General features: G+C 39.9%; 2 protein-coding genes across 5 annotated transcripts; both read right to left on the bottom strand.

Annotated features, from left to right (window-relative positions):
- Nucleotides 1-803: 803 nt before the first annotated feature.
- Nucleotides 804-27,977, bottom strand: TMEM168 (transmembrane protein 168). 3 transcript variants are annotated; one of them, XM_048938749.1, is made up of 6 exons: nt 27,192-27,977; nt 26,481-26,547; nt 22,163-23,430; nt 10,711-10,853; nt 9,479-9,753; nt 804-5,178 (listed from the first exon to the last, which is right to left on the bottom strand). In XM_048938749.1, exons 3-6 carry the CDS (start codon nt 23,297-23,299, stop codon nt 4,631-4,633), a joined length of 2,103 nt encoding a protein of 700 aa, XP_048794706.1. In that variant the 5' UTR covers nt 23,300-23,430; nt 26,481-26,547; nt 27,192-27,977; the 3' UTR covers nt 804-4,630. The 3 variants fall into 3 exon arrangements, with proteins under 3 accessions (XP_048794706.1, XP_048794692.1, XP_048794699.1); XM_048938735.1 differs by lacking the exon at nt 26,481-26,547 and having other exon boundaries at nt 27,192-27,976; XM_048938742.1 differs by lacking the exons at nt 26,481-26,547; nt 27,192-27,977 and adding an exon at nt 24,564-26,457.
- A 3,053-nt stretch (nt 27,978-31,030) lies between these two features.
- On the bottom strand, nt 31,031-62,078 carry BMT2 (base methyltransferase of 25S rRNA 2 homolog). Of its 2 annotated transcripts, none has more exons than XM_048938764.1 (5): nt 61,845-62,078; nt 50,054-50,195; nt 40,855-41,028; nt 36,786-36,900; nt 31,031-32,570 (listed from the first exon to the last, which is right to left on the bottom strand). In XM_048938764.1, exons 1-5 carry the CDS (start codon nt 62,002-62,004, stop codon nt 31,941-31,943), a joined length of 1,221 nt encoding a protein of 406 aa, XP_048794721.1. In that variant the 5' UTR covers nt 62,005-62,078; the 3' UTR covers nt 31,031-31,940. The 2 variants fall into 2 exon arrangements, with proteins under 2 accessions (XP_048794721.1, XP_048794730.1); XM_048938773.1 differs by lacking the exon at nt 61,845-62,078 and adding an exon at nt 61,407-61,557.
- Between the last annotated feature and the right edge of the window lie 59,818 nt (nt 62,079-121,896).

The raw sequence follows: 121,896 nt of genomic DNA, 5'->3' as shown, positions 1-121,896 counted from the left end.
CAGTAAGTATGCTTAGGTTACACTTATTTTCCAGCACAAGCATATAACAGCACCTAAGAAGAAATATTTTTTGAACATTCATACTGACTGAATCCAACAGACTCATCTTTAGGCCAAAAAAAAAATTTAAATGGAACAAAAATTCCAAAGCCTGTGCCATGGATGCTCAACTCCATTCAAAGAGAGTTAAGATAGCTGCTGAGCAGCACTGGGGTAAAAGTGTGGTGCTCTCCAGGGCTGCCTCTGAATTTAAGACTTAACCGACATGATCTACGTTACACTGATGAACATATTGCAAAAGTAATGGATTGAGTCATAAGTTAGAAGTCAAATTCTGACTGTACTGAGCTGGCCAACGTCTTAAGGCACTGCAGACTGCTCCAGTCTCCCAGGCTGCTTCAAGAGGAGGGAGCATAAGAACCTCCCCAGCAGCTTTTGAGTGGAATAAATGTGCAGATTTGACCTCTTCAGCATTATACATTATCACAGTTTCTCTCTGCTTTGTAAATCCAGGCTTCATCTAGTTCAGACAGGAACCTTCATTACCTTTAGAGTCAGATATTACTGAAAAGGACGAGGCAAAAGGTGTGTTAATAATTTAAGCAAACATTTATCCTTCCTATTAAACTGTTAAACTACAGATAATCCTTGGAGTATTTTTAGAAATCGCTGCTGTATCTTCTAGCTGAGAAAATACACTGAAACAAGCTGTACACACACAGACCCCAGATGTAACTCAAGAGGGCACACAGATTTTGGAAAGTTTTGGAAGTGATAAAAGAAGCACAAAATGGAAATGAGCATCCAAACCAGCAAAATATATTTAAGTAATATCACAAATACACACACACACAAAACCTATTTACAGATGCAAAATCAGTATGTCCAGTAAAAATCCTCCCACAGAAAAGTATTTAGAAACAAGAAATTTAACCCAGTTACATTGTCCACTGCTGGTGACAGAGATGCTTACAGCTAGCATAGCATTAATTAGGTCTTAGCAAAATAATGGGAAAACTTACTGAAACTGATGAAATTATTATTTCTAGGAAAGGCCAGACAACGACAACCACGAGGCATAAAAAGCACAATGAACTGCAAATACTTAACTCTGGTAGTGCAAATATTCAGAAGATGGCTTTACCTCCATATTTGTTCAGAGAAAAACATTGTGAAGTTCCAGTCTGAACTCTCTTAAAGATTTATGTTTGTGGGACTTAGTGCATTTCTATATTTCAGCAAAGTTGATCCTGTACAGGAGGTAAATGAAATGAAGTCAACATAAAATTACTGCTGTGATACAAACTTACAGCAACCTTTATAACAAGATTTCTGAATATTGGTACAGACAAACATCTCAAAAAACCCAACAAAGTTTAGTCCACGACCTAACTTTCTGAACCCACACAATAAATTCTTGAGCATGTTACCCCCAAATAAAAACATGCAAATGCCAACATATGTAACATTCTTTGGAATTGGGTTTAAATTTTTCTGCACTGCACACAGGGCACAGCAGAGGCGATTCCTGCTGCCACGTGGAGCTGCTGGTGTGTACTCAAGGTGCAGAGAGCAGCGATGGGCATCAGCAGAGGGCAGCTGCACACAGCTGGTCAGAGTGGGCAGCTGCACAGAGTGGGCAGCTGCCCACACCTGGTCCTCGCCTGGGAATACAGGCTGTGGTGTACAGGTGGTGAATTAATACTGCTGAGTTCCTGAGGCTCATCATCCTGCACTCTGGCTTCTGAATCACAAAATACAGTCTCTTTGTCCAATAAAAGGCCTCACAGTCTTAAATGGTTGTAAACATAGTGGCATTTTTCACCATGCCTTTGCTGTTAAAAAAAATATTAGTCAAAAGTAGGAATACCTTAATGTTAAAACTGTGACAAATTCAGAAAACTAGAGTTCTTTGAGAAACAAATCTGATAATGCATGATTAGTTTTGTGAATAACCTTTTAGCAGACCAAAGAGCTGACTCATTCACTATTCAAACTGCTAACAACCACCCAGTCTGTCCTATAGGAAGTCCAAGCCTGATAAATATCCTGGAAACCATTTAACAAACTGAGGCAAGAGATCAGCACCAAACGTTCTTTGTTCTGTACAAAAACAGCTGTGTCACTGCGCTGCACAACGCATCTTTCACATTAGGCTGCTCATAGATTCAGGACAGGTCCGAAATCCAAAGCTTCCCTGTTCCTCTTGTAGAAAGATACAGATGGACAGCCGTAATGATGTAACAGTGGTACAAACAAAATAAGATGCACCCATTGTAATTAAAAGTGGTGATGTTCAAAACTTTTCCAAAATAAAAAGGACTAACTTCTCGATTTTCAGAAGTTTACAGGCTAACTATCAACTATTACAATATTGCTTTAAATGAACTTTGTTAAAAATTCATCTTAATTAGTGCTCCACTTTGAACAGTTTGTGATGCAATCAGATCAACAGTAGTGAAATGACAGTTTACAAGCCAAGTAGTTGCCTTATTGCAAACTTCTTATCTCCACACTCAAAGGTATGGTTGAGAAAGGCTTCTGCAGAAGAGGTAGTGCTTCTTTGCTGGTCCTTGACGGATCCTGTTCAGCCTAACTGTAAGAATCCAAGTTAGGTGCATGAGTGAGGAGCTTAAGTACCCAGAGGGGCTCCTGAGGATGACTCACAACAGAAGTGCTCTAAAGTTATTTAACAGAAGTAAGGGATTTGTCTGCTTGACCTTTGGCATGTGAAAGTAAAAACAAGATAAAACTATTAGGCACAACCAGTGGAAAATTTGCTTCATTCTAAAACAGGTCAAATGAGTCTTCCTCCAGGAACATTTATTCCTCCTTGTTAATGAGCAGTGCAGGTCGCTAGCACAGATTCAGTCTAATTTTCAGGCAAGTTAAAAGATGATACCAACCCCGTTTTAGGAACTTAAATACAATACCTGAAGTGAGATGGTGCCATTACTCTCTGTTCACCCCTCTGGGTGACAGAGTACCAGTGGCTCTTACTTAAAGAAGGGTCAAGTGGAACCGACCCTTGGTAGGATGTCAAATTTCACATCTCATTCCTTTATCTACTTCCCACTTCTTTGATGATGAGGCAGCAAAAGGGGGGGGGGGAAGGAGGGGGGAGGGAAGGAGCAATTTCTTGCCAAATAAAGTTGTGCAATACTCAGCAATGAAGAAACTTAGTGGCTTCCACTCACAAATCCTGCAAAATCACCACTGGGAAGTTAGTGGGTCCAAATTACTGTGGCCACTTCAGATCTCATAATTCAATAACATTTTGTTTCCATGAATTACTAACAGATATCAGAGTTAGCAGAATCTCTGCCTGAGAAGGTCAGATGGAATTAGAAAAGCCCTTGAAAACAAAGACTTACAGAGCTTCTAAAAATATGCACTGAAATTAAAATACGATTGCTACACTTTAAATAAATTACACCTGAAAGTCCTATTAAAATACTGATGGAAAAAAAAGAACTTTTCTGGATTGTACACATGTGCAACAGCACCAATTTTACTATCTTAGTGCCTCAGTCGTTTAACTCCTGATTTACTGTACTTATGCAAACGAAACAAAACTGCTACACAGCTTCCCTGAAAAGCACTGGGACAGGCTTTCTGGAGTCCCATCCAACTCTGCAACAGGAAGGATTAAGACCAGCATCTTGTGGCTGGGAAAACAGAGTTAAGGAATATTCAAGGTTCAGTGCTGGCTTATGGAAACAATCTTACTGACAAACTGCTTGCTCATGACTCTGATATGTTTTGAGGTGAGCTCATTGGTCTAATCCTGGACTCAGCATTTTACAGCATTGAGGGTTTAGGTGCAGATAAACGTGGAAGCAAGGAAGGCAGCACTTGTACTTCCACTTATTATCTATATACGATTTTCTTGGTTAAATTTCTTAGGCTTTGCTTCCTCCCCAGTTTTTCTTTCTTCAGAGTAGTTTTTCAAAAACAGAACCAAGTATGAGCCTGAAAAACACAGAATTACCCTGACCAGTGAAGAAAGAACTCTCTGTGCACTTTTTATTCCACCTAACATCACGAGGTTATCCAATTTCCTGTGGCAAATTTCCACCAATGGCAGTAGAGAACGAGGCGGGAGCTGAAGATGTAACAAAATAAAATTAAAGATCCTTGCAACTTACCTACATTGATTTCTCATTCTTCTCTTTTAATTTTGGCTCAGTGCTATAATATCCTTGAACCCACCAAATAACTTCAAGGACATATATTTTAAGTATTAGCTTGCTTCCTTTCCTGTACTTGAATCTTACAGTGATATAAATGACAAAAAAGCATGCTCTAACATTCGTATGAGCTGTTGTCTTTCACGCTGGTAATTCTGAACAAAGGCTGCTTTAAGTAGCACATATGAACATGCAAACTGTTGCCAAAATGCATGGTCTAATAAAGTCTCTTACATATGTACATACAGTAACAAAACGCAAATATTATAGTCCTACCCTCTTCTGTTTAAGACTGCAGTTTCTAACTGTTGCATATACTGTAGCTGCTCAAAGAGCTGAACAAAGTGAGTGCAGCAGATTTATTCAGAGAAAACAGTCATATAAAAAAACCTGTGAGGAAGTTCCCAGAGCCCTCACTTCATTTTCTCTTTGGTTCCTAATTAGGATTTGACGAGTTTGAACCCCTGTCCCGTGTCCAACACTGTAGGAAGAAACCAACTCATTTTCAATCTTTTCAAGCACCTAAAACACGCTTTACAGACCCAGAACATATTGAGACCGCAAAACCAGTTTGCCAGATGCACTAATGGATAGGTAACACGTGGGAAATAGATCATCCAGTGTTTGGCAACATCACTTCCTGTTGGCAAGTGCAGAGTATAGTCGCTCCAGCGTTTCGACACGCTGTACACCGCTTTCACTGTACGTCCCTTTTCTGACCAGCTGATGTTACTGTCAGGGTTACAGTTGTACTCAACCCATTGCCTGGTGAAGTCTCCAAGCTGCGGAGGGTCTGCTTCCTCAACATCTACAACTCTGGCCATCTCTGCTCCTTGCACTGCGACGTACTGGTCGTTTACTTTTCTTACTTCTTTAACCCAAGGCTGAGAGTTCTCACAGTCTAGAACAATGATGAGTCGAGAACAAAAAGTGCCATTCTTTTCTCTCCACCACTCCAAAAGTGTGTCAAGTCGCAAAGCATCACCTCCTGCCACAAGGAAAACACATTTAGTATCAACATGAAGAAACAGAAAACTCTACAGAACATTAACTGGAATCCGAGACACCTGCAACTTGAGTGCCACAACTTTTCATGTTTCATCCCAGCTTATGCTCCAACTTTGCTTTTAAAGAGCACATTTTTATTAAATAGAGTTACCTATGATGGGGATTCCTTCTGCCTAAGTGTAAGGGATACTGCAAGATCTGTGCAGCTTTGAAAACCAAACTACTTACCCAAGTGTTTAAGGGAAACATCTTGCAAACAAATGAATAAAACTCCACTGGTTCTAAAGTGATTATTAATGTAAGAAACTGACGTCTATTTGTTGGAGGTTGGAAGTACAGATTTGCAACAAAAACATTCTGGTTTGAAAGCATCCATTTTTTAAAAAAAATAAAGAAATTAAGATGACTTACAGAAGAGAAGTAGGAAAATGTAATTTAAAATAACAGCATTTCAATTCCAGAGTAATTTTCCCTGTGTAGCATAAGTACATTTAGCAAACTTTAAAATCTTGTTAATAGGAATTGAATTGCACAGATGAAGCTCAAACACAATACCTGCATATTTCAGCACTCACGCTTGTCTGTAAGGGTTGACAAAAGAAGTAATTCAAGTTAATAGCCTGGAGTTCAAGCTTTGAGCACAACACTGCAGTTAAAGTAAAACCAAAATTACAGAGCTACAACTTTCTCTAAAACGAATGCAAACTTGGGAAAAAATAGTACCAAAGAAAACCTTAAGAGTCTATAATAGCGATTTAATCTTGGTACATGATCCCTAGATTGCTGTATTTTATGTAATTACAACAGACACTTGTGTAGAAGCCAGTTTCCTTTTTTTTTTTTCCCCCCTAGGTAAGCCCCCTCTGTCAGTTATCAGTAAAAATTTGTTAACATTTGAAAGGCTTATAAGTAAACTTTATTTCAGTGTAACTAAGCAGGGATAGAGGTGATTTAAAAACAATGTAGTTGTTACAACTGTCCACAGAAAACCACCTCATCCTTCATCCACAAACACCCCCTCCACTTCCAGCCCTACTAACCTCAACCACACAGACTGATGGCCAGAGCAAGTTTCAGGCACCAAGCTGTGTGAGAAATCTATGCATCTGGCCACATCTGGCTCAGGCAGGTTTCACAAGCAGCTGGGCTGACAGTTTCAGCAACAAAGTCTGATTAGCCCAGCTCTCGCCTTGCATTCACTGGGAAGAACACAACCTCCCAGGTCGTTTGACTGCTCATGCTTTATGCATGACTAGTTAACAGTTTCTTTTATACACCACTGTGCTACAACCCACCTTCCAACTACAGAGAAACATCATTACTGAACTAATAAATCCAGAAAGGCTTCTTTAAAAGATGTCATTACAAAGCACAGACTACACTGCTACTGCTGTGCAGTCTCACTGCATAAATCAAGAGAAAGACACTGCTTTTTCTATTAGATGCAAATGATGTATTTCCTTGTTGCCATCTCTTTACTCCTCTCCAGAGGTCAGAGGATGGTACACATTACAGGAGCTAATGACCAAATGTTCCATCTGTCACAAAACGCCACTGCCCACTACAAAGTACGTGCTGTGCCACTGTATAATCAAATACCCTTCATCTTCTCAGTCTATACTTCAGGTTACTCACAACAGCAGTGCTGACTGGAAGGACTATCAAGTTGCACCCATAATTTATCTAACTCTCACAATGGGAAACTAATTCCAAAGTGTATTCAAGGCAAGTGGTAACTGTCTGTTCCCTTTCTTTATATGACTACACATTATCTCCAAATCGAAATTGAAGATTGGTGGTTGGAAAGAGAACTGAAAAGGAACTGGTTAAGACGGCTAAAAATCACTGCATTTACACATTGCAGTAAACTTTATTGCAAATGTTACCTTGTCCCTTACTCCAAAAGTAAAGACAGAGCTTAATACTGGCTACAGCTACCTAAGCAGGTGCACAGAGAGCCTAGGCTCCTCTGCCACACTCCAAGCTGGCCAAATGTAAGTAATGATCTGGATGCTGTCAAATTTCTGCATCAATGTTTGGTCATACATACCCTAGTAACCTAATGGTATCTGTGCTGCTGGCTGGAGCACTGGCAGTAGGCAGAGCTGAGCAGTTTGAGCCTCCACATGGTGCATGGATAGCCTTGGCAACTGTATGAGGTGGCAGCTGCTCTCCTGAACGCAGCCACCTTATTCTCAGAGAAGTAATTCTGCCATGCTGGTACACACCATGTTACATCACTCATGCTTAGTGACTATTGCTGCAGCTTGTTGTTGTTGTTTGTTTGTTTTTTACATCTACTGATACAGATGAAGCCTTTGAGAAAAAAATACACACTGCTCTTCAGCAGGTGTAGTAATAGTTCAGGCATGGAATTGCACCAAAACAGGTGTTTGGCCTCCAGAAGAAGACTGACCTGTGTCTGAACAGCTTACCATGCCTGCATGCCAAGCTCAAATCTGTCTACTCTGCTCAAGAGACCATGTCGTGGCAGATCGCTGATGAGCAGCCAGCAGCTCAGAGGCACAGTGCTATCCATGAAAACTAACTCTGACCCAGGAAGAAAACAAGTTTCAGAGTTATCATTACAAGATTCGTATTTTGCACACAGAATTATCAGAAGGCCAGTTTCATACAGCAAGGGAACAAGGCTAAGCCTATCAGCAATGTGAAAACTTCACAGGTTTACTAAACAATCGTTCTTATATAGCTGATGTATAACTGCAAAAAACAAGGCGATCAAAAAAGGGACAAAAGGGGGGAAAATGGTTTGCAATCTTGAGGCTACACTGTACCTAGAATGACTCCCAAACTCTAGGATGTCAGCAAACCTCAGGTTTTTTTTTTCTCCACAATACAAGGTTTCCTTAGTGTTTGAAGAGCTGCTTTTCTAGTGTGGTTGTACCAGCTTTTATTAATTTTAACTTTTATAAAACACAGAATACGTCTTAAGGAAACACACGCAGTCCTTCATGACAGCCTAGCTGTCACAGTGATACAGGACCCTGTGTGATTCACTTGTAAATGTGCTGGCTCTGCTATGTCCAGGAAATGAGAACAGATTATGTCTGTTCGATACAGTGAGCAAATACTCATCGAAGTACAGGGGAAATCTGTATTTAGAGCAGGAGGCTGCCTTTTCCACATTAATTTGCTGGAACAAAAAGAAGTAATCTTTAAAGGTTACTTTTCAAATTGTAAGTGGAATAAGAAACTGTTTAAACTCATAAGCACACATTTGGGGTCAACGATCGTAAGAAAAGTTAGCTGCAAAAGGATTTTTATCAAATTGACTAAATACTACAAAGGACAGAAGTTCATGCAGTTCATACTTGTCATACAACGGAAGGTAAGGAAAGGGTTGCTTCTTTAGTTAGCTGCAAAGAAAAGAGCCTTCTCCATTTCTCTATTCTCTCCACTAGCAGAAGCAGTCAGCCTGCAACCCTGCCTATTTTGATGATTCCCTGTCAGCCCTGAATTTCTTAACAGTCATACTCTATATATTACCAATTCCTTTCTTCCTTCCATCAGAAGAGGGGTGGGACAGGAAAGTCATTGTCCCTCTCTTCTCTGCCCTTGTGAGGCCCCATCTGGAGTACTGTGTCCTGGTCTGGAGCCCCCAATACAAGAAAGACAGAGAACTGTTGGAGAAGGTCCAGAGAAGAGTCACAAAGATGATCAGGGGACTGTAGCACCTCTGCTACAAAGACAGGCTGAGGGAGCTGGGCTTGTTCAGCCTGGAGAAAAGAAGGCTGCGGGGTGACCTCATTGCAGCCTTTCAGTAACTAAAGGGAGCCTACAAACAGGAGGGGAATCAACTCTTTGAAAGGGTAGATAACTGCAGGACAAGAGGAGATGGTTTGAAGTAGATGGAGGGAAGATTTAGGTTGGATGTCAGGGGGAAGTTCTTTACTATGAGAGTGGTGAGGTGCTGGAACAGGCTGCCCAGAGAAGTTGTAGATGCCCCATCCCTGGAGGTGTTCAAGGCCAGGTTGGATGGGGCCCTGGGCACCTGGTCTAGTATTAGATATGGAGGTTGGTGGCCCTGCATGTGGCGGGGGAGCTGGAGATTCATGATCCTTGGTCCATTCCAACCCGGGTCATTCTGTGTGATTTACTCTGTTTGCGATTCCTTTCCTGCTAGGAGCTCATATGAACTTGTACTCCAAAGATGTGGTTATTTGCCATTCTGGACTATGAGATAATGTGACTTTGAAGTTTTGCAATATATCACGATTTATCAATGCCAAAATTATCAACAAGGAACATACAAAAGTTACCTGCCAGTGCCCATTCACCAGAGCCATGTGAGTGACCACTGTAATATAAAATATATGTATCATGTCTGGGTCCATCTGCGGTCCGAAGTTCAAGAAAAGACTTGATCTTGGAGTGAAGGGTATCAAAGGACAGTCCACTTGTAGAGTAGTCACAACCATATGTCTCAATCATGTGATATGCAAAAAATCTTTGGATGGCATTAAGCATGCCTGTAGATCTCAGGTTTAACTCTTGCACATGATCAGGTGGAAGAAGAGTTGGCTGGCCATCAGGACTAAAGAGAAGAGAACCAGTTCTGATCAATAATTACCTCAGGTTTAGCAGACTTTTAGCAATTGAAAATTTCTTCCTGTGACATATTTTCTCTGCTATGAAGCACTACTACTGTAAATTCAAATTAACTTGAAAAACAGTTTACAAACAACGCCAAACACTGTATTTCAGTGAGGAGCCACTAACTTCCCCTCCCTGTTGTCACACTTTCTCCACTTCAAAGTGTGGACCTTTACTCAGCCCCACGCAGCTTTTTCCATGCAGGGAGAAACAGTGTCTCTGGACTCAGATTCGCTCTCGCCTGCACTCTGAACTTGCTGCTTAAAGACAAGCAGTGATCTGAACATGCAAGGCTCCCCTATTTCATCAAGCCCACTGAGAGAGCACTGCCATCAGACAGGCACTTCTTCAGATATTTGGGTGCAGGAAGAAGGAATACTAGTTTGCATAAAAAATATCAAGCAAACTAATTTTCAACAACAGAGTAGAAGAAACGCAAGTCACAATTTACTCTGCTATTTTGAATTCATGTATTTCTGTTCCAAAATAGTCCTTATGCAATATGGTACTCCCTTATGCAGATACAATAACCCACTTGCATGTGCTGGTTGTGTGTGCTCATCTTTCAGCACAAGAAGTAACTTTCAGATAATGGTGTTCACAGTTTAGAAAACGAAAGTTCTAAGAAAATGATGAACTGTAGCTGGAACAAGCCAAGTGTATTCAAGTATGTGGACGTATGTTCCTGAATAGTAATGGAAGAGCCTCATTATTCCAAAATGCAAGCTATTCATTAATCATAACAGCAAGAGATCTGGCCCTTCAAGATACCCAGTGGAATTAGTTACTCACTCTTTTTGAAGCAATACAAAAGTACCTAAGTAACAGCACTGGACTGCCTCTATTTGCTAACAGTTCACTTACACTACTGTGAAGTTGAAGGATATGGTAACTGTACCTGCAGAAGTTGGTGGGAACCACAACAGCATACCCCACACACGTTCCTCCCAGACAGTTCCCCAACTCGTGGAACAGTCCATGAGCCATGGACTCCAGAGGCAGAACAATGAGAAATGCACTCATGAAGATCCCGTTGGATGGCTAGAAAGAAAATAGACAGATTTAGGTATTGCATAAAAAGTTCTTCCTATACACAGTTTTAATGTGTTTTCCTTGTATTGATCAAGCATAACATGGAATGAGAATTATTATATGTAATGAATACTCACATATTTACATACACATTAAACATTGAGTACTCTAAAGACAAATGAAAGGTCAATTTGGTGGTTTGGGAAGACACTGGTGGTAAGCAGGGATCACTCTTCAGAGAGAAAGTGGTGAGGGGTCTGGAGCACAAGTCTTATGAGGAGTGGCTGAGGGAGCTGGGATTGTTCAGCCTGGAGAAGAGGAGGCTCAGGGGAAACCTTATTGCACTCTACAAGCTCCTGAAGGGAGGTTGTGGTGAAGAGGGATTTGGCCTCTTCTCCCAGGCAACAAGCAGGACACGGGGTAATGGCCGCAAGTTGTATCAGAGGAGGTTTAGATTAGACATAAGGAAGAACTTTTTCTCTCAGAGAATGGTCAGGCACTGGAATGGCTGCCCAGGGAAGTGGTGGAGTCGCCGTCCCTGGCAGTGTTCAAGACGCATCTGGACGATGTGCTGTGTGACACAGTTTAGTGCTAGCGGTGGCAATGGTGATGGGGAGACAGTTGGACTAGATGATCTTATAGGCTGTTTCCAACATTGTGATTCTATGATTCTATGAAAGGAATGCATTTGAAATCACTGACAGCACAGGATTTAGGTTTGAAAGCCTTGATCATAGCTTAAGCTTCACCCATTTAAGCAGTGATATCAAATGCCACAAAATTATGTATATAAAATAAGTACTTCTGTAAATATTAGCAGGACTGGGACTTAATCAGTGGAGTACTGCAGACAATATTATGCACCTAGCATGAGATGACAGCGTACTATAATACAGCATTAAAAATAACCGTTTCACTATTCTTGCTTTTTAATGCTAAGAGATTTATATATATATATATATATATACACACACACACACACACACATCTCCTCAGCAAGGTACAACTGAACGTGTCACACAAAGACCCGTTAAGAACATTACTGCGATTACTGCATACTGCATTATCGTCTTTTTAAGACAATTCTTTATGTATCTTTATGTACACAGGTATCACAAGAAAAAGAGAATTACTACAGTACTTCGCTGCATTCACACAGCTGATATTCTTCATGAAATTTTCCTGTTTTGTAGCTAAAAAGCAGTTTTGGAAAGGATTACTTCAGTAACAGTGAAAAGTAGATCACTTCAATGAAAAAGGTAAGGTTCCAAAACTCAGTTGCAGCCACTAATGCCAGTATAATAAAAACAGACTGCTGAAATGTCAGGTGTCAGTGAGAGGCAGATCAGCTTCAAGTTTCCCTTATTTATTTAAATATGATGTGACTGGGTTTAATAAGGCATAAAACACTTTAGGAAAGGTAGAACAATACAACACATAAACAACCAAGAACATTAACGTTCACGGTAAAGTTATCAAGTACTCATGTTCGTTTTACAGCAAAGGAAATAAATTCATGCCTACAGCCTCCTGTCTACGGCCTTCCACCACATTTATTTTACATGTGCTCTCTGTGTATGTACATATGTAATGTACAGCATTAGTATTTGCTTTAAACCTGGATTTTGCTTTCCTGTTTACCACTCTTAGTGATTTGCTGCAGACTGGTAGTTCAGCTTAACACACAGAAAAAACAATTTACAATTTGGAATGTAAAACATAGTGGAAAAATGATATTTAAACCAACTCCATTCACACTGGCGCACAGAGCTAACGCAACAATATTCAGTTTTTAAGAACACTGCACAACTTCCAAAGAAAAGCTTTACTCATCTCCTGTGCTTCCAGCTCTAAGATCCTGTGGTTTCTGAATGTCCCAGTTTTAAATAGTAGTCCATTGTACTTCTGATAGGATTTGACCTGAGTCCTTGAAATGGTGACAGCAATACTTTTACCACAAATAAGCACCAGAACCTGATATTACCTGACAACTAACTGATAACATTATTAACTGATAGTTGATAGCACTGCTCTCAAATAACCGGTAACTGTTAACTGATAGCATCGTTCTCAAATTCCACCACCTGAAACCACTATAAAATTATATCCAGATCTGACTAAGCTTCACAGAATTCCTTACCAATGAGAAGTTTATTTATCTAGTTTCTAGCGCTGAAGAGCAAGGCCATGACACTGAGCAGACAATCTATCACGCCATCAACAACCAAGGAGAGCTTCCCTTACCTGCAGCACAGCACATCTCATCAGAAAAGTTCAATATGTTGTGATTGGCTAACATTTGAGGAACAAAATCAGTTCAAATATAGTTTGTAAAAGGTGATAAGTCTCTTGATAATAAAGCAATCAGATTTCACGTGGTGTAATGTAATCTCATATTTAGTGCTAATAATTTGAATCCATAAGGAGTAGTGCCTGCCTATTAAATGCAAGTACATTACAGGAGATTCATAATCACCTTTATGTGCATCATTTTCTTAGCCATCTCAGGAGATATCTTCCATCATTCCAGACATATTCTTTACCAATTATGCCTATTGCTCAGTGGGTCAGGATCACTGGGTGAGTTAGGAGACAAGAAGTCCCCACTGAAGTACAAAGAAGCACTCATGAAGCAACTCTCAAATCCTGTGTCAGATCATAAGGATTTTCAGAGTAATTTCCCCAAACCACAGTATAACCATTACAGCACAACCTCAACCTGTTCTGTTGTAACTAAGGAGAAAAATAACCCTGTAACTCATTTTTGTGCCAAATATCAGCAGAATAGAGCTCAGTTCCCAAACATACTCTGATAATGAAAAGGACTCAATGACAACTTACAAAGATCTGCCAAGCATTCAATCTTTAGAAACTTGTGATCTGGTAAAGTATATGATGTTGATGAAATATTGGAGCTCTTGCTAAACTAGTTTCAAGATTTGGAGGTTTCTGAAACTGTAGATACCAGAAGATTAACTTGCCTTAAGTTACTGTAAAAACTGAAGGGCTCATCTGGAAAAGTTTCCCATTTATGATCAGTTAGAGGTTTTTCTAGACCTTGAAAAGCCTGAATGCACGGACCATGAAATGGTCAAGTTTTAGGACTATGACAAATCCAGCTTTTCCATCACATATAAACATGATGTATATAAATATGAGTTCTGGATCTTGTTATAACAAACTGCTCCTATGTTGAATTAGTGTTTTAATCAGAATGATCAAGTTACAAATAAAAAAATACACTGAACCACAAAAACAACATATATCAGTTGAAAAGGACCACAGCGGTCATGTAGTTTCAACCCCCCTGCTATGTGCAGGTCACCAACCACCAGACCAGACTGCCCAGAGCCACATCCAGCCTGGCCTTGAATGCCTCCAGGGATGGGGCATCCACAGCCTCCTTGGGCAACCTGTTCCACTGTGTCACCACCCTCTGAGTGAAAACCTTTCTCCTAATATCTAACCTCAACCTGCCCTGTCTCAGTTTAAAACCATCCCCCCATGTCCTATCACTGTCCACCCTCGTAAACAGCCATACCCGCTCCTGTTTATAGGCTCCCTTCAAATACTGGAAGGCCACAATGAGGTCTCCCCAGAGCCTTCTCTTCTCCAAGCTAAACAAGCTCAGTTCCCTCAACCTTTCCTCATAGCAGAGGTTCTCCAGCCCTGTGATCATCTCAGTGCCCTCCTGTGGACCCGCTCCAAGAGCTCCACATCCTTACTGAACAGGGGCCCCAGGCCTGGACGCAGTACTGCAGATGGTGCCTCACAAGAGTTGAGTAGAGGCGGACAATCACCTCCCTCCGTCTGCTGGCCACCCTTTGTTTAATGCAGCCCAGAACACAGCTGGGCTGCAAGCGCACACTGCTGGCTCATGTCCAGCTTTTCATCTATAAGAAGAATATCTCTATATCACAAAGAATATTATTACATCATTAAATTAATGAATTTGTATTTTGGAAGTTTACTTAGAAAATGCTATCATGTTCTAAACACTCCCTGCATTCCCCCAAGCCCCTAAAACATACACTGTGGTAAGCCTACAGAGTGTTCTGCAATAACAGAACTCGAGATCATCATGAAAATTTACGGTTTTCATTACATTTCCAACTGAGTCAGATTCAAAAATAAACAAATTTCCAATTAATTGCTGAAAGTACTCCTATTAATATGAAGTTACTAGCAGGAAAATTCACAAGTACTTGTTGGATAAGGGTCTTACAAAAAAAAGGTAATCATCTCTAAGATCCATCTTGCTCCTTAGTTTGTACTAAATCTTAAAGAAGGGAAAACGTGCTCTACCAGGTTATGAGTCAGCTCCACCTGAGGTTTCAACTTATCCTCATTTAGCTTCCATCTTATGCTACCAAGTAGTAAAACATATTTATTGTTAGGATATATATTTCATGCCTATAGACATCAATCTAACGTAAACATGTTGGCACTTGCTGTCAGCTCTTCATCATAGTTTTGATTTAGAAGAAATACACCACTAAGAAACACAAGAATGATTAACGATGTTGGAGAAACAGAAGATGAAATATTTTAATTCAGTGCAGCAAAAAAAAAAAAAAAAAAAAAAAGGAAAAAAAAAAAGGAAAAAAAAGAAGGTGGGTCCCTAAGATAGCAGCTCAGATGCCAAGTGGAGACTCAGTAAATCCAAAGGTTTTGATGACTGCCCTTAAAGAAGCAGATGGCTGTGCACTCACAGCCGGAGCCAGAAAGGGATTTTGTTCTTTCAGCAGTTCAGCCGTTTTGTCTCTGCTGCTGACTGCTCAAGCAATCTCAGCCCAAAGCAGCTCTCTGTACTCCAAGTGCCTACTGATCCCAGACCACACAAAAAGCAGAGAGAGGACACGGACCATCTCTACAATACCGCTGAAAAGATAAGAAGCTTTTTTATCTCTTGGCTTCTGGTGGTTTTATTGTTTGGTTTTGCCTCTGTGTTCTTCTAAAGAATATTTAGGAAATATATAATACATTCTCATTTCAAATAATGTGGAAAAGTTTTAAAAAAATACTTCTTGCTTTGGCTACTGAGATGACAGACAATGGAAGATGAGTGAGATTTGCTAGCAGTGCTATCCTTTGCTTTTATTTAGCTTTCAAAGCAACTTTATGGTTAAATGTAACTTAGAACACCAGAAGTTAGAAGTACTTTATACCAAAGTATACTGTTTTATATTCATGGATAGGACAACTCCATTCCCAAGGAGAAAACCACTGCTGAAACAATTCCAACACAGCATCTAACAACTGAGCATTAGTGATACGTGACTGCTGAAAACGAGGAGGAAGAACTAAATAAAGAAGCATTAAATTAATCAGAAGCCAGTTACAAATACCTACTGAAAAGCCCCTCTGATTAAATAGAAATTCATAAGCAGATGTCAGCTCAGATTATCACAGAGCTGCCAAATGGTGAGGCTGGCAGGGACCTCTGGAGGTCATTTGCTCCAGCCCCCTGCTTGGGCAGGGCCGCCCAGAGCAGGCAGCCCGGGATCACCTGCACCAGAGAGACAGGAGGCTTACAAAGATGGATTTGTGTATTTGTAAGGAAAAATTCTGCCCTGCATTTCAGTATCCAATCTGAATAATAGCTCTGTTTTTACCTATCCTTGGTCTTGTGCACTTACAGGGAAATAAACAAGTAATGCTGCTGAGCTCCTCTCCAGTCATACTGCAAACAAAGCCAATACACTCCAGGAAGAGAGTTCAGGAGAAAAAGAATAACTTGATAACTCATCTATGAAGGACAGCTTGTTCCAGTGAAAACAGGGGCTACTCTACAGGAAGAAAGACAACTTAAAGACAGAACTTGTGAAGTCCAACTACCAAAAGAAACAGCCTTATAACAAATGATTTAACAAAAGAGTAGTCTCTGCAGAACAATGAATGATGCATTGCTTCTGACTAAAAAAATAGCACTGGGAAAATCAAGAAAATAGTTTCAGAAAATAGTCATCACATGCACTGGCAGACAGATTTGATGCATTGTGTCCCGTCCCTGTTCTCTGCTCTAATCACAGGAAAGCCCATCTCTCAGCCAACATGCATTTGTAACAACAAAACCAGAAACAGTTGTCAATTTAAAAGCATATCTATTGGAACTCTGATTTTTTTTGAATACAAAAACTTGAATTCTGCAATTAATTAGACTGACAGTAATGCATTAACATAAATCAGACTCTTCTTCCCTTACCTTGGCATACAGCACTTAACAATTTGATTTTTAGTTTCTTAGAAAAAGATTCCTTCAAACCTTCCCAAGATCTTTGCTTGCAAATTCCAAGACCTTCATGTGCAATTTTTTCATCATTTTATTAGCATCTGAAAGAAGTAATGCCTGAGTCATTCGCATGTCTTCTGCTGGATTCTGTTCCAATCAAGAGCCTAATTACAGACAGGCACATGAGTAATTGCTGAAATGAGTAAGTGCTACTGGAGTTAAAGAGGCTATTGATCTGACTAAAATTATTTACAGAAAAATAAAGGCAGTGAAGAATGCTTGCAGATTTTTCCAAGAAAAATTTCAGCATGTTTCTACTGACAAGTCAAGGTGTCCTTCCCTTCCAGCAAAAGCAGGGATTACTCTCAGAAGCAGACCATGTCATTACGTCCCACTGAAAACCTGCCACTCAATTTTTGAGTGCAATCAGCTTTAACAAATTACTTTTACATTTCTTGTGCTTCCAGAGCAAATCCTTCAGGGTGACTCTTCACATTTCAAGTTTGATCTGTCGGAGACAGAATCAGTTTAGTTCTTTCTAAGCACATACCAAAGTCCCAGAAACAGAGACTTACCAGCCCTTGGCTGATTGCAAGGGCTGAACTTCCCTTAAAGAAAGGTCCTTGGCTGACAGGACTTCCATCCTCCACAGTCCTGCTTGACACAGAAGAAAATAACATGAAAATGTAAGGATGGCTGTATTAGGCGACATCAAAGATCCATCTAGGAGAATGTTGTCCCCACAGACTCTAATGCCTAGGTAAGATGTAAGGACAAACATTTACATTTCCTGAGTATTCCAGCTACTGGTGGCTTACAGGCTCCTAAAGCCAGACATAAGATTCTTATGAGAATATAAGCCTCAGAAAATGTGTCCCCATCAACCTGTCCAGTTTCCCCTTGCGCCTTAGTGACCACTTAGTGCGTGCCGTGATACAGTCCAAGCAAACCTGACTGTACAGGGAACTATTCCTACCTGTCTTCTCAAACTTGTCTCATGCCAACTTGATTCTCATCTGCTTTTGGACTGGAATTTACTTTCTGACACGCACAGTATTTTATATTCCCACTTAGCTCATTTTCATACCGAAGCATTCTCATTTAGCCATTCCTGTTTCAAATCTCTAATGAATTTCATCACTCTTCTGCAAACCTTCTCCTGTTCTCTTATCTAGTGGGTGACAATTAAGAATTGCACTGAAAATACTGAAGCTGTGTATTTATGCAGTGGATAAAAATACCTCCAGTTCTTCCCCAACAACTCCCAGTATTTAATTTGCTTTTTTGACCACTAATAAACATTAAGCTGACACTGTCACGGGAAAGCATCTACCAGCCTTAAAATCTTTTTCTATTACATACTAACATCAGCAGCTTTTTTTTTCTTTTCTTCTTTTGGAGCAACAGTTTCTAAAAACTAGAACACCACATATTAAATCCCAATTTATACTGATAAATTGTATGCTGATATATCATTGCTTTCTTACTTCTAATTATTTTGAAAACTGACATTGCCCAGACAGATACAGAAGAGGCATGGCTTCTTGCAGTTTCTGTAACTACCAAGGTATCCATTTATTAAGCTGTGCTCTGGCAGGTCTGATAAAACACCACCTTTTCTGAGAGCAGAAGAAATAGGCAGAGAGTGATCTGTGAGGCAAACATCACACCTCTGAGACAGAAATGCTTTTAGCTGAAGACAACTGCACTCATAATCTTAAACTAATTCATTACTGTAAATACACAATGCAAGAAACACAAATACAGTAAAATAAATGTCAACATAATTATCTTTGAAAATAATTACAATTATAAAATGTATTTCCGGATGAGTATGTGGTCCAATGCCTTTCATTTCTGCCACTATGATTACTCCTCTTCCCACTCAATAGGTAAATACACAACCCATCAGACAGAGTTGATGAGTGACAGCTTATCTTATTTACACACAGGATGCTAGAAACTGAACTTAACCAAAAATACGGTTTTAGCTGAATTGTCAGCTTCCCTCTTGCTAAATGTCCTGCACAAGGCATTCTGAAGCACAACAGCACTTCCCCAGAATTAGAGAGGCCTGAAAATGATCAAACTCGTAACAGCTGCAGTTATTTTGGGGGCGCACAACAGGGATGGAAAAAAAAGAAATGACATGGAATTATCAGCACAAAGAGCAGAAAGTAACAGGATGAGTTTGAATCCAATCTTCCCTGCTTATGCAGACAAGCCACACTCACAAAGCAGCCCTCCTGAGAGCAGGGCTGTAACAGGTCAGTCAGATTGGTAGGGAGGGGGCAGCCAGCCCTGAAAGGCTCCACACACAGGCACTGGAAGCTATCAGAAGAAACCACCACCCCCAGCTACCTGGCCAACTTGTACAGCTGATCTGTTCTGACTGCTTTGCTGGGTACAAACAGGCGGAGCAACTCCAGCCAATCCATTTTTGTAATTATTAACCCAAGAACATTAAAGGAGTAGAGCGAAGACAAAGAAAGCAGCAAGAATGTTTGAGAGATTGTGAGAAATTTGCTTTCACTAAGGAAGTTACCTGGCACAGCAAAATTAAAGATCCGCATTCTGCTCAATAAAAATCACATCATTTGCAGAAGAAAAAAAAATATGGAAGTCAACAGTATTAATACACTGATATCCTATATTTACTGCTTTGTTTCCCAATCTATTGTTTCATTTCTTTCAGTGCATTAGCACATTTACCTTCAGTAAACACAACCATAGAATGGCTTGAGCTTGAAAGGAGATTCAGTATCATATAATTCCCCCACACTGCCTCAACCCCCTTGCACCCACCAGCTCAGGCTGCCCAGGGCCCCATCCAACCTGGCCTTGGACACCTCCAGGGATGGGGCATCCGCAGCATCTCTGGGCAGCTGTGCCAGTGCCTCACCATCCTTTGAGCAAATAATTTCTTCCCAACGTCTAATCTAATCCCCTTTTAGTTTAACGCTGTTACACCTTCTCCTATCTCTATACTCTCTGATAAAGGTCCCTCCCATTCTTTTCTGTAGGCCCCGTTTCAGTACTGGAAGGCTGCAATGATGCCTTTCTGGATATTTCTATTCTCCAAGCTGAATAACTGCAACTCTCTCAGCCTCTCTTCATAGGAGAGGTGCTCCAGCCTTTTGATCACTCCTGGCTCTCCTCTGGACTTGCAGCTCCACATCCTTCTTAGGCTAGAGCTAAATGCAGTACTGCAGGTAGGAGCTCATAAGGGCAGAGTAAAGGGGGACACGCATCTCCTTTGCCTTGCTGGTCACCTCTCTTTTGATGCAGCCCAGGACATGGTTGGCTTTTTGGGCTGCAAGAGCATACTGCTGGCTCACGTTGAGTGCTACATCAACCAGCACCCCCAAGACCTTCTCCTTCAGGCTGCTCTTAATCTATTCTCCACCTAGCCTGTATTCATGCATGGGACTGCCTCAACACGTGCAGAACACTGCACTTGGACTTTTTAACTTCATGTTGTTTGCATGGGCCCATTTCTCTTGAGCTTGTTTATATCCCTGTGGATAGCATCCATAGCATCCCCTAGCACATCACCTTCATCACACCAGGTGGTGTGGTGCCATCCATAAACTTGCTGAGGGTGCACTGAATCCCACAGTCTGCATCACTGACAAGATGTTTAATATTGCTGGTCCTAATACAGACCTCTGAGCGACACCACTTGTAACAGGTCTCCACCTGGACACGAAGCTATTGACAGCAGATCTGGGAGCTCAACCATCCAACCAATTCCTTATCTGCCAAATGATTCATCCATCACATCCACACCTCTCCAATTAGAGACAAGACTGCTGTGTAGTACAGTGTCAAATGCTTTGTCCAGGTGGATGATGTGAGAAATATATTCTGGGCAATTTTCTTCTCTACTGTAATTTTTTGGGGTTCTTTTGTCCTTTCCACAAGTTGAGGCACTGTAGTGACACAGGTTAATACTTCTCCAAGAAAAAGCAAAACTTCCCACCCTTTATGGCGAGCTTGTCTGTTAACCTCTGGTGCTCCTAACAAAGGATAAAAACAAACCCAAAAACCTTACCCTCCTCTCCCACCGCAGCTCTTACAAAACACCTGTTAATTGCCTTTTCAGAAAACTCTGTAATACCTTTAATCCACGAGGCTATTTAAATCTAAGAAACTGCAGGAATGAGAAACTGTTTTGGAAATCTCTGGAAACTACAGAGATATTTCTACTACATGTAGCAATGTTGTATTGCTAGATACTAGATTGCTAGATAGATCTTTGTATTTTAATATCTAATTGATAAAATTCTTTTGACAGACGCATGAACATAAAAAGAGATTGTTGAAGCTTTTCAGATCAACCGAAGAAGGCAGGTGCCAAACTCCCTTTTTGCCCTGCTGCCCCAGTGATAACATGCTTTAATTTGGACACTGAACAAGCATTTCGAGAGGAATGTATGTTTTCTGATAAAGAAATCACACAGGTCCTAAGTGGGGAAAAAAAACACCACAAGTCTTAAGAACACTGTGATTTTACGAACGGGTCTTTCTGAGATATGTACAGATTTGAATGTAAGCCACTGAGAGCACTCACACCAACCATTTGCTGGTTTGTCAGACTCCTGATTTCCCATTAATGTTTAAATACCAAGCAAAACCATTGAAAAATGCATTCTAAAAACAAAGGTTTGCCTCAATTCAATTAAAACAGTCCATAAAATAAAGTCCTCAATATGGTGTGTGTTAGTGGGATCTGATGCAGTGATTCAGTTTTAGAACAAATTTTGTGGCACGAGTAATTTGGAGTCAAAATAATTTTCTAAGTGGGTAAATTTAAAATACTTTTCACACTTCTTTTACCCTGGAAACATGATCGGAACTTCCCATTCTGGCCATGAAGAATTTCCAGTTGCCTTCATTAGCCACAGTCAAGGCACCACAGAGCGTTAAATCAGAAGAGGAAGCTTTTGAAGCCAAAGGTTCCAACTCTGAATCGCTAAGCTTTGATGACACGATACACCACCAAATGTCACAAGAATTTCAAGAAGCCAGTAATTCTCAGGGACATTCTCGAGAGGGAGATCAAAATAAAAAGATTATTACTTACTTGCCAAGAAACTGCCCCCAAAACAGCAGTTGCGAGAAGGCTGAAAAATACTAGCTGTTTTGAAATCAAACAGAAGTGACGCATTCCTTTAGATGCCATAACTCTGTCAAGGCTGTTGTTTTCTGCACAGTGGGTATAGTACACTTTATGACAGTCATTTAACTTTGTGTGAAATCCCCAAAGAGTTATAAAAAAGATCACGTGACAGATCATCCAAAAAATACCAAAGATAGAAAAGCCAGGTATCACAAAGTACCAGAGATCCAAATACCGTAGCTTGAAGGCAGCAAGAATGAAAAAGATTAGTTCAATGACTCCCACTGAGACGACAGAAAGCCTTCTGCAGATTTTACCACGGTACAGGTAGGGCTTCCATCGTTCTGTAACTGAAAGTCCACTGAAGTAGACATCGAGGAGGGGATCCGAAATCAGGCAGCTGAAGAAACAGGCCAAGGCAAAAGGGTTTGTGGGAATTTGCAGTGATGGAAAAAAGAGTAAGGATGCAATGGCTCCAAAAATGGCCAAATTTGGAATTGCCAAAAAAGACTTCATACGTAAGTCAATAATCAGCATGGCCAAAGCTATAACCAACAGAATTATACTCATAGATTTTTCTACCAGCATAGTTGTGCTGGCAATTGCAAACCCAACTAGCTCCAAAAATTCAACTGTTGTCAGCAGAGTCGGTCGATGATGGATACATCCACAAATCCTCTCAACCAAAGAACATAGTACCCTCAAAACAATGGCAGAAAGGAGTAGATATTTAGTAGCTTCTTCTTTCACATCATTTTTGAAGGCAGAATTATTGAGAAAACAGAGAAGGCCAAGCAAAAAACCAAACCAAAGATTGGAGAGACTCAAACTTGCTGTTTCCATTGAAAAATAGTAGTACAGTATGCTGGCAATTCCAAGAACAAACAGTCCGAGAATAAATATTACCAAAATCAGCGCATCTGCAGTCTTTTCCCACCTGACATAAAGGCCCATACAAACGGCAACCAGCAAGTCGATTCTGGCAAGATAGCCAAGATATCTGACTGACGAATGCATGTTCACTTCTCTGTTTGCTTCTTCCAGCCTTGTCATTGCTGCATAGAGACAATGACTAACGCAGTAACGTATTGACCCACACATGTAAACTGCAGTTAGGGGTTTTTACCCACTTGAGTGAAAGAAAATATTCAGGTTTCATCCAACAAATTCAGTGTGACAACTGCTTTTTGTAGTATCATTTCAGCAACAGTGGTCCAGAATCATTGAAGTGCCTGGAAGAGAAGTTTTAAAAATGTTAGTGGCAATGAACTCTCTTTAACAGTATACAACATAAACACAACACATCCCTTTAACATCTGAAATACAAAATGAATACAAGACAAGTGTGTTTTTAAAGGTCATTCAAATTTATTTCATCACTAATACATCACACTGTTTTCACATAAATCTTATTTCATAATTTGAACAAGAAAAATTTAAACCAAACTTGGCCTGTGCAGCTTTGCCATGCAAACCATCCACTGGGTATTTGTATTGGATATCTAAGTGTATCCAAAGCATTTCTGTTTTATCCATTACCTTACAAAACATTTCACTATTGCTTTAAAACATTGTTTTACTTCACATTTGTTCTACTTTACTTCACATTTTTAAGTTCTGCCTTCATACCAAACCTTCTCAATATGTTTTGCAAGTCTTCCTTTTACCAGTCAAATAGCTACAGAGTTTACAAAAAAAACTTCACAATCAGTTAACAACCTTCAACCCAAAATAGATCACAAAAAAGGCAATTATCATTATCTCCACTTCTCAGAAGAGGAATGGTGATATCATTTATCCATTTATCAACTGATTTGGCACTCACTGTATTCAGAGATAAAATTCAGCCTTTTTTTTTTTTTTTTTTTTAAACAATCTCAATGTCTTTAGTTTTACCTCTGAGACATTTTTCCCCACAAAACAAACAACAGAAACAAAATAATCAAGATAAACATTGTATTTAAAATGTAAACTCTTCCTACCCAGACCTATTTAACTGCTGTGGTTTTCTTTTCCATACAAAATCATAGAATTGCTGAGGTTGGAAGTTCCAACCTCCTGCTGTGGGCAGGGTTGCTACTCAATGGATCACAGACTACCCAGGGCCTCATCCAATCTGGACTTGAAAACCTCCAAGGATGGGGCATCCTCAACTTCCCAGGGCAACCTCAGTGAAAAAACTTTCCCTAACATCTAATCTAAATCTCCCCTCTTTCGGTTTAAAACCATTCCCCTTCATCCTATAATTATCAAACCATCTAAGAAGTCTGTCTCCCTCCTATTTATAAGCTCCTTGTGAGCTCTGGAAGGCCACAATGAAATCTCCCTGATGTTCTCTTCCGCAGCCAGAACAAGCCCAACTCACCGTAGGAGAGGCGCTCCAGCCCTCTGACCACCTTTGCGGCTTCCTCTGAACATGCTCCCACAGTTCCACATCTTCTGAGTGCTGGGGACCCCAGACCTGGGCACAGCATTTCAGACAGGGCCTCATGATGGCAGAGTAGAGGGGAATAATCACCTTCCTTGTTTCCAATTCAGCCCAGAACACACAGTCATATTTTAGGTGATATCTATGGAGATCTCGCTAGAGATCATCAATATTTTACAGGATATGCTTCTTCCCAGTCTGAACTCAATTTTGAAACATGAGGACTACTGCAATCCTATGGGTGTCTAATCTTACCAAGTTTACATACAAACAATACCATTAATTTCCATAATGAGAACTCCTTTGAGAACTTCTGTTTCTATTTCCATCAACATCTATATTTCACTGTATTTATTTATTAGGAGAAACATTAGAGAACACTTTGACTGAAATTCCTAACTTAAGGTCACATTCTCTCTTCAGTTTTATGTTCCAGTTTCTTTAAATGCGCCAAGAACAGAAATGAGGGATTGATTGGCCTACACGTTTTGGTTGCCCCAAAGACTGATATGCAATATCAAACCACCTTAAGTAACTGGCTTAGTGACAAACTGATCCTAAGGAGTCCTATTTTTTAAATTACTTAAGACTGGTAACATTTTCAAATCACCTAAGGTACACTGTAGATATTACTTGGAAAGAATTGTGCATTAAAAATCTGTTTAATTGAAACAGAATACACACAACCTACTCACAAGGGATGGCAATTACATGATGCTCCGTGAGTTCTCTGGATTTCAGCAATGCATTTCACAGTACTCATTAATGATTTATATATATAAACTGAATTCATAACTGTCTGAACACTTAGGATCTCGTAATATTTTGCCTCTCACCCAGTAATACAGGTGCCTCTAAGCACTTCACTTGTTCTCTACTTTACATAGCTCGCACAGCCCAAAGTTAGCTATCATGTTCCTGGTGACAACTTATCAGGTATTACAGCTCTGTGCTTACTCCTGTATTCTTGTAACACAACCAACATTCGCTTTGGAGACAACTTGAGCCATCTATTAAACTTCCACATACTCTCTTCCTCCACACAAAGCTCCCAGTTAGCCCTCATTCGAGCCACAAACACAGAGGAATCATTTCACATTCTCTTCCAACTCTCAGCACTGATGTCTGATGGTTGCTACGCAGAGCTGCACGTGCTGTCCTGCTGTCACGGAACCTTCCTGGCATCCTCCAAGACAAGGATTAATGTTGGAGGTATTCATTCAGACAACAGCTTCATACAAGGCATTGGTCTGTCCCACACACAAAACGCGTGAGCTTCCACACAATACCTGGCTTCAAATTTTGCCACTGCTGCTAAATCACTTTTCGTAGGCTGTTACACAACAAACTCCCCCACAGCAAACCTCTCTATCTGGCTGAGCACACGTTGAGCTGAGTTTTGTTGTCATCACATCATGAGAAACATGAAACAGAAACTGCTGCTACTGGCGTCAAGGTGTCTGCGTGGGCATGTCGACAGCAGAAAACACAGAGCTGGTTCATGTGCTGAGTTACCTGCAGCACAGCAGCATTCTGGCAGCCCAGACCCTGAATCCAGCCTTCTCTTCCTGATTTTCTACTGGATTAGCAAAAATGTCCACTAAGAAAACATTCTATTAGACACCAATGTTCTAATCAAAACGCACAGCCAACATTTTGGTTAAAAGAATAAAAAGCCATATTTTTGTGATTTATGTATGATACTACACAGATTTTACCAAGTCAGTGTAACACAGCAAATCCAATGGGAATTCCTATATTAGATTTATTCTTCAAAATATAACTATCTGCTGCTTTCATCACTCGTTTGTGTTTAAACTTGGAACAAAGGACAGTTCAAAGTTTGTCTTTTACCTCAAACAGCCTCCGTGTTTCAAGCTGGCACTTCCGAGTTGAACAGTTGATCAAATCAAACTTGATGCTGAGTTAAAACAGAACGTGTACATTTCTTTCTAAGCACTCTTTGAATTTTGCAGACTTATGGCTGCAAAAGCCTAGAGCCCGCAAACAGATTTAAACATTCAACTCTGCAGGAGTCTTTTCTGCATAAAAAGGCACAGTGCTCCCAAGGCAGTTTGTACCACCATTTGCACAGGCAGAAAAAAACCCAAACTACACCCAAAGTAGCACAAGGGCGGTTCGTTGGTTTCAAGGCTGGGCGAGGCCCATCTACGCTGGATTCCCAAAGCCTGTTACCGGACCCCACCTCCTGCCACATTCTTCCAGTTCTGCGAGCATTTGTAGCAAAAGCGACTTTCAGCAAGAAAAATACCGCTCAGTCAATGAGCTAACGTTGGAACACGTTCCAACCTCAGAGTAACGATTCCGTTCGTCCTCAAGCGGCAGCACGGAGCGCAGCCCGGCCGGCAGGCCCCACCGGCTGCCTGGAGCCGTGTCGGGGGCACCCGCCGTGCAACGCCGAGCTAGGCGCTGCTGCTGCCGCTGGCACAGGAGCCCACCGCGCCCTGATGCGCGACAGCCGCTTCGTGCAGGGGGCTGCACCCCGGTGCTTTCCTTCGGGGAACCCTCGGCCCCGCGAGGCCTCTCGTCCCGTCCCGCACTCACCTCAACAGGCGCCCCGCCAACTTCCTCCCGCGCCGCGCCGCCGCCATCTTGAGGCTGAGGCCGCAGCTACGGGCAGCGCCGGGGCCCAAACCGCGGCGGCGGCGGAAAAGCCGGGCCCGGGCCCGCTCGGCGCCGCGGGGCTCGGAGAGCCGCCTTACGGGGTGCTGGCGGTGGGGGCGCCCGGCTGCAAGAGGACGGCGCGGCGCTCCGAGGAGCCGGGCGGAAGGGAAGCGCCGAGGGCAACGGCAGCAGCTGAAAATGAAAGCGAGGCGGGGACGGCGGGAGAGATGAGCTCCCGTTGGCCGCGCCAGGAGCGGGCCGCTGCCTGCAAGCCCGGCGCGGTCCTCGCGGCGAAGCGAGCTGCAGCCGCCGGGGAGGGGCATGCCGCGTTCCCCCGGCCGCCTCCTGCCAGGGGAATTCGGCAGGCAGTGGATACGCGGGAGTGATGGCGTGTTCGCCGTTCCACAGGCGCACAGAGTGCAGCGCTGGCGGAGCGGGGAACGAAAAGCAAAGGTGCGTCCCGTCATCAGTCCGCCTGTGTTCGGAGCAGAAAGAGGCTGTGCCTGAGGCACGACGCGGCCAGCCGCGCCGCTCCTGCCTCCCCGTCATTTGCTGGCAGCCGCATTCTGCAAGGACGGGATTCAGAGCCACCCTGACGTTATGCAGAATAACGTCCGTGTCTCGCTGCACTGCACAGCGCAGTCGAGTGGGTAAGAGGAGGAAGTTTCAGGATCTTAATAGCTCCACTGCTTACGCGCACGAAATAATAAAGAGTTTGAAGTTCAGACAGCTGCCATACAGCGGTTCTTTGAATTGTCCTGCAATCCATCGCAACACCACCCGCAGTCGAAAAGCAACGTTGCTGAAAGGCAACAGCTGCACGCTCAAGGAGCTCCAGCTGTCATCCTCCCTTTTCTGCACAGGAGCCTCAGTCACCTCTGCCATCCTTACCTCTTCCAAATTTCAATAAAACTGGCCAATTGGCCTAATTCTTTTTCATAATGTTTTAAAAGCCACGAAGTCATGTGCTTCAGATGCTTTAGCAATGACAGCACTGAGTTGACACTTTCTCAACTGTGATTTTGCTCTTCGAGCAACTATTTGTAGACTTCTTAAAGGATGGTTTACTTATAATACAAGAAAAAAATCCAAGCATCTATGCATGCTAGCTAGAAGCTTCTAGAAAACTTCCCCCCATTCCACAGGTGAGGAAAAAGGAGCAGAAACTTAAACTACCCAACTTTGCACAGAATCCAGGATGCGCTGTGGAGCAATGGAGTTGTGATGAAAAGCACCTCTAATAATCACTTTCAAAGGCAAATCAGCAAGTCTCTGAGACAGGAAGATTCTGCAAGATGCAATACTCATAACAGCTGTGAAACCATACTTTCTAATCTTCACTCTCAGGTGACAGAGCATTGAACAAGCTGCCAGAGAGGCTATGGAGTCTTCTTCTCTGCAAATATTCAAAACCCACCTGGATGCTTTCCCATCCAACCTACTGTAGGGAACCTGTTTTAGCACAGGGGGTAGACTGATGATCCCCAGAGATCCCTTCCAACCCCTACCATTCTGCGAAGGATGAAATACACCAGCTAAGCTCTACAGGACAAGGGGGACACTCCAGCTCTACTGAAATTTAATTTTCCTCCAGTCTTGCAAGACTTGCATTTTATATTCTTTAGGTTGCTTTTCCCATTGCCATCCTTTCCCCACACCTTCAGTCTCAAAACCATCGTATAGAGGAATACAGGAATGATCCCAAAGGGCAACAGGTGCTGAAAAGATATATTTCAGAAAGATAAAGGGGAAATTAAGAACATCTAGAGTGGTAAGATCTGCATTAGCAAGTGAGTCATGTTGTAAGCAGGCAAGTGAAGAAATAGGAGATGGACTGGAGGAACTTTAAAACTCCTTCTATAAAGCAAAGACCACAACTGAGCTGAAGCAGTAAATTTAACATCTTCACCGTAATTTGGGCATAAAATAAATGCAGCTGTTTTATTGAAAATTACTATGCATTGGCTTTACTGAAATTTAGCATAAACTGACTGCAGTAGGAAAAGTAAAAATACTCTGAAATCTTCAGTTTTTTTTTTTTAATAAATGTGCTTTGTTCACAAAAGGTAGTGACATAAAGACAACAGAAATGCAAATACATTTTTTTTCTTTTCCTTGCCAGCACCTTAAGAACAAGAGATGTTTGTCATCTCTTGCCCAGTCAAAGTTTTCAGACATTTCATAACTTAGAAACATTCTCTTTGCACCAAAGCTAAATAGCCAAAAACTCCCAATACATTAATATTGTTCAGGGAGTTGTAAGTATTTACATAAATCCAACTGTCCTCCTTCACAACAATCCACTGTCCCTTACATTAAAGAAAAAAAATTAAATAATAAAAAAGAACACTTAAGGTATGTAGAATAAGCAGCAAGAAAATCAAGCTGTTATGAAACTTAGGTCCCTAAACCACAAATACAGTGGTGACACCAAGCTGCCATGGAGGCCTAAATTTTCAATGTTAATATAAACTTTTTGAAGATATGTCCTGGTCAGAACAGCTTAGCTGTATGAATCACAAACCAGTTTACACTGACCAATGTCAATATTTCTGTTAGCTGGTACAGATTATTTTTTAAATCAGAATGACAAAATGCTAGGTACACTTTGAAGTAGGTGCAGATTAGTTGGTTTTTTTTTTCTCCCTCAAGAACAGCTGAATTTAGAGCACCAATATTTTAAGCTTTAACATGACTATTACTGGAGTCAGTGAAAAAAGAGAGATTCTGACTAACTATTGGGGACTGTTTTAGTTAAAGTGATGTTGTGAAGCACTAGATGATAACTCCAAGTGATATCTGATTTTGAATTCATTGTGTATTTCTTTTGATGAGTACTTCCCATAAAACATTACACAAGCAGTATAGCTGTTTGGTTTGTATACAGCCGTATCAATCAGACTGATTAACAAATTTGAGTCAAATATTAGGGGACACTATGAAAAGAGAGAGAAAGCTTATGTTAAAGAATAAAGTATTGCAGTCCAGTTCACATCTGAGTGTAAGTAGGACCAGTGCAGTATGACTTTCTGTAGGAAACTGTAGAGGAAAAAACAAACAGGTCAAACTGACACTTCAAGTGCAAAATTTCAATAGAAAGGAGAAGTTTCATTTTTGCAGCAACCACTGTGAAATTCACACTAACATCACAGTTCGTCTGGTAACTGCTGTATGATTATAGCACGATAGATTAATATGGTGTAAGGTGTATTTCATCTCAGTCACCTATGAAACCACATTAGTATTTTCTATCACGTTGCTGCAGTCAGTATTAAATCCATGATGCGGCACCTACTTCAAATCATTTGTCATAGGCACTTACATACCCATTTAAAAGCCTGACATTTAAATTCATAAATTCTGGTCATTAGGGCAATCTAAGCTAAACTAATACTGGTTCCTCTATTATTAATGCTGAAAAGAATTTCTTTTTTCCTGCAAAATACTTACAAATTTATTATACAAGATAAAAAACTTCATAAACATAAAATGCTTGTTCCACCTTCTTACAGTGCAGATCAGTTTTCAGATAGCTACAGAGTTTTTATTTGACTAAACAGAAAATTAAGGTCCAAATAAGCAAACAGAACAGTGTATGTTAACTTCACTTCTGTGGTCTGAATACGACTGTGCAAATGTAGGTATGCCTTGAAAAACTTGTGTAATTATGTTCCTTTTAACAAAAATTGGTCTGTAGTTACCACAATTGTCCTTAATTGTAGGCTTCTCAAGTTAAAGTTGTTTTTAAAACACATAAATAATTTACTTTAAAACATGACAAAAAAAAAAAAACCATCCTGCCCCTCCCCCATCCCCCCAAAAATCCACCCAAAAAACCCACAAAAACAACAACCCAACATCAAAGAACACAACCCCAAAACAGTTTGAAAAGAATACAAAACACTATTATCAGGGAAATACTGTTATGTGTTAGTGCTTGTACACATATATAACTGCAAACTCATGTTCCAGCTTTGAGGTGAAACAATCATCTAGACGTACCATACTCCTCTGTTTGTGCAGGGTAATCTCTTTAGGAATCTCACGTCTACCTGCTACTTATGCATCGAAATTACACAGCGTGTGTAACTTTGGATTAACCTATTCAAGTGTTTTGGTGTTATCTCAAGAGGGCAGCAATGAAAGTAAAATCAAATGTGCATTACAGTTTCTCCAGCCCAGGCTTAACCAGAGTGAAACAAATTTTGGAAATAAGTTTTGTTCTGTAATTAAGTAGGGACATGTGTAACCAAGTGTCTTAACCCATCTGCACATTTAATTAAAGTGCAAATTAGTTCTTCCTACATTTACTTCTCAGAAGCCAACCAACTCCAGTGCCTTAAGCTCAATCACATTAAGAGTTAAAAATATTGAAACAACATTTAGCAAATTAAATAGAATTCACACTTCACAGCACTAAAGAAAAGAATGGTACCTTTCTGGCAGAAAATTAGTGATATATATTCTAAAGAAAGTAACAGCAATTTATGCTATGACAAGAGTCACTTGCATAAAACTTTTTTTCACTCTCATACAAGAATATATTTTAAAATTTCAAAGTAGAAAAAAATAGCAAACTCTGTAAACCTTTGCATTTTCTTTATGCAAACCACTGTTGTGTGTTGAGCCCATGTTAGTATAGCAAAATTAGTTAAGCAAGAGGTCTGACTTAGCACGTCAACTGCTACATTAACTTAGAAGCAATACAGGATCTTCGAGCTCATAAAAAGGAATTGAACTAGACTGGCTTTCTCCAGAGTCCGAGTCATAAGGAGCATCAGGTAGCTCCATAAAACCGTAAGCTAGCTGTTCATCTTCCATGTCTGATCGAATGTAGCAGGAAGTGTTGGAATACTCCTCATCCTCTATACTGTTGAAATCCTGTGGGATATACAACATTCCAGGGTAGTTCCTGCTAACTAAGTCACTTGTTGTTTGCAGGGAGGTTTTCCTAAAAGCCATCAGGTGCATATGAGAAAACTTGGAATACTTAAAGCGTTTAAAACCCAAGGATTCTATGGCAATTCTCCAGCTTTTCATCATCATAGCCCGACGATTCTGATGAGATGAATCAGGAGTTATGACAAGCAATAAGCCATTTAATACGAGAAGTTCGTGTGCCTTCTTGCAGCATATCCACCGCTGATAGGGTGATGGAAAATAAGAGAGGAGGAGTGAAAAAACAACAACGTGGAATAGTTCTCCAGGTAAAGAATCAATGGGATTTTTCAGTTGCTTAAGAAAGGCATCTATAGCATCTTGTGCCAGCTGAAGAGGTTGCTGAATTTGAAGATTTAAGAAGTCGCATTTGTATACGCTCTGGTGGAACAGAAAAATCCAAACAAACATCAAGGTTAGTTTAAAGAGCAAAAGCACAATTCACTATCAGAGAATGAACAGTAATATTCTCTTTGTTCCCTCAGGGAAATTTCAAGTCCCCTGAACATCCCTCATGCTATTAAGTCAAACACAGTAAAATGGCAATTTGAAAATCACGGATATTACTGGCTTTCACAGTTGTCAACAACTATTTGAAATGTGCAGCAACACAGTGGAGGTTTGATAGCTGAGAACTGTTTATTAAGCTTTTATTAAAAAGAATAACAGAAAAAAAAAAAAAATGGAGATTGCTGATTTGATACATTCCACTACAGCTTTCTATCTCAACTGATTTAAAAAAAAAAAAAAGAATTGTACATTACTTTTGTTTCTCCAGATGCTGGAAGCATAGAATATCCCCTATTAAGTGTCAAAATCCCATGCTTTTTGAAGTTGGCAAGAGTGAAAATGATGCGAATTTAACAATTCAAATCCAGATTTTTTTGTTTGTTTGTTTTTAAATTATTTTTTAAATAAACTGGAAATCAATATAATGAAATTAAATTTGATACCTCGGTATTTCCAACAAATGTTTGAGGTATCCAAAAAGTTTAATAGTTTGGTGTCACTTGGAAAAAACTGACCTCCTTACTTGCACAAAAACAAAAACAGGAAGAAGCTGTGGCAAGGCACCCTATATTAGAAAGCTGAAGCACACTTACACTACACACTTTGTAATAGAGATGAATGTACATGTTTTAACTGCTGCAGATGCAGAGTTTAGCCAGAGAAGAGCTTAAAAATCATCTTTTAATTGTTTGTGAGGTCAAGCTGTCAGATGAAAGCAACAAAAGAGTAAATTTGTAACATTTTCAATCACACAGCACCCAAAAGTAATATCCAGCTATTTACTGTGCTTAAGTTTTGACATTCCGCATTCATCAAAATCTAGAAATGACTTCTTTCCAAAAAAGCTAAGGTAAAAGGCTGCAACAAGATAGGAACAGAAGTTGGTATCAGTGCCTAGAGTGCATGCAGTGAAAAAGATGAGACAGAAAATTCTGCAGAGAACATGAAAGGTGGAGGCAGACCTATGTGTTTTCATATCCCCTCAAACTATTGATAGCATGTTTTAAGTAATATTAAAAAAAGAACAAAACACAACAATGCAAACATATTTACAGAACAACTGAAAAGTACATTTCCTTCCAAATAGAAAATAACATTATTCCTGTGTATACAAAACCACATTTTCTTCAGACAGTGTGCAATAAAAGTGAGAAAGAATAAAGCAACATGCAAAAAAAAAAAAAAAAAAAAAATTGTGATTCAGTAGTTCTAATTTAAAAAAAAAAAAAAAAGATTGTCATTATTTCTGTTTGATCAAGGAATTTCAATTACAACTACTACACCTGCAGGCTTACATTTTAATATTCTTCCTTTTAACATTTCAAACAGGAAATTAACAGTAGTAACGTCGGGATATCTAGGTAAGAATTTCAGAATAAAAGTGCTGTGGACTTAGGTTACTTACATCACTGAAAAAATGAGACAGAAAATATTTCTCTGTAGTGGAAAGATATTCACAGAACAATTAAGTAGAAATAACGTTGAAGGTGATTTCATGACTAAAGTACACTGCAAGTAGAATCCTAAACTCTGCAAGGCAGTGTTAGGAAAAAAAATGCTGCTAGGTGCTAAACTGGGGTTTGCTGTTAAAGTCTAGATGTGCAACTCTTGAGCTGATCTTAATAGTGAACTCATATTTCAGAGCACAAACTGACATTTAAGAACTAAATGCTGCTCATCTTTTTCTTAAGTTTGGTACCATTCCAGACTTCTTTTTCCCCTAAGACTGCATTTACTCCAATACAACATCTGCTGCATAGTCAGCTTGTTTTCCAGCAGTAAGAAATTCTGTTGGGACTTTCACAAAATTGAGATTCGCTGTTCATTTCAATTTTGCTGTTCTCCCTTCCTGTACCAAGCAAACCAAACTCCTGTAAGAAAATAACAGCAGCTAATTATTCTCTGGAACATCTGCCAGAGATACAGTGTTTGAAAAAGTGGCCAATGAATACACTAGGAAATCTGTTTTACTTCTCTTTCAGTGCAGCTCCACCCAACCTGCCCCCAAATGACCAAACCTGAACTTTTAATAGAAATTTGAACTTCTAATAGAAACACATTTCCACATTCTGTGGAAATTAATCACAGTAATTTCACATTACTGTGTCCAGTTTTGGGCCCCTCACTGCAAGAAAGATATTGAGGCCCTGGAACGTGTTCAAAGGAGGGCAACAAAGCTGGTGAGGGGTCTGGAACACAGGCCATATGAGGAGAGGCTGAAGGAGCTAGGAATGTTCAGCCTGGAGAACAGGAGGCTCAGGGGAGGCCTTATTGCTCTCTATAACTTCCTGAAGGGAGGTTGTAGTGAGCTGGAGGTCGGCCTCTTCTCTCGTGTCATTAGTGATAGGACCAGAGGAAATTGCTTCAAGCTACGGCAGGGGAGATTCAGGCTGGACATGAGGAAGTATTACTTTTCAGAAAGGGTGGTCAGGCACTGGAATGGACTGCCCAGGGAGGTGGTGGAATCACCGAGCCTGGGGGTGTTCAAGGAAAGGCTGGATGTTGTGTTGAGGGACATGGTTTAGTAGGAGCTACTGGGAATAGGTGAACGGTTGGACTGGGTGATCTTTTAGGTCTTTTCCAACCTTGGTGATTCTATGATTCTGTGATTCATATCACAGTTCCACATCACAGTTTCTGTATATAAAGCACGCAGATTCTAAACAGTTGGAACACATTCTTTCATTAAACAACACTTCAGTTCCTCTCCTAGTTTTTCTTCAATTATTTTCAATACTCCTAAAATAAGCTGAAGTATTGTACTCAACTACTACATGTATCTCTGAAGAATTTACATTAAGAAAACGGATTAACCTATTTTTATTAAGTATTTAACCCTCTATTCAATATTATTTAACAAACTGATCTCCTGAAAAGCCTCTATGGTTCCATTTGTTTCAAAAAATATTTTGGTATCTAAAATATCAGATAAATCAGAAGATTTTAAAGGTTCTTCTATCTTTGACTTCAATGCTCTGTTACTCCACTTATTTATTCATTTATTAAGGTCAGAAAACAACACTGACTCCTGTAAGAACCCTCTGGCTGGTATTTTGAAATCTCAAATGAGCGGAAGCAACTGCTGGAGAAGAGATCAATTTTTTTCAGGTGACTGTGGTGGTGATACGGTTTAAAGCAGTCATCTTGAACAGATCAGGATTAATTCTAGTTTGGAGGTGGGCCTCAGCTTACTACAGCAGATGTGCTTGAGTTCACATGTTTTTTTTTTCCAGGAATACCTTCCATTATAATTTTGTTTACAAGTTTGGAGATGAATTATGCAAATCTGGTGACCAGAACAAAATGCCAAGCACTTTGCAAGTAAGCCACACTGCAGCAAGTAACACAACTTCCAAGTTAACAAAAAAAGAAAACCACTTGTAAATTTCCACATCTAAAGAGCTACCACCTAAGGCTGCTGATTTGCATTTTCAACTTTTAGAAAAATTCAGCCTAGAAGCTGGCAAGATATGTAAGGTCACAGGATTTATGTTATCTGACAGAAATGCATTCCTCTACATACCTTTTCACTCTATTATGCTTTGTCATTTTACTTGGTTAGTAAATACTACTGCAACTGACAGAAGTCAGATCAAAACAGAAAGATGAAGAAAGGGGACGTGATTGCAGAAAAAATGCATTTTGGAATCTTACTACATAGTGAAACAATTGATCAGAAATATATTACTTACCATAGAACCAGCCCTAAGTGTTAATCTTGTCCTCAGGACTGAGGTTTAGCATCTGCAGCAATAATCTCAAAATCCCCTTCAGAATGCACTTCTAGTTACTAGACTCTCCACAAAAAAACTCGCAAAGTATAGGCAGAGATTATTTCTTTGTCAGAACACGCAGCTTACAGGAGCTCCATGCCTAAGCGTAAACCAACTCAAATTTTTTTCATGGCTTTCAAGATTCAAGAACTCATCTGAGACTTCATAACAAGACAGCTACTGAAGTTTTTTGCAATATTAAGATTCACAGCGAGGATGTTTTTTTCCTTATTTTTAGAACCAAACAATTACAGCTATTATTTTGGAACCACTGGCAATCAGCTTTATATCAAATATAGCAAGTGTTACATACCTCAACAGCTGGAACAATATCTATGCCAACTGTCAGAAATTCTTCAAACTTCAGAAATGGATTAAAGCAGCTTCCAACATCAAGCAATCTGATTTTTCCCAAGGAGTGAAGCAACCTAAGTAGCAAGAACTCAATTTTATCAAATGTTATTTTTGAAACTGTATTCTGTATTACAATTTCAGATAATTACAAGAATTTTTTTGCATTATCTTTGTAGTGATTAACAGAAGTGAATGCATTGCTGGGATATCTAAAGAATCAAGTTCAGTCAGTAAAGCACATGATCCTTAAGTTGAAGAGTTTCTGTTAAGAGCACCTTCAGTACCATGCCTTGTGTACTTATAGTATTTCAATAAAATGGTAACTTGTGTCTAATACTCAAGCTGATCGTTTTGTTTCCCTACTTTCCTCTTTGTGGTACTTATTGGTGTTTAAATCATACAAGTCATTAGAGTTGAAATTTCAGGAGTACAAAAGAGAAACTGACAACACTTCACAACCTACCTACCATTTTAAAGGGCATCTGAAGTCAAATGTCTTAATCAGTTCAACAAAGACAGAGGACACACAACTGTATTCCAAGGTAAATAAAAAATCCCTAAAAATGAAAACATTCAGATATTCCTTGCAAAATATCTTAAAGTATTCTTTTATTTTAGCTAATATTTTTGAGAATGGATGACTACTTGAGGTTCACTCCAAATTTATTGTGTTCTTCCTAAAACCCCTCCTTAACTCTCAATGATCCACTGCAGAAAAGATGCCGAAGAAACAGAAGAACCCTTGGAGTCTTCAGCAGAACAGATTTTGTTTAGATATAGAAGATAATTGGGGATCACTTCTTTCAAAACTATCTGCACCAACCAAGGCAAAGGGCTGTGCCTCTAAGTGAGTTAAAATTGCACGCATTACCCTGTAACACAGTCAGTACTGAGAAAGACTTCGGAATGAAGACGACAGCAACTTTTTTTTTCCCCCCCACTACTTGGATGCTAGTCACTATGTAAACTGTGCATCACATTGAGTCATGCAGGGGATCTTTTGGATCCTTGTGGCAATAAATTAGGAACAGGCTGAAGTCAAGTAGTGTCTTTCTCTGTGTAAGTATAAAGTATATAGCTTCTCAGAACAGCGGTCCTTGTTTTGCAGATGCAGACACTAATGGCAGACTTTCTCATTCAAACACATGTCAGTATGCACACGTGCATTCTAATGGTAACAGCAAAAAAATTGGAGACACATGGGACCACAGTAAACAAAAGAGAGACTCTGACTGTAGTCTAGCACAGAAAGATTTCCCATTAAGAAAAATAAAAGAGCAACAGCCTCTAGCAATCTTAAAATTTTCCATCTAAAGGGTGACATTAAATATCTGAGCAGATTAAAATTAAGTAACATAACAAAGAATTCTGTAAGTGGGGAGAATGCCACTACACCTATGTTAGAGTGAAAGAAAGCCACGCTGATTTTTCAGTTTCCTTTTCTTATAAAACTTACAAGTGTTGCTTCTGACTCAGTGAGGAGGGTGCACACCCCAAACTATGTCTGACAGCATTAAGGCACACTTTGCAAAGCTACACCTCTGGATTGCATGCTGAGCAGAAGCCAGAAACTCTCTTGTACACCAACAGACAATGGATCCAAGAGATATGACCAGGAAAACAACGTTTCTTTCACTCTAATAGGCTCTCTTTTACTCTGATAAGGCTACCAGACTCTAAGATCAATGCAAATATACTTTGGGATCTAAAAAAGCAGCAGATTCACATACTCACTTATGTTTTGACTTTCCTGCTGCTTGTCAGGTTTCACTGTCCCTCAAAATTGCTTATTAGCAGTTCTTAAGCTGCCAGTTATAAATGAGAACAGGATCCTAGTTAGGTGCTTTAAATAATTGTGAAGTTCTTCAGCAGCTCAGACATCTGCTTCTTTCAGCATGGCTCTCAAGTCAGATTCCTCAGTAAGAACATAACTGTCATCTAGGTGACAGTCACTGACCCAATTACTGTGTTACAAAGACAGTCTTGCTAAATTCATTGATAATCACCCTTCAAACTCATTTCCTAACGATTTTCAGTCAAGGCAGCTAACATTAAAAGCAAGGGAAGTACACTGCACTGTAGGTAATCTCCAAGCACATCTTGAACTAGAGAGGTTTTGGTCCTTCTTTGGAGATATTCAAAACCCACTCAGACACTTTCCTGTGTGACCTACGCTAGGGATCCTGCTTCAGCAGAGGGTTGGAATAGATCTCCAGAGGTCCCCTCCAACCCCCATGATTTTCTGAATGCATGGTTCTCTAATGCATTATATGCAGGCAGAAAAAGATAACATTAATACTTCAAGGGTCAGACTCCTAGTTTGCAGTTTTTGATTATTAAGCTACAGTTTATCCAAGAATGGGAGGAGAATGAAAATTCAGAGGTCCTGTGCTATTGCCAAAAGAGCAGAACAAAGCTGTACAACTGGCTCTGACTGGCAACGCAGGCATGTCTCAAAGTTTTCAGTAACATCCACTCATAAAGGTACCCCCCAGGAAGGACCAGCTTGCTGAAATACATTACATTGTTGCTATAACGTCTGTATAACTACTAAAATCTACTACTACCTTAACTATCACGTGTTGCCTACTCCAGGTCTTGAGAAGGGCAATGGAAAATAGGTCATGGTATTGATAAATACTTTTTAAGTTATGAAATAAAAAGTTCTGTATTAAATACTTTCTGTACACACAAATCAAGAGATAAGACTACAGATTTCTGATAGCAAGATGAAGCTTGTGAAGTTGGCCCTTCAAAGTATGAATATAAAGCATAAGCAGAGAGAAAGCTTGTGCTTCATCACGATAAGATCTCACAGTACAAAACAGGTCAACTTCAAGTAGTGTATGATCAAATCTATTGATTTAAACAAGTCAGTACCAATGTGCCACTTGCAGTAACAGAAGCATCTTGCGTTACCAAATGCTAGAGTTTTTGAGATGGCATGAGGAATTAACATCTCATCAACCCTTTGTATCAAAGTGCTTGGTGGTTCTTATTAAAAACTTATATTCATGTTTAGGCTGAGTTAGCAAAGTGAACACTACCAAGAGGAGAAAGAGCTGCTTATGGGAAGCCACTACCTTCATTTTTCATTCCATCTAAATACTACTTTTCTGAAAGAGTGGTCAGGCACTGGAAAGGGCTGCCCAGGGAGGTGGTGGAGCTGCTGACCCTGGAGGTGTTCAGGCAGCCTTGCTGCTTGTGTGATTCTGTGGCAATATCTTCTTGGTTGCTCAGAACACAGAACAACATTGGGGTCAGCATTTTAACTATTCAAACATTTAAGTATTTGAGATCTTCATGCCTTTTGCAAGTCATGTTTGCCAAAACATGACCCATATAATTCAAGAAAAAATAGAGTGAGACTGTAACTGGAAAAAAAAAAAAAAAAAAAAAAGCTACTAATGAATCCCTAAAATAAAATTCTTACTCGAGTGAAAAATCAAAAAACAAAATTAAAACCTATTAGAGAAATACCTCAAGAATATTCAACTTCTGCAGAGACAGTCATCAGAAAGCTACCATATTTAAAATTAAGTGTTAAATTCAAAATTGCTTTTGAAGTGTATAATTGGAATCGAGAGTTTCTCCTCAATAATTTATGAACAGAAAGTTTTAAGTACTCTGTTATTTACATTTGGCACTTAGTACTTACAAAAGCAATTGACTTTTCAACAATACTGAACAGTCATTAGATTCTAACTTAATTAGCATCTGCTTTATTTCACCTCAAGCTTTAATATAAATTGCACTGCACAGTAATGACATACAAAAGTGAAATTACTCTAACAGTTAAACGATGATGACTAAGTTGTCATTCTCGAGCAATCTTTACAGCATCCACCCAAATTTATACTATAGTTCAATTATTCTTGAAATGTGGACATATTCACAAGAAAATCCAACCTCTTTACTATTAAAAAAAAAAAAAAGCGGCATCAGACCAATCTAACCTTATAATGAAAAAATTTCCAAGTAAGTCCCAACAAGAAAAAAGAAAAGTCTGGAAAACAAGTATAACTTACTCTTCTGTTATAGCTTCATGATTTGTCAAGCCAAAGTTTGGTAAGGGGTCTTCAATCTTGGGAGGCTGGGAAACATTTAAGGCTGGAGTGGTCTTAGAAGCAAGAAGTGCTCTCTTCTCATCTTTCTCAAGTGCTTTTCTTTTCCCTCCATTCTGAAAATATTCCCGACACACACTGAAAAGACAAAGATTTCCCAGAGAAGTGGAATGGTATTTTCGGTCACTACAGTAAGACAGGACACAAGACAGAGGAATAAGAGATACAAGTTATAAAAGCTTTTCAATAAATCTGAGTTCTACTGCATCTTCGGGAAATGCTTTAGGAAAGATGTGATACCCAAAAGACACACTTCAAGACAAGCAGTGGCTTTTTTTCCCCCTAAAATTAGGCTGTAAGACAGAGTTATGTAAACAGATTCAAATTAGCTTTATCTGTATAGACTTTCAGAGCAAGAACAGAACATTAACCAAGGGTAAATGTCAGCTGACACTTAAGCACTACACTTATCCATCAAGGCATGCTTGCATACATGCACTGATAGTTATTAATTACAAATACAGGGGCTTTTGAAACATCCTTGTTGTATAGGGTACTTAAGAAATGCGGGGGGAAAAGAAATAACTCAAGCTTATGGGCTAAGTTAATTATACTTGGTTCTAATCATGACTTTGTTTCTTTTTCTTTAATAACGTATGTTCAGTAGCTGTATTATTACAGAAGACTTATTTTAGCTTTCATTTTTTATGTCACTTAAGTATTCCACTAATAGGAACCAGAATAAAATTATCAGTCACATTTATCAGAAAGGTTAAGCAGTTTAAAAGAACGAATGTAAAAGAAAAGTTGAATTGCACTTGCATAGTTCAACCAGTAGTCAGCATTATGTATGAGACACAAGCATTATGTTTCGGAGAATAACTGGTCTGTTTTGGACAGAACTAGAATTGGAAACAATTTGCTGCTGTGAAATTAAAAGCCTGACTCACCCTGTAAAAAAAAGCATTTTAATTAGATGTGCCAGCCAAGCATCTGCATGAGAAGTTTAACAAAAACAGCATTTGTTCAAATTATGTTTTCACAAAACGTTTTTATGATAAAAAAAAAAAAGCTGCAGAGGTTTGAAGGTAACATTCCAGGACACAAATTCAAGCGGAGTTTAATAGCATCCTATATTGTTTTATTTCACATTCCAGATTTGGAAGGGTTATGTTGATAAAAATACTGCCTTAAATTCACAAATAGAGATGAGGTCTTGAAATACACAGGCCTGATCTATGTATAGATGATATTATAGGCACCAAATACACCTAGTCTCTCCATCACACATGATGTGAAGGAAAAACAAAAGCAAGTGTCATTATTGCTAAGTTTTATAAGGAGAAACATGTATCAAACAGGTACAGATAGAAACCACTTTACTCCAAACAGCCCGGAAACGACCACTTTGAATCTGTAAATGTACAATTACAAAAGTACAAAAGTACACAAAAAGTACACAAGTGTCAGGTAAATTAAGTTCTGTTGGACAAACTCCTGTACTGCCATACTTGCATGGCCTCAATATCAAAACCAACCTGTGTCTAACAAAATCAAAGCACAAGCAAGTTTTACTTGTCTGAGAAGGCCCTATGTACTCGCACTTAGTAAGTAAAGTTTAAGACACAGACAGTAACCTTAGGGTAGAAAACACAGCCCTATGAGAAACAAACACAGTAAAAAATACATTCATAATCAACAAGTTTATAGTTACAATTCTTCAGTAACCACAGCTATTTTCAGATGAAAGAGAAGCTAGATGGAAAAAAAGAAAATAAGATCCATGTCTTAGCAGTATTGAGCAAGATCACACAGAAGCAGTAACAGCAGCCCAGGCTACAATATTCCCAAATACACAAACTGTGAAACCATACCAAGTCTGTTAGAAATTCCACATACAAAAAGACAATGATTCTAAAATTAACAAAGTTAAAGTCTGTAATTTAACTAAGCAAAAAAAGTTGGAAAAAAAAAAAAAACAACAAAAAATAAACAAAATAGAACCCCAGAAAAACACTTGCATTACTGTTATGATAATAAAAGTCATATTTTATGCTATATAAAATTATTTGTCCATAAGCATACAATGAGTTTAGAGATGTCTTTCATAATTTAGTTGAGCGTCACTTAGTGAAAGAAAACACAAACCCATCTTCCTCACACTGTTACAGCTACCTTACTACTTTCTTAGCATCTTGCTCAGTGCCTTCAGTTTCAGTTAGAAGTCTTTCTTGTTATCCCTTTTGAAACATTCTGGTTAAATAACATCATACAGCTATCGATGCTGACAGGTAAGTCAGAACAAATCAAGAAGCCCAGTACTTTGGGAGGAAATGTATTCTTTTTGCTCCTCAACTACTGATTCTTTTTCCACTTGCTAGAAGCTGTTACATTGCCCAGCTTAACACACAGATAAGCACTTGTGTATGAGAACCAATTACTTTTAAAATGCAGCCTAATGACTCCTTCTGTCACTGCACAGAAGCCATTTCTGCCTCACTGTTGATACTGCTGTAGTTGAGTATTTTTCCCAACTATTTTACTCCTCCCTATCATGTCAATTAAGTTCTGAACCATAAGACACTATTAAAGACAACCGTGATGAGAAGTATCTTCTCCTGGATTTTCACTGGCAGACAAAGAGGCCAGAATCACAAGATTTACTGAAGACTGGGTAAAATTCCTCAAGTTCAGACTGCATACTTATGTAGTAACTCAAAGAAGCAAAAAAATACCAAATCCAACAAGCAAACAAAAACCCAAACAGGTGAGAAACCACTGAGGGATTTCACCTCAAGATAACGCACCATCCATTTAAATCAGACTCACAAGTGTGATGGGGTAGCAGTGATCAGATGGGCATTTACTGCTCAGTACCTAATAAAAGGCAACACACTCAACAGTTTACCCCCACGGTAAATTGCTGATGTAGCTATGTGCTTATGTTTATTAAAACTCCATCAGCAATCACAGTAGTTTTGAGTACGCAGTTATCAAAGACTATATTTAACAATGGTCTCAAGTAATGAACAGAGCATCCCCTTATTATCTACAAAGGGAAATAAAATTAATTAGTTTATTTTATAATTTTGAGAGCTGTCACCATGAAATTTGTGGCAAACGTCTGACATTTAAGCTTCCATTCTGGTGATATATTAGCTCTGCAATCAACAGACTTGTTCATGAAGAATTGTGCAATTCAAATGGTACCTGAGCTTACACTTGCTAACAGTTTACACAGACAACAAAACTAAACATTTAAGTCATAAACTGCTTAAGTTTGCTGGCAGAGACAGGTGAAGTTTGCAGCTCATGTCTTACGAAAATAATTCTAGGTACTTCCTCAGTTGAACTTTTTTTCCATTCTCCATATCTTAAATGACAGTTTTTTCGAGATGAATAGTCTCCCCACACCCAAACTCCCCTGCCATTTAGCCTGGACACTTAAAGAAACCCTCAGTAAAAGCCAGTATGAACAGATAGTCAGAAGAGAAGTGGTTTGACAGTAGACTTAAGTTAAGAAACTTCCCTGTAGAATACACTACCCAAAACCATGAGTGTTTCAATACCACACAGAAAATAACAGGGGGAGGTGTTTCAAATTCTCAATTGCCAAAGAAACATCGCATTAAATATTAATGACTTCAAAGAATCAGCAGTTAGTTCTTCTTGCCAAGTAATAACCAGCAACTAAATTAATGCTGGTCACCTTTCATCTTGACAAAAAAGCAATCTCTGATAGCTTTTATGAATGATCAAGAGTTTCAAGTAGACAGTTCTGCAGGTCAAGAACTGACACAGTCCTTCTCTTTAAAAAGCAGAAGGAAGAAGGAAAGCTCAAGCCTGATTAACATTCCTCACTGTATTTATTAACCAGAATCTAATATTGAAGATGAAATTGAGTGAGGATACAGTGAAACAACACACTTCCCTTCAGAGCTGAAGGAAATTCTAGTTTCCTAAAGTCAACTAAAGCAACTGCTGACCTGAGAGGAAAAAAAAAAAAAAAAAAGCAGCATAAACTCCTCTACAGGTTTAATCTCCCCCACTCTATTCTGAAGTAAATCAAGGAAATTAAAGTTTTCAACTTCCCCTTGGAGGCATTAATCATGAGGGAGGACTGGAAAGCACTCTGCTATTATCAAGAGTGTCCAGATTTAGGTTAAGGAAATTATACATTCAGCAAATATTACAGTACGAAGTATTATAAGCTCTTAAAGTTGAATGCAAGAAGCTTGCATACAATTAATTCACATTTATTTTTCATGCTTTGTTTTAATTCTAGACATTTGAGACTTATCCTTTTGGAAAACACCACTAGGTCTGGAACCAGATGTTTCTCCTACGTTGTACCAATCCTCCCACCACAAACCAGCTTAGAGTCAACACCCTTCATTACCAGATGATTCCAAGAACTTGAAAACAGTCAGCAGTCATCATATAATCAAAGCTCTAATTAGTTCTAACATTCAATGAACAGACACAGTTTTGTCAGAACAAAGTATTATTTAGAAGGAAAAATAAAGGTTGCCATACAAACATGCACAATGAACATTAGATCCTTTTTCTATTAAATAGTTTCCCTCCTTTTCCTTAACCCACCTCCTTTCTAATTCCATTGAAGGCGAGTTTCTCAGCATTCATAAAGAAAGCACCAAAACAGCACTGTAGGGACTTCATTTATTCTGTCCTCCAATCCCAAACAGACCGTGAACACTTATCCTCAAAGATCCTGTAAAAGGATCTCCTAGATTTTACTCCATTTGACCAGACAGCTCCAGATTCTAGGAAAAAAAACATGGCTTTTGTGGAAAATAAATAAGACCCCTGAACTTTTCTTTACCTTTTTTGGAGTTGTTTTTAAATGCAGGGAGCAAAGTGATACTTTAATTAAGAGTAAAGCTAAATAAAGTATTTCAGATATTTTGTGAATAACTTCATTACCATACTCCAAGACGTTTCTCTTTTTTGAAGAAAGTATCCTGTGATTGTTTCATATTCAGCTTGTACTTTGCTACAGAATCATAGAATGGCCTGGGTTGGAAGGGACCTCAAAGACCGTCAGGCTCCAATGCCCCGTCACATGCAGGGCTACCAACCTCCCCATTTAATACTAGACCAGGTGCCCAGGGCCCCATCCAACCTGGCCTTGAACACCTCCAGGGATGGAGCATCCACAGCCTCTCTGGGCAGCCTGTTCCAGCACCTCACCACTCTCTCTGTAAAGAACTTCCCCCTGATATCTAACCTAGATCTTCCCTCCCTCAACTTTAAAACCATTTCCCCTTGTCCTGCCATTATCTACCCCTGTAAAGAGTTGACTACCCTCCTGTTTGTAGGCTCCCTACAAACACTTTTCTAAAGGACTGATAAATAACCAATTATTTCCCAGCCTGTGTCTCTATAGCTGATAGTATTTGGCACAGTTAGTATCACTGTTAATTTCAGTCCAGCCCTGAGAGTGTAAATTCTTCCTTTGCTTAGTCTCATTTGCAAATTCAATAAACAGACTGTATTCTAGTAGATTACTAATGAAAAATATTGATTAGTAACAGATTCAGGGACAGGCTTACAGAGCCATTTCTCAGTAAAACAAATATTTAAGATAAGTTTCTAATATCCATTCTCTGCATTTTTTTTTCCAAACAGTTCTACGCTCCCCTAACAGTAAACTGACCAAGACCACATTTCTTCAGCATACTGAAAACTCTCAAAAGACTTTTTAAAAAACGCAAGTTCAGATAATGTTTTGTCACAATGGCTATTTCAAGCTGATTCTGTTTTTTCATTATTTAAAAAAAAGAACCGCCAAGTCAACACAAGTTGTAACTGATGCAAAAGCAACAGAAAGAAGCAAATCAGCTGGTTTAGCTTATTTTGTTTTAACTAGAGCCAGAAAAGGCCAGCATTCATTGTCCATACAAAGGTTCACCAGGCTACCTATGCCAGCAAAAATTAGAGGTTAGGACAGCTAGGGTAAACAATCTTATCCATCCCACTTTGGTTTAAGCTCTGTGTTGAAACAGAAATTACATGAAACAGGTGTATATTTCCAAACATCACCTGCTACACTGCATTCAATTTACTGAAAACACAGACAAAAAAAAGGAAAGACAGCTGACTGTGGTCCATGTTTTCTACAACACCACGAGGTTTACCTAAACTGCATCTGGAAGGGGACAAGGCTTTAAGTTCTCTCTTCCCATGCTAAAGATTGTATCCTATTGCCCTGAAACAGTCAAACCACTCCTGTACAATGTGGCATACGGTCAACAGCACAGTCTGCCATTTACAGCTTTAGCTTTAACGTTTTCTAGAATCTGCACGTGTGCCATCTAAATAAAAAATTAATGAAGTAAAAGAGAAGGTTTTTTTCATCTGTTTTAAGAATTAGCATCACAAGATGTGTTCTCCCAGTATGTTCAACTAAATAGCAAGATGCACCTTTTCACAAGGAGAACCCTGCAGGAAACATAATCTTGACCCTGAAAATAAGTATGCATTCTATATTCTCTGATTTACTTTACTGGTGCTTGGTTATACAAGAATACAAGAAAAAATAATGAAAGACCAAAAAAATCTTTTTTTTCCTAGCTAGTATCACATCTTAAAAGATCTTCCTTAAAAGGAAAACAAAAGCCTGAGCTATCCTTTCTTCAACACAGATACACAAGTGGTTCCCAAGTATTTTCAGCATTCCACTCTGAAGTGAAACTTCATTCAACCGATCAGCTACCTTCCTGCTGCCATGGTGACACTCAGTTAAAGCACTCAACAAAAGCTTTCAATGAAGTTTCACATAAGTAAACTTCTCTTGCATGCAATTAAGCAACTAGACACAAGGAGGAGTAAGGACAATGGGGCCTGCCATCTGCGTGGCACACCTCCTTGCTGCTGACAAGGAACAAAAAAAAAACCCAGAAGACAAAGTTGATCTGCCATGTTTTAGTATTTAGCCATTCAGGCCTCAGTTTCCACAAAAGAAAGAAGAAACTTTTTTTTTTTTTTAACTGATGTGAATCTCCTGACCCCTGAATGTTGCATGCAGAAAAGACCCGTGCTTGAATTGAAGCTTTACACTGCGCGCATCTTAGTGTCTACTATCAGTGGATTCTATTCTTAGCATGAGGTCGGGCTCCCAGGCCCAAACTGGATATTTATTTGTTCACTCTGTAAATCTTATAGGAACCATAAAACCACCCCCCCAAAAAAACCACCCAACAAACAAACGAGAGAGCCAATAAACCTCAGCACACAGGATATCAGCCATTCCTCTGGTGTCAATGTGCAACATTATCCTGTCCTGCAGGGAATGAATTGAGCTTGCCACAAGCTAAGGGAATACTAGTTAACTGAAATTGCTTTAAAAAAAAAATAAAAAAAATAAAAAATCAAGCAGTGTTCCCTGGGAATCAGTCCAGAATCCAGCACCATTAGTATTTGCACCGATAACCAGAACATGACAACAATTTTATGCCCTTCACTACAAGAAAGACATCAATGCTTTGTAGCATGTCCAGAGAAAGGCAACAAAGCTTGTGTAGAGTCTGGAGCACAACTTGTATAGGGAGTAGCTGAGGGAACTGGGACTGTTAAGTCTGAAGATGAGGAGACGCAGGGGAAACCTTACTGCTCTCTATAGCTGCCTGAAAGTAGGTTGTGGTGAGGTAGGGGTTGTCTCTCCTCTCGCATAACAAGTGAAGGAACTAGAGTGAATGGCCTCAAGTTGTGCTAGGGGAGGTTCAGGTTGAATACTGAAAAGACTTTCTTCTCAGAAAGAGTGGTTATGTGCTGGAACAGGTTGCCCAGGGAGGTAGTGGAGTCACCATCCCCCGAGGTGGTTAAGGAAAGGGCAGATGTAATACTTAGGGCCATGTTTTAGTGGGCAATATTGATGGTAGGTAGACGTTTGGACTACATGATCTTGGAGGTCTTCTCCAATTTTAATTATTCTATTGTTCTATAACTATTGATACAAAAGGAATGGGTTTCAAATATTAAATAAGAGCCTGCTGTAGAGAGAAAGAAAATAAGGTTGTTACTGACTTGCTCCACTTCCATCAAGTACAGAACACCTTGAGTTGTCACCAGGTTGATGTACTCTATATTAATTGTTTCACAATCCATGCCCCTTCCTCCCTCACTCAATTGCTTGTTTTATGGGATCCAAAGATCTCTGCAATAAAGTGAAATGTAGCAATGTCATCCTTGCTTTTCTTCTCTTTCTTCTGTTCATTACTTTGAATCGGTCACATAGAGGATGACTATTCCAAGAATAGAAGAGAATGGTAATCTGTTAATATTTAATCTATTCAGTTTTAATCTACACTGATTTTTAAAGATCCCAGGGAAGCTGGAAACCTCCACTGCTGCAGCATTTTATAAACAAACTGATACCTACAAAGACTTTATTACATGTAGTTGATATACTTCCTCAAAGTTGGATTGATTGGAATAACTTTCATATCATTATGGAAAAAATGAAGTTTTTCTAAACATCTGGATATGCAAAGACCTTACTCTCAGACTTACATCATCATCTTCCTCTGTCCAAAGACATTCCTGGAGGCAGGATTGTGCATGAAGTCTTTTTCATATAAGATTTCAACAGTATTTTGTTTCATTCCACTGTACGGATTTCACAGTATGCCTCAGATGCCAACCATATGTAGGAATCCTGAGTGACTAACACTTATCCTATTTTAGACCTCAGTTTCCTCAAGGACTGAAATAGTTTAGTTAAACCCAATCCAGGATTTTACTATTAGGGCATGCAAGAAGTTTAAAATCCACGTACTTACATGCACAAGTCAAACCCATACCCTGTTCAGCTACGCTCATTGCATTAATTCAGTTTAGATTCAGATGAACGCATATAACATTACTTCTTAAATTTACTTGCAGCTTCAGCACATGAAGAAAAGGAAGTTGTTTGCTGAAGTTGCTTTTAAAAAAAAATAAAATCTAATTTTAGAAGAAACTACTTCATTATGGATTTACAGTTTATAAATTGGAACAGTGAGAAGGTATTTGTTTTGGGAACCAATATATCATTAACATTTTATAGAACAAATGTTATAAATCATCAAATAAAAAAACCTGTATTGTAAAGAATTACAAATATAAACACGCAACCACATCTTTCAAAGACATGAGGGCTTACCTGCAACACCATTCAATTCGGCCTTCCCCTTCACAAGTTTTTGCCCAGTGATTATCTGCAAGGTTCTTCATTGCCACAGCATATTCACAGAGAGTTTCCTCATCCTCACAGTGTTCACGCCAGATTTTATCAAAGTCTCCCACTGAGCAAAACAACAATAAAAAAAATACTGCACATTAGACACAATGTGTCTCATTATCTTCATGGCAAAGTCCCCATCTTCCAATTAAAGAAGTTACATAATGCTGTAAGAGATTACTTTACCTGCATTTAACAAAATGAGGCCCACTTTCTCTAGTCAAACACAATGCTTCTTCAAGGCTTTTGAGAAGGGACTATCGGGTACTTGAGAAGCTAGCAATATTCTCAGAACACTGACTTTGTTCACCTCATTCCATGAAATTAAAGTTACTGGGAAGTTCTGCTTCCATTTCTGTGCACGGGTATTAAACATGACAAACATTTTTAGAATTGAAAGACTGGAAGGCCTCCTAGTTGCATTCATGTTTGCAGTAAGTACTCTGCATGATATACATGGAAAAATGCTCAAATGAAAGTTTAATCAAGACTACAGATTTCTTTGGATACACTGGAAAAAGAATTCAAGCCTTCACTGATACCTGCCTATGTAGTCAGTATCAATAAATTAACTTCTAAGCAACAGTACTGAAGAATCAGACCAATTACAGTGGAAAAAAAAAAAAAATCAGACAAATTTGCCAATTTCCACTAACACTTTTATTTTCATGTTCCTCATCTCACTAAAAAAAAAAAAACTAAAAAAAAAAAAAAAAAAAAAAAGTCTTGCAGGTTAAATTCTAACACTTTTAAGTAATTAACCATGATGACTTTCCCACTTCTGCAGGGAAGTATCCACTTCCTCTAGCTTGCTTTACATAATGTACTGCCAAACAAAAACAAGGTAAATACTAGTGGTGCAAGCTACAACTCCTGTTACAGTTCCTACTGAACAAAAAACTTTGGTATACTTTACTAAACGACTCTTCTGCCATAAGAAAAAAAAAAAAAAAAAATACATGCTCACAGGTATGATCTTCACTAATTCCTTTTTTGTTTCTTAATCACAAATGTGTGCACACATCCAGTATAGATTCATATATATATATTTGCAGAATAAAAATTATGCATTGATTTTGCATGCTCACGCTGATACAGCTAACAGCAAGTTACTAAAAGCAAAGGTACACTCTAAGATTGGACTCTGACAACAAATATTTAACAGCACGGTTTCAGAACCAGTCTTGTGGCCCCTTAATATGACAAAGAAATACTTACAAAGTGCATCAATCATAGCTGACTATAACATTTGCTAAAGCCTGAAAGTAGCTTATGGTATAACTTGTCATTCCCATATCAGTAAGGTATTTCTAACTCATTCGTGAGAATCCCTTTGATGTTCTTTATTTTAATTAGCAGTAACAGACTTCTTTCCATGGCAACTTTTTCTTTTTGCTTGCGTGCAAAACAGTAATAATGTCTGGTTAGCCCATCTGTCCTCCAATTACAGCAAGACTGGGTACGAGAGACAGAAGACTTAGAAGAATTTAACCAGTGATCTAAGTTACTGCCTCTGTAAGTTTGGTTTAGGGATGTCACAACTATTTGCTCTTCAAAAATAATCATCTGCAATCATCAAAATGAGTCATGTTTCAATGAGGTGTTTACACTGCCTTGCATGAGACAGAAATCAGGATGGAAGGCCAGGGAGTGGATGTGATACTATTTTAGTTTTAATACAACAGGGAAGCTAAGCAAGACATCACGTATTCTGCTTGCTGTGAGACAAACATGAGAAAGATGTTAGACTGGACAAATAAGTGCAGTATTATATTTGAGCAGTATCCTGTGGTACTTCCCAAGTGATTCAAGTTCAGGGAGACACGCTTTACATCAGAAGGCATGAGCATGGTCCCCAGCTGCCTACCAGCACAGGGCATGCCTGACAAATGCACACTGGAGGCATAGCCCTGCTGCTGTTTCTGATTGAACTTAGGGCTCATTTTGCCAGAGCTGTTCGGAAAAAGCCTTATGTGGAAGTAATCACGCAGGGCGCATCAAATTCTACTGATGAAAGAGAGCAAGAAATGGTACATAGTGTCCTACCAGCAAAAGGGGCAAAACTAGCACAAGCTTTGCTTCCATTTCCTCAAAACAGAAGTGCTGAACCTATGCAGACAGCATCAAGACAGAAAGCACTAGCTAAGCTTAAAGTGTATTCTCAATAGCTATTTAACTGTTATGCAATTTAGATATAGTTTCATAGTTCTTCTGCCACACAATCTGAATCTTACTGCATGAGCCTGGCAGCTGTAAAACACTTGACAGACACGCACTTGCTGGAATTTTGATTAAGAACATGCAGTAGAAAGAAGTAAACAAGTAAACATTCAGAGAGAAAAATATCACCAATAAAAAAATCTCAGTTTAGCACCTTTCAGTCATTTAACTTTATCTGGTCTATTTCTAGACAATAGTTCCATTTCCCAGTATCACTTTTTCTTAAGAATTCAAAAATAAAATGGATGGGGAAGAAAAGTGCGAAGACGAAATACTTTTAGCCAACTCATCCTTTCTTACAGAGCAGAAGCAGTGCCTCCTGACACCAATTCCTTTTATCTCCTGAGCAAAGTTGAAAATGTTCACGTTTCTGAGGGCTAAATAGTCCACTGATACAGAATCTGAAATGCAATACACAGCAACAGATCTGAAGCTATTTGCACCCCAGGATAGGAACTCTAGAGTTACAACAAAATTGCCTATGGCAGTACCAGCTTTTTGGCACTGAGCTGAAAAGAAAAAAGGAACAACGCAGACCGTTAGAGAAACACAGAGCAAAAATTAAAAAACAAACAAAAAGAACACAAAATAATTCCATCACACATCCTACATAGAGCCAATTCCACATGTACTTCTGCTTTGTTACCTTCTACCCAAGTAGAAGACAAGTACAGAAATAGCAACATAGGACAGACATAGCCCAGTTTCTGTATGAGGAACACCTCAACAGACACAGGAAAAAGGTGGATGAAAGCATAAGTGGACAGATTTCCACATGGCCATGAGTGACGTGGGAAAGTTAAATATAAAACAATGCCTTCTTGTTCAAAGATGAGGAGACAGAAAAAGCATGAAGGGCAGCTTCAATGCAAAAAAAATGTGCACAAAGTGCACAATTAAGCTTAAAGTTCACACAGCTTGGAAAACTAAAGGAAGAAAATTCATGAAAAACTTCAAAGAGGCCACTTCTCATTCTGCAGTTCCTAGACCACAAAAATCACTGAAAGACAGAACGGTGAGCAAGTGTATGGTAATACCTGTGCAGCTCTTGTCATACAGTGTTGTCTAAGCACCTGCTACTATGGCACTGCTGGGTGTGATACAACGACCACCTGTCTGCCCTCTTCTCAAACAGCTGCAGATAAAAGGTTTTCTTAACAGACTGACGTAATTGTGCAGCAACCTTCACTGAAGCATTTGAGGTCCAACTTCCTTTAAGCAAGAACCATGGCAGTGAGTTATTTTCGCATGTTTTCCACATTCCTCTTCAATGCAAGTTTAGAGAAAGCACAGATAAGGGTATTACACAAACATACAGGAACACAAATTCCAGAACCATGCTCCAATACTGTCCACGCTGAAAATGCTCACAATGACTCCTATCTGTTGACAGACTCTCAGGGAGTGACTACAACAGGTCTTGCAACTTCAACTGGTACCCAGAAAGCAGCAGAGCTGTGTATTCAGTTTCACAAAGAATACGTTATAATCCATGTACAAATACCACATTAACTCTAGTGCAGTTCAACATTTATTTGTGTAGCCAAAAAGACACTAAAAGGTGCAGAAAGGCTCCACTGCAAAGCCAATGCTTACTAAAACAATAATATCGTCTGTTAGGCGATCACTAAGGCTGTAAATTAAATAAAATTTGTGGTAGCTAACATAAAGGATTAAATATACGTGTATATATATATCTTCAATCACATTTTAAAGTTAATATTTGGTTTTGTGCGTTCAACTTTTCATGTCAGAATCTCATGACCACACCACTATACAAAGCTTAAGGCTCCCTGACAGCACTTAAAGATTATCTTTCATGCAGTTTTAAACCCATGTTGGCTATTGACTCTTCAGAAAGTCATCTCAGAACTCCACAGAAGATCCAGTTACACTGAAATCCAGCTTGAAAAACATCTTATTTAAAATAATTATTTATAAGACACCTTAGAGGTGTTCAAGGCCAGATTGCATGTGGCTCCGGGCAGGCTGGTCTAGCATTAAATGGGGAGGTTGGTGGCCCTGCATGTGGCAGGGGGGTTGGAGATTCATGATCCTTAAGGTCTCTTCCAACTTCAGCCATTCTGTGAAGACTGGCACACCACAGAAGCTTCACACACCTATCATTACAGTCATATTATTTCAAAATTATTTAAAACCTTGCTATCCCCTCTGTCTGAAATAGCCTAGAAAATACACTGCCTACTCTTCACCTTGAAGGTTAACTACTTTAAAACCAAAAAGCCAAAGCCCACCTCTTCCTAGCACATCTGCCAGTCAGTGAAGAAATAACTGACCAACTCATAGGTTCACCACAGCACATCATTTTCTAAAACAAAACCAAAATCCACTAATATTTACTTAGAATTCATGAATCCCTCAAAATAACTTCCACTGACATTAATAGTGCACACAGAATAGTCAATCACACCATGAAACTCAACCACAGAGCAATCACCTGTCACTGAAGCCTGTCTCAAAGAACAAGTTAGTCACGTAGACGTTATTTTAAAATGACCCTAATTACAAGACAATTTTAATTTTGGGGAACAGCAATAGACAGGTAACGTTAGCTGTAAGTTCTGGCAGCTGAAGACATGTTTTTTACTGAAAAATTATACAGACTCAGGCAGAACACCCCTCATTGCACACTGATTTGTAAGAACTGAAGGTCTCCAGTACAGCCGGGAAAGACCAAGTCTACGGTTCTTGATGGGCCAACCCCACACTAACTCCTCTCTTCAAACAGTCTGCTTCTTAAAACAAAATCCTGCTTTCTTCCATTCTAGATTCATTGTTTGGTTTGGTTAAACTTTAAAAGATTGTTCTTTATAGAGTGTTAAATACAATTGTCATTTGGGGTATGTTACACAAATAGGAAAATTAGTAAGTTGTTTTTCAACTAAGACTTCTGACAGAATACATCGAATGTATTTCAAACACCATTTTTATGTAAAAAACAGAGCTCAGCTTTGCTAAAAACTATTTTGCATTTGAGCACGGGATAAAAACCCAAACAACAGATCTGATTCATTTTCCTTCAACAAGTAATAGAACAGCTAAGTCACATGGAGTTAAGCGTACTATCTGCACCCAGGAGACAACTCTGGTAATTACGCTTTTCCTTAATTCCCTTGCTGCCAGATAGAGATGACTGCACTATCTCAAAACAAATGCAAGATACTCTGCCCGTCAGCAAACTAGATCTAATATCCCTAAATTTATCTGGAACTATGCACTTTAGATTGAAGTAGATGCAGTGTGGTATTAGATCCTAATCTCCTTTACCCCCCAGAAGAAATACTTTCTTAGGACTTTAGGAAGACTGCAATTACACAGCTAAGTTACAATTTTCTGAATTTAAAAGTAGCTGTAACAAAGAAAAAGTCAAAATAAGGGTTTGAACTTCTGGCTACCTACACGATAATATGAATTGGTAATAGCAAAAGTTGAAAATGGGGTGGATTGCATCTATTTGACAGCTGAAAGCCTTCCTGAGCACACCTTTGGCTCCTATGAAACAGGGAAAAAAAAAAAAAAAAAAAGCTTAACACACTGACTAACAATGAAAGAAACACAAGTGACATGTTCATATTTGTCCAACTGTGTTAATAAACCTCTGTGAATTGCTCACTGTTGAAAAGGAACCTATGCCCACACTTATAAGCACCTGCGACAATGCTGGCTGACTTCAGCTGACAGGCTGCTAGCCATGGCTGTACCTAGCAAGCAAGACCTTCCAGCTTCTCTTTTTGCTGTTGTTGATGCCAACACACTGTGGAATGAAAAAAATCCATCTCATTTTTAGCTTCCTAACACTGCCTGTCACTTGTTTACTGTTTCCAGCAAATAAGCTTCTCCAACATGCCTATCAGTACACGGGGAAGGAAACCCTATGCCATGAGCTGGGCTAAAGCCGAAATCAAATTCCTATGAATACTTTATGTGATAATAATGCTTTATTAACAGTAACTTATCCCTTGAAATTCAGTTGCACTAATAGATATCTGGATGCTGTGGCAGTGATTAATTACACAAGGAATATTAGCTAACACTCTGCTATTTAAAACTCTCAGTGTATACAAGCCAAACCAGAAACCTACTAACATCTGTCTTACTAAAACAACACATGAAAGATGTTTGGTATTTCTGCTTCACTGCTGACCAGTTTTACACGTCTGGATACAGAGTGTGAACTTCAATTCAGGCAAAGTTCAAGCAAACAAAGCCAATATTTCTGTCTTCTCTGACTAGTGCTTACTTTACATTTCCTAGGATTTACCTGAAATGTCTCACAATAAAATCTCATTTTACAATGCAAAAATATTGCAAGCACACATATATTTTTCTATATGTACACACCCACACACATATATATAACATATACTGATATTTATATAGATACTAGACAAGGTCAGATATAGAAAACCGCAATTGGTAGAAGTTGTACGTATGAATCTGCATCTTTACACAGACTTCCAGGATATGTTCCATTTGCTATTTAGGGTCAGCTTTCATCACCCCGAAGAATGATTTGTGTCTCCAATCCACCATAAATCACTTTAAGGACTGATGGCTGTCACACAGATGTGGAGAGCCCATTAGCAACGGCTGAAGCAATTACTGCCTGCAGATGTTGACTGACCCTCTCTCTTCTCCAAACCTGACTGAGGGACCAACTACACGCAGCACTTAATGCAACCAAAGAGATAAACACATTCACATGAAACTGATTTTAGAAGACCTGTGTAAACATAGGGACAAAAATCTGAAGCAGCTGAAGCAGAGGCACAGATTTCACTGTGCTGAACATGCATCAGGAACTCTGTTTTCCCTGCAAAAGCGATAAAAGGAGCTGAGAGGGAGGTCACATACAGCTGTTTGCTCAGTGGATTCAAGTCTGTGCTGTAGCCAGTGGGCATCCAAAACCTGTAGGCTAGCTAAATGATAGCAGTGATTTCATTAAATGCCCCTATCATCCTGTAAAACACTACGAGATTTCTAATACAACTTCCACTCAAACTGTGGAGTACAACCTGTAAAGACAATTGTATCTTCACACCCACATTGTAAAACAGCATCATTTCAAATTTCTAATGAAATGGCATTTTGTTCGTTGTTTGAAAATATAACAGTATCCCCAAATGCTTCTCTCTTCCATGAAATTAATACAAGTGGGAAAAGATGAACGGAGATCACTCTTTATACATACATTTCCCCAGTAAACTTGCTTTAAGTTTTCATCAAAAAAGGAGTAACAGCTGCTAACATACCATGTAGAGCTCAGTGACAATTCTCCTGTCCTGTGAAAAATGTGAAACAGGAAACATTTTGAAATAGTGACATCAGGAGGAATTTAAGCTTTCTCAGGGTTTTGTCACAAAAAACATAAGGAAGAGATCATAAAGCAACTGATTCCTGAACAACACTTTTCACATCAATGTCTCCACTACTTACCTACCCAATGTCTTTACTGTTGTACAACAATTTGTGATTCTAAAACTTCTTGCAAGTCTTCCAACAGCAAACAGTATCACTTTTTTTATGATTCAAATATGAAGTACAACATTAATACAACACCGGTGTGCACACAGCAGAATATTTCCTAAAACGCCTTCACAGATCCTTCAGAATTTTTCCACTTGTACAAGGTATAGGGTTTCCAGGGACAAGTAGGCCACTGCAAAACATCTTCCCAGACTATATATATAACTCCATAACTGATGGTCATGCTGTACAGAAAATGTTTACTTGATAAATAGAGGTCTGCATGATTACAAAAGAAACAGAAAGAAAATGCTGTCTCTGCGTGAAGAAGGGATTTTTAATACCACAGTAAAAATTAACCCTGCTTGGCTATTATAAGCAATTGGAAACAAGCAAGCTAATATTACATTGCACATGCTCAACAGATCATGCTTGGTTCCTGAGGAACCACTCAATCTGCTCTCCCAAGCCTGTCTGTGAGGCCTGACAGGTGTCACCATGCCGCAACCAAAACTGGGCTGCAGGTACCATAAAGGTGCACACTGGAAAACACTGCAAACTTTGGGTCACCTGTGGTACCAAGCAACAGAACCATGAGCAACTCCAATCCTCCAAACTGTCAGATTTTTCCAAATTTGGGTTTAAAAAAAAACTCAACAAAACAAACACAATCAAAACCCAGTTTCTGTACTTTCCAAGTGCTTTTGTCAAGTACTCCGAAGTTTCCTGCAAGCAAAAAGCTAAGCACTGAGAGCTGTTGTCTCAGCTTTTGGATTTCACTCTGGTGTGTGAAGTAATTAAGACTCAATTAATCCACTTGGATAGGAAACAGAACTCCAGACAAACAGGTGGATTCTCTATGCTGATGAGATCGATTCCTAGGTGAACACTTTCCACCTCAGTGTGCTTATTCTCACTTGAGAATGTTTTCTTTAGGCAGACAGTGTTCACAGGCTAACCTGAAGAACAATGTGTATTTTTAGGAACCACCAGACAGGTTTTGGCCGTGCCTATCACTGCCTTAAAGGAGTCTGACACAACTTTTTAATGATTACCTAATTCAGTTGACGCATTCGGTTAGCACAGAAAAGAACTTAAGCTGATCCATTTCAAAAACAGTAAATGCTTGTCATAAATACACTGGCATGGACCATGACATTACACTGTCACAGTAAGATTCAGTTTCAACAAATTTTAGGAGTTTGTGGCTTTTCATTATGAAGACACTGCCTAGCCCTTGAGATGATGGGATGAGATGACTGAACTTTCCTTCACTGACTCCTTAGAAGTTAGAAAAAAAGTTGTGATGAATTGCTAGTTAAAAAATCCTGCTTTTGCACTTGGACAAACACGTGACCTCTTTAGAGAAGTGTTAGCTTGCAGTTCTGAAGCATACTGCTGTAAATATTGCATTTTCCAAAACAAGAAAGAGAGAACTATTGTGGGAAATAAAACCAGCAGCTGTGCCGACCATAAGCAAGGCAGGTGATAAACAGTCTTACCTTCTATGACTGCCCCATTACAACAGAGGCCTTGCTAATAGCAACAAGGCAAGTGAATTCTCAAATAAATAAGCTATTAAAATCAAGGCCGTATCATTTCCACCAACTTCTCCATGTCTCAAGGATGCACGTATCCTCCTCCAACACTTATAGCAGGGTAACTTATGATCATATTACAATACCAAGGGTTTCCCTAGATCTCTCCACCCTATACAACATCATCGTATATCCTTCAGAAAGATTCAACATGCTTTTATTTTCCCTCCAACAAATTAGTACAGATAAAGCACCAAAGTCCATGCAACAGCACTTCTAATACTGTTTGCTTACTTTGATGAAATGGAAATTAGTTGCGTAGAACTCCAGTAAATGTGAGAAGCAGTATTAATTAAAACAACAAAAAAACAATACAGGACTGGAATAATGCCAACAGCTGAGTTATTGCTCTCTATGGTGGTGGATGTACTGCACTGTGGAAGCAAGAGGCTTTACCTGCATAATGAAATGTAAGTATATAACCAAGGATGAGTTTTGCTTACTTGTTTTTGGTGGGTTTTCTTTGTTTTTGACCCTGGCTTTTTTGCACACTCACTTCTAATTCAAATTTTACCAAGAGATTACAGATTATTTAGTGATCTTTTACTTCTTTAGCAAACCAGCAGCTTTGATTTTGTCACAGTAATGTACTTTCCAAGCTCTATAATACAAGAAAGAGGAGAAGACACTTTAGAGGTCAAGAGCATCCCAGTACCATGATTTGAGAATGATACTGAATGAAATTCAGAAGAAAAATTCTCAAGCCTAGTTTCAGAAGCAGAGAGGAATGTAAGGAGAAAGACTCAGAACTTCCTTCCAGAAATGAAATTCTCAAATTGAAATAACCTAATGGATGAAGTGCTACTCCCACAAATCACAGACAACTTGTATATTGCTGAATGAGTACGAAATCCGTGGACGCTTCCCTGCTGTGTAGATGTGATATGATTAACTGTTTGTTTTCTACAACCTGTCCATGAAAACACAGTACTGCTAAATTAAGTGACTAGAAAATTACTGTAAAATTACTTACAATTCACAGGACCTATATAGTAAATCAAGGTATTATTTTTTCTTTTGACCAGTGACACTGAACTAAAGATAAAGCAACTTCGCCTAATAACCTGCCCTTTGCTGAAAGGTATGCTTACACTAATTCCCATATAATTTAGGCTTCCATCTAAAGAAATTCAGTTGATACAGAGATTTCTCACATTTCTTGAGGTTAATAGTGCCAACATTTGTCCTTTTTAATCTGCATACACTCCAAACTAACAGAAATGTGACCTGTTGATAGCCAGACTCCTTTGCCAAGATCTTACTGTTTAAACACACTGTGTTCCTTCAACCAAATACCAGGCAAACACAGGAGATCCTTCCTTTGGTTTTGGCTCACACTAAGGCCAAAACAAACAATGACTCTTGATCAGTGCCTCCATAGGTAGTTATCTGCCCAAATGCTACAGACAGGCTGCCTGTGTGGGGATTCCAAATCCAGAAAGCAGTCCAACCTTGTTTCTTTAACAGACGTGTCATGGGAAGACACGTATGAGCTGCAAGAACTTGTGTCTAGAACATCAACAGTTCCGATTTTACGTGTGTCCTTCTGAAGTAAACCAGATGTTTGCCAGGCCACCGAAGAGCTGTAAGCTCACTAATAGAATGAATGGATGATTTTTTTGCTAATCTGTGTTGAACAGATCATTGCCATCAACCCGAGCAGCTCTGCCTGCAGCAGGGGGGTTGGAGTTTGATGATCCCTTCCAACCCAAGCCATTCTATGATTCTATTAAAAAGCTATAAATTCCAGCAGGGAAAAAATAACAACCCTCAACTCCAGCACTCACGTTAAACCATTTCTGTCATGTTTTAAGCACTTCAGTACCACTCAGAAGAACCCAGCACAAGGACGTTAATACCGAAGGCCAGCTAAAACACAAAGCAATCTATTTTACTAAGCTTGTCCCAACTCTTTCGCTCAACGCCCCGGCTGAAGAAAGGAGCAGAGTAACAAAGCCTTCCCAGCTCACCGTCCATCTCTCCGCTCTCCTCATTCCCGCAGACCTCCACAGTTCGGAGATGGATCCCCGCGGCGAAGCGTCTCCCCGGAGCCACGGGCACCGAAGGCGCCGCTCACCTTCTCGCAGTCCATCACCGTCGCAGCCCATCGGGAACCAGGCACACTCCCCCCGCCCCCCTCCCGCTCATCCCAAGGACGGCGCTACAGGAGGATCGCCCCTCGGGGAGGGCTCACCCCGCCGCCCGCCGCCCGCCGCCCCCCGCCCGCAGCCGGAGCAGGAAGCGGCCGCGGAGCAGCTCCGAGCCGCCCCCCCCACCCCGTCACGCCCCCTTCGGCGGCGGCCTCTGTCCGGCCGTCCCGCGGCCCCCGCCGCTCCGCCGCCCGCGGAGACGAACGGGGCAGCCCGGCCCGAGCGGCGCGAAGGGGGCGGCACCCTCCCCGCGGTTACCTTCGCGGTACTTCTTGCGCAGCCGTCGGTGGACACTCTTCACCACCCCCGAGAGCTTCTCTTGCTCCAGCTTCCGCTCCTGCTCCGGGGGCGGTGGGGGTGGCGGCGGAGAAGCGGCAGCCCCGCCGGGCCGAGGCCGGGACCGGGGAGCGGCCTCCATGGCGGTACCGCTGCTCCGCCGCGCGCAGCCCGGCCGAGGGAGGTGTGAGCCGGACGCTTACGGGACAACGCGCGTGCGCCGCCCTCCGCCGCGCGGCATGCCGGGAAATTGAGTCCACGGCAGCCAAGCGCCTCGCGGGGCCTCCAGCGCTGAGGTGCTGTTCTGAGCACAGCTATAAGCAGAACAGGTCGAACACCCCCGAGCTCATAGCAGGGACATCTCTCGTGCTGGCCTGTTCGGCTTCACTAGCAGCAGCTAATTTGTTCTTTGAGGACGTTCATAAACGCTAAGAAGTTAATTGCGGTTACAATTAAATCACATGGATTTGGGCAGGGTCAAGGTTTCATCCCAATGAGAATTCGGTGAGATGCACCACCTCGCCCTGTGGGCTGTGTGACAGTTCCATCAGCTCTGTCTGTCCTGCCAAAAGGATTATTTTGTGTCCGGTCAGGGTACGGCATCATTCTGCTCTTCCGATAAACTTCTAATTGAAGATGCAATTATTGAAATGAAATAACTGTTCAGACAAAAGCTTTTCTTTGTTATCGACTGCAAAGTCATCCCTTTCTTACCTCACTCTGAGCTGTGCAGGCAAAACCTACACTCCCTGCAGGCTGGCTGTGTGCTGTGAGTGATGGCCTGGCTTTTCCAGGTGTTGCAGTCTAAGTGCTTAAAGAACTGCAGTCCACTTTGGTTCTTGCATCACAAGCGTTATATGCCGCTGTGTATTTTGCTGTCAGAATATTGCAGGCTTCTCCCTTCCCCACTCAAAACACAGGAACATCATGAAGGGAATTGAAGCTTGTCACTGATGATGGCAGTAAGAAGGATAGAGAAGTGTGGTGTTTTAGTTATTTTTAGTTACGTTTTTTCTTAAAATTTTCAAACTGCTATTAAACAAAATAGGACAAATTAATTAAAAAAACAACTAGTGTACCTAGTGCATACGAATTTCACTTTCACTTGGAAGACGTCTGGAAATGAGTGTCTTGTACATGTGGTTCCATTTCATATTCACAAGAAGCTAAACTGGCATTAGAAAGGAGGCTCAGTGCTGCGGCTCTACCTTGCCTTGCTGTAATGCTTCCAGTTTTATATGCAGGCCACATAAAAACATTAAGTCAGTGTAAAAAGAGGAGACTGAACTGATAGCTAGTGGGGACTTTTTGCTCTAAGGGCAGCCTACACAGTGGTTAATGCTCCATCCACTTTAAGTTGTGTAGGATTTGGGGAAGCACAGAATTAAGAAGAAAAGCATGAGTCAGTCCTCTGTGTGTAGTGTATTATCAGGAGGCCACTGGGAGTACTGGAGGGACAGAAAAGAGATGGAAGCATTTGGAGAATGCCTGACTTACTGCTGTGGGATCAACCCTACCGCCCACAGCCCAGAACAGCTGAACTCAGAATTGTAGGGTACACATGAGTGGATCTGTGATCTGGAAAACTGTATAACTGCCTGTACAATTGGACAGTTTGTTCCCTTGCTCTGTCACCTTCAGAGTAAACAGGTTATTTCTCATGTTCAGATGAACTTCCTGTGTACCAGTTTGTGCCCACTACCTGTTGTTGGGAACCACTGAAAAGAACCTGGTTCCATCCTCTTGACTCTCACACTTTAGATATTTATAAACATTGACAAGATTTTCCCCTCAGTCTTCACTTCTGCAGCCTCCCAGCCTTTCCTCATAAGGGAGGTGCTCCAGGCCCCTCAACATCTTTGTTGCCCTCCTCTGGACTCTTTTTAGATCCCTGCCTTTTTTGAAGGGAGGAGCCCAGAACATGGCGCAATACTCCAGATGTGGTCTCAGCAGAGCAGAGTTTACATTCTTCATTGCTAAAGAAGTAAATTATAATTTTAATTTCAGTAAGCAAGTAAAAGAGCATTACTGGATTACTCAGGAGTACACAGGGAAGAAGCTTTATACTTTCAGAATACACAGATCCTTACCTTGGTTTGGCAATGGAGACATGCTGTAAATTCCCTATAGAATATGTGGTGAGAATTAGCTTCCAGCAACGGAATCCAAATGCAAAGTTATCAAAGGAGGAGCATGTAGATTCCAGAAGGTGATGGCAACCTGGTGATTAAAGCAGGACTGGTTCTGACAGACCTGGAGCTGATGATCCAGTGGTCTGGTGAGGCAGGAAAAACAATTGTGCTGAATACATTTCTTGTACACAGTACAGGGAGAGTCAAGGAACAAACAGAGATGAATACAAGTCTTGTAATTGCCCCTGAGGCAGGACAGCAGAACTACTGATAAGCATTTGCACTTCCTCCAAAAGAATAAGAGAAATTCTTATGTCCAGATGGAGACAATGGAGTTTCACTACCTGGGAAATAATCTTTTGAGCACTTGTACCAGCTACCTTGAATATAGAAAATGCCTGAGAGATCACAGAATCACAGAATCACAGAATCACCCGGGTTGGAAGGGACCCCAAGGATCATGTAGTTCCAACCCCCCTGCCTAGCAGGGCCACCAAACATACATATTCAGATCAGGTTGCCCAGGACCCCGTCCAACCTGGATCCTCTGTATATTACTTGCTTTTTCGGAAAAAAAAGCAGATTTAGGGCAAACTAGGATAGGTTTGGGTTTTTTGTTGTTGTTGTTGTTGTTTTGGTTGTGGTGGTGGTATTTGTTTGCTTGTTTGTTTGTTTTAACATTTCTGAACTATTTTAGCACCCATCACTTTTCATGGATGGCTTTAGAAAGAAAAGCCTAGATTCACAGACTGGGAAGAGAAATTACCCCTTCTCTATCCAGTGCTCAGGTGGCTGGGATGTTGACTGAGGGTGTGGGAAAACCAGTTCACATGCCTGCTCTGCCTACAGGGATCTGAACCCACATTTTCAGTACCCAGTGATACAAAGGGGAAGTGCTTTTCCTTTCTTCTCTAGGGAAGGGTGTCAGCAGTCTATATTTTCAGTCTTTCTCCTTGGAAAAAGCATGGAAGAAAAGTAACATAGAAACTTTCTGAAATGAGTGGATCAGCATTGCTCTGCTTCCATTTCTGTTCCAGTGACAGTTTGACAATCAGGTTTTTTCAGCCTGTTCATCCCTTCTATCATATTGTTTCTGGTAGTTGGAAAAGGAAACAAAAAATGACACAGCATCAAAGAGAATAAGCTTTTATAGATAACACTCTTTATCTACTGTGATGGCATCACCATAAGATTCTCTAATGCAACACAATCTGCAAGAATATTACCAAAAGCATGTAATGATTTTAATGGAATATTGAGATACTGAGATAATTTACAAGGAATAAAATGTTCTTTGTTAGATGTGGAACTATTTTTGCTATGTATACATGAAGGGAAGACAAACAGGAATCAACAGCATATTTGCTTTGCATTTAAGATTTTCCTTATTAATTGTGGTGTCCTATAAGCCATGAAATGCAGGTAATTTGATTTTAAAAGTGGGAGTCACATGTCTAAATTTGCACTGAGGCAATTATTAAGAGGTAGTCCATTATTACATTTCTCTAGACTACACACTTTAGTAATTTAGTAATTAGAAATACATAGTAATTAAAACTGCTACCCCATAACAATAATTTTTGAGTTATAGAACTGAGATTCCATTCCTGGAGGTTGACACCTCTGAAAGTCCACTTACATCAGCAGTTCCATTACTTAGGCCCCTGTGCTTTTTTTAATGGCAAAAGTAGGCCTGATAATGACTACAGTTTGCACCTGACATTCCAATATTTACTGAAATAAAAAGTTTGCTTGTGGAAAACAAAAGATTCTTCTATTGAAGGATCAATTACTGTTGCTCCTCATGTAGCTGGAGACAGCCAACTTGGTGACAAAGGCTGAAAAATCCATCACATCTGCGGTCTCATTATGGAGTCTAACAATGTATTCCCAAGCTCACCAGAATTAGACACTGATAGGAGATTTTATTTACTGAAATCATGTCTTTTGCTTGCTAGCTTGTGTTGCAGTAAAGCAGGAATAATTTTATCAGTAGCCAGCATTTCTGATAAGCAGTGCATTAGCTGCCTCTGTTCTGGTCAGCAGATACCAGCTGTGTCTGTCCATGGGAGGTTGCTGCTTCTTTTGCCATAGGAAAGAAGCTGAAAATGCTTTAATCACTTCAGTCTGTCATTTGTTTAATAATAATTAGGTGAATTAAACTATTGAAATGCTTACTGCAAATGTAGCAAAGTTCCTTATAACTCAGTTATTTTCAGTTTCATCTACAGTGCAGAAGGGAAAATGATCCTTTCATTATTGAAAGGATAATATTGAATATTGAGAATAGATTACGCATTTTTTTCATAAAAGCTGTACTTTATAGTATAAGTTCTTTGTAGCATGCGGAATGCAAGCATATGTAATTCTCTGCTAAGAAAGATCACTAAATATAAGCATAACTTATTGAAAAGTAATCCTGTATTCCTTCAAAAACCTATTTTTTGTCATTGATTTCAGTCTGATCAGATTCTCCTGTTATTTGGAATGAATAAATTATTGAATGAAGAGAGTCAGTATAATGATTGCTTTAACAAAGACTTCCAGATACTCTTTCCAGGCTGAGTTTCTTAGTAGCTGATTTCTTGTTGCCATAAAAGATTAACTCATAAAATCACTTTGATTTAGCAAGAGATGTCAAAACATCCAGCAGGTCTAACTGGTTTCCTTTCGATGTCAGTCAAAATACTATGTGGTTTTAGCACTGATTCATGTTTCTGTCAGCTTCTATGCACAAGATTGCTGAGTAATCAATTCAAACACAGTAACTCGAAGAAAATTCAGTGCTAGTAGAAAAGCTTTAATGTTTGAATATTTCTATATCTAGGGAAAATGGTAGTATTAAGGATGTTCTCAAACCTGGAATTCAAATTCAGATCTTCCCAGATGGGTCAGATATGTACAATTCCAGTTCAGCTCAATAGCACTGTAGCTGTACATGAGCTCATTTTGAACTTAGGAAATACTCTGTATACTCTGCAGTATCTCTGTAATCTTGTACTGTAGGTATGATAGCCTGACTCATAAACTAAGTTGACCTCACAGTCTGCTGGGAGTTGCAGGTACAAAAAAGCACCCAAAGAAAGACTAAGCTGTGTGTGAACTGTTGAGACAAGGAAGAGAATCTGAAGAAAAATCTGCTTCTGTGATGCTGTGAATAGATCAGGTTACGCTGCGTCATTTCACTTTTCTCTTTGTCCTTCTAAGTACTGAGGGGGTGTGTGAGAAGATATTTTGGGTATCATTAGATATGACCTATAAAGGAAATGCATCCCTAGTACATGTAAACTATTCTTGCCTATCCCAAAGATGGCCCAACTCCTTTTCATCTTTTCTGTCTCTTGAATACTGCCATGTGTTCTGCCATGTGAACTGAAGTTCAAGTCGTGTTTTTGGAGAACAACAGTGAACCCTATTCATAGAACATCGAGCAGAACTCTGTCTTCAGGGTGATTTATTGCAGGCAGTATGACATGTTTCGGGAGGAGCAAGGAACGTTCAAACTCTTACCCTGAATACACTTGCACTGTGTATTCAGCCTGTACATAGTTCATGTTTTAGGGTAGGGTAAGTTTGGCTTCAGGGATGCTACTGTCTAAAATGTTATCAATAAAAATCAAAAGGGTAAATGCTCTTCATTGATTTCAAGGGTCAAGACTCAGGAACTTGGAGAACAGTGGCAGGCATGTAAAACTTCAGATATTAATGCTGCTTCAGAATTTTTGGCAGTAAGCACACAGAACCTCACACTAGTTTTCCCACATGAGCACCATAAACAAAGATTATGTAGTGAGGAGAATGATTTCTCTTTACTCCAGAACATCTAATAGGACAACTGTGACGCAAATACCATGAAGTGATTTTGTTCTGTATTCGTGGCTTTTTTTTATTTTGAGCCCCTATTGTTGTGGATTAAGAATGATCTGTTAGCAGCTGCGCTGAGGTTTGAGCCTGACAACAATCTGAATAAAAGAGAGCATTTCAGGAAAGTTTATTTAAAGATAGGTAGGGCTGTGACATAATTAAATAACTGTTGAGCATACACTGGTAAACTATAGAACAGAAAGGTACTGTATCAGCTAACGGCAACATACATTTCATATTTCCATTCAGATCTGATTTAAGATGAAGTCTTTCAGATTTCTTTCTAATAGAAATTTCTACAACTCTCGTAAGAGAGTACTGACATTAGCCACCTTGTTAACACCTAGAAAAACTTTAGGCTAATAAGCTTCCATTTTGAGTACTATAATTATGGATGGAATCTCTAGTCTTCTTAAAAAAGAATTCTCACTCATTGAAAACTCTTAAAATGTATGTGAACTACATATTAATCGTTACATTAAATGCAGGTTAAAAACAAAACTATTAAATAGCAAGGAAGTATCCATGTATCTTCAAAAGCGCCTTCTTTCAGTTCTGCTTGGATTGTCACATAGTTGGGACCACAGCAGCACCTCCTCCTCAGCCTCACATCAGACCAGGGGCTGCGATGCTGAATTTTGCTCTGTAAACTGTGGGAAGTCTGGATGTTTTTCTGCAGGTGCCCAGACGAGATGCCTCACGGACTGTTCACAAAAGTTGGCTGCCTTACTTTTCCCAGTGCTCAACAACTTGCCTTCCCTCCCTCAGCATGATCCCAGTCTCACCTCTGCTGCCCGCTCCCATCTTACTGATATGTGGGATTTCCACAACTCCCATAGATTTGTTACTGGGCTCAACTTTAACCTCACTATCCATAGTGGAGGGCAGCACTTGTGTCGAAGCTCAGCTTTGCACTCATACAGAGAAACACGGTGGTGAATCATCTGCTGTACACCCATGTGCCCAAAATGGAAGATGACAGCCATTTTGATGAAAGAGAAAACACGTGAGGCAGACTGAGGAAAGCCTGCCATCTACCTCATGGTGAGGCTCAAACAGCTGCAGTCGGAGGAGCTGACAGTGCTAAAAATAAGAAAGGCTCACTTCTCCAGTGAGGATGGAGTAATGTGGGAATGCTGGGTGCAAGAAACTTCTTGTGGAGCATGGAGGAGGCTGTGTGCACGCTGAAAGTTATGGCAGTCACCACATAATATAAATCTTTGTAGTGTGAGGCAGAGAGAAGTGCTGTGATTTCTCCAAGGGCAGCTTCAAAATGTTTCACAGTATGACCATAGTGTTGCTGGCATTGTTGGAGGATTGGGAAGTGCTTCCAAGTCACACAGCAGCCTACATCTCATCTGGCTTTAATAGGATCTCAGTGCTGTGATATAAACAGTGCAATAATTACAACCACAAAACATTTTTCTCCCCATACAGCTGTCATGTTTTTATCATTCATTAAAAAAAGAAAGGGAAAAGGAGAGCAAACTGAAAAGAATTAATTTCTACTAAGTCTTATTGTCAAGCAGAATCTCCTGCAGAATATGTGGCTCTGCTTTCCAACAGCTAAACTGTGCTGGACATCAGGTGTTAAAGTGCCCATATTTGCTGTTTAGATTTGTTCCTTGAAATGCTTTGCACGTAGATCTTTGTCACACAGTTTTTCAAACTGATGCAGATATTCCTCACAACGTTAATGGCTTCATTAGGGAAAAATGATTCTAAGTGTGCTTTTGTAACAAAAATATCTGTTTGGGAGCTAACATTTCTCTAGTGGTCACTAAGGAGAAGATGTGTTTTGGAAGCCATAATGGGGGAGATGGCTTGGCAGTGTGCTGTGATGTAAGGAGGGCTTAAGAACAGGCAACAGAACTTCTGGTTGCTGGAATGTACAAGGTGGGTTTTGCTGAATGAGAGCTGGATTAAATGGCTGCCAGCTCCTGAATTGTATGCTCAGTAGGTACATAAATTCATATTATAAAGTTTACTATTTTCCTCCTGTGGAGCCTGATGGGATCAGCAAAATGCAGCACAAGCCTTGTGACAAGGCCTAGCAGCTACTTGAAGCAGTCCTGTCTTTCATTTTTTGGAAGTTAAGATGGTCTCCTGGAGGCTTTTCGACATAAATAGAAACAGCCTTTTCTTAGAAGACAGAAATCATTCTGAAACATCAGAAAAGTAATTGTGGCCAATTTTCTTACATAACTCGTGACCTTTCAAGCTCTATTTGTACTCATAAAGGTGATTTTTACCCATCATTACTTAAAGGTCCCTGAACAAGAAGTAAAAATGCATTTTTTAAATTATTCTGAAGCTTACTTTTCCTGAACTTTTTTCCTGCTTTTTTTTTGCTTTTTTTTTTTTTCTTCCTTTTTTTTTTTTTTTTCCATGAGCAATACTAAAACTTATAAGAAAAGCTAGGAACAAATTTTCAATGTAAAAGCATTTCAGATTATATTTCCCTCTGGTAAAAGGCTGCCTTCATTCTCTTATCCTGCACTTAGGGCTGAAGTCTAAAGATCCATAGTTAAATAGACAGATCTAGATAGCCTTACAAATGCTGGAAGGTTGTCTATGCATGTGTTTGTTTTTACATGATTCACTCTTACAAAAGAAGTTGCTTGTAAGCCTGATTGGATACGGCAAACAGAATTCTGCTTGTCTGTGAAGGCTCATGTATAAGAGAAGTGGCTCAAATAAAACAATGTGGAATAAATGTTTTGATTTCATTGGTGCTGTGGACACCAGTTATATTTCAGCAATGCTTAGCAGTGAATTCCTGGGGCACCCAGAGATTTGGCTCCAGTACGAGGCATCCTGTGGATCCTTCTTGACAGATCCAGCTAGATAGAAGTCTGATCTGCTCTATGGCCTTGACATTGCTTAAAATGCTGAGGAATGCCTGGCATCCCCATGTGTTCTTGTTTGTGCATTATGCATGGTGGTTTTCCTTAACATTAGTCTGTAATTTATGGCAGCCCAGCAGTTGTTGCCTCAACTGAACCAAACTTAAAATGGGGACAGAAATCTCTGAACAAGGGGCATGCGTCCAGCTGTGAACAGATACCTCAGTTTAACATGTCAGAGCCCTAAAAGATGAATAAGCATTCAGAAGGAGAGAGAAGATAAACGGCTATTGTACTCTGAGTTCACACCTGGCCTGTTTTGCAATAGCTTCTTCATGTAGATAAACATAAATGGGACCCTGGCCAATTTTCTTTTGCTGGAGGAGCATTTTGCTCTCAGGGATAAAACGGTTAAGAGCACTACGTAAATGTTTCTATGACGTGAATCACTCAAAGTTTCATCACTTTTGAAGGACAGGAACTGGATTTCTTCCTGAAGAAGTTTAACTGGAAATTGCACACCAGTGATTGCTCTAACACACCCCAAAGGTAACTAGAACATGTAATCTATGGGCTGTTGAGCAAGAATACAGAAGTTGATCCTGTTATTATTTTGGATTATGTTCTAGCATAATTTCCTATTTTATGCTGAATTATAGAAATACTAACAAAAAGTTAAGTTTTTAAAGTTCTCCATTACTCAGACTTCTACAGAAATGTTAGGGTGGTTTTTTGTTTGTTTGTTTTGTTTTCTCTTGCAATCTGAGAAACTTAATGAGGTTTTTAAACTGTAAAGAGAGGGAGTTTCCAAAATGCCAGTGCTACCAGTACAGTGTAAAAGACTTCTGAAAGAGTAACCGAATCCTCTGTGAGTCATTTTTAAAGGGAATTTTGTTTTTAGTACATTATATTCAACATTCTCTCCACTCCAGGGCATGTGCTCAGTAACTACAATACTTGCTTTTTTGATATTTCAACTTACTAGGTCATGTGTAAATGTTTTGGAGATTCATCTTCCCATAGAACCTGGCACTAAAATGAAGGCGACGTGCAAATGGCCATAGTCTGAAGTATTCTCTAGTTACTGGGGATTACTGAATTCACATATGCTTGCTGGATCACAGAAATGACCGACATAAGTAGCAATCACTTCTGACAGCAATTGCTTGTCAGGTCTAAATTTGAATCTCTCCTACTTCATGGCAAGGCCTGTGTCAATATGCTTAGTAAGTGATTTGTGATCAATATTACTCTGCGTGTGCTCTTTTCACAATAGTTCTACAATCACTCGGTTGGCTCCAAACCAATGCAATCTGTCTATCCTGTAATACAAAAACAGTGATGGCCACTAGATCATGTGTTGGCAGCCACTGTGTAAACATGCAAATCTTACTTGATAAATAGGTAAAATAGCCATGTAGTTTTGGAACCAGCTGCAGATCTGACTGCAGGAATATTAGCCATTTTTCACAGAGGAAGTATTTTCTCACTTCAGTGCTTCACTGTTTCTTGTGTGATTTTATCATTTCACATAAAATTGTTTTTAAACATACCTGCTGAGTCCTTAAATAAGAAGAACAGAACATACTGAAAGCAGAAGAGATTTGTAAATTAAATAAAGCTGAAAATAAAGAACCAAACTTTCAATGTAATACATAAATTAATTGGCACAGCACGCTACTTTTTGTCATTAATGGAAATTTTTCAATGTAGTCAGAACTGCTATAGGAACAATTCCCAAGCATCAAAATTTGTATCACAGGTGCTGTTCAGCAGGTATTCAGTGGTTTTGGACTCACTGAAAAGCAACTCCCACTGTACTACTGCGGCCCCTACCTGGATCCACTACTCCTTATGCTTTCATAGCAAACAGTTTGCCACGTTCTGTCTAGCACATAGGTCATCAACATGGAATTGAGCATCGTTTAGTAAATTCATGAAATGTGGACACTAATGCAAGGAAGCATAAGACAAAGACCTATAAAGTGAATGTCACACATAATCTAGAAAATCTGATAGGTCTATGAATAAATTGAAACTTACGGCTGGAGCTGGATTAGGGCAGACTGGGCTCTAGGTAGGCTATAGCCCTAGATCAAGTGCAATTTCATTCTTCAGAATGGTCCTTTGAGGCAATTTATGGGAAAAATATCAATTCCTTAATTTTACCTGGTTAAGATTTTGAAGCATTTCTTAACAAAGAATAGGGCTATTTTTTTAATTATATTTTCTCGAAGAACATAAGAACTGGCCAGCAACAACTGTGTGTTAAGCTAGTCCTGATCTGAGTATCACTTTTCAGAAAGGAGATTTTTTAATGGCGTTCAAGGGGGAGTTGTGTCCAATTACACTGTTTTCCTTAACTCAAGAGAACTGAGATATCTGTTTCCTGTCAAGTCACACACATTGTGTAGTCACCAGTGCACAGTGTACGTGCTAAGGAAAAGACACTTTGCATCATACATCAGTTAGACAACATAGCAAGGGCAAACAGATCAATGCTTCTGTCTTCAAATGAAAACAAATGTGCTTACTTACCAACATTTGCATCTTTTCTTAGGATAAGCACAAGCTCCTTTCATATCTGTCAAGTTCACAAGTCTGGTTGATGTTGCCTGTTTTTTTCCCAAACAGTTACTTTTGCATTCACTTGTTAGCCCTTACCTGACCTTGGGTAGTGACGGGATGTCAGAAAGGAGTCAACTATTGAGGCCATGAGCTCTCTTTAGAACATCTTACAGTAGGAAATTTGCTCAGATAACTCGTTCTTTACCCTGATGTCACAGATTCGAATCTGTCCAAATTGGAATTAAATATAATTAATTTCTCATGAACGCTCTTCAGTAACTTCTTTTCTGGCAGGGAGAGCTCCTGATGGCAAGTGTCTGTGTAGCAGCTCAGTCACTAATGGGATTTATGGGTTGGTTTAGGAAAGAAAAGAGCCACCACAGGACTAATCTACTACACTCACTGGAAATTCTGTGATACCCTTACACTTCAGGACATTCCAGAAGTTGTCCTACTTCATGTGCGACAGTCAAAGTTTGCAGCACTTAAAATAAAACTGAACTAGAAAGCATAATACAGGGACAGACTTTGCAGGAAGGATGGTGTTAGCTTGGAATAGAAGTACCTCTTGCACTATCAAGGAGCTGTATTCTCTAAAATAGAGGGGGAAAATCTCAGGAAGAGGAAAAGCACTGCCACATTCTGAGCCACGTTCCAGAACATTGTCAAGAAGCACCCAGAGTATGAATCTGGAAGCTTCCACCAGCCCTACATTTAGTATTAAGTCATGTGGTTCATTTTCTGGTGAATTCCACAGGAAACACTGTCAGTCAAAAAGCCTGTGCAATGTGGAGATGGTTCTTTTTAGCCGTGAGCTGTGCAAAGCAGCCATAAAATACTTTCCTTCTGCCTGGTAAACAGTAACACACTGTATTCAATAAAGACAGGAAAAACAGGTATGCTGCTCACAAGCTTGAGCAATCTTGGGAATGCTTGTTAAATCATACTTTCTGTGTGTGAAACAGAATTTGTTTCAAAAACAATCACTAGCATGATTGGTGATTGTGATGATATGACCTATAATACATTCCCTCCCTTCAAAATCCAAGTATTGGGCTGTTAGTGTACCCCAGGGCAGAAAACCAGCTGGAGCCACAGCTGCACTGGCAGCAGATGTCACAGCCATAATGCTCATTGCCTTTAGGTGTAAGACCTATGAAAACAAAATCTGTTTACATGGGAAAACAAGACAGTAGTACAGTGCTATTTGAGCTACAGGGACTTGCTTTCAGTGGTCCATAGCTGAAGGCCATATGGAATGAAATTCAGCTTTCCGGCTCTAATAAATGTAATAGTAAATTCAGCTGATGTGCAGAACCATCGGTTCCGCAAAACGCAAGTGAAAGATTAAAAAAAATAATCTTCATTTCAAGATTTTGTCTGCCTATTAGTCTGGAGGAGCATAAACGGCATTCTTTGGGTAGAGCATTGTGAAAATGCTAAGAGAAAAATGCTGTCAGCACCTCAGTGCTTGCGTGCAACCGTGACATATAGTCACTGGACAAAAATAAGTTCACTGCAAAACCATCCTCGGAGCTGCCTTCATTGTTAGTTTCATTGTTAGCTCTGGCTTGCCAGTTGGAAGTCACAAGGAAAAGTACGATTTTTGGTGTGTAACATACCTGGCAGAGGAGTGCAAGAGCACATATCATAAATTTTCCTGCTGGAGATGGGTGGGAGTAAAAGGTAATGGCATGCAATGGCATGCTGAGTTCTGGGAAGAAAGGTCTGAGGTGGCTCACTGCAATTCATAGCAGCTGTGGGGTGTGAGTGCTGGCATTCCTTCAACCCGTCTCCTGGCTCCAGGATTTTAGCTGCATTGCAAATGTGACGTTTCAGTGATCACTGTCCTCAGCTGTCCTTAGCGTTTTCTTATTGACAAAGCTGCTAGGAAGAAGTCAGGCTCCGTGTTTCTGTCTGCAGCCGTATGGCCCAGGTCAGGGCTCAAAAGGCAAATCTGCCCGGCACTGACAGGAGCAGCATGTGGAGAGTTCATTGCTTGCTGTGAGTCACCCGCCTGAGCTGCCAGAGAGAAAGAGATCTTTTGTGTTTTCTGCCTGCTCCTGGCTCTCGTTACTGTTGGGAGACAGGAAAAACAAGGCATCCTTTGACTATTTTTATTTTTAGATGTGTTTTCACCTCTCCTGTTATTCAATACTTGACATCTAAAAAGCACTGAGATGTAACTGACTTTCCTGCTAATTTCACATGAAGCATTGTGTGGAAGGATCCTGTGGTCATCATCTGCCCCATCTCCTGCTTCAAGCAGAACCCTTGCTGACGCATAGTCAGAGCAGCCCTGGCTGTGTCTGGTGTTGATTGGAAAATGCCTGAGGGTGCAGGTCCCATAGCCTCTCAATAGTGACTGCAGTGTAACACGAATGGGAACAGGTGCTGGCGGTAGGCTGCTGTTTTTCACAAGTTTGCTGCTTGATAGGAATGCAGTCAGCAGAAGAGAGGATGAGTAAACTTTCTGTCACATCAGGAAGCCAATTTTGCAGCCGTTAACCTTGATGCAAAGTCCATAAATCATGCTGCATTATCATGCGTGATTTTTCTTTTATTGTGGCGATTTTCACAGAACATCAACTTTTAGAATGATATAAACTAAGAACATCATCTTACTGTGCTTTATGTGGAAGTTTCTAGAGGTCTTCACTACAGACATATAATTTAAAATGTAACTTGAGCATACTCCCATATTGTGAACCAAATAGCTTAGAACTAGACTTCAGCACAGAGAAGAAAATGCCCAATTGCTATTAACAGTTTCCCAGCTGTGAGGGAATATTTGAGGTGTTCAAAAAGGGTTCTAGAGCAGATGTGATTATAACAAAACAGCAACTCTTGGATCCACCCTTAGGTTTAATGAGTGGTAGATGTACATCCAGTATCTGCACTTGCCTTCCTGTGATAGGACTGAGCCTCTGTATGGTGTTTTATTTTCTTTTCAATTTCCTCTCAACCCACAGCAATGCTTTTTTGAGAAGCCATTATAATGGAATTACTGTGTGGTAGGAGGAAATGTGTTTGTTTGCAGCATGACTAGGGAGGATGGAGTTTGGAAAGTAGAGGAGTGTTCTCTTGTCTAAATACTCACAATTCTGGTTAAGGGCTCACAGAGACAGTTATTTTTATTTAGGGTCATTTCAGTAATCGTAAGTTTTAAATGCAGTAATGCAGAGCAAGTCCTGAGGGTGATGGACAAATGAGACAAGTTCACAGTGTGATGAAGCTGCAAAAAGTGAGTACTATAGCAGGTATATAAATAGGGTATGACTTTTCAGAACAGGAAAATAATTTTGCTTCTTGCAACTTTGCTTACACTCGAGAATACACTGTCCAGGTTTAAAAAGATTTTGTAAATGTGATGGAATCCTAGACAGCTGACAGCAATCCTGAGGTTTTAAGAAGTGATTCCTGTGGAGGTAACAAAGGATTTTAGATATAGAAAGAAAAAGCTGAGGCTACTAGGAGCTCCTCAGTCTGGTCTGACCTATGCTATTTCTGTCATGGGAGGCTATTGCTGGCATAAAGGAAAGGACATGCCATGAAATCAAAATAACTGCCCTACTATTTAATTCTAGTCAAGGTTTTGGTGATTTGCCCTGTTTCATGAGTGGCTAGAGGCATCACACTCTCCTACATCAGCTTGTCTGCCAGCATGGCTTAAATGTACAAGTAACTCTGTCTTTTCCAAAATTTTACAGCATGTGAGTTCTTCTGTGAATGAAAAATACATGTTCCTTTCTGTGTATAGCCATGCACGGAGATAACAGTGCATCAGCCATGGATATTTATGATTTATCTAAGAAGCTGGGCCTAGAAACAAGTGCTAGCAGATAAGTATGGACCAACTGTGATAGTGCAAGGTCATTAGCTTAGTTTGGTGAGTTGTGAAATGTATTGGGATGAAAACAGGCAAATAGCTGATGATGTAACTAGGAATTGTCAGACTGGATGTATCTAATATCTGCCATGGCTGCAATGTTTTCACAAGCCACTTGTTTACAGTACTTTTAGTATGCAGTGCATAAAAACGCTGGATTTGTCTATTATATGAGAAAAAAAAAAGCATAAATCTTTAATGTAAATATACATGTGAGTTATGCAGTCTCTGTGTTTGTCCAACTAGCTGGCAACTGCGTTACAAGTTTGGGAGAAGCAGACCTTCTGTATCTGACCTCGGATGTGACATCTCCAGCTCATTTTCTGTATGTAGCAACATCCTGGATGTCAGATACCAACAGGATGACAGGTACATTTTGATGCTGTTTTAATGCATGAGTGGAGGCTGTGTGGCAAAGGCCAAGACAAATTTCTGTTCTTTAAATCATATCATAACCAGGCTTGGCTTCAAACATGGAAGAAACAAAATGGCTGAAGGAAGCGATAACTTTTTTGCTTCTAGAGATAAGTGGTTGAAAGATAATTATCTCTTATTAAATATCCAGTGTGAGAATCTAAGACTATTTTACTGCTCTCCACATGAGAGAAACTGCATATTTCTAAAAGGTTGAAACAAAGATAAAAAGGGGGCTCCTTGTGAGGAGACTTGGTTTTCTTTTTCCTAGAAAACAAATATTTATGAACATAATCATAAGTGTTCTTATTTGTTATTGTAGGGATAAACAACATTAGGTTAGTTTAGATATATTTGAGCTCTGCTGCCATCCTACTCCCAGCATTTAATCTATTGCACACAAGGTACAATAAAGCCAGGGATAATAATGTCATGACATCCATTTCTAGTGATGTGAGTGGGAGTTTGCAGAAAGTGAAGAGTGCTGCTGTTCTTCAGTGTTGTGTGCCCTTGGGGCACCTTTCCATCTCTGCTGATGAGTCCCATGCAGAGGGGACTCCTACAGTACAAGTTGGGTTCTCCTGACTTCTTCAGTGCTGTCACAAATACACCTTATCAGGTACCAAAATGTCCATAAGCACATATGATTTGTCCTGCCTTCTCAATCTTACTTCTCTCTGCAAAATAAGTATAGTGTTATGTTCAAGATCACCTTTCTCTTCTATAAGGCCCTTGCAGACATTCTGTGATATGCATCTGTGTTAAGACATCATCTGACTGTAACAACTAAAGAGTCAGTGTGTGAGGCAGAGATCTCCTGGAGATGGATGCAGGATCTCTTCTAATCTCATTATTTTCTGCTCCAGATAGAAAGGAAACTTGAGACCTGCCTTCATTAGAAAATCTCACGTACTTGGTGGTGAATGAATGCGTATGCAGCTTTTATCCTTTCTCGAGAAAAATAGGATGGGCTCTGTACATGGCAGATGCTGTGCTTTGTTTCTTTAGGTGGTTGGTTTTTATTTCTTGCTGTACTATGATTTGAAAGCATACACAGTGTGGCATGAAAAATGACTGGGAACCTGAAGAGTGCTGCATTGCTAGGCTAATTGTAGTGCGTATTGTTTGTTCAAAGGCTCAACCCAGGTCAAAAATAATGTATATATGTAAAGATCCATGTATGTGGATGTATTTCTTCTCCTTCGGTGTTTATAAGGTCCCTGTGCCCTGGAAGGACAACTCAGATCAGTGCTGCAAGGTTCTGTTTGTTTGCTTTTCACACGCATTGTTTTCTGAACATTAACCTCATAGTTGTTTGTTGTCCTTTGGCATAAATGGTTTGCCAATATTTTGAGCTTTATTTGTCTTCTCCCTATCAGTAGTGGAATTTGATTTTCCTTGGTGTCTGTTTGTTGCAGTGTTGTCTGCTTAATTCCTATAACACACTACAGAAATAGACTTCTGTGACCAACTTTTCAGCTTATAATGGTCAAGTCTGACTTTGCTACTGATCCCATACAACAGCAATCCTTTCATCTGCTATGTATCAGCACAGTTTGTGCCACCTGCTGAGTTGCTTTTAGCTCTTACAGCCTCTAAGAACAGAGCTAAAAACGTATCTACCTCAGCTCATGGCCTTGCAATCAAAAGAGGAATTAGAGAAGCCCATTGACCTAACTGGCCTAACTGCTTATTGTACTGGCTTTAATGTTGGTCAGGAGTTTCTGTTTCAGGTGTCATCTCACATGAGAGTATCCAATTACTCCTTCCTTCAGTCTGAATGAAAGGTACTTATGAGGCCTATGCAAGTAATGGATTTTGTTGTGGAACAAGCATAAAAATCAGGTGTAAAATTGTTTGGCTTTATTCTACATTAAATGTATCATTTTGACTTGAAAATGTAATTTTGGAACGAAATGTCTTTGAATTAAAAAGCATTAAAATTGTTGCCTTAATTCAATCTGATTGTAATTCCTTCCAGGTTTGTGTTTGTTCAGCATAATTTCTGATCTCTGAAAATGCCTTCCACCCCTAGTGTTCAATATACCCATTCACTTTAACTGAACTGGTAGATCAGTGACAGCCTTTTTTATTAAGACTAAAAGTAGACTCTGGGAGATCATAAAAGTATCTTTGTCTGTCAGAGGTCAACTTTAAAAGCTGCTTTTATTTTTTACATTTATTTTCTGGTTCTTCCTTTCACTGATTGCTCTCCTCAGATATTGAGCATTGAAGAAAGCTGCCTAATGCTCTTTTCCCAGCACTTTATCCACACAAAGGTCCTCATGTTTTCCTTTATTTGCATTTATCTACTTAGATTAGTGGCTCATCTTCTCTTCCCACATGCTCAGACTTATTTCCAGACTATATTCAATACTGCAGTCATTTTAGAATCATTGTTAATTTCTGCCCTGGTCCTAGACCTACTTTTTCACGTATGTACTTGGTAAAGCCCTCCATAATCCTCTTACCCATTTGTCCAGCATTGCTCACATGAATTCTTGTTTTGATGTTCTTGCTTTTACTGAAGTCCATGAAATTCACTTCTTGAAATATAGCCGTTCACAGCTGAAAAGAAAGATCTTTTCATCTTATGCCAAGAAAAGTACGATCACTATTTCTTTAACTGGGATTAGTTCTTCAGCAAGGTGGATTCTCTTGTGCTTGAAATCTTTGATTTCAGGATCATAGAACTTTAGCCTGTGTAATTTATGCTTTTCAGAGCTTTACACCTGCTTTGGCTCATTTCTCCAGAAAAACATGCAGTTGGAGAACCCACAGCTAATGCCAATTTCCACAGATTTTTGGGGAAAGGCAGAAATTTTAGATGTCTTGATAGACGAGATAGTGCTGACTTGTGCTATTAGAGCCTATGATGATTTTATTTCGTTTATTGTTTTCTGTTGATGTGAAGTCCCAGAGCCTTCCTGATCTGCAGGTGATATTTTGCTTTTTGAAGCTTTGTTGTTTCTCTTTTTGTAAGAGATAAAGCTATATACTCTGAAGATGTTATCCAATACCTTTGATTATGCACTCAGGAAGACAGGGTTTGGGTCACTTTGCATGTTAAATTCTGTATAATCTTAATGTACTTTATAAACAACTCCTAATCTAGAAAGAATTGAGACGTAACATTGATGTATAATTCATGCATTCTTTTATACAGAGTGCAATATGCACATGCTAGCAGTTTCCTCTGGGGCCTGCAAACCGAACTGAAAATTGTTTTGACTTGTGCTCAGTGTAGTGTATAGAATAGTAATTTTACAAGATATATCTTAATTGTCAGAGGAAGAAGTGTATTACTATCCAAAGTAGAAAGTAGGACAAGAAATCTGTGTCATGTCACAGTCATTAGTCCAATCAGAATATGAGCAAAGAGGAGGAAGCATGGAAGCATTAACCTTGTCAGACATAAAGGAGAACTACCTTAAAACTAAGATTAATCTCATAGTGTTTATTCAAATATTATGAATATCTTCTTTCATCAGCTGTTGTCAACTCTTAAGAGTTCTATTCTACAAAATATATTAAAATGAAGGATTCTAGGGGATGATTAGTGGGCAATAAGAAGGAATAAAATAGTTTTATATTGAAATCCTATTAATTCAGTCTTCAAATCCATGGGGCTAATGGGAAAAAGAGATCAAAATTATATTCTAAACCTCATGTGATACTTTCCTTGGTCTACAAGAAAGGATACAATATTATGCCCACATCTGCTTAATAAGGTTTTGTGGTGTTTAAAGTACATGAGAAATAGGCACAAAGAGTTAACAGGAGCAACCAACTGAATTGTTGTGGGAAAAACCTCTTCTAAATATTTTGGGGACCTTTCATTTCTGTTTTGTTTGTTTTCTTTGTGGTTTTTATTTACTTATGCTGAATTTACTGGTGTTTTTTTTTTTTTAATTTTTAATATTATCTGTTCCTGAGAAGGATTTATTTTTCTTGGCTGTTTTTCCTTTCTTAGCTATTTTTTCATACTCTTTCTTCTAGTCCTCTTTCTAGCCCTGTCTTTCCTTCCCCTGTAGTGACTCTAACTCCAAAGGCCCTTGTCTCTGTAGTGTTGCCTCCTGAAGGTCAGGCACTACCATCTCCTTTCTTTTTTCCTTTTTTCCTTTCCGCTTCTCAGTGTTTGTGACAACTTAGAGATACTTCACTAATTTCCACAATGATTCACACCTTATCCATCAATGCTAAAGTCAGTAGAATTGTTTAGGCTGTGACAGGGATTTACACTGTTTATTCTGTGCAGTAATTACCACATCAGCACAGTGTGGGCAGACATCTGTTTTATAGATGAGGACGCTGGGACAGGAATTTCATTGCTTCAGTAAGGGGCAGAACCAAGTCAGAGCCTGGCTTGGCATGCAGCTCCCCATCACCTACCTATCAGTCTGTGTACAGTCACAAGCAGCTCCTGGCAGCTTGAACAGGGAGAATGTGGTGGCACTACCAATGCTGGAAATTTCCGCATTTATTTAAAACTACCTTCAAGAAAGCAGAGGAGTCATACAACCACTCTTCCAGCCTTGCCTGGCTGTGTGCAAGGAACTTACAGCAACAAATTTTCCAGTGGTGAGATCTCTTTGTTAAGTGCAGAACATTACAGAGATACTCAAGAACATTCTTGGAGTGAATTTCAACATTTCTAGCAACTTCAGTAGGAAGGGAGCAGTGGGATCCCCAGGGTTGGCCTGGGAGGCTGTGGGTCCCCCTCATGTGTGTGCACAGATGCAGCAGCACTAACTCCACAGGCAGCAGCCAGGTTTCCTGCACTGCAACAGTGAGCAAAAGGATGCATTCGAGTGCTTTGGAGATGCATCTCTGGGGAGGTTTTGTCCCAGTTCTGCTTCTCTTGTTGTTACAGGTTTTTGCTTTTTTTTTTTTTTTTTTTTTTTTTTTTTTTTTTTTTTTTTTTTTTTGAGCAAAACCATTACAGTGCACAAGGTGATAGCATTTAAGAAATGAGATCCTTCTTATACACTTCTCAAAAGGGCTTCTTCTGACCACAGGCTTTCCTCTTCCTGCTCATGACAGCAGCGCCAGCATGATACTACCAGTATTAGGGGATATTTTAGTATGGTGCATTAACTTTAATGAGATGGTGAATTTAGGGCAGCACATGATTGTAGCAATTTAGATGAATTCAGAGATTTGCACCTCTTCACTGGAGCCCTCTCTGAGGCTGTCCCTGTTTCTGTTTGGTCAATACATCCATGCTAATGCCAGCCTCATGCTGGCATCCATACAGCCCTGCTGTGCTGTCCCACACACTTCTGCCCTGGGAGCAAGCATAGTGGGAAGCAAATGCAGACCTGCACTTGTCAAAGCAGCAAAGCCTGAGGGAGCCCTTGACTGAACAAAGTGTCCTTTCAAACTTACCACTGGACTGATACAGAAGCCCTGCTGTGGTCTGCAGGGAAGCACCTGAGACACCTGCACAAGGGGATGGTAAAAACCAGGTATTTCACAGCCATAGATCCCCTAAATCAACATCCTGTAAACTGTTTTTGTGTAAAATGGGGCACAGAAATAAAACAAGAGCACAAACTGGCAGTGAGAAAATACTAGTTAGCACAATGCACAAAGGTGTGGCTATCAGTAAAATCAGCTCCTCATCTGGGTACTCTGGGCATTACTGAGGAGGAAAATTGTAGATTTTTCAACTTTTATACTGAAATTTGCTTCACCAAGGAGGGTTGTCAGATTTCTAAAGACTTGGAATACTTTTATTCTGAAATCCACGTGTGAATGAAGGAGGCAGGAAAAAAAGTTGCACAAACCTGAGCCAGAGCCAAACAAGCACAGCTTGCTAAGTTAGGGAAGGGGAGAAAGCGGCAGAGTGGTAGAGTAGGGGAGTTCAAGGATTTAACCTGGAAATGCAGTTAAATGAGAAGAGCTGGTATGCAACGATCACTTATCACTGCCCCAGTCAGCGGGAGGGCAGCAGGATGCCAGCTCTGCGCCCTGAGATGTCCCACAGCTATCCTGGGACCAGTGGCAGAGCTTCTGTCCCACCCTGTGCTGCCTAAGGGCTCTGCCACCTCTGTGTTCTGCTCCCACCCCGACAGAACCGTTTGCACTGCATACAGACAGCGTTACGGCCCCAGCACCTGGGAAGGCTGTGGTATGGTATTTTTCCACTGTTTGCAGCTTTGTCTCCAGTTGCGACTGCCGGGAGCTCTTTTGGCCCTTTTGCGATCCTGTGTACATCCCTGCAGAGTGGTGTGAAGTACTGTCAAGCAGAAAGGCACTTTCTGCCCACTTAACCCAGATGTAGTGACTGTGCAGAGTCCACAGAAGCAGAGAACAAGTACACTGTGTTCTGAAAAGTAATTAGTCACTGTATGCGAAATATCAGTGGAGCCTTTGAGGGAGAAATTGCTAAATGAATCAGTCTTGAAAAAGTACACCCATTTAATCAAGTGGATTTAAAAATCAATCTGGTTCATCTGGTGCAAATCTCTAATGTAGATTTCTGTTAATCCTTTTAACCCTTGTGTGTATCAGTTTGGCTCATGTCGGTAAGTTACTGACTGAGAGCAAGTTTAATAAAGAGCTTAGTTACTGTGTTTTCAGTGATCCACTGCCCAACTCCTAAGTGCTTGGTACCTGGGCTGAAATGCAACTGGACTGTAAAGCATACAGGCTCCCTAAACAGAGAATGCGAAGAACTGATCATAGAATCAAAGAATCATAGAATGGCCTGGGTTGAAAAGGACCACAATGATCATCTAGTTTCAACCCTCCAGCTATATGCAGGATTGCCAACCATCAGACCAGGCTGCCCAGAGCCACATCCAGCCTGGTCATGAATGCCTCCAAGGATGGGGCATCCAACAACACTGTTCCAGTGTGTCACCACCCTCTATGTGAAAAACTTCTGAATATCTAACCTAAATCTCCCCTGTCTCAGTTTAAAACCATTCCCCCTTGTCCTATCACTATCCACCCTTGTAAACAGTTGTATCCTCTCCTGTTTATATTCCTTCAAATATTGCAAGGCCACAATGAGGTCTCCCCAGAGCCTTCTCTTCTCCAGCTAAACAAGCCCAGTTCCCTCAACCTTTCCTCATAGCAGAGGTGCTCCAGCCCTCTGATCATCTCAGTGCCCTCCTCTGAACCCGCTCCAAGAGCTCCACATCCTTCCTGTACTGGGGGCCCCAGGCCTGGACGCAGTACTGCAGATGGGGCCTCACAAGAGCTGAGTAGAGGTGGACAATCACCTCCCTCTGTCTGCTGGCCACCCTTTGTTTAATGCAGCCCAGAACACAGTTGGCCTTCCAGGCTGCAAGCACACACTGCTGGCTCATGTCCAGCTTCTTGTCCACCAGGACCCCCAAGTCCTTCTCTGCAGGGCTGCTCTTAAGGAAATCTTTCCCCAGTTTGTATAAATACCCGGGATTGCTCCAACCCAAATGCAGCACCACTTGGCCTCACTGAACGTCATTAAGTTTTCATGGGCCAACTTCTCCAGCCTGTCCAAGTCCCTCTGGATGGCTTCCCTTCCTTCCAGTGTATCGACTGCACTGCTCAGCTTGGTGTCATCTGCAAACTTGCTGAGGGTGCACTCGATGCCATCGTCTGTGTCACTGATGAAGATATTGAAAAGCACCACTCCCAAGACTAAGCCTTGGGAGATAGCACTTGTGACCGACATCCAGCCTGAGTGTCTGAGAGGGCTTTGGACCAGCCCTTGTACAACAGGAATCTCCTCCAAATTAGGGGTAGGGGATGGTGAGCACAAGGGCACACCCGGGCATTTGCCTCTTTCTGGAGCGTCAATGCCAAGTCTACCAAAGGGGATGTAAAGCTGTATTAAAGGCTCAAAAAACCATTGCTGGATATCCTAAAACATGCATCATTTTAGAAATCTTCTCTTCTGACTTGCACTCCTACTTTCTGTATAACCATCTAACACATGAAGCCTGTGTGCAGGGCATGGGGACATGCCTGGGCTCATGGTTTCCTCAGCCTTAAACTGGCTTCTGGTAGCTGCCCACTTCACTGAGAGAGATTCCTCCTGTTCTCTCTGCAGGTGTGGAGCTACCAGGGAGCAGAGACCACCATCACCACATGTCTGTGGAGCAGAAAAAATGAGACTCTAGGAGGGTAGCAGAGTGGCAGGGAAGTTCTCACTTCATAACAAAATCATGGTTTTTCAGCCAGTGGCTGTGAAACAACATGTGACACGCTATGTTTTCAGGGGACAGGTGGTTCTTCAGAGGCACCTGCCTCTTTCCATGTACTGCACTGATGCCCCTGCGCCTTGTTCTACGCTGCCTTTCAGGCACAAAGAGGCTACAGGCTGCATTTTAACATAGCCCCGAGTTTCTTCATGCAGACTGAGCTTTTCATGCAGACTTTTGGAGCTGCCCTTTCACACACCACTTCATGCTGTGCTTTCCCTCTGTGAAGTTAAGTCTTTGCTTCTAGGCAGCTGAGGAAGGGAGTGTGCAGGAAGGGAAGCACAGGGCAGAGCAGGATTGCTGCTTCCTGATCTCTGGTTCTTCATGTACGTGTCTGAAGCACGCTGTCAGGAAAAAGGTAGGACTGAAAGAGAAGAAGGCAACAAGGTCAACCTCACCCTGCACCAAGCACATCTGCAGAATTTCTGCTCAGAATGGATGAGGCACCCAAGTGACTAGCTGAGGAGTTTACAGGAATGGGACAGGAAAGGACTGAAAGACTGTTTTATGCTTCTTTGCTCTTTGCTGAGCTGAGATTCTAGCAATCATATAAGAAATACTATTCAAAATGCTTGCTATAAGTTTGTGTCCCGTTCATCTTTATAAACTGCAGCTTGTAACAGGCCTTCAAGGAGAAAGTAAAACTCTTTTGATTATTGTAAGCATGCACTACCTGACCTCAGCAAAGCAGTCTGATTGCTGTTTTCATCAAGCTCATGAAGTTTTGCTTAGAGACCTGCTTGGAGGAAGCTGGATTAGGCTGGTGTCTAATTGAGTTACCTGAGTCTAATTCTGTTGTCATTATTGCCTGGGGGAAGCAGAAAGGGCTGGTTACCAATTAAGATTTTAATGTTTTTAATTTTAGAGAGTTTGAAGGGTATATGTGGTCTAAGAAATCTATCTAATTGATAGAAAAACAAGTTAAATATCCTACTGCCTGAAACTCTAGCTGTATTCTCCATCCAGGGAATTCAGTTTTCTATTTTTGCATTTGATAGGTCAGGCCTTTGCAGCCTGCAGGAAGGCTGGAATAGCCTTGTAATGAGAAGCTGACATCCTAGCTGCCGCCCTGCTGCTCTACAATGAGGGCCAGGTGACGGATGAAAGGGGAGGACCTTTTCTGCAGAAGAACGGCTATATCTTATGTTTCCAACTGCTGTGACATCAGTGCTTCCGTCTTCCAAAAGTCTATCTGATGTCTTCTGGCACAAAGAATAACAGAAGAAGAAAACAGCTAACCAAAATGAACAATAAGGACTGAAAGACTGTCTTATGCTTCTTTGCTCTTTGCTGAGCTGAGATTTTAGCAATCATATGAGAAATACTATTCAAAATGCTTGCAATAAGCTTGTGTCCCGTTCATCTTTGTAAACTGCAGCTTGTAACAGAGCCCAAGCACAGGGTACTGCGCAGTTACACAGAGTGCTGCTAAAATCTGGCAGCCCTGTCTTCTCTGACAGATGCAGACTGGTGATGAACTGAGTGGCTGCTCCAAGATAACACTGCTCCAAGATGCTTGCAATAATGGGAAAAAAAAAAACCCATAAATCCTATAAATTCTTTTTAGATTTCTCTCACACTTTTTACATGAGAGAGAGAATTTGAATGATTACGGATGTTGCAAACTGCTATCTCTCTAGTTATATAAGGTGCAATTAGTCTAGTAGGTTTCTTTTTGCCTGTGCTAGCTTTCCAGATGCTAAGGCTCATTCCAGCAAGTTAGCAGCCACTCCCTAAAGAGCAAAATGACAGTTTACAAAAGAAGCCAGAGTTCGATTTCCCAAAGTCTGACACAGTGCAGGTCCATCTTTGTGATCTGCTGGGACTCTGCTCATCTGACCCAGAGGGCAGAGCATCATCTATCCATCTTCAAGAGCAAGGCAATGGCATCAAAGCAGAGCTCCGCTTTCTTAATGGCTTCTTTGAAACTGCAGCAGCAGAGAAGGCAAAGTACAGCAGCTCCCTCTCTCCTTCTGAAGAAAAGACAGCACAGCACGGCTCTCCAGAAGCGACATGTATAAATGCAGATAAATGAAACATAATTTTATGGAATATGCTGCCCTTGGGGAGTTCCTATTTCTGCTGAGTGACCTTATTCGTCACTGAAGTTTTAATTGTAAAGCTGCACTCTGCTTTTGATGGTGCTTTCTTTGAGTGCAGGTGGAGAAATCTTTTGCTGCCTCCTCTACCTGTCCAGTCCTTGTGTAATAACGTGTACAAGCAGACATTGATGCCTCCCTCAGTACCTCTGTTATTTTCATATGGAGGAATATGCCATGTAAAAACAACTGAGAAAATAGTGAGTAAAGACTGGATGAGGCTCTATAGTTCTCCAATTGGTTATGAAGCTCATTTAGGCTATATTCATACTGTTTTGGTAATCTATCTGTAAAAACTGCAAGTAATCTAGTATATGTGACTGCCAAAACAGATATTCACTGAAAATTGCAAAATGTTGGTGAAACATATTACTGAATTCTTGTCTTAATATATGCAAGTTTATTGCCTGATTTACATCAATGCAATTAAGTTGAAAAAAAATCCCAGTGAAGACACAAGATCAAAATATTGGAATACTTCATTTTTAAATTCAGACAACTGGCAGCAAGCTACTTACTAACAAATTTCCAAACGTGAATAATTGTTGAAATGAATATTTGTATAGTTTTGTATAATACATTGAGAAAAATCACCACTGTTCGCAACATATTTCAAAGCAGGAGAATTTCATGTTATATTCCTTATGAAAAAGCCCTTGGCCCTAATACGCATTTCATACCAGTCTTTTTTTTTAGTGATAAGACATACCTAAAGTAGAAATGATATAAGAACTTCAGGGAATGTTCTACTAAGTGCTTTGCCTTAAGAAATGAGTACTAAAGCGTCAACATAAAGAACTTCTGCTCTGTAGTGTAGGTCTGCTCTAGTTTATATTCAAAGATAAATCAGCCGCTGATGGTCCTCTCACCAAATCATAATTTTCTGTATATTTTTGGTATCATCTTTACTCATTTATAGTGATTTATTATCCTGCAGTTAAATGGTTAGAACTTCTTTTCAGAACTGAAGAAAACGATCACTTTTCTCCCTGATTGTGTTTCAACGTGGTATAGCCTACTGATTAAACGCAGAAATACATTGCTTGTTCCAAATGACCTCTTGAGTTATATTTATACCTGCAGACTTTAGTCTGGTTGAGCTATTGTTTGCCTGAGGTGCCAGTTATATCAAGGTCTGAGCAATAGCTCCTAGCTTGATCCAGAACCAGCCTTGTAAAGCCATCATTTCAGTTAACAGCCAAGGAACTAGCTGCCTAGTGGCATCACGAGCACAAGATTACTTTGAATACTGTGATATTTGTATGCCAATGAAACATAATATTTCTGTGCTTTTCATAGCTTCATACATGCAGATACTGATGCACTGGCATACTGCATTTTAAAGTGGAGCTTCTAATGGCAGAATAGATGTAGCATGTATTCTTTTGTGGATTTAGTGCCCCAGCTTTACCTTCACTCATGAAGATCAAATGTGAAATAAGCGCACTAATTATTCGGTAATGTTACGCTTTCATTTTTCTTTGAATACACCTAATTGTACACTGAAAACAAAACCTACTTGTAATTTTATTGGGCTTTTGTAATTTGTTATTGACTTTTATAGATTATTCAGTAAACTCAAATTGCTTTTTGTCTTAATTGAGTCTTGTCTGCATTCTGCGCTGGTCAATTTTCAGCCTACCATCTAAATTGCTTTGTTGTGCCCCAGTAAGACTGATGAGTTGCTATGATGGTGTATAACACTTATTTTAGGCCTCATATTCCTCTCAGCTTGCACAGAAAAAATGATTTTATAATTTATGTATTTTGTAGTTGATGCTAGTGGATGCCAGTTTTCCAAGTTAAATATAACGGGGAGAACAGTTTTTGGTCATAATCTTCCTTCAAAGGTTTATTTTTTATCCATCACCTATTTCACAGGGAACTTGTTAGAAATCACCTTTAGGAATTGTAATGCTATTCTCAAGTTTGAACAGAGTGTTGCAGTTTGCAGATGGGGGTGAGTCTTGTTGGCTCAGAAATCGGAGGTTGCAGTTGTTCAGTGGTCACCATTTGCAGATCATTTAATGAACAAGTGTTCAAATGCATCACCAGCTCAAGCCTCTCTCACTGCTGGGTCTGTTACTGGTTTTTGATGAGGTTAAGTAACTTCATTTACTTCATTCAGAGTAAATTATTTAGTTATTTAGTGGGTAATAGACATTTTAGATAGTGCTTTTGAATTACTAGAAACCTACTGATCCTTTTTCTAAAAAGGCTACAACCCCATTTCTAACTTCTCACAGTTCTTAAGGCATATTAATGTGAAACTCAAAAAAGATACATCAGAGTTCCTGTGTAGAAATCTTGCTGGTTCCATTTGATTCCCATAAAAATGGCCCAGAGATTTATGAAGAGAGGTCTGCAGAGGTGGGTCACACACAGCTGGCTATAGAGATGTGCCTTCCTTGTTCTGCTCAGCTGCCTCCAGCCAAGTTCAGGTTATCTCCCTGGGCACTATGGGCATAAGGAGCCAGTTGTGGATAGCCCGTGGGTTCAGTGCAGTCCAGCACCAGCCAGCTGAGCTACAGAAAAGCATAAGCCATACTGATGGCTCTTTAGCAAGGGGAAAACTGCTATTCCTTGTGGTTAGGCTGTGCCGCTCCATGCAGCATGTCTTGTTGCCTGGAGCAGAGCATGGTGCATCTCAGCGTCCCTTACCCAACACCAGTGCACAAAAAAGGAGCTGTCTGTTTTTTGGAGGAACAAACGTGTGATCACATGGAGGTGTGGGGCCTATACTGAAATTTTCTGTTTTTTCCTGCTTGGCTGCAATTCCATTCCAGCAGGGATGATAATCAGTGTTGTCTGTGGTCTCTACCTTCTGACACATCCCATCAGCTGGGCATGATCTGAGCCTTCACTGGGTCGTTAAGCTCAACAGAAATCTGCATGTGAAAACTTCCATCTTTTGCCAGCTGTGGTTACATGGCAATGATCAGATCTGTCTCGACATCACTCTCTCCACTTGTGGTGTCAAATTTTCCTTTCTTGCTTTTGTTTCAGTTATTAAACTGTCAAAAAGAGCCAGTGCTTTGTCACTGTACTGAAGCTGTATTTGGAGTTTTGTGGAAATGCTTGTGTGAATGGTTTTTCCAACTGTTAAAAATTGCAGAACTTATCTTTCAATTTCCTTCGCAGCATCTTTCACTACAAATCAGTTGGTGGTTGCGTGGCTGTGTTCTTCCACATCTTGTTAGGAAACTTAAAAAATGGAAAATCGTACAGTAATAACTTGTTTACCACAACTAAACTCAAACATAAGAGCTCCATATATGAAATTGAAATATTCTTAGAAGTCCTATCAGATCTGTATATTCATGAACTAAGAATATACACATTTTTAAATTGGTGCCGACAAAATTCATTTTTTTCAAGCTTATATGTCCCTGCAGAAACAAAATGAAGCACTGAAAGTATCGTTATTAACGACCTATAAACAGGTATAGAGGTTATATTTGTGTGGCCCAAAAATAGTATTGAGAAGGAGACCTAATTTTATAGTGCTGATATGGAAGAAACTCATATCCACTTTTCTTTGGCAGTGCACCATCTTTATGCAGATTCATTATGAAGTTACTAAAACAACACTGTCTCATCCAACAAGCTTAAAACTGAGGAAATATCTAGGCTTTGTAATTATTGCAGCCACTTTAATAGGGTATAAATATCATACACAAAGTCATCACAGGACACAAAGCCAGCTATCCTATAAACCAGTGTAATGTAATGGTGAGTTACATCTGTGGGTTTTATAAGACTTGTCATATGCAAGCTCAAATTAAAACAACTTGTCTTTCTATAATTAATATGTCAAAGTATATGAGAAACTGAAATGCAAATGTAAGAGCGGGATTTGAAATACTGTTCTAAATTTCTGTTACTCTTCTGAGAAAAAATATTTCATGAAGATGTTGTTTAGTCTCCCCACACCCCACTATGTTCCATTCCAGGCCTGGGAGGAACAACTATTTCAGACTTTGTTTCTTGCATTACTATGGATTTTGTGTAAATATGTAGTCATCTTTTTCCACACCACAGGAAATTTGTACTCCCAGTGTGTGTGCTTCTGCCTGAATACCATTTTGGTTCTGAGACTGATTTGGTTTTGAAGTTGATTGGTAGCTTTTGCAAGTACGTGCATCTTTTCTATTACTTTGCTTATCCAATTTTCCTCTGTGACTGCTGACCTACGGTCTATAAGGAACACCACTTTTGAGCTATTTGCTTAGTTGCTGATCATTAATGGTAAGATAATTTCCATCTAAAAATAAACGAAGATGATTCCGTTCGGCTAATTATCACTTCTCACTAAATATATATATATATATATATATACACATATATATTTGAGAAATAAGATATCGTATTGTTTTGTTGAAAAAAACATTTTTGTTTTTAAATCAGAGAACATTTATCTGAGTCATATAACACCTGTTAATGTCTTACTCCAGGGTTTGTCATTGCAAGTAGAACACTTATTCCTCTGCCTATTAACAAATTTCAGCTCTGTTGCACATTTTCCTTAAGTATATAATGCTTACTTGATACAAAATTAGTGTGGGTCTAGAAAGAGCAGCCATGAAAAAATTGGCCCTATTTAATAGCTGTTGTGAGGATATTAATTTTTCTAAGTACTGAATGAACAAGCACTCTCTTACTGCTTATTCACATCTTTCTTTATTTCTGACTGGATTTCTTCTGTCTATTGAGCTTCATAAAGCTCAAAAGAACAACGCTTAAATACCAGTTGCATCTAAATTGTATAAAAATATTTGAGTAAATAAAGAGATAAAAAAGAATGTGTAGAAATAAATACTGCAGGAGCCACCAGGTTTTTAGAGGACTTTTTTTTTGGGTAAAGGATCTATTTTTCAATGGAATATTACTGTACAATTTTAGCTAACTATCCTCAGACATCTTTTTGTTATTATCTCCTCTGTTTAGCGACAGCAAGTGCAGCTGTCTGTGATAGAACAGTGCTAATTCTCCCTTTATTCCTGAGAATCTCAAACTTATTGACTTTCTGTGGCTTTCATTCACTATCTGGTATTCTGGAACTTCTTCTGTCCAATGTCTCAAAGGAGAGGTTCTTCATTGGCTCCTGAGGATGGCAATGTGACATACTATTGGGCATGGAGGCTGTGAAAGCCTGACAGATCCCATTCTTCAATCTGCTTGAATATCTATTGGCTTCTCATCTTCCCCTCTACATCTCTAACAACTGGGATTAGAGAGAAGCCACTGAAACAGAGCTGCAAAGTCAGGAGTTTATGGTGCTCTAATTCAAATGTGCTGAAGTACAGGGATACACCCTTTGCTAAAGGTAGCAATTAAGGAAAGAAAATAACTTCAAACAAAACAAAACAAAAAAAGATAAATAACTGGTGAACGGGGAAACCTGTGAAACGATTGATCTGCTCAGCCCATGTTGCTGCAAACGGGAAAGCTCTCTGAAAGAAGTTACAAGAATGCTTGCTTGTCTTGCTTGAGGATTTGTAGTCGTACACCTTGTTGCAGCATGCGAACTCCAATAATACTGTTTTGTTCAATTGATTCTTTTGCACTGTTATGTCTTGCTTTACCAATAAATTAAACAGAAAATAGCTGGGATTTTAAGAAGTTCACATCTCTCTGTGAGCAACTAGAGCAGAAAATCTTTGTAGTAATTGACCTGCTGAGACTAATTCAAATATTCAGTGGCTCTAATGTCTTCTGCCTTATTTCACCAAAGCCAAATACAGCAGTCTTCAGGAGTAATTAGAGGAACTGCTGTTTTTTCCAAGCAATTATTTTTGGGTAAAGGTAGAGAGACAGGGAGAAGAGAGGCAGGAAAGACATACTTGAGCTAAGAAAGCCAATTTTCAGGCTTGTTTTGTTACAAATATTCAGGGTGAATCTGTTTTGTGTTTAAAGGAGTTGCACTTGCTTTACCACAACATCCTTTATAAGAGTCAAAACTGCTGGAGCACTTTGTGTTGGATGCCATGTTTTTGGCTGCTGCTATGAATTGTTTGTATACCTGCTTTCATGACTTTCTGCAATCCCTGAATGGAGCAGGATTTGTAGCTGTTCACTGGGGGCCTAAAGCCAGTTATGCTTTTCTCTGTTCCTCATGAAATGAAGTTTCCCATATTCGTTGCTGTGAGGTGACGCTGTCCCTCAGGAGGGGGGTGGTGGAGAAGGGGTGACGTGGGGAAGCTTTGCCTGCCACGTGTCATCTGAGGACACTGTGAAGGAGCCCTCGGCTGTCCCCACAGGGCTGTCTCTGGCCTCATGTCAGCGTTCCGTCAGCACACTGCTGTTGTTGGTGATAGCAGGGGCTGACTTCTGCCTCCAAAAGTGCGTGTGAAGCATTTATGACAAGAGCAGCTGACAAGACCTTCATTAGCTTTGGTCAGTGGCCTTATTATGCTGAGTTTGGTGAGCACTGGCTCTGTCCCTGAACATGGACCCGTCCTCCTTACCCCAGGGCACTGCTGTCAAACAGACTGAATGCACTACTGAGTGGCTCAGTACATCTCATAGGCATGAAGCTCCAGGCCTGGGGCTGTGGTCACCAAAATGATCCTTTTTGCAGCTGTGGCATGCATGGGGATCTGCGGGCATGTTAGCCCCTTTAGCCCTCCTAGAGTCCCCAGCCCTGGCTCCATGCTGCCCATGTGTGCTGGCCTTGTCTCCTGCCTCAAAGACTTCCCTGGAGTTTCTGCTCCTACTTGAAACACCGATCCCTTCCTTTACTGTCTGCATTTCTTTAAATCATCATTCCTTGGTCTCTGACCTCCAAATCGTTCTGTTTTAGGCCTTCTCAGCCACTGAGTGCACAGGCTGCAGCTGGAAGCATGACTCAGACTCTCTCAGCGCAATGCCTGAACCAGTTTGTACTCCAGTCCACTTCAAGGCACAAGTCTGTAAGGTCAAGCTTTTAGACAGTGGTTTGATGTGGCCTGCAAGGCAGAGGAGCCACTGCTAAGGGTACCAGATCCTAGAGAAAAGGTAAGATTTCCTGTACTCATGTTTAAACACCATGCATGAGAAGCATAGGTGATGTGACTTTCCCTCCTGCAGTTGCAAGACATCTGAAAGCTGGAGCTTTTGTGCACATGCAGCTTAGTGAACTTGTACCACATACACAAATCAGCTTTGCCTGCCCGTGGTTGATCTTTATGCCAGCAGCAGTGGCTCTTCCAGATTTTTACAGTAAATCAGACATCTGCTAGAGACTGTCTCAGACTGAATAATATTATCTCTGTCCTTAAACAGCAACTCTGTTTAATATGCTAAGTATTTACTGCTCCAACAGATTAGAGAGGGCTAACCTTTGTTAAGTAACACCCAACCTGATACAATTCACCACAAACTTTCTCAGTTTTTGAGAATCTCAAATTCCAGCTTGTGTCCAGGGCATATCTGGACACACGGTCCTGATGAATTTCAGGTGGGGATTGGGATTGTCCAAATTCTTCATGCTTGATATCACACATGTCACAGGGAGTAAATGTCTTTATCATGAAAAGGGACCAAGAAGTGAATGGAAGAGGAGACAGAGGTGATGTAGTTACTCAGGTGACGTGAAACAGCCAGCTGATTTTGCAGTGATTCAGCTCTATTTATAATGAACTTCTCTTTACTGTACGTAATTTGAACCTCTGTTTCTTTATACTTATCCCCATTTCATATGATATTTTTGGCTGATCTTGGCTTCCCTTCACCATCTTTTGATTCAATGGGTCAGCATTATCTACACCTGTAAGCCTGACAGATTTTCAGAATTTGAATTCCTACAAAGGGCAGCACACATCACATTTTTCTTGCAAAGCCTTCCCATCCCTGAGCTGAGCAGAGAGAGCAGTTTTCCTTGACTCGTGTGGAAACACAGGGACAGACTTTGCTGTGCTGATATCCGTAAAGCACCCTGCACTGTACCCAAGTGCTGCAGAGAGGGAGGTTTAAGAAGGAACGGAAAGAAGTTGAGGCTAAGGCAATTCAGTTATAAGAAAAAAAATCAAAGACATTCATTCTGCTGCTCATAAATGATTTCTTTTCATTTTTCCTTATAAAAAATATCTCACTTTATTTTTTATTGTCTTCCTCAGCTCCTTGTGAAATCCACAGACACAGTAATCACTCCTCATTTCCTCCTGTCAAACAGAAGGTGACATATGGAACAATTAAGGATTTTTGTTCATAATAAGCGACAGTGTTTAAAACAAGATAAAAAAGACTCAATTGTAAAGTAGTTTGGAGAATGAGAGGACAGTCTGCTGTCTCAAAGAAGCCAGGTCTTAATTTGTAGAGAAGTAAAAGCTTTTTCTTCTTTGTAACTGTGAAATAAATTATACCACTCATGGATTTTGATTTTCAGTATTAACACTTACTGTGGGATCTAATCTACTTTCTATTGTCTCAACCCAAGATGATTAGCAATATATCATTAGCTAAGCCATTTTTTTGCTATTAGAAAAGCTATCCTCAATGAATGCAACCCTTTCTCGATGAACTCACTCTCGATAGCACCCTGGCTCAGGCTGCCTGTGCCTTCTGATACTCCAAAACCAATTACAGAGCTGTCAGCGACAGACAGGCTGTGAAACAAATCTGCACATGTACTGGTAATTTCCTGCACCTTGATACATCTTACAGGGTTGGCTGCTTCAAAAACCCCCATGTCTGACCTGAAAGGCCAATTTTACTTATTTCTCACTTAACGTCAGGTCTTACACAGCTCAACATGTTAGTAACAGCTTAAATGAAGCTATAATGTACGACACGTAGAAAATAATATTCCAACTGATAGATCAGCCCAAAATATGTTTTTCAACTCAGTTATGAACATTTTGAGACATGTTTTCCTCTCAATTTGAGCACGAAAAGGGGAAAAATCACTAAACTTGAAGTAACCTTGTGTGAATGGCAGATGAGATGCAAGTTAAACATGTTGCAATAAATAAATACACACTTTGGGTTCTATAATTTTCCATTGCATTAATTTGTCTGAATATATTTAGATCAGTAATTTAGACTGGAAATTAAGGCTGTTTATGGCAACTGCTGTATGGCGGTGGAAATATCGTTTGATGTGCTGTATTTTATAACCATGTCATTGACTTTTGAAAACTGCTTCAAAGTTAAATGCACAAAATTACTTTGGCAAAATATTTTACCATACAATTAAAACATAAAAGATGAAAGGTTAAAGAAGTTAAAGGTCTTGCATATTTTATGCATAAGATTTAATTTTTCTAAGAGTAATTTAAAAGGACCTGGAATTACTTCTATAGAAAGACACTGTCTGATGTAGTCAGACTATCTTATAGAAATCTTGCTTTCTCTCTAGTTTTAATTCTTCATTTATTAATATATTCACTAGCTTAATGTTTGGCATCTTAATTTTTCAGAGCCCAATTTGACCATCCTATGGCTAGAGAATAAAAGCAGAAATAGCAGGATTCCTTTCTTAGGAGAACATGCTGAAATTACAGGTTTTGCTTCATGGCATCCATAGGCCACGTATGAAGGACAGCTCTCTTTGCCTCTGTGCCTACAGTTGGGTTACCTATGTTCTTCTGATTAGCTGCCCAGTTTTTGGTCAGCAACAGCAGAACTTGCACAAAATCTTTGCTTTCTGGAGGGGCCAATGTTAGTGCCAGCAATAACATCAAGGATAGGTAGCTTTTAAGTGAATCAAGTGACCAGAGCAACCAAAGAAACAAGTGAGTACTTACTACTAGGATATCCTGCCTCAAGAACAACCTTCACAAGAAGAAAGACATGTTTTTCATGCTCCTAGAGATGAGTACTAGTGGAAAGGGGGTGTGGAGAGAGATAGCAGGGATGGAAACCAGCAGGCTCCCAGCATTGCACACAGTGGCAAAGGGATGATTCTGGGAGGGGTTGGATTGTTTCTGATGGAAGAGCAAGTGCATGGGATGTGAGGACAGGGAAGTGATCATAGCACAGATATTGGAGTAAGAAAGTAATAAGCATAATATAACACTCAAAGTTGAACTTCAATAGCTGTAAAATTGAATGCAGTTTTAAAAGTAACAAGTAAAGCTTTGATGCATAAAAATTCCGTTTCACCTAGAAAGAGAAGAAGAATGAAGAAAGTAAACTTCCGTTAAATACAGAGAGAGCTCTCATCCTCTAATTTCTATCATTGTCTCTGAAGGGCTGTTTGGATGAAAATGAAACCAAGTGACTATGTGAATGCTTACTGAATCCACATCTCCTTTTTCTAATTGAAAACAATGCATGGCAAAGCCCCTGACTGAAAGTCAACACTGACTCTAAGTGTCCCTGCTCTGGATTGCCTTTGTGATACATTTTACACTATGCAAGAACAAAAAATAAATAAACAGACACCACGGGTAACTTGTCTGTAGATCCAAGAGCTGCAATTATGTGGCTGTTACACCATTTGTAGTGTCTTTCAACATCTCCCTAAAATCTAAGTTTAATGGACACGTTTCTCATCCTAAACATTTACTCAATTTTTTGCCAGTCAGAAGTCATCTCTGTTTTTTGTTTTTGTTTTTACACTTAAAAGCACTTGAACCTGGAGATCCTATGTCAGTATTTAAAAAATACATAGAAGTGAAACATAGCCTTCTAGCAGATTAAATGGTCAGACTTAAAGCACATGCATTATATAATTGCTTCCACAAACTGCATTTTAGAAGGTTTGGGCTCCTTTGACTAACCCCTTTAGGCTCCATTTAGCCATGATGTTCCAGTGGAAATGCTGTTCCAAAACAGCAGCTTTGCTTAGCTCTTCCATCTAGTCCTTAGATGCATGTTTACACATTCCTTCTAATCTCTAGGTTGAGAGCAAGTCATACTCACTTGTTTTTGTGTCAGTTTGTTTTGTAACTTGGTAGTTCTTTTCCCTTCCTGTTGTTTATCCATGAATCATATCCTCTGATCTAATTACCAAACCAGTTGTTTCTGATATGATAAACGGGGCTTCTCTCATCATTCAAGCACTCTTCTCTGTATCCACCTGCTGATGCTGAGGACCAAGTGTGCAAACATTCAGGAGGTTTTCATTTGGACTTCATTAATCAATTTCTATGAACCGAATGCCCACGAGCAGTCAGTGCACTTGAAATCTGTCTGTGCGATTTATCTTCCAGTTTAGCTTTTCCTGCAGTGAACCTGGTGCGTATGCTCTATGACCACTGTGTGGTGTAAATCAAAGTGCCATGAGCAGTGATTCACTTACAAAACACCCTCCTCATCTGGACTGAAATGCTGCTGTCAACACTCCCTGAGAAATCCATAACACTTCCTTGAGGAACTGGGATTTTTCCAATGCATTTTTTCCCCCAAAAAACTCTTTCTTTTCATTCACTACACAGCGAGGGTGATGCAGGACAATTGGTTGTTGTCCTCCATTTCTGTCTGTTAAAATAAGCACAACATTTTTTAACAAAGAGGAACACAGACATCACCATAGGCAATTAACAAATATGCCACTTCTTTCTACTCCAAATGTTTTGGTACGATTTTTTTTTTCTTGTAGAATAAGCTAATTAAAAGACATTTTTATTATGAAATAGTTCTAAAATGCAGACACTAAAAAGAGTGATCATTTATACACTTCAAATAAATGTGCTTCTGAGTTTTTGTTCTAACAGCTTCTTTGTATTTTTTTTGGCTGTTCCAAAATGGCATGATTTTACTAGGTTCTAAATGTGTTGAAAGGCACATTAACCAAGAGAGGGGGAAAAAAAAGAGCTATATATAGTTTTACTGTCCCTTTAGGGAACCATTGCTTGAGCTTCATTAATATGCATTTTAGCACAATCTAATTTACTCATATGGCTGGCCCCAGGTGTTTGGAAAGGCAACCAGAGGAAAATCAGATCATACTAAAATTAGAGACAAGAAATATTGAATGCCTTCCCTTTTCGGTCCTTGAAAGGCACATATTAATTATAACAGGATGAATTTATGAAAACTAATACTATGAACAGCTCCAATAGTAATTATTTTTGAAAACCGATACTTACCAACATGAACATTCTGATCAAAGAGCACAAAAAAATCGTCTGTTAAAGAAAATATGTATATACTACCCCCTCAAAGCATTAAATATTTAGTGCAGTGCCCCCGTGTCATTCCTTTGATGTATATTTATCCACTGAAGACGACAATGCAAAGCCTCGTTTTTTGCCTGCTGCTTCCTGAACAGCTTCTGATGGGCCGAGAATTAGATCCTGATGGTTTGCCCAATCCTTCTAAGGAGAGCGCATCTCTGGTGACAGAGAGCCGAGGGCAGTGGCACTGGTGTCCCAAAAAGTGACCGGGTGTGGGGAGAAAAGGTTAAAAGCGACTCCCTCTGCGTTGTTCAAGGAAGTGCTCTGTGCTTGCACTGTGTCAATGGGAGGCTTTGGCAAGCAAGCCTTCACAGCTGGTCTCTGAACTGCTAACAGGATGTAGTGGTGCGATAAAGGGACTTTATATATTAATTTCCTGAGTGTCTTCTTGATTTGCAGCAGGAAGCATAGGCAAAACAATGTCAAACAAATTAGCCCTGAAGGTGCCTTTGGAGCTGTGCTCAGTGGTCTGCCCTTGCCCGGGCGCTCTGAACTCTTCAACTGGGGAGGTGCTTGCCTGAGGAAGAGACTATTTCAGACTATATCTGTAGGGCTGAAACAGCCTGAATTACAGCTGGAGCAGGCTACTGAGGACTGCATATGTTATGGAAACACTTAGTCATCTCCAGCGAGATTTCAATTTGAAATATCTGACCTTCCTATGATTCAGAAATGGTGAGACTCCAGCACAGAGGCTGGCAACAATGCGAGTAGTAACACAGAGATTTGGATCGCCTGTGTGTGGGGAAGTGCTGCGATCTCTCCAGGCTTTGTGAAGGCTGTAAAGGAACGAGGCGAGTATCTCCTCTTAGGTGCTCAAAAAAATTTTAGTCCTCTTTTCAGAAATTTAGTCAGAGATTTTGCTATTTCAGCTTGGAGACAACGTTACTTCTTGAAGAAACCATGTTAATTCTGCTTCAGATAGAGTCTGATTTCAGGAGAAACAGCACCGAAGCACACTCACACGCAAATCATCTGATGTTTGTCAGACATCCTCTCCATCATATCTCAGTAAAGTACCATAGACAAACATTACTTTGATGTGATAAGCAGGGTGATATTAAAGGTGAATACTAGAGTGTGCTATTAAGATGGAGCTTAAAATGTACTTACTGAAAGGAATAAAGTCTCCACAGAGGGTGCCATTTAAGAATAGTCCATCTAAAGAACATTCTCCTAAAGCAAACATCAAAGAGAGGATAGAAAATATGTTTAAGGCCAGGATTCTTGAAAGAAATCAAAGACATATGAATTTCATTAAATTGCCAAGGAGCTTAAGGAGAAGTAGATTCAAAATGTACATGAAAAAGATTGCAGAAAGTGAAGAGGCAAAATAAAATATCCAGTGACCTGAGGGAGAAAAGAAAAAAAAAAACAGAAAAAAAAGATGAAAAAGGATAATTCAGAAATACTTTGAAGAAAGAAGTTACACTGCTAGATGGAACAACATACAGGAAGCAGATTTTGCTCCTTTAGCCACGAAAACAAGGAAAAGTGAGTATCAGAACCAACTTGTACATAAATATGATCTTTCAATCTTGACAAACTAATTATGGGATCTTCTACAAAGGGAAGAAAAATGATTGAAGCTTCTCTCTGTACTTGTTTCTTCTAGACGGAGAGAACAAGCAAGTTCACAGGAATGAAAATACTGCCTTTAATCATTTAACTACCTATTAGCAAAAGTAAATGTTTTTGCAATATGGCAGCAAGTCATCCTCCTCTGAGTGTGTCAATACCATTGCTACACAGGTAGGAATGACCATGGACCATAACGAGAAGATGTTTTGTTCTGCCCTGGCATTCCAGGAGCTGCCCACATGCAAGACTGTGACCATGTGTGCAGGACCAGCTGAGTCTCATGGCATCAAAAATCAGCAGCAAAAAGGGGAAAGCCAGCTTCAAAGAGAAGCCAGCGTCCTGCAAATGTTCAGCTTCTGTGTTTCCAGCAAGCAATAACAGGGGCAGCTGCAGCGTAGCATGGTCTCCACTCTGACTCCTGTCCAGTCCACCCCCCTCTTGTTTAAATTACTTCTTTTAAACCAATGGTTTGAATGCTGATTGGTCTGTTTGTTTTAGCCAGCACTCTGTTTCATGGTGGGTGAAGGTGGAGAGTGTGCTGCTTCGTGGCCAGGTTGTTCAGGCTTCTTTAGTGCCTTTTTGTTAAATGCAGCCAGATAAGGTGCTATGAATGCTGTAAGAAAATACATGAGCAATGTTAATTATATCTATTCCACATGACATTTTGGTGAATAAAATCATAGAAAAGCAAGGGTGTCATCCAAATTATATTCTATGTGTCATCATTACAGTTAGTTACATGGTGCCGCTGATAAATGTGTTTCTGTACATAAAATTAGATCCACTAATAAGTACTTTCACCAAAAAATGTGTCACCAGCCAATGGGGTCAGGAAGCTGTGCACATTAAATCCCAGATGAGTTGGACTGCGGGTCTGTGCCTACACTGTCCCTTGGTGGCCAGTTAAGTGTATGTAATCCTGATACTGTAGTTTGGCTAAGGGTGGGCCATCAAAGTACACTTAAAAACAGTTTATGTGCTTAAAAACAGGGATATTTAAGGAAGCTGTGATACAGGCTCTAAAGAGGTTTGGTTTCTATTCATTCAGACATCTGAATTCAAGGAGAACTTAAGAGAGGAGCTGCCTCTGAAACAGGGTAAAGAAACAGATCAGAAAGAAACTGTTAGGATTTGGATATTTGTATTACTCAAACATGGACAGAAAAAAATGAGACTGAATTCTACCGTATTCAAACCCGAGTTGTTCAGGTTTAAGTTGTACTGGCTCCTGTAAGAGGTTATCTATTAGCTGTGCAACTTGGCATAAACAACTGCACAATTCTGCTGCAGATCTGGGAAAAATAAAATTTGCTGGGTTCTTGATCTCACTGATCCCGAGGAACCTATGCAGATTTATACCTATAAATAAACTATGCAACTGTTATTATTAGCTAGTCATGCTTCATTGAAGTCTAAAATTCCCTGCTTGTCACATGCCAATGTGCTGTGAATCAGTATTACTGTGCTCAGCTGTAAACTTTGTGTCCAACACATCTTTGAAGAGAGCATCTCTGCCCTTGCCTGATCCTGAAGATGCTTGCAAGGTCAGTCTGGAAGTTCCTCAGGCATGTAAACACAAGCAATCACTTCATTCAGGTACATACAGAGCTTATTTCTGGATAACAGCTATTGCAGTTGAGAGTTTGAATGCTTTTCCACCTGTATCTGTGCTCTCAGAACCCTAACACCTGAAAAAGCAGTGCTAAAAGTGAGATCTGGAGATCATCTAACCCTCTGATGCTCCCATACTGGATAAGTTTGTGTTTGCATCCCATCTGTAGCCCGAGACTTTTGGCAGTGGGGATTCTACCATTTCCTCAAGGTGGAACTGTAACTTGCACTGTTCCAGTGCAAGAAAATGCACCTTAATATTCAGCTTAGATATCTTTTCTTTAATTAAAGGCTACTATGGCTTCCTGTCTCATCACCGCAGACATGGGGAACAGATCCTTCTTTCCTAGCAGCAGGTACCCAAGTTTCTGATCATGCCCCACACCAACAGCCTGAACTCTTCCATAACCTTCCTTGTAACATACGGCATGTGGACATTGCATTCCATTTTTCTTCCTGTGTTTTCTGTTTGGGTCCTGTCATCCATACAGAATAGTGTCAGCAACTTGACACTGCACGGAGCAGCTTAGCCCTCTGTGGTATTGAATACTTGTGACAAAACCCAGAGGGCTTGCAAACAATGTTGCTGTTTAATTCATGAACTGACATGGTCATACACCAGACATTTGGGAGCACTTACCTAGGAGCAGGACTCTCTGATGTCTGGCCTCTCTTGAGCCTCTGAGTGTTTGGATCCACACTGCCCCTGACCAGAAGAATGCCCTTGTCTCTGGCTGCTCTGGGGAGCTCTCCCTTCAGCTGCACTTGATCTGCTTTGCAGCCAGGCAAAGATTTTCTTGGGCAGAGAAAAAAAGCTCAGGAGAAATGCAACAAATGGTTATGGCATTGGGATGGGAATGGCCTCTGGTATTAATTAATTTTTATGCTTTACAGTCCTCACTCTCACGTAATTTCATTGCCAGTCTGTTCTATAATATAACTATAATATAGGGCAAACCAAACAGAAACAACACCAAAAACATTCTAAGGGTTTACTTTTGTTTGTCAGAGACAGGACTGATGTGCAGCATTATTCTCATTTTATTCTTATTCTACATCACTGAGACAAGCATGCCTCCATTTCCTAGAACCTGCTGTATGTATGATTCATGTACACAAGAAAATTCAAACATAAAAAGCCCATGCATATGTACTTGCAGGATAAACAACAGAGCCTTGGCCACAACGAATTCCCTAGGAGTTCTCTTTCCACAGGAGAACGTATTTGGAATAAGAAACAGCCAGATAAAAATCTCCATTCAAGGCAATGGAAAATTACATCACATACGCTGTGCATGTATATATAGGCTGGAAGGTGTGCGTTTCCGATAAAGATACTTGAGTTCTAACCTGAATTAAGGTGCTAAAAATAGTAGGATCCTGTTTAGCAGAGGTGACATAGGAGGCCTCCTTAGTCTCCCAGTCTCCCAGCAGTACACATTATTCTTTAAAGTAAGACTACTCTATTTTGATCACTAGTGCATCATCATACATTACAGTGCTTCATATCTGGATCTCCATTTATTGCTCAGACATTCCACTGTATCATTCTGCATTCTGGGCCAGTCATGCTGCTTTTTGCACATCATCGTTATGCACTCAGCAAAGATGATTTATTCACACGGAGAGAAGGAATTGCATGTTCAGGGCAGGCATGGAGTGTGACACACCAACAGGGTGCCCTTGTGAAACTCGATGTTACTCAGCTGTGTAATGTAACACCTAAATCACAGTTGATCTAATAGCAGGACAAAGAAATGTTCATCTTCCTTTTACCTTGTAGGTGTGACAATTTAAAAAAGTACTTTTTCCTTTAAAATCTGTAATCCCCCTTGCTTGATATTTTAGCTAGGATAGCATTGTGTGATGAAAGTCAGGTCAGATGCACACAAGAAAGGACAAGCCATAACTGATAAAAGTTGCACTGCAGTGTTTGTGAGAAGTTTAACCATCAACTCCTCAGTTCAGGAAGACAATTTTGGTGCCAGTCATTTTGCCTAGAGTTTGTTGACTGGACCAGGATATCCCAAGGACCTTGCATCATCCAGTCCCCTTCTACATCTTCTATGGAGAGACATTCAAGACTCATCTGGATGCCTACCTCTACAACCTATTGTAGGGAACTTGCTTCAGCAGGGGATTGGACTCAGTAATCACTTGAGGTCCCTTCCAATCCCTGCAATTCTGTGATGCTGTGATGTGTGCCAGGATGCTGGGAGCACTGACTGTCCGGCTCCACTGCTGTGTGTCTGGGAAGTGAGTAGTGACAGATGGCCTGGTGAGGTGGCACCAGATCCACAGAGCAGTGGGACAAGAAAGCTCTTCAAAGAAACAGGGAAGTCCATAGGCTTAAAAGTCCTTTTGTAGGATCAAGTTGTGAGAATCCTTCTTTGTTTTTTTTTTGGCTCAAAGCTTGCTTCCTGAGGTATTTCTTGTGATAAGACTGACTTGTCTAGAAGATGAGTGATGGGTGTTGCTGTGTGGCAATCAACATCACTGTGTGGACAATTCTAGTTGTTTGCCTTCGGAAGAGAGTGCTCAGGACAGTAACTGGTGGAAGATCTAGCCTGTGACCAAATAACTCCTGTTTGCTATGGGAGACTGGGGAATGATGCCATTGTATCCTGTGAAGGCAAGGTACAAGTCAGAGCCCTCTTATGTGCTGGCAAGGCCAGGAAGATAGGAACTAAGGAGTTTCCTGCTGAGATCCCAGAGCCAGAAGCTGCCACTCCAAGGAGAGCTGACTCAACCACTTTGGATGTAAGCTGTCAATCCAGAGACAGCTGACTTGATCACTTTGGAAGCACTGAAAAGGGGCCATCATCGCCATGGTCACCATTGCCATTGCTGTTGTCGTCGTCGTCAACAGAACAGCAATGCCCGATGACCTACCACTACTGAAGATCAAGGACTGAGCTACGAGGCACACTGGATCCATGGTGGTGACTATCTCCTCTTGCTGCCTACAAAGAATCCTTGCTTCTTCTTTCTTACCTATCGCCCTCCTTCCCTTCCCCATTACCCTAATTCATAATAGCGTCCATCCTCCCCTTCCCCATTTCCATAATTAAGATTTGTAATAAACTGGTCAGACCAACATTTGAACCGTTGTTTCTTTATCTCATGCCAGGTATACAGATGATAAAAGAACCTCCTCTCCCTCCTATAAATTGGAGCGAGACACAAGTGGTGTAAATTGCCCCAGGTCAGAAGAAAATCTTTAATTTTAGCAACACGCCATCTACTTGTCAGGGGAAGCTGGGAAAATCTCTTGCCTCCTTTGGGCCATGGCTGCCTTCTGCCAGACCTGCGATGCCACCCTCTCCCTCAGCAGCCTCCATTCGTGATGTGTTTATATAATGATATACCTAAAAGGGACATATGTAAATATTAAATGTTTCTTCTTTTTCAAAATATGCATTTAAATTAGGCTGTTTCAGTGGTCTTTTCAATATTACGCAGAATTAACATGCACGTTTACTCAGTTGACTGGGTAGACACACCATTAAAAATAAGTAAAAGAGATCTAGTTGCTTGAAGGAAAACTATAAGAGCATATTCACAGTCCAGATGAGCTGCGAATCCACCCGCATACCCATAGCCCACATGTAATGTCAAAAAAAAGAAGGCAAAACAAAGAAGAAAGTAAGATGCTCAACAAAGCAAGTTGCCTCACGTGGGAAGGAGACATCAGCTGCCAGAGGGAGTCGTGTGAATGCAGCACATGTGGCACAGGACTGGCCATTAGGCATTCCAGAGGTAAGGCTCAATGACCAAACTCTTTGGCCACAGCTACTTCTACACCAATGCTAAAAATCAGCCCAAAAGTTTGGCTTTTGGCTAGCCGTGCCTGGGTGAAAAAGTTACTCAGCAGAAATGCTGACAGGGCTTCATACTTAACCTTCCTCATTTGTGCAAATAAGTGTTTGCTCAATAAAAGTGCTGAGTAAGCTATCCAAATTTTACGCTTGAAAATACAACTCTGGGACGGAAGATCAGGATATACTTTAAATACCGTGGACACTTACATTGAATTCATATAAAAATCTCAGTAATCTGAAATCCTCTTGGCAACAGCTTTGCTGGTGATAAAGCAGGTTACCTCTGATTGCTGTAACAGCTCTGTGCTGCTGACAGCAGAATGAGCTGGAGAGCATCATGCAGTGATGGCTGGCTCTGGAGATTGAGTAGAGGATGTAAGAAATACAGCGTTGCTTTTACAGAATTATTCTTCTCATCACACGCAATATTTTAAGAGGTATGGGATCTAAATAACACTGAAGACTTTTATCCTTTCAATATGGTATAGAAGTGCCTTACAATAACATAAGTTGGTATGAGCCGGTATTTCTGCAAGAAAAAGAAGTCCCTTGGAGAAATCAGTGCCTTGTTTGGTCCTTCTTGCTACACTTTAACTCACATTATGTCTGACAACTACTTTAATACTTTAATACGGAAATGTATGTATGACCCTCCCTGAAGCAGAAGTTCTATTACAGCTTTAGGATGCCACTCATCACTTACTGAAAAGCAGGCTGTCATTAAATGGGAGTAGCACTGTGTGTCAGAAGAAGGGAGAAACGGGAGAATGAGAAAGCACTGAAATAGATGAGGAACAGCAGTTCCAGGCCCTGGGGAGATCACAAGAACCCACACATTGCTATGTGGAAGCTACAGGGTGGTATCAGGATATGTATGTTGTATTATACAATACTTATACTATACTATACTGTACCCTATATGTATCATACTTACTATATTATACTGTACTATGCTGTACCATACTCACTATATTTTAATCTTATTATATCCTTATCTATATTTTTGTTTGCTTTTCCCTGCCTGCTGCCTATTCTCCTTTCCCTAGCCCACTCACTGCTATGCCTCTGTAGCACCTGCCTAGTTTTTCTGCAGGTCTCTGTCCAAAACTAAGGCTAGGATGTATCACAGAAGAGCTACTGCTGAGTCTTTAAATATTATTCTTCTGCCATGTGGGCAAATTCATCATGAACTTGCAGATCTCCTGTCTTTTGGAACTGTGGCATTTTTCATTCTACAGCCCAACATCCTCATAACCTTTGCAATTTCCACAATTCCATTTCACTACAATAAACGTGGCATAGGTATATCTGCAAAAAACAAATCCAGACCATGAGCTTTCTGCTCATAAATTGCAGGAAAAAAAATGAATGCCACAGAATGGAGCTGCTCTGAAAGTAGAGTAGTAATTTTTTGCTTTAAATTATTGCATATACAGAACACCACCTGTTCATAACCACAAATATACTAATGAGGTAAAATATTTGGAACGTTTCTTTTTTCTCTTCATACTTGCAAGTAATTTTTAAAATGCAGTTAGAAAAAATCATTGATTTAGACAAACTAAAACGTAATATGCAGCTTGGTTCAATAGGTCTTAGCCTACATTTGAGACTATTGGCACTATTCATTTTTCTGGAGATCAAATACAGATCTTCTTAAAAGGATCTATGGAAGGAATTTCATCACAGTTAGCAGGCATAGCTATGAATGTACTTTGCTGCTCTTACTATACTATAGCTAAATCAGTCTTTAAAGGTGTTGCTTTGCTAGCACTCCAGATTGGAAAATGGCAGAATCTGCAAAGACTCATGGATCCTGCTGTACATCTACTTCTACTTCTTGTGTTTCACACAAAAAGAAACACAAAGAAAGGTTGTGTTTCATCCCGTCATGGAATTTTTCTATTTATCACAACTCCTGTGCTTAGTGTTTGCGAGTACTTTGGTATGGCACGTAACAGAGATGCACTGTTATCCCTTTAGGGTCCTGGGAGGTGTATATACTCATGGAGGGAGGCAAAATATATCCACTTTTTCATTCAAGTCAGTTGAAATTAGTTCAACATACCCAGCAGTGTTTAATGACTTCACAAAACAATTACAAATACAGTTAGTACACTTGCTTGTCCCCTTAGAAGACAGGAGGTACAGTGGCACCATTTTAAATTGTCTACATAGAAAACTGTGGCCTATTTCAATTCACGGGGAGGTGGTTGAGTCACCACCCCTGGATGTGTTTAAAAACCCTTTGGATGTGGTGCTCAGGGACATGATTTAGCGGAGGGCTGTTAGAGTTAGGGTAGTATGGTTAGGTTGTGGTTGGATTTGATGATCTTTAATCTTTTTGATCTTTGGACTCAATGATCTTTAATCTTTCCGATCAGGTCTTTCCCAACCTGAGTGATTCTATGATTCTAGGAGTTTAAAATAAATGCTGAAGTTTCTGGCAAAGCAGATATTTCAATGTCTATTTTACTTTAAAATTGGTCAGAAAGGTTTTTGACTAAACTTCTGACTACAGCTTTATTCATTTTTAAGTGTTGCTAAAATACATTTTAACAGAGAATTTATTTAAATTAATGGCATGTAATTAAGTGCAAGTGGAAGAAAAATGTCATATTTCTATGAGATAAAGTTCTTAGCTCAGCTATCATTTTGATTCACTCTAGAATTCAGTGCTAGAATATCAGTATGAATAAGATAGAGTTTTGTTCCATATGTGATGCTCTATAACATCCTTATGTAAAATATTAAGTGTTCCAATATTAAAAATCATTCTACTTTTGCATAAACAAGATCCCAAATTCACTTTTTTTTATCCCACTTTGGAGTGAAGCACTTTGAAAGGTTAGATTTTCCACAGCAATGAACATCCTGTTTTCTTACATATTGTATTTTGCTTGCTTGGAAATACCACTACAAACAGTTTTAACATGAAAACTGATGCATGTGACAAATAATAAGTTCATAATAATGTGCTTGCTGCTATGTTAGCTTGAAGATATTGAATCAGATTTTGTAAAATGCTTCTTAAAGTTCTTAGAAGTATGATTAAGCCAAATCCTTTATCTTTAGTAATATTTTAGGCAACAGAAGAAACTCAGCAATTAAATGTTATTTCCAAAGCCAGTTATTTTCCAAGTCAAAAGACAAGAATATGGATTTGATTTTTTGTACATTTCCTTCTAATTTAGCAAGGAAAACAACGTGAAAGATGGACCATTTTTGGAGATGATAAAAGAAACCTCAGATGTCAAGGAACACATAGCTCTTTTCAGGAAAAAAAGAATAGTAAGTAACCTTTGAGCAGCACTGTAATGTGACATTTTTATAAGGAACTCAAGTCAAGAGGTACTCAAAGATACTGAGAAGAATGCAGAGGAAGTCAAGAGGATGGGGCCTGGCTCTTTTCAACTGCCCAGAGACAGAACAAGGGGCAACAGGTACAGACTGGAAGATAGGAGTTCCATACAAACAGGAAGAAAAACTCTGTTACTCTGAGGGCGACAGAGCACTGGCACAGGCTGCACAGAGAGGTTGTGGAGTCTCCTACTCTGGAGATACTCAAAACTCATCTGGATGCTTTCTTGTGAGACTTACAGTAGGGAACCTGCTGTAGCTGAGGGCTGGAGTAGATCATCTCTAAGGATCTCTTCAAACATCCACAATGCTGTGATTCCATAGTTCTGTGATTCTTATGCTTTCAAACTATTTGAAGAAGACAAAGACTGGTTATTCTTATTCATGAAAAAGCATCCTTCAGTAGGAACAAATACCAGCAAAAATAGGCAGGGTAAATACCTTCTGATGTGCCCGTCTTCTTCATTCTCTCCCTCTTTTTTAAAAAAGTAACATTGATTATTTCTAGGACCTTGCTTCCAATATCCTTGGAAAATTAACCAAGGCATTAAGGTGAGAAAAGATACAAATGCTCAAGGAATGAAATAGAAGTACAGTCAAGGATCAACTCGTGACCGGATCTTGGATATTAAGGAGCAGCTCCCCCAGATAATGAAGTGAACACTGGTATATCAAACACAAACACTTCATGAGCAAAAAGCCTCTGCAATATTTCAAAAGTATCTCTACCCAAAGGCTACTAATACATCTCAACAAAGGGTTTCACTGTTGGTCTTTCCTACGGGAGCTGGATTCTGGGCAGCTCTGCCCACCCAGAGGAGCCCTCCCAGTTCTCCCAGTTCTGCCAGGATGTGCAGCAACCTGTAGAGAGTTGGTGACCTTTTTCTGTCCCTGAGACTGGGGCTTCTTCCCCCAGCTGCTGCTTTGAAATGCCACCATCATCCCCAAAAGCTTCCTCTTGATCTCACTTGCTGAGAGAAGGACCTAAGAGAAGGAGTTACCAGCATCTCTCATTACAACGCCTCCACTCACTGTGGCTGAGACATGGATGTATCAGGAATATAAAGCAGCTGCATTAGATGCCCTGAAGAAGCAGGCTTGTTTTCAGCAGTGTGGAAAGGCGGATCAGCTTATTTGGATTCATCACTGCTGTGTGAAATTATGGGTTTTGATTCTTATTCAGGGTGCTCTAAGGAGAAATCCCAGTGGAATCTTTTTGAAAACTGGGTAAATGCAAGAAGAATCAGGCTCATTTTATATAGTTATTTCCCGAATGTAGATTAATGCAGATCACCTCGCAGTCTTTATAAATTGCATTATTCAGCTGATGTATTTCTCCCTTGTGGAAAGCCACAGCCTGCTGAAGTGAGTCTAGATACAGACTCAGCTGTTTTAATTTGCCTTGTGTCTGTTTACTTGCAAAGATATTAAAGGACAAAGTTTTATGAACCTAAACCCACACTCAATGGCTTAAGGAAGAGAATTGTCCCTGGGTGGCAACGTCTTTTGTTTGTTCTTGAGAACTCTATAAAGGTGAAATTGCTATTCCTACTCAGAAAGCAAACCCTTTTCCAGTTAGGTACCACCAAGGTTACTAGCAGCTACATTTCTTCCCTTTGTTTTCTTGTTTTGTGTTCTTTCTTTTGTGACAGACTGCACTGTCTGAGCAATGAGCTGTGAAACTGCATTTGTTCACAAAATGAAGCTAAAGTGGTTTGGTCCCATTGCAGCAGAAATTCAGACTTTCCACTTTACCTGCAAAAGAAGCTTTGTCCCAAGAGTTACAAAGTGAGATGAAAAATAAACAACAAACAAATGTAAGTGCCAAAGATCTGGAAAAAAAAAAAGTGCAAAAGAAGATGGGCTCTGAATTTTGTGGTGCATCTCTATGTGCAAATAACAAAACCCCTTCCATAAATACAGCTATATAGTAACAGCTGGAAATCCAGAAATAGCTTGTTTTCCATTTAGAAAAATGAATGTGGCAGCACCCCAGTTAACAGAGCCTTGTAGCAGAACTAGTCAGTATTTTCTTTGAAGTGAGCACATTACCACACCAGCAGGCTCTCAGCCTCCTGCTCTATGACGGCAACTTATGGAAACATTAAAATATTTGAAGGCAAATTTTCCAACATCTTTACAGGACAAGTACTTTCTCCCAGAATAAACTTCATTCTTCCCAATCCAGCAACTTTGAGTGTCTTCCTTGGAAGGGGCTTCTCTGAATTCCCTAGAAAGTTTCCTGCTTTCCATAGCCCCTGACGTCGGCACCATTTCTGTGCCTCACTCCTTTCCTGTATCTTCTGGGTGTCACAGTCTCCTACTTGCCCCATCCTGCAAACCAGCAGCTTTCTCCAAATGAAAAACACAGCTGTGTTTGAGGAAAGCACCATTTTTTTCCTCCTTTCCCTCCTTTCTCTGATTCTACCTCCCCTTCTGCGGTGCTTTCTGCTCTGCCACACAGCCACTGGGTTATTTTGGATAAAGCATACACACTGTGGTACCATTTACTGTAAAATGTAAAAATAAAACATAAACAGCACAACACGCAGGTCAGTTAATCCCAGCTTCCATCACAGGTGGCATAAAGCAGGTAAACAGGACAAGGAAACCTTATGCACTGTTGTGAACAGCCAAGTATCCGGCTCCTGTGGAAGAAGGGAGTATGGAGGCAGTCAAAAGGAACCATCATTTAATGGAGAAGTATCCTCTTTTCTGCTTGTAGAGTTCCACAATTTCTGGCCACATTCCTCAACTGGATGCACAAAAGATATTTGCCTTAGGGGGATAAAATAAAGGAGAAAGGTTTTGGAGGCACCACATCAATGGAATGTAAAGGTTAAGCTGTTTTCTAATCCAAACATTTAGTCCTTTTAATTTTCTAAATTTTTTTGTGTTTTAGTCTGCCTGTGTTTCAAGGCCAGCCAAATGAGTTTGCTGTTTGATCTGCAAAGATAAATGCTAAGCCACGTAAGAGCTGCTTGTGCACTCTAAGGTATCCACCAAATGCTATGCTCTTCCAGGATCATTAAGCAAAGGCATGCAGGAGTTGTGACAACCTGGTTGCAGGTCAGTAACTCCCATCTGTGATGCTCCTGCATCTTACTTCAAAAGTGGAGGGACATCTGGAATTACTTTCTCTGGCAGAAGATCTTTTTTACGAACAGAACAACTCAGCTCGTCGCAGAAACAAATCCTGGCATAACACCAGGAGGAAGTCTACCCTTCGACCCCATTTTGAGAAAGAGGAGGCACATAAGGCAAAATTTGAAAAGCCAGATGCCAAAAAAATGACCTCTGAGTTGACCTCACCAGGAACCTACATGTCTGATTGCCACTGGGATTTTATCTAGTAAGCAGTCCTTGGCAAAGGCACCGGAACTTTCATTTGACTGCTTGCATTTAGGTGAGTTTTGGCATTCAGCTGAAGAGTTTTTTGTTGTAATATTTTAAGCTTGCCAAGGTGGCTTTTAGTTAGGAGCATTTCATCAGCTCTAACACTTCTTAAACTCTCAGAGAAGTTTCTGCTTTACTTTGCTGGAGGATGCCTTAGGTAGAGTAGAATAAAGGATGTTAGTGTGGTTAGCTGTAGACCCAGGAGAACCAAGTTCAATTTTCAGTTCCACCATAATCTTCTTGTATGACAGCTCATTGTTTCTGCTTCAGTTCATCATTTTTATTACTTCTGAAACAGAGCTGAATATCTTTCAAGATTTCTTTTCTGAGCATGAGGCTTGGATTCATTAAATGAAATCAAATGGACTAAAAATATGGGTTGTTAGAATGGGAAGTTTTTTGTGTCTCTGAGAAGTAGAAATGACACTAGTTCCTATCTTAGAGCTGTAAATCTTATGGAGGTGTCAGTAGTTAGGCCATTGAAGTATAGAAGCTAAAAATAGGATGTTTGGTTACATAGCTGATAAAACAAAAAAAGATCTTCTAATGCAAATCTTTGGTATTTTCTATAGAAGGGAGGAAGTTCACAATTTTTCTGAATTTTGGATATACTCTATCAGTAGCAACAGAGTTCATAAGACATCAAAATGTATTGCAGAAGTTTGATCTAAAATTTTATTTTAAGAAGGCTCATACCTTTAATACACTTCTGTATGCATTTGCCAGCATAACTAGATAACAGTAAGAAAACAGTCACTGAATCTGCAAAAAGTCAAAGAATCTTTGATCTTAGTGAATGAATGACAAATGGATTGTCATTGACTCAGTGGGGCCTGAACTTCACTCACAAATTTTTAACTCTTCTCTGGTCTCTAGTATTATAACTGAGAATGGAAGTGCAGCAGATGTGGATAATGTGTTGGAAGGGTTTTCATTTACTCATATTAGTAATGATAAAAAAATGGACATACAGTCAAAAGTTAGTTTTTTTAATTTTTATTTAAAGGATATAAAACGGTTCTTTGAAGTCTTTAACACATTCCCACGGCAGTAGGTTCTTAGATACATCTGGCAGTCCACTTCATGCTTTAATTCTCCTTAGAATTAAATGATTAGGAAAATGATGCCAGTGAGTTTAAAAAATGCTAAAACTTTTGTCTAGAACTTGATCACTCAAAGAGAATTTGAAGAGAATGTATCTTACCAAGGCCTGTGAATGGGATGTAAAAGTGAATTTGGACCATGCTGGATGGAGCTCTGGGCAGGCAGATCTGGTGGGTGGCAGCCCTGCTCACAACAGACGGGTTGGAAATAGGTGGTCTTTAAGGTTTCTTCCAACCCAAGCCATTCTATGATTCTATGATTATTTGATCCTGTGATATTGTGTGATATGATGCAGTTCACAACAAATAGATTAGTTTGGATTAGAACTTGGAACTGGTGTCTGAAGATCCTATTCTATCATTGCTTTTGGAAGAACGCTTAATATGGGAGTACTTGCCACCTATTAATTGGAAAGCAATTTATTCCTTAGTTTTGAGAAGAGGAAAAACTCACTTTAGGTGCATTGTATTTCCTTGGCCAAATCTGTGATAATGTCTTTTACTTCTTAGCAACAGTTGAATGGATAAAGGTGTACAAGCTGGTCTTCTTTCTCTCTACTGTTGCTTGGCCAGGACAGATGGTCAGTTCACTATTAAAAAAAGTTTTTTTAGAGTTTCTGATAATGCAAAACATGTGGTGGTGCTCTCTTCCATGTCGTTGAAAGATATCAGATTAAAGAGCAGCTTGAAGAAGTACTTAGAGTTTTAAAGGATCAGTAACAGAATTTACAGTCGATGCCAGATATTTTACATGATGCCATGTTAACATTTTTGGAAAAAGGATTTGTAGGAATGTCCATCCATCCATCCATCCATCCATCCATCCATCCATCCATCCATCCATCCATCCATCCATCCATTGTATTTTAAAGTTCAGACAGACATTTTATATGGGAAAATTGTGGACCTCAAAAGAGTTTTAAAGATATAATCTCTGTGCAATAAAATGGAAGTCTAAAGCTATTATATGTCATAGATTTCAGCTGTCCACATCTTTTTAATGACTTTACTTGGTTTTTAATCTATGCATGTATCTGTGAATACAATGATAAATTAGAAGCAAATTTTAACTGTTTGCAGTTCAGGAATTAATTAATCCGTGAATGAATCTACAGCCCCGGCCTGTCAGTTGCTTTGAGATAATTACACTGTAATGGAAGAGCATATAATAGTACTACATAGTAGTCAAAAATCAGAAAAGAAATCAAATTTTGAGACTAATCTGACCTGTCTGTATTTTGAGCATAACTGAGGTTTTCTGCCTTACCTTGCATCAGCAACAATGTAAATCTTCCAGGAACTATTCCAAGAGGAATAAGAGTTACAGCTCTTTGTTAACTCCTCTCTTATCTCAAGAATGATGCCATGAAAACCTATTCCATTCTATTTTGGGGGACTTGGATTACTACTGAAAAGCTTCTGCACTCCTTGTCATCTGCGCAGGAGTCTTTCTGAGTCACCTCTCAGAAATGAATTTCTCACTGGGGACATATCTCCGTTCCAGTATTTCTGGTTGTGTCCTAGGAGCCAGTGGGTAATCTGGAACATTCAGGAAAAGCAAACATGCAGAAAACCCATGTGATTTGGTTAAACAAGTTTGACTAAAACAAAAAGTACTCACCTGCAGACAGAAAAAGTTGTTAGAATAAAGTCCTAGATGAAATTCTATCCCGAACTGTAGACTAACAGCTTTGTGCAGTCATGTAGACGGGAGACACTGACAAACTCCCTTCTCTGCTGAATCCAAAATCCCACTCTTCTCAATATTTTATCAGTGTTAACAGATATCGGTTGTATCACTTCACAAGTAAGACAAGCTCTGCATTTAAAGGCAAAGTTCTACAGAAGTTAATACTAAGCATATTTGCAGACTATTTTTAACCGGATGTATGGAATGTTGAACAGTTTCTCATAGTCCATTACATTCTGATGTTTTTCAGAATCACTTCAGCTGGACTGTATTAATTTTCAGCAGTTCTGTTGGTTTCCAATTATACAGTTCTACAGAACTTGACAGCCTTTATCAATGGCAAAAACTAGCTTCCATCAGACACTGAAAATGCAACAATGCTTATGAAATAACATGGTTTCACTAATGTTTGCTGCAGAATAGCATCCAGACACTGCGCTTAGTCTTGACTGACTTGCATTCAGAATAATACAAATGCACATAATATGGTACAAAGAAAAACAACAACATTCCTCTACTCTTCATCAAGATTGAGGTTTTACTCACAGTTTCTATCACAATATATTTTCAGTGAGCTGGTGCTTAACAACTTATCTTCAGACTTTGCAGAGTCCCATTAAGCAGAGGTATTTCTACTGCAGGTATCAGTACGAGGTGTACAAAACAGTGCCAGAGATGTAACTAACAGTGCTTCCTAAATTCTTATCAAAATACAAAAAGGTGCACAAATCCATCTGGTTTTAGGTCGACACTTACACCTGTGCTTTAATTTAAGCTTGTGTTTGAAGCCTGTCGAGTCCAATAGGGTTTATCACACTGATGCTTTCCTGGTCTGGAACCTGCAGGAAGTGTGTGAGGGAAGATGCGAGACAAGGTGCAGGAATTTTCTGCTACCAGAATGGAGATTCAGTTTTCATGACAAAATGTTGTCAAACAAATCAAAGTAGACATAAACCGTGCTGTCCATGTTGCACAGCCAGTATCACTTACTATACTATTTCTGCCCAAACACAAATATATGAATACTGTTAATAGAAGCAGTGCTGCATACGCATGGAACATTTCATCTTCAAAACAGTTTCATGAACATGAGTTAAGTTCAAAAGAAATAAGCTCTTTGAAAATAGCATGAAGCATGACCGTCATTTTTTCGATATATTTTACAACTTTACACTCTCACTTCTCCTGTAAGTAGGTAAATTATTGGCCTTACCCTCTTAATAATGTGCTTCTTTATGGAAATATTATTTTCCTTAGAAAAGAAAAAAAGAGAAGTAGATTTTCAGGAGACTAGAACCTGGAACCCCATAATAAATGAGGCCAATGAAAGGGTGAGAGAAATGTGTTGACAGGAAACTTGAAGCTTGTAGCCTGTGGAAAGGGGTCAGGGAACAACCCAGCATTCATGTGTCCAAGCTGAGTAATTAGAATACGTCATACTCAGAATCTGTGGCCTTTTCTGAAAATATTGACTCATTTTCAGAAGTGTGTGTTTTCCTTCTGTACACAGAGCACACTTCAGGATGACTCTATTTCTAGAAAGGCAGATGCCATTACTTCATTTATTCCTCTTCGATTTCACACGTTACACTGTGAAAGTTGTGCCCAGCTCTCCGTGCTGTTCTGCTATTGCTGTAGATATTCCAAAAATAACATTTATGAAGGTGATATTTTTAGTAATCCTTTTAAATTAGCTTGTCATTGGTGCAATCTCCTTAACCATGTTGAATGTTTTCAGGTGCCCAAATAAATGTACGTACCTCCATAGGAGCACTGTTGTATTTTAATACTAACATCCTTTTAATACTAGTGGTAGTTCAATGGGAGAAGATACCTGCTGTATGTGAGCTTTTTGGAATCTAAGGTATTAACTTCTATTTTTTTTCTCAAACGAGGTTGAGATACTGAAGAGTAATATGAAACTGAAGTGGTCTAGAGGAATAGGAAGAAAAGTCTGATGTCAAGATCTGTGGACAGAAGCAGTGATGAGTGTTTTAAATCTCGGATACTGAGGGCATAGTCTGCACTTCTGATCTCCTCTATAGGGCACTGGAGCAGGGGATGCTTCGAGTTACTGGTCAGGCAAACCAGAATAAAATATAACTTCTGTCCCTCTGAGGATGGTGATGTAGTTTCTGCCTGCTATTACTGGGGGAATCAATGCCCCACCAAGGAGAAAACTCACATGGGGATACAATTTGCATATCTGCACCACACCCACAGGTAAATTGCCACAAATGTTCCACACAGCCTTCACAATGTTCCATCTTGTGCCATATTCCCATGCTGTACAATGCGTATTAATGAAATCTCCCATCTTAAGGAAGCCATCTGTTTGTAGCCCAGCTCTTTGTTAAGCCATAAGCTTCTAATTTAATTGAGATTTTCCTAGGTGACAGGAATTTTCTTATTTAAAGCCAAGCTGGTCATTTTTCAGTCCTGAAAATCTCATACTAAATTCCTTTTCCATGAGTTAAGAAATATTTCTTGGACATCTTTAAGCCACTCACATAATAACTTCTAACAGCATTAGTGTGTTTGAGCCATGGCATCCTGGAATGCTACTATTCCTAAAAACGTCAGAGAAAATGGTCATGATTGTTTATAATACACTGTAGGTAAATAAATATATTTATTTTAAGGCATTTTAAAACAGTTCAGACAATGCTGGCAGTACTTCAGCATCTTTTGTTGTCAGAAACTGAGCTGTTATTCCCATCACTTGCTGAGAGCTGCTATTCTAATGACTTAATGCGTCTTAATGCACAAGGACAGCAGTTTTTTCTTTGTCAATACATTATCTAAATAGGAGACTTCTGACCAAACATATTTGTTTGGTTTTTCATAGAATCACAGAATCACAATGTTGGAAAGGACCTGCAAGATCATACAGTCCAACTGTCCTCCTATCACCATTACTACCAACTAAGCTACTAAACCACATCTCATAGCTCCTCATCCAGATGCCTCTTGAACATCACCAGGAGCGGTGACTCCACCACTTCCCTGGGCAGCCATTCCAGTGCCTGACCACTCTTTGAGTGAAAAAGTTTTTCCTTACGTCCAATCTAAATCTCCTCTGGCACAATTTGTGGCCATTTCCTCAGGTCCTGTTTGTTGCCTGGGAGAAGAGGCCAAACCCCTCCTCATCACAACCTCCTTTCAGAAAGTTGTAGAGTGTGATGAGGTCTCCCCTGAGCCTCCTCTTCTCCAGACACACGACAGGACATTTTTAAAGTACTATTCAGGACTTAATTAATTAACCCATTCCATTATGAGCAAAAAAATCAAATAAGTAAGCATAACTAATGAAACCCATTCTGATAAGTCAATAAAAATCTGTGTATCAAAGAAACCTCAAGCATTTATTAGGAGCTAGTAGTCACAGTGTCTCCTTACTCATAGGAGCTCTATGAATCTGTGATCTACAGATACTGAAATGCAAACCAAATCTTCCCTTACTGTGTATCATGGTGCACTACATTCTGTATAGACGCTGACTAAACACCAAAATTATGCTTTGTTTTCTTGCTGCAGTACCTTAGACATCAGAAAAGGTTTCAGTTAATTACTGTATTCCTGTAGAATATATTATAGGTCATCATCTTTCTCTTTTAAACCTTTTAAAGTGCAGTGATAGGAATATTCTTCTTTCGTATTACTCATCTCATCCGACACAGTCAGCTATCCCACTCGCTTCAAAGTATCTTTTGAATCAAATATCAGTCCCCAGAAACAATCTGCAAACTCTCCTAAAACATTTGCTCCAATCTGAAATCTGAGTCTTACCAAATTTCACCAATTTAACACTGCTTGTAAGTCTACACATCTAAGCAGCACAATTTTTCTATACTGAATAAAAGGCAAGGTTTGTCAAAGATTCTAGTCTTTCTTCCCCCCCCCCCTTTTCCATCCCAAAAGTTACCATGCTCCTAATCTTCCTAATCTCTACCTTCTATTTTGTGAAGGTTCACCTGGGAATGGATTAGAGATGTAGAAATATGGTCATTATTTTCTATGCGTTTTTAAATGAAACCTAATTTTTTTTCGTGCATGCTCACTCAGTTCTCCAAAATAAGCAGATGTTTTACCAGGACACCAAGTTGTTTCTCTTGTACAGTTCCCATTAGACTGAAATTCATCACTGTGATTTCATATACCAGAGTATTCCATTCAAAGTTCCTTCAACTTTCTATAAAGGAATCTTTCTCCTTGAGTCAATAATCCAAACTTACAGTAAAACTAGTAAACATCTGTCAACAACTATTTTTATCCATAAACACAACAATTCTGATAGATATTTTAATAGATTATTTGTGCGTTTGTGGGTTGTTTTTGGTGTTTCTTGTTTTTTAAGGTTTTAATTACTTCTTACACCAAGAATGATTTTGAATTTGATTGAATCTTATTGATCCATTATTCTTGGGTACACAATTTGAGTCTTTTTAACAGAGGAGTACAACACTTCTACTCTAATCCTCAAAAAAAAAAATATTAACAACAGATTATATATCACTGCTTACATCTCCTCTTTTTAAATGTTCACCTTGATTTCTATCAATAAAATCAGATCTCAAAATTGCTTAATAAATGAAGTAATTATTTTTATCAGAATTTTGGAGCTAGGGAAATAGAAAGACAGGAGGATGCTCAAAATCAGCCAGAAGATCAGGGTAGGCCTGAGAGTTCCATTTCCAGAGTTAATATTGTTTCTCTGTCTTGACTTCTGTATGAATTTTTCTCTGAATTGCTTCTGGACTGCAGCACTGGTTTCCCCACAGTTTATTAATTTATTTTAATGCTATTTTTGATACGATTTAAGGCTACACTTTATCAGAGTGAGCAGGTGCTCCTACATTCTCTCTGATGAGCTGTGATACAAAAGAGCATACATTGTCAGCAATATTTACATCCTTCTGAATTGCTTCTTTTAAAACTATTTGAGAGTTTAGCTCAGCTTTCTCCAAAGTATGACCTGTCACACAGCCTGACTAGTTTGCCTAGTCCACAACCTATTCCTGCAGCCTATTTTCCAAGGGTCTGCAGGCACGAGCAGGGAGTGGGGTGCCAGTTGAATTTACTGTTTTCTCTGCCTATGTCTTGCCTCCTTACTTACCTGTCTCCACATGCCCCACATCATTAGATAGACGTGCCTCCAGCTCATGATAAAAATAGTAGCACCCCCCAGTAAATTAAGGATGTACTTCTCATCCTAGGAGTGCTCTCATAGATGTGGCTGGATGCTGTCTGTCTGTGTGCTGTGATGTCTGATAGATCTGGTTCTTTTCTGTTTGATGTCTTGGTGGCCTTCCCTTGTGATAATGGCGCTTGCTGATGTCACTTGGTACTGTGCCCCCTTTACCT

Source organism: Lagopus muta, chromosome 1 (genome assembly GCF_023343835.1).
Source record: "Lagopus muta isolate bLagMut1 chromosome 1, bLagMut1 primary, whole genome shotgun sequence".
NCBI lineage: Eukaryota > Metazoa > Chordata > Aves > Galliformes > Phasianidae > Lagopus > Lagopus muta.
This window is presented reverse-complemented; position numbering and strand designations above follow the sequence as displayed.

Bases quoted from the DNA above. Each gene is read 5' to 3' on its own strand.
- TMEM168 (XM_048938749.1), bottom strand. From the start codon at position 23,299: ATGTGTGGGTCAATACGTTACTGCGTTAGTCATTGTCTCTATGCAGCA. The intron at 10,854-22,162 runs GTAAGTAATAAT...TTTTCTTTCTAG, and splicing joins TGGGGGCAGTTTCTTGGCAA to CCATCCAACGGGATCTTCAT. The intron at 9,754-10,710 runs GTACAGTTACCA...TCTTCTCTTTAG, and splicing joins GTTCCCACCAACTTCTGCAG to TCCTGATGGCCAGCCAACTC.
- BMT2 (XM_048938764.1), bottom strand. From the start codon at position 62,004: ATGGAGGCCGCTCCCCGGTCCCGGCCTCGGCCCGGCGGGGCTGCCGCT. The intron at 36,901-40,854 runs GTAAGTTATACT...CTTGCTACTTAG, and splicing joins CATGAAGCTATAACAGAAGA to GTTGCTTCACTCCTTGGGAA. The intron at 32,571-36,785 runs GTATGTAACACT...CTGTTCCACCAG, and splicing joins ATATTGTTCCAGCTGTTGAG to AGCGTATACAAATGCGACTT.